This window comes from Tyto alba, unplaced genomic scaffold, assembly GCF_018691265.1.
Source record: "Tyto alba isolate M040663 unplaced genomic scaffold, T.alba_DEE_v4.0 Super-Scaffold_23, whole genome shotgun sequence".
Taxonomy (NCBI): Eukaryota; Metazoa; Chordata; class Aves; order Strigiformes; family Tytonidae; genus Tyto; species Tyto alba.
This window is the reverse complement of record NW_024881297.1, coordinates 2416534-2560712: the sequence shown is the minus strand read 5'-3', so window position 1 is coordinate 2560712 and position 144179 is coordinate 2416534. Positions and strand designations below refer to the sequence as shown.

General features: G+C 41.9%; 1 protein-coding gene and 3 long non-coding RNA genes across 6 annotated transcripts in view; 2 read left to right on the top strand and 2 right to left on the bottom strand.

Annotated features, from left to right (window-relative positions):
• Positions 1 to 5594: 5594 nt before the first annotated feature.
• Positions 5595 to 11443, bottom strand: LOC116965236. Of its 2 annotated transcripts, none has more exons than XR_004409218.2 (3): positions 11078 to 11443; positions 8560 to 8647; positions 5595 to 7569 (listed from the first exon to the last, which is right to left on the bottom strand). It is a non-coding gene; the product is annotated as an uncharacterized LOC116965236 (long non-coding RNA). The 2 variants fall into 2 exon arrangements; XR_004409219.2 differs by having other exon boundaries at positions 5595 to 6470.
• A 26310-nt stretch (positions 11444 to 37753) lies between these two features.
• Positions 37754 to 87248, bottom strand: UGT8 (UDP glycosyltransferase 8). Of its 2 annotated transcripts, none has more exons than XM_042796714.1 (6): positions 87144 to 87248; positions 65742 to 66565; positions 46204 to 46346; positions 43569 to 43645; positions 41857 to 42076; positions 37754 to 40198 (listed from the first exon to the last, which is right to left on the bottom strand). In XM_042796714.1, the coding sequence occupies exons 2-6, from the start codon at positions 66561 to 66563 to the stop codon at positions 39835 to 39837; spliced, it is 1626 nt and encodes a 541-aa protein (XP_042652648.1). In that variant the 5' UTR covers positions 66564 to 66565; positions 87144 to 87248; the 3' UTR covers positions 37754 to 39834. The 2 variants fall into 2 exon arrangements, with proteins under 2 accessions (XP_042652648.1, XP_032863227.1); XM_033007336.2 differs by lacking the exon at positions 87144 to 87248 and adding an exon at positions 86678 to 87077.
• Positions 86014 to 103574, top strand: LOC122153778. The gene is made up of 3 exons (XR_006165664.1): positions 86014 to 86126; positions 87636 to 87790; positions 103416 to 103574. It is a non-coding gene; the product is annotated as an uncharacterized LOC122153778 (long non-coding RNA).
• Positions 103575 to 141234: 37660 nt separating this feature from the next.
• Positions 141235 to 144179, top strand: part of LOC116965305 — a 3627-nt gene continuing 682 nt past the window's right edge. The window contains exons 1-2 of the long non-coding RNA XR_004409266.1: positions 141235 to 141292; positions 143992 to 144004. This is a non-coding gene — a long non-coding RNA (uncharacterized LOC116965305). The remainder of the gene's footprint in view (positions 141293 to 143991; positions 144005 to 144179) is intronic.

The following is a 144179-nucleotide window of genomic DNA, read 5'->3' as shown; positions in this document are numbered from 1 at the left end:
AAAGATCCTGGGTGGTGTATAAACAGAAAATAAAAGGCAATATGTCTGTTGTGATATATTGATTAACTAGCTATAAAACCATTTTGGAAGAGTTATCCATAGGTGTCTGTCTTTTATTGATGACGAAGGCACGGTACTTTGGTTGGAAGCACCTTTGATACTTACAGAGATCTGATATTTAGGTAAGACAGAGCCCTGGGAATAAATACTATGGCTCATTTTAGCCGACTGAATATCAAACAGATTTTTCTTTTGCAAGCTTTGTTTGGAGCGTGAGATATAGTCTGTCTCCGATTGCGGAAAAGCTCTTCTCCCTGGAAAATAATACTGACAGGTTTGCACTGAAGTACTTGGCTGATCTGTGACTATGGATGTGCACTGGATATATATTTTGAAGGAAAACAAATTAAAGACTATGCTCACACCAGAACACTTGGAAATGGGTACACTCATCTCCTGTGCCCCTGAAGATACAACCACAACTCCAGTGCAGGGTGCAGTGGTCCAAGAAAACCCACGTTGTTACATGCATCACAGAGTATTGCTTCTACTGAGCAATATCATTGTCTTAACGACAAATACCTACCCACATGGCACAAGTGATTCAGCTCTGAAAGTAACACTGATCAAAAAGCTTTGCTCCTTTTCACAACTATGGGATGACAATTCAGTTAGTTGAACCCTCATCATTTGGGAGGACGCCTGAAGCAAACCACAGAAGCTACAGCTTCATTGCAATACATCAGAAAAGCCACGGGGATAACAGGGGGGTGGAAGTCTCTCCTGCTGCAGCCCCATTAAAATAAACAGGGAGACAACCCCACAACTGCATGGACACACAGACATGGGCAGAAAGGAAAGGACCACTCTCTGAATTCAGGTATTTTAAGCTGCTCCTCCCACAGGGCTAGCCAGAGCCTTTTCCCATTTGAAATTAGAAACCAGCAGGAATTTACCCCTGAATATCAGCAAAAACGGAGGGAAGAAATGCCCTCAAAAGAGGACTTTTCCTCCACTCCCCTGTCCTAGGCTTACATCTTTGTAAAGTTAGTATAACTTGCTAATAAGGTGGCCATCTTCATATACAGAAGGGCCTTAAACTTTTCTGCCTCCACCTTTAAGAGCTTAAGTACTCTTAGTAGCAAAGAACTGTGCCTTATTTCCAAACTGGATTTATTCAGTTTCAAATGCATTTCCTTCTTTCTTTCTTTCTTTGTTTTTTTTTTTTTTTTTTAAATAAACTGAGTGTTTTAGATACATTTCATATAAGATAAGAGAGATAGCAGTAACTAAAGCAGAGCTAAAAAGCCATATGTACCTTCTACTCTAACTGACACTACGAAGCATCCAGGGTAAAAAGCTCCACAGTGCCACCTTATCCATTTATTTTGCAGCAGCAAAAGCAGCTGCGAGAGGCGTGGTGAGAAACGGACCATTTTCCTCCAGTCTCACCAAGCATCCTGGTGTCGCAACTGAGGCAAAAACACGAAGCCTTCCTCCCGCCCCCCGGACAGCAGGCACATTCCTGGGACCAGAGCTGAGCACTATTATACCTTCTGGGTATACATAGCTCTTCACCAAAAGGAGGGGAAAATCGTTGGCAGTTCTAGCGTAACCTAAAATCAGATATTCAGATATAAATTAACCCATATGGTCTAGATTCACATGCGCATTTTGCTGCTCTCATTCCTGCTTAGAGATGCTAGGGATTACTTCTTCCTCCAGCAGCAGGCTATACCCCAGGAAAGCCATCAGTAGTGACTCTGACGGCCACCCAAGCGTGCCAGGAGCCACGGTCACACATCCAGTAGCCTCACTTCTAGCAATAAAGCACCTAGTGTTAGGCAAACCCTCCCTCTTATTAGCAAGTCTCTTAATATTATTCTTGTTAAATCCCTGCTACGCCTTTTGCTAGGTGACCTGCCTCAGTTTCCCCACCAGCACCCTTGGGTGTGCAGACCCAGGCTCCCAACTTCTAAAAGAGATTTGCCCTTCCTAAACTAGCCACCATAACCTACAAAAACAGCCACCTCTTGCAAGTAAGAGCTGTATATCACACACACATTCAAGCCCCCATACTATACATATAAATGAATCAAAACCTCCTTCCAACAATCAAAATAAAACAAAAAAAGGCACCTACTTTTCCACCAACCAACCCTGATACATACAACAACCTTTTCCCTTTTAGCCCAGGGAATTAATTACCTGGGTAGTGTTCCCAGGATCATAAAAGCTTTCTGGTGCTGCTATCAGCTAGCTTTCTCCTGTTATAAGCATATAGGTTGTTTCAGCTGTGTTGACATGTGAGAGGAGGAGGGCAAAAAGTACTGAGGGGAATTTCAGAGAGCTACTGAGTGTGGCATTTATAGACTTTATATATATATTACAAGGGAGTAGGGGAGAGTAGTCATGTGCACAGTTTATGACTTAAAATCTTGTTAGGGGCAGGCTCCGTGTATTTTCCGGGTGTGAAATCTGGTGGTTTATGAACTCTCACTACAGCGCTCACCTCCTTCCAGCCTCCAAAACCTCCTCTGCCACCCTCCCCGAAAGCCACCGCCACGCAGCTATAGATTGGCAGTATGCAAATCTGGGAAGCTGAAAGCATAGACTAGTTTAACATTAAAACCCAGCAAAATAACAGAAGGCAGTGAAATAATTACAAGTCAAGACGCGTTACTCATTCGCGTAAAGAACACAGGAAAAATAAAATTTTCTGATGTGTTGCACAAGAGGGAGGCGGGATTTAGGTCCAGCCTGTGCAGAAGCACAACGCCGTGCCTGCCGGGGGATGCGCCGGAGAAGGGGGGTGTGTAATGTGGCTGACCGGTGATGTATAGTTCAGCAGAGCTTCGAGTACGGATGCAGCATGGCATTTATGGGTAGAAAGAGCGCAGTGGAACTTGCTGGATTTATTAGGTGCGGTATTTGCTGCGTTTATTGAATTTCCTGGGTTTATATGGGACTTCTAGTAACAATTTCATTCCAGCTCTTACATATTAACATACCCAGAACTGCCTAGCGTGAGTTTTCGGCAGTAGAGATGCGAAAGACAATACCACTCACATCTAGAGTGGCGCAAAGGAAAACACTGGTATCACAAATAGATTAATGTGGAAGCAATATCCAGAGCAGAACAAAAAAAAAAAAAAACACAAACAACAAAACAAAAAACAAACAAAAAAACCCCAAACAAACAAAAACCAAACAAACAAAAAACAAAACAAAACAAACAAACAAACAAACAAACAAAAAAAAAGACTATCACAATGTCACTGAGCCTCCTCACGTGCAATCAAGGAATCAGAAACCCAGCACCGCAAGGGGCCTGGGCAGCTCCCCAAGCACCAGTCGGCTGTGGCAGCAGGACCAGCTTACCCAGTGGTTTTCACTGGCAGATGTCAGCCCAACCCCGCTTCCGCAAGCCCCCCTGCGAAGGATGTTGAGCAGCATCCCCAGGAAGCCCATTCCCTGTCATATCACCCCTGTCCCTCCCCCGCAAGTTCTCCCTAAAATCCCACTGGGAAGCTGGTGGGGTGACGGGAGGCTGCAGGGGAGCTGCCCCGGCGGGACCAGCACCGGCAGCACCCGGGGGCAGCTGCCTCTTTGCCCACCCCCCTCCTGAAGATCTCTGAGGGGGGATTGCACGGCTGCTAGCCTTCCACTCCACCCTCTCCCATTTCTCAATAAATTAAGCTCATGAGTCCTCACTGCTCTCCAGTGTGTGCAGAAACCAGCTGATTTTTGTCCATTTTATTACAGCCTTTTACATAACGCTACTCCTATCCAGCTTCCCTCTCTCACCCCGCCCTTTGCTCCTTACCCGGATCCTTCCCTGATTTTCTTCAATCTTTCCTTCCCCATAATTTCTAAATTTGATTTCCCAGCCACCACGCATTGAGGACAAACTGATGGGACAACCGATGAATACCAGACTCAGGCTTCACTTTTCAAGAGAGCGATCTTCATGCTCTAGGCTGCACACATGTGTGATCACTGGTCCAGGCGTTCCTGACTTTTTATTTTTTACACATATCACTGCCACATCCCTTGGCAGCAGTGCTGTTCATGGCCATTCTTAATGTAATTTAGTGCCGACAGGCAGCCAAGACATTGAATTAAAGCTGGAAAGGATTTATCGCTGGCCATTAGGTTAAGCAGGGCATGATACCCTGTAGACATAGTTTGATCTACCGAACAGGTGATACAGAGAACACGAGAAAAACAGCCCAAGCACTGATTTCCAAGTCACTTCATGGTTTGCTCCTCTTTCCCTTCGTTGCGCAGCGGTCCAGGATTTCTGGGGACAGGAGCCGTCTCTGATGTTTACAGGGCCGAAATAACAGAGTCACAGACCCCATCGCCCAAGGTGGACATAACTCTATAAATGAGAAGACTGAATTCTTAAAATCCTTAATATATACACAATTCTTGCTAGATGTCACTGACAACAGTGTGAATACCAGCTTTACAGGGTAGGTGTAATCAAACCAGAAATGCCCACTGCCTTAGCCATTATTACTGTGAGGATATCCTTCCTTACCCTGTCAGACCAGCAACAGTACCAGCTATATTCTTTATTAGCTAGGGCCAGCGGAACGACACATGGTGGAGGTTATCCAGAACTTCTCTTTAGAAAATGGCTTGCAATCTTGCCAGGCTGTAGCATTAGGAACAGAAACTTTTCACGACAGGCATTCTTCCAAAATCCTTTTGCAGTGGGGAAGATGGATGCTTGAACTAAAATGCTGTCGTCATCCCAGTGCCAAAGCTATGCATGCCTTTTGCAATTCTTCATTCAGATAAAAGGGTCGATGTCCCTGCTTACAAAACCTGCGGCTGCATTTTGGGCTGTGAGCTACGTGAAGCAAAGTTCTCTGGAAAATTAAATCCCTGTTTCACACTCAAAACGACTCAACTTGTTTCGGCTATTGACTTCTCATCAATTCATCATGATAACAATAGTCATTGTCAAAGAAAAGTCAGTAAATACAGCAAGTATCGCTTGCACGGGGGTTGACATACTGCTGTGATGCTTCAGCTGCTGAGGTGTAGAGTCATGTATTCGAGTACATACACCACAAATTCTAGCAAATTCACACTCACTTATGGGCGTCTGTTCCTTCTGAGCACTCAGCCAGGACACAACACACACAATGAAATCTTTAATTACGTAACTGCAACCTAATATACACAAATAAGGAAACCAAACTATAATTGTTCCATCAACCTTAATGTTGAATTTCTTCACTTCTCATATTGGACTTGGTAGCTTCCATTATTTTTTAATCTACAGTGCATATATGCAAAATAAACAGATATATAAATTAAATGTTTAGCAAACTAATAACTAGAATTTCTGAATTTCATCACAAAGATGATCAAGGAAGTTGGAAACCTGCCATATGAGGAAAGGCTGAGAGAACTGAATTTGTTCAGCCTTGAGAAGTCTTAGGGGAGACCTTATCACCACGTCACAGTATTTAAAAGGTGGCTTCAAAGAAGATGGAGACTCCCTCTTTACAAGGAGTCACATGGAAAAGATGAGGGATAATGGGTACAAGTTACTCCAGGGGGGATTCCGACTGGACACAAGAGGAAAGTTTTTTACAATGGGAACAATCAGCCACTGGAATAACCTCCCCAGGGAAGTGGTGGGTTCCCCAATATCGGGCACTTCTAAGATTTGGCTGGACAGGGTGCAAGAAAGGTTGGACCAGGTGATCCTTGAGGTCCCTTTCGACCTGGTTTTCTACGATTCTGTGAACTTCAAAGGTGCATTTCTGGTTTTACAAGATTTCTGATTATGGAAGACTGCTGGATTTCCACCCTTTCCTCTTACTATAAAGGGCACAGCATTCAGTAGCCCAGCTGTGAGCTTCAGGCAATGCTCCCAGGCCCCCATGCTGGCCCACCCACCTCCACCAGGAACATGCCCAGCGGAATCACAGACTGAGGGATGGGCAAGCATAAACATTACTGACCTGGATTGTGGGAAATACAAGAATATGGGGTAGCAATGCTCTTAAGTCCTCGTACCCAATTCGTGTCCAGCCATTGGACTTGCTGCTCAGACTGAAAAAAAGCACTGAGCAACTTCATACGTTTTCAACTCATTCCAGAAAATTGCCCTCGCACTGTTAGCTTGCGCTGAAAATCGCACTGAGCAACGGGAAGTATACGTTATCGTTAAGTGTCTGACACCTCCGATTATCCCAGAGGTGCGAAATAGCTTCTGCCTTTCACACCTGCCCCTTCATTTAAAAGAGACTTTGATAAATTGCAAGCAGGTGCAAACCAACAGACTAGCATGTATTGGATGATGAAGCAAAGGCCTTGATAAATCCAGTTCTTCTGGGCCAGGCAACATATGTTGAGTTATAAAATTCACAAAAACCAGTGAGGATAGTTTCAAAATAAATACCAGGACCGGGGTCCCTGTGACCATCCAGGGCAGCAATTCCATCCTAAACACAGAGGAAAGAACATCAGTTACTCGTAACAATCTGGTTAAACCCAGCATTTCTACAGCAACTGGCACTACCGTAGTCCTTGAGACTACATAGGAGCATACCTGTGTACTTATTCAAGCTGCCCCTGCAGATCTCGGGGTAAGACAACCCCCTGGGCAGAAGCGCAGGAGCGCGGGCAAGGGGGAGCAGTGCCCATCACCACCCAGCTGCATCCCCAGGCCAACCGCAAGACCTTGCGGGACCTCCATCAGCAGTGAGTGCAGGCAGAGCCCAAACATACTGTATTTCCATTTTGTGGATGGGGAAATGGGACGGTGCAGGGGGAAGAGTCACACCAGAGGTCAAGAAAATCAGTGTCTTGTGGTCTTAATTCAATATGCCGACCGCCTTGATACCCAAACACACGGTTTGTGCTCCTCAAGCGCTTTCTGCAGAAAAAGGTATTGCTGCCTCAGCGGGGAAATAGTACAGGAACAAGAAACTTCGCTTCCAGCAGAGAAAATTCATTTCCCAGAAAATTACCATGGTACAAACACAAGTCCAAAACAGAGAGAAACTAGTGCTGGGGAAGAGTCCACACAAACATGAAGGAAGCAAATAAACTAACTTTAACGCACATATTCCCATAACTCCGGCCAGACTTGCAATTTTCACCTATACAGAGCACCAAGCAATGGGTGTTTTTGTCTCAACTAAACATTCTTTAATACCACCACACTGCTTTAAACCTTCCCCCTTGAAGCACGGCTCCAGACTTGCTGGAGTCTCAGCGGGGGTCGTTACCTTGTACATCAAAATGGTCTTTTTTTTTTTTTGCCTTACGCCTGGGGACCCCATCTCCTCCCGCTCTCCCTGCTGGCAAGCTCTGTGGGCAGCGGGCACGGTTCCCGGCGGCAGGAACGGGTGCTGCTCACAAAACGGGCAGGAGGCAGCGTTTGGTGGGTGACAGGAGGCCGGAGAGCGGCGTCCCGGGCGTGGGGCGAGGAACGGCGCAGAACTGCACTCGCACACTTGCGGCTCTCGCTCCCTTTACCTCCTTCTCCGTCCAAACCAGTCCAAACAGACAAGCGTTGCTCCCACCACGCTGTCTATACTACACAGGATAGAAAGACTCAGCATATCATCAAGCGGTGTTAAATGACTAATAGCCTGGAGGGCTCAAATAAGGCCAAAAAGGTGATGAAGGGTTGCCGGCATTTCATGATCCCTCCCCTTCAAAAGCACTTACTCACCTAGAATATGCACATACTCCAGGCTGCATAATGACTACATACTTATAACATCTGTTAATCATTTATACACTACTTATACATATGTTAATATCAAGTTTCATCATAAGGTTAATCGCAACAATCTGTTCTTGCTTTGAGAGTGTGTGGATGTGCTCAGCAAAATCAACTTGAAGGGCAGTAAAAATGTGCCCAAACATTTCCTACTAAAAGATTGCTCTCTTAGCAGGAAGGTCAATTCTCTAGGGTGATGCTAGAGAAGACAGCTATCTTTTTTTCATGCCCTTTAAAAAAATTCCACAAGTAGGAAGGCTGTAAAATCTTGAAACTTATTTAATGAAAGGCTATTCCTGGATGATATGGCATTAAATTGGTGAACTTCAAGATAGTTAATGAATCTTAATATACATCCAGAGGACTACAAATGTATCTATGTACTTATTACCTACCCACAAATAAAGCAGCAAAATCTTGCCTTGTTTCACTGGTGGTTTGTGGTTAATAAATAAATACATAACTCAGAGCGCTTACGAGGGTAAGAGCTAGCTCTTATCTCAAAACATTTGCACAGGGAATCACATATCATGAGTTCAATGCACTCATTTCCTAAAGCGTTGCATCTGAAAATTCCCGATCATTTCAAGCAATCCCATTTAGTGTAATAGGCATCTCCTCAAGTTTAATGCTGATGGACCACAAGCCTGGGCTTGCTTTAATTTGGAAGAACACATCCAGCCATAACAAACCCCAGCTATTAACACTCTCTTTGCATTGGGATCATTCCTTTAGGTGTTGCCCTTTCTTGTGCAAATACAGAGGAAATGGGCAGCAGACCCTGGGGTCTTCTTTCTCACCTCCACGGCTGAGCAATGTTTCCTGGGCTGCGGCTTTCTTCTCTATAAAAGGGATATATGACTTCAGAGTGCTTGAAAAAAAAAAAATCTGTAAGAAATTCAGAGAATTATTGTGGATATGAGATGCAACCCAAAGAACAGTCTTGGATAATACGTAGCATGGACTCTCCTCTCCCCACACACCTTACGGTGACAAGGATAGTGACCATTTCAGGAAAAATTGGGAATATAGCCACTCTTCACCAGTACTTCTAGCTGCACATGGGCCAGCTGATGTGCAAGGCACACGCATGGAAATACAGGATTTACATTTGCTCAAATCCTGCCCAGATGTTGTATTTTAAGCTGGAGGAGAGAGGTTAAATAGGTGCCCCCTGGAGAGGACTGGCCTTCACAAGGGAAAGAAGCACCGTTATATCCCGGCACACGGTTCAGATGCAATCGGTTGATATCTAAAAGCAGTATTAAGAATAAATGTAGAAGAAAAAAAGAAGTCTGTGCCCATGGCACCTGCGTGCTTGTGGCACTGGGTGGTTGCGCAGCAGGACTGCAGCATTTTGCCCCTCCACCCGGTGCCAGCTATCAATCAGCTGGATTAATTTATCTGCTGATTTGGCTAAGGCGACACGATCGCTGCCAGCAGCTGGGAATGCCGGCCCTCGGTAGCGTTGAGCGATGCTCTCTGTGTCCAAGGAGCCCCATTTCTCAGAGGCACCCAGGAGCCACGGCACCTAATGAAGTTTCCAAAACCTGCAAACCCTCTTTGGTGTGCTGGGCTGTAAACAATTTATATCTCTACCTACTAAGCCAGGAACTGCTGGCTGGGGGGGCACGCCGAAGTCACCGACCTGTCGAGAGGATCTGTAGCAAGGAGCTGACCATGGCCTCCCACTGCGTGTGCAAGAGACTTTTAGGTGCACATAGCCTAAACAATCAGCACCAAAACACACCACCAAAAACCAGGGTTTGCAGGGGCAAGAGGTCAGATGCCTAGTACAGAGCCAAGGGAAGGGAAGAGATGGGATTCTCCATGCCTGCTCCAAACCCCCCGCCAAATTGCTGTTCCAAGAACATAAGGGGAAAAAAAAAAAAAAAAAAAAAAAAAAAAAAAAGATCATTCAATGTTTAAGACATAAATAAAAGTTAAATTTAAGCCATTCTTATCTGCTGACTCACAACAGACCCCTGTGGGTGCGATCCTTGATCCCTGGCCTGTCACCGATGCGCTGTAAGAACAGGCGACTGACAGACCATTTTCCCTGGCAAAAAGAGATTGCACAAGGTCAGGCCGGGGTTTCTCCTGGGAGCCTTCCAGCAGCGGTTCGGGAAGTCACTGAACTAGGAAATCTGCTGGTGTTTAGATCATTGCCAGGAGCAGAATACTGATGAGCCGCTCCCGGAGCCTGATGGCAGGCTCTTTTGCCGGCGGCATCCCATCGTGTCGCATAAAGCTGCAGAATTAGGTCCTTCTGGTCTTCCCCTGACCCGTCTCTATCAATTTTCTAGATGCTCCTTTGCACTTACACTGATTCATTTGAAAATGGAATCAGGCCCCTTTTTGGGGGTTGGCACTTCCCTGCTCTGGTAGCAAACGCTGTTGTGCTGCACGGGCAGAGATTGAGACGCACTTTCCACAGACACTGCACAAGGTCCAAGGCAGCAGAAAATCTCACTCTTAGAGTTTATAATCTCTAAATGCTTAGAATTAAATTCTTGAATATAGATTTTTGTTTTTATTATTATTCCTTCAGCTCAGAGCTGTCATAAAGTATATGACATTGCAATGACTGGAATACTCATAAGCTGCCAGAGAGAGAACCTGACTATTTTTTATGTATTAATTATGTTCTGCCAGCTAGGAGGCTTTGCTCTTGTAGGGGCACCTGCTAGTCTCATTATAAAATGTCTTGTACTGAGTCAAAAAATGTGATAAACTATCCAGTGATTCCACACAGATATATAGAAAAGTGTTTATATAGACAGTGTCAGGATGCGGCGATCCTCATTCCGCTCTCTTTACTCACCTCCGTGACAGGCAGCAACTAGCAGTTTATTGGCATGATGATACTATGATTTTAAATGTACAGCACCCCCCCCCCCCCTTCAGCAACCCCCACATTTTCAGATTCCATTTCCAATATCTGCAACACGTGTGGCCACGCTGCCTGCTTCGGTTTGCTGTATTCCTGCCCCTGCAAGCTTCTCTGCTCCGCTGGTGGGGAAGGATGAGGGCACACCAGCGGCACTTCTCCCCAGCCTCCTCCTGAGCAGAGGTGAGCTTTTGCCCACATGGCACCAATGCCAGGACAGCAGGTCGGGGAGGAATCCCTGCTGGGTCCTACCTGTGGTTTTCCTGCACCACAGGCTGCTGCAAGCGGGGTGAGCCCCCCAGGCTTCGGGGGTAAGCCCATTGCCCCTTCCCTCCCCAGGGACAGCAGGTCGGCTGAGGCAAGTGGAGTGAAGCAGGAGGAAAAGAGGACCCCTACACGTGATCCCATGAAATTCTGCTAGCACTTACCCCAAAATATCCACGAAGATTACATTTTTTAGTGATATTGCAATGCCTTTTGTCATCAGCGGTAGAGAGAGTTCGGACGGTGCCGTTTCTCTTTACTGCCAGCTGGTTGCTCCCGCGTCCCCCGCTGCAAGCCTCGGACAGCCCCTAGAGACCCGGCGCAGAGAAGTCAGCAGGGCAGGCCCCTGTCGCGGCCCCGCGTCCTGCCCTGGTCAGAAGTTTGTCCCCAGAAGCGTAAATAACAGGGGCTTTCAGCAGCTCTGGTTAAGCAGACTGAATCTCCGACTCATCTTCATCAGTACATCACCCTCTGCCTCAACTTCTGGCTTTTGCAGCCTTAGCATATACACATAATCTGCTATCAAAGCACCTCTTTTGTCTTCCAGTAGTTGGCCAAGACTAGAGAGTTTACAACACTCCTCCTCTTCCTAAAATTGCCCAGTGAGAACTTCATTAGGTTTATTTGCTCTCTGCTCGAGCAGAAATTTAAGAGGGGCTCTGAAAACAAAGTCACCTTTGTGGCACTTGTCAACAGAGTTTTATTACTGTTTCGATCCTGATGTCTGTCAAGATAAGAGGAGGAGTTCTTTCAAATCATACAATAGATGTAATTTAATAAGCGGTCAACAAAACTGCCCTGAGCAAAGAACTCTTATTGTTCCTCTTCTTTATCCCTTTCCTCTGCGGTCAAATTATTAGTCTTACAGCCCTCACGACTCCCCGTATTAATTCCTGTCTGCAGCAATGGTGCCTACAGAGCAAACACAAGGGTGGGTGCTGGGGAGATGCCACGTCCCCTCCTGAGGCCACTGCTGCTGCGAGCTGACTGTCCTCTGTCCACCGGACTCCATCGGAGCTTCCCCCCCTCAACTCTCCATGGGGAGAAAAGTTTTCAACGGGCATGTTTTCTCTTGAGGGTCGCTGGGTCTTCAACCCGAGTAGTCGGACTTCGGTCATACATTTTCAAACTGACCTTTTTTCCCATGCAGTCAGCCATGTAAGTTTTATCTCCGTTCTTCAAAGCAAGGCACTTAGGTTTTTAAGGACATGCTTAGCTTAAAGCAAGATAATATGTGACAGTGGAATATTCCTGACCTTAAATTTTGGGCAGATGGTTAAACATCTACCTGAATCATGATCTCTTATGGAAAATAAAGATCGTTTTATGAAATAGAATTGAGTTTTGCACATTTATTTTCCTTGTAATTAATTCTCTCTCTTCCTTTATATATCTTTGTAATACAAAATTACCATGTCTGGCATCCTCTGAGAAAAATGTCATGACCTGTTTTTTTAGCACCGTCTGAAATCTTCCACTCTCAGAAATGAAAAATAAAACCCATTTTGGACTTCTTATTAACAGGAAAAAATGTGCTGACAGTTTAGCAGTTCATGTGAATTATAAGAGCGATAGCATGAAGACAAGCACTGAGAGATTTATAGCTGAAGCAGAACCGTCCACACAGCCCTGGGGCTCCCTTTTTCGATCCTGATCCAAACACCATCTGCCTTTGCCATTGCTTGGGAGAATGGCTTAGCATCAGCTATATTCATCAATATTCTGCCACCTCATAAAACACTTCCTTAAAAAAAGGAGGTGTCTGAATTCCTAACTGGGTTTCCTTAGTCTGGGGGATTTCATAACCCTGATTTAAATTATTCAGAGCTTCTTTTTTCCCCAAAGTCTCCACCAACAGATGAAACCACAGGAAAGTACCGTATACATTTCATAGTAACACTTTGGCCGGCGAAAAGTTACAAAGCTCTGAACATAACTACACCGTGTTCCAGCAAATCAATGACTAAACCAAAAAACTAAATGCTTGAGGAGGAGCAAAGGTATCTTGTGATGGACCACAGCCAGCCACTGCTATTTAAAGGTAATAGTACAAGACCCTCATGTCCATGCAGCACAGCTTCTGGATGCATAAATATTATGAGATGGGTAAATTGTTACCTGAGTAAAACCAGTTACCTTGGCTTGTGGTACACAGACATTTTATTGTCACTTCCATTCACAAATTCTTTGTTTTTTTTTTTTTTTTTTTACCTATTTTGTCATGCCCAGCTTGTCAAACAACCCTGTCCTGAGTGGCAAGTCTACCCTCTACCCCACGTCATCGGGTTGGGGTACTCAGTAAGCCTGGGTAAACCAGTACTCCAGCACGCACGGGAGAAAAGAAACATCATCCTTTAATCAAATTGGCTTTTAAGCCACTTAAAAGTCACCGACTGGAAAGTGTCACTGGGGGAGAGGCTGAGCAGTGCCCATCCCCACGTGTTTTGGTTGATGACCAGGATTGACTGCAGCAATTTGAGGTCATTAGCAGGCACACCAGCAACTGGCTTTGGAAGGGGCATGGGGGGGGAAGTCCCCCACCCCGACTCCAAAAGCCGCTGGGAGAGACGAAGGGGGCTTTTGAATGGGAGCTGATGCCAAATATCCTCTTCCACTTCTGTGGGGCCAGGCATCCTCCCCAGCCCCCTCACACCCTCGCCTGCAGCTCTGCTGACTTTGGCGGATGCTAATTGCATCCTATCGGGCCCACAGATGATCATCACTCAATGTAATTTGCAGCTAGGCCAATTTTTAAATTATTTTGGGAACTATAATACTTTGTTCTGTAAATGTTTACCCGCTAAATATCAGATGTGTTAGCTTCTCAGCATATTGCAAGACAAATCTGCATATGAATGAAAGGGAAATAGCTACGGTCTCTGGTATACAGATGCACACAAAATTGCAAAAGCTTTGGATCCAGACACTTGGAAGACATTACGTCATTTCTCTGATTTATCTTCTGTTGTTCTAACTGCAGAAAATAAAACCTTAAATAATTTCAAAATTTTTGATGTCCAGCTTTTATGAATTTGTGGGAACATTTCCCACTCAGCTTCTAATTTAATGGAGGTTATTTGAAACATGTTGAGTATTTTTCCCTTTACAGATAAAACAGCCCCTCCAGGAGGATGTGGAAATAAATAGCAAGTGAGGGAGCCAAACTTGAAAACTTCAGTCACCAAGTAAAGATGAGGATGCAATTTCTGCATGCTGCAATTTTTTCTTTAGAATGAAGACTTCTGCAACAGATATAAGTGCATGAGATATAGGAAAGCAGTTATTTTATGTAAGGGATTTTAGTGACTTCACTGACAAAATTACTCTCCCAGCAGAAAGTGGCCTTACACTGAGGCACATAATCGGTATCAGTGCAGGCTGGGTGATTGGATGAGACGTCCAATCCTTGTCTAAACCCCTCCATTAATTTAAGATATGCCTTGAACTTCTTTTTGAAGAGAAGCACGCTTTCCTTTGCCCCTGTAGCTTTTGTTTTCCATCTTCGTTAGAATGATTCATAGCAAGAGACGGACTGGAACTAAACTGCATCTATCTGCAGGATAACTGAAGGCTTTACAGAGCCCTGAAATCCCAAGGGGAGCAGCGCCAGGCGCTCAGAGTTACAGGCCGGCAGATTTGAACACGCTTTGTTCCTTCGCTGCGTTTATAGAGAAAATCCCTAAAGGTAGAAAACCTGTGGGCCTTGCCAGGTCCCAGTCATCCTCAGGATTGTATGAGCTTCAGCCAGAACAAAGCAGGAGGGTCCCCCAAGCAGACAAAGCACTGCTCTGTTTTAGTCATTAGTACAGAAGCAATTTCAATCCTATTATCTATCTCAGAAAGATGGGACTTCTCCTGTGTCCGCAGGAAAAGCAGCCCTGCTCTAAAGGAGAAAGATGGACTTGGGGCTGTGGTGGGAGGGGAATACAAGTCCGTGTTCTGAAGGGACACGCTAGCTGTGCTGCTTTTGAAACAAGGGAATTAACAGCTGGGAAATATTATTGCTGCCAGGCCGATGAACCAGGGCAGGGCGAGACCCCCCACGCGGGGTCTTGGGGCTGATGGGTTCCCCAGGGGACGGAGCTCCAGCGGCGGGGCAACAACCCCAGTAATTTCGAGACCCACCAGACAGGACTTGGCTCCTTTTTTTCATAAAGGCCCGTCAAGGTCAAGAAATAGTGAACAAACACCTATTCTTTTCTTCAAAGTAGATCCTTGCAACCTGATGACTAGCCTGGGCCCTGCCTGCTGCCCCGGGGCCATGGATCAGTGCCTGAACAACAGCAACAGGGAGGACCTGGGTTGTCTCCTGCAAGAGGAGACGGGAGCTACTGCTGCCCACAATTCTCTTTTACCCAGTGCTTTTGGACAAGCCGTGGGGCCACGGCTCTGACCCGCCGGGGGTCAGGGTCCTCACGGAGGGTTCTCCCACGGGGCTGGGCCCAGGAGGGGTCCAGACTATGTGGCAAGGCAGAGCGTGGGGTTTATTCCCGTGTATTGCCTTCCACAGCCACCTAGAAGAAATACCAGTTGCTTTTTCGAAGGGGATTACCATCTGAAATGAGTTAATGCTACAACAGGTGACCTACTTGTAAAAGACCGTAGGAAATCTTTCTAGGTGTAAGCATGCTAGTGCTTTCTTTCTTGTCACTCTTCTTCTAACTGCTAGGGTACTAAAACTATGCAGATGATCATTACACCGAAACCTGAGGAAATTATATCAATGCATTTTCCACAGAGTGATGAAATAAACCCATTGCGATTTCAATAGCTCACAACAACATCAGTGAACCCTGTCCAGGGGCCCCAAAGCTTCTGCAGTGTCTGATCTGCTCTGGTTCATCCACCACGGGATATCTTCAGAGCAAGGGTCCAACAACAGTAGAAACCAAGTAGATAGTTTCAAAAGTGGTGGCTACTTTATAGGCCAAGGTAGCCAGAACAATTCTGGGTGAGACACCTGAAGGTACACAGAGACCGCAGGGGTCCTGCAAGCCCCGGAGAATTAAAAACATTAAAAAAACCCGCTTGGCCCCTGCCACCAGGGCAGGAGCTGCAGGGAACGTGGGGATCTTCCTGCACCACTGCTTGGCAGATTCCCCCTCTCTAAACCCACTGGGGTTTGGTCCATTACTGGGTAAGGCTGAGCTCTCCATAACCCAAATTCAGGCCTGTGTTGTCAAGCACCTCTCTAAGCCAGAACTGGGTGAATCAGGCTTTTGGCAAGTGATTTCTTCATCTTATTTAGGGTTGCAAGGGTTTGGTTTGGTTGGTTTTTTTTTTTTTTTTTTGGTGCTGGACTAATTTGCAGAAGGGTTTCATTCCCTAATTCCCACAAATTACTCCATGACAGGGGGATTTGTTTCCCTAAGCACGTCTATTGTTTATTGATGGCGAGGTTTCTGCAGACACCCACGAGTGCTGCTGCCCATCTCAGCTCACACTGCACGATCGCTCCTCCCCGGCTCCAACTCCTCACCTTTTTCTAGATGGCGATTCAAAGATCGACAAGACAAACTAATGTAACTTTGTATTTACAGGGATAATTTAAATACTGCGTAGCTACCGCTGTGATTTATTATAAAGGCCTCTGTCATGAGAATGTTCTTTGGACAATTAATAAACAAGGTTATTCATACTTTCCACCAGTAAAGTTAGACAATTTGGTCAAAAATTGTGGCTTCGAGCGTATTTTTTGCAGCGTAAACCCAAGCCTGCTCAGCATTTCACTTCTTTGGGATTGCATTCTAATGTAAAGATTGATTCTGACTTAGTCTTCGTGGTACCCAGGCATAGTAAAGGGAAAAAGAGTAACCTGTGTTAAGCTCTTATTATCGCTGAATTTGGATGTGTTCTTTATATACTTAGCGAGTAATGAAGGACCATTTTATCAGAAATTTTTGCATCTGCTACACTGGGAACCAACAGCAATTAATTTTGCAAATATTTATGCATTTTATTTTTCAATTACTATGCATTTTGTAACTATCTGTAAACTAATAATTTCTGCAGATATTTATTTGTAGAGATAGTGATTTGGCTATCCATTAAGAAAAGAAAAAAAAGTTACTTTTCTCCATTTGTGCAGCCACCCTTAAAAAAGGTAATGGTATCTCTCTTCAGAGCTGGACTAATGGAGGCAGCTGCCTCCCCATTTTTGTCAGAAGTCTCAGCCTCAGGCCGTGTCCCATATGTTCAGCTCCAATGAGACAGGACCCTCCAGCTGGTAAATTCATAGGTTCATCACACTGTTCCCGCTCCTCTCAGAGACACGGAAGAAGTGAAAAGCCTAACATTGGCTTGTTGGAGTCACTTGTTCTCTTCCAGTAGCTCCAAGGAAGACATCGAGAATTGAGAGTGTGACAAGTGCCCTTAGCTAGCTCAGATGGAAGCCCCCCAGTTAACGAGCCTCACCCATTTGTAATTAAAGGAATATTTGTTTACTATCAGCAGTGATTCACTCCAGGAGACATGGTAGCCCTGTGGGTGCTCACCAAGCTGCTCTGAGAACTTCTGCAGGCATCAGGCAGGCTTTTGCTATGTGAAGTGATTTTTGCAATTAGGGCAGTCTTGCTTCCCCATCCCCAGTTTATTGCAGAAGAATAATTTGACAGGGTTTCATTATACCACCTGTGGGGCTCTTGACAAGTAAACATACTATAAAGTGAAAACAGTAGGAAGCGTCCTGCAGACTGTGCCTCTTGTTCATTTTGCGTTTTTTTCATTTTCTTGTCATGCTGCGTAGGGGTAGCCCTTTGCAATAACGAAGACTGACGTCTTTCTGTCACTGGTCTGTCAGCTGCCTCTGGAGGATCAAGGATCAGATGAGAAGTACAGCTGCCACTAGCCAGTACTGGCACTGCCCTCCTCCTGTTTGACAGCATATCCCCAGATCTTCCATATGGGTTTATCACCCATATCAGAAGTGCCCCCATTTCGCAGGCAATGATTCGGGGGAGCAGGAGGTATGCAGTGACACTCCAGAAGATGGTGGCAGGCTGGGGGAGGAACCACGACGTAGCATGTTTGCCCTTGTTTATATATAAATTTCGACTCCTGTTTCTGTACACTTAATTTCTCTGCAGACAAAGCCACCGACTGAACTCACTCACCAGACATCAATCCCTATTGTCCATCAGCCACTCCACAGTATAAATCCCAGCAGTGACCAATGCTGAAATTAAGAACTCACATAAACCTTAGTCTTAAGGAAGCTTTCCCCTGCCCCGCCATGGTTAAGTTTACTCTTCACCACTACATCCAACTCCCTACCTATTTCCATCCTATCTTCCCTCACCATTTAATCCCCAGAGGCCTAACAGGCTCACTGGCACACATACCTTTTGTGCTTTCTTCATGTTTTCCTCCAAAATATAACTGAATATGGGATTATGAAGGAAGTACCACTGGAACAGTGCAGGGAAAGGGGGAAGTTTCTATTAATTTTATGACTGACTGAAAGAAAATATATGCAGTAAATGTCATCCAGTGATCCCTTTCCAGAGTCTGTCACGAAGAACTGGATTAACACCAACACAACTCAGGTGACCCTCACAAAGGAAAATACGCTGGGCATTTTCTTATTGCTGAACGGTTTAAATACGCTATGCTAGCTGCGGTGGCAGAGCTCCCTTAAATAAGGCCTTGATCCTACAAGAACGAGCGTTCAGACCCTACTCTAGGAAGAAGAGATGCAAATGTGAGCTCGGGCATGTAAGTATTTCCCATAAAGGCTGTGGGACTGCTAGTGTGCTGGACGGCAAGCGTGCAGTGGGGCAATCTTCCCTGCTTGGGGAAGCCGAATGACTTGTGCCAAGGTTTTAAGTGTACAGAAACGTGTAGTAGAGTTAGGAATGCATTTTCTAGGCTCTTTTCTAACTGGTCTTGAGCTCTGTCATCCTTAATTGGTGGTGCCAGGAGTATGAGGGAAGAGATGGCAGAGGAAAGGAATATGCACCTTTCCATGTTTTTATCTACCCTCACCAAAAACATCGGGCAAACTGACCCCAAACAGACCGTGAGGCCACCAGACCCCTGGAGCACACTCATGTTGCACAGATACTCACACAGCGGCTGCGGGATGTGCTAAAGCACTGAGAAAACCGCTGCAATATGTGAAATTCTGGTCCTCTTGGGAGACCTGCCAAATTGCTCAGGCTCGGAGCTCCAGATTCATCCATCGTGAAGACCTTGTCTACAAGGTAGCTTCTGTGTCAGATAAAAATCTATCTGATGACATTTTATTTTAGAAAGCACCATCCATCCAGAGTAAATGAACCTTTTCTTTATAATCTTTTTGGTCCACCTCCAAAATGTGGCAGAACATTTTGTAAATGGGGATGTTACCAAAAGCATCTTTCACGTCGAAACTTTTGTATTCTTCTCGTGTGTCTCAGCCACGAACACCACAGGCTCCCTTTTCATGAGCAGCACGAAACCTCTGGTTTACATTTGGATTTAGTTAAATGTCACCTGTCTTTCTAAGTACTCCTTTTATAGGAGAAGAATGATTGAAATTACTTCCGTAATTGAGGAGTGCAGTCTATTCCACTTCTTTGTTATAATCAAGAATTTGACAAAATATTTTTCTCAAAGCCTTTGGCCAGTAGAATTATTTAAGCCGTCAAGATTTCAGTCAAGCAGGGTAAGAAAGGCTATTTTCCTAGCTTAGAGTAATGACCAGAAAAGCCTCTATGAATCGCTGTTTATTATACACCTCATTTACTTTGATATAATGCTAATGCTAAACCAAAGTTCAAAGCCCGTGAAAGTCACGTTTTCCTACACGGGGAAGGCAGACTTTGCTCATATGAATCATCTGAGAAGGTCCAAGATAACTCTGGCAGGCATAGACAGTGCCCAGCACAGTTTCTGTCCCACCACATCTGCCCTGACGTCCCCCCAGCCATGCCTGTGTCTCCCCTTGAGCAGCCCCCAAACAGGCAGAGAGCTTTTGCAGAAAGTATCAAAAAAATGGCGCAGAGAAGAGGAAAACAGAGACAAAAGGATGAGAAGTGCCAGAAGAAGCATCAAACAGTTTCCATTCAAAGAGAAACAAAGCAAAACAGAAGCCTTTGGCTTAGAAAAAAAGCCCTGAGATAACTTTTCAGTGGCCAAATAGGACTTCCAGAGCCTGGAGGAGGTGGCAAGGGGGCAAATACCTGCTGATGACACAGGGACTGGGGGGAACTTGTTGAAAGAGCCATTTGCAGGTTAGAAATCACACGGAGCATTTCTTCACTAACAATCCAATGGCATCAGTGGAAGTTATATTACTCCAAAAAAAGAGTATCAATAAACCCAAGTGGGAGCCACACAGCTGCCAGGGGGGCCATCAGCTGGGGGTAAACGCACTGGGGCACATGCAGCTTGATGCGTGGGAAGATGTTAACGCATGGATCGATGGACATGGCATGAGCAGGATTGTCTGTAATAGCTTTGTTTCCTATTCTATTTCCCAAAACTTTGGCTACAGACTACTACTGTTAATCAGAAATTTTGCCAGGCCTGGGTTTAGCTCTCTGCACATACCAAGAGCATGGAAAACACCAAAATCACATTACTTTGATATACATGACTGATTTCTCCAAACTGTGATCTATCTTCTTCATCTCTATCCAGCATCATTCTGCCCAAGCTATCCCCTTGCCTTCCTTTGCTTATAACTTTGGGTCATGGTTTATCTGTTATCCAACCTACAGAACATGAGCGCTGGGGAACAGGATTATTTTTCTCTTTGGGTTTTTTTTTTTTTGCAAAATAATCAGAAAAAATGCAAGAGATTGTTTTAACCTTAACATGATAAGATAATAATGAAAAGACTCGTGGTAGGGGCACTAGTAACACTGCTAGTGGTAGGTAGGGTTGAGGGGGATAAAACCGAGACGAGGACAGAGCGCCAGGTCTTTCTCTTCTCGTCACCGGTCTTTTCTCTTCTCCGCGCCACTACCGCTCCGCTCGTCCTCGCCACTGCTCCGCTCTTCTCTGCACCACCAGCGCTCTCCACGCCACCAGCACTCCGCTTCTTCTCAGCTCTGCTCCTCCTCAGACACCTCTCACCTTCGTCCCACGGACTCATCTCCTAACCGGACCGCTGGGCTCCAGTTCCCTGGTGCTAGCTATCCCCAACGCTTTCCCCTTTCTCTTCCTCCCTTTCTCTCATTCCTCCCCTTCTTCACTTGTGACGGGCAAATAAAGTTCTGCGGCACCTGTCTCCGTTTTGAGTCTGAATCCTGTTCTTGAGAACACGAGCGAAACCTCGCTCAGGTCTCAGACTGGCTTGCGGCAGGGGGGTCTCCCCGAGACTGCCTCCCTGGGGAGGGGGTGCCACCCGTGTGCCTAGGCAAGGCAGGGAGGGTATGTGGTGGGGAATGTTTTCTGCCGTGTATTGAAGAGCAGGAGATTTCATCTATTTTATCCTTCATGGCAGTGGAAAAGATGCAGTATCCTATATATCATTTGGATAACATCTGGATTTCTCGAGGGCTTTTCTAAAGCCACAGCAGACGCCTGCACTCTTTAACCTCCTTCCTACAGCTTTTCCGTTTCTTTGTTTGCTTTTTCACTTTGTCACAGGGGATTTCTTATCTCTCTGGGTGTCTTCATAAATTGAATATGTCCACAGCAGTGGAACTCCAAGAAAGGAAAGTCAAAATAACAAGGTTGCAAAACCATGTGCTTCATTTCACAGTCCAGTTCCTCAATATGGAAGACAGAAGTGTCTGTCTCCTGCATCCTCCAGCCTCGCAGGCCTATATTGTTCAGCAATTTATACTCATCGACAACTTGACACACATTTTTTACAGATTCAGGTTTCAGCCCGGAGCTATTAAAATGCCAGCTGACAATGCAAAATTCATTACAAGTTTTTAAAAAAACCTGTATCACCAATTACACGTCCCCATGCAATTTCACTGCAGGTAACAAACATCTGGTAACTGTGGTTTGATACACACAGGCAGTACATGCACCTAAAAACTTTCGAAGCTTGAATTCACTTTGGAAGGGGAAAGATTTCACTCGTGTCATTCAGGAATAGCACCGCTGAGGTCAGCGGGACAACGCTGTGGCAGGAGAATTAGGCCCTGTGTTTTTTCAAACCTTTCTATCCTCTCCCAAAGGCAGCAATGAACCTGCACATTTGCAGCATTTGTCTTTGCACTGCACCTTTTCTGATAGGCTAAATGGATTTTTTGAGTAGGAGCTAGCCCCTGGAGCTTCAGGCTATACCTAGAATGTGCTTTCATCTTCTTTGCAATAATTTTTCCTATATATAAGCAGTCAAATAGCATGGGCTGGTATGGGTAAATAGCCCACTGTATTAACGAAGCTTGAAGCAAAAAGCGTTGCTAGAACAAACCCACATATTTACAGACAAAATCAGGAAGAAATGTGGCCTGGGGGGAATCATATCTGCCACAGGAATCGTCTCACAATAAACTGCACTGGTATGGCACAATGGTTTGTATACGGGTTAAATCAAAATAAGAAGTTGGAATTAAAACCCTCCAGGTCTCTGATGGTCCGATTCCCCTCTGCTAACAAAGACCTGCGGTGCCTCTTAAGCTATAAAACCCAGAGTACCTTCCCCCAGCTTTGTGGATTTAAATGCATCTGAAATCTCAGCAGATCTCCCCATTTTGTCTCAAAAAGAGGATCTCACAAAATCCTGGCTGTTGAGATGCAGGCCTGGAGCGCAGGCTACTGTCCTGAACCGCCCAAGGAGCATCCCGATCCTGCCAAGCTCTTCAGGATAGAGCCTTTAGAGAAGGAGCAAACTCTGACTCTATGTTACCAGATTAATTTGGTTTTACACTGGATGGACTAACCTACTGCAGCTGTTTTGTCTTGGTGTAAAATAACAGCTCTTAAAGCCAGCATCTCTAAGAAACAAAACATTCCCAGGTACTTTGTAATGAGCAAGGTCCAGCCAGGCAGATTTCATCTTAAGCCTTAAAAGTATTAACACTTTTTTTTTTTTTTTTTTTTTTCTCCATTCTTAAACTATTGCAGAATCCATTTGGATTGAAGATGAATGTCATAGAAAAGCAATTCAGCAGTGCTACCGATGCTTTGTACAACCTTCAAAGTTGCCTTGAGGAAGTTAGTGGGTTAATTTATCAGGAACAAAACATTATTTGCAATATTCGGTGACTTCCACTCCGTGACTCATTTGCATCTTTCCCCAGTAAGGACAGGGGAAAGGAATACACTTTAAGTCTTGAAATGGCAACTGCCCTTCAGTACCTGGTACCTGATTAAACAATCTACTTCATACGATCTAGGCTATTTTTGCATCCAACAGCAAGCCCAGGAAGGTGAGGAATTCCTCAATTAAAAAAAGAAGGAAGAGGGTGGCAATGCAGTTTAAAAACACACACAGCTTCTTTGAGAGTGAGCATGCAGCATAATTAAAGGGTAAGACACAACCTTGTATACCTTAAAATTGACCCTGCCAAAGGAGAGAGCACTGCACCTCGCCCTTATTTCTTAAGGCTGACTTCCCTGGTCGGTTAGAGAAACCGGTAACTTGGGTTCCTGCTTGCATGCATGGACGTGATTCCCCCGTCCAAAATAAATCCCTGCTGGCACACCCTGGCTATATTTTTATATCACATTTCTTTGCCTTCAGTAACTCCTTTCACCGCTGCATTTCTATCCAGATTTTCTTTTCTTCAGATATAAAATTGAAAACGCTGCAGAGCTGCAGTAGATCAGCAAAACAAGGCCCCATCCTCAGCACAATACGTAGGCTGCAATTTCATCCCCAAGATTCCACTGCTCCACTTGAATCGTGCTTTTGTGTTTTATGGCATCAACAGAAACATCCCACTGAATTGCCGCCTTGTATTCGGTTACAGACAGCACTCAGTATTATCCAGTTTTTTGCAAAACAGCATCTCTGAACATACCCTCAGTGCACTGGGAAGAGAAGCCTGGACGGGGCTGGCAGAGGGAGCAACGCTTTCCTTTTATTTTTGCAGAGCTGGAGTCAGTGTTATTAAGTCCCCAAACTTCCACTTCAGCAGTGGTAGCACTTGTTCACAACCACAGTCAGGTACGTGGCAGGTCAACGGCGGCTGGCACGAGGTGCCGTGGGCTGACGCGGGCTGATTGCTTAGGACGAAGCAGACTGGAAACAGGAGTGACCCTGTTAGTTTGTGCTTCAGCAAGACCGCTATGATTCATCCCTCTGTCCTGGGAAGTCACCCTGAGCACCGACTGCCCAGGAGCAAGGCTCCGCCGGGATTTCGTACGAGGGAAAAGGCTCGTTCCCTCTTCGGAGACGCGGCACCATCCCAGAAACCAGCAAGACCCGAGAACAGCAGCTAACATTTGCCAGGTAGATTTCTTGTAAAAGAGAGTAATTTCATAGTCTGCTAAGGAGAAATAAATATTATCATTATCTTTCACCAGCCCTCAACTCCAAAGTCAGGCACGTTAACGGCTATGATTTTTGCCTCTGACAGAAAAGGCCTGATTCTGCCCTCAGAGACTTGCACAACCCACTTGATGTAAACATGTGAAAGCAAATCTCCCGTACCACAGTGATCCTTTGGTAGAAAGGTAACACATGGACAAGGATGACTCCACTTCATCAATTGCAGGTACCATTCACATGATCTGTATTTAAGTTTAAGTACATTTTGCAAGCGTATCAACTTTCTAGAAAACATCACCGGCCCAAAGCAGGAGGACGGAGCGCTGCCCCTTACACTGAGCACGGGGGCATTTTGTCTGCCGGCAGCTGAGCTGAAGCAGACACCACACGGACCCCGAGTCCGGACTCCCCCCAAACCTGCACTGCCTCGGCCTGCAGGGAAGCAGCCGGGATGTTTGCGAGGAGGCTGGGATAGGGATGGGGAAAGGGGGAGGGAGAGGGGTAGGGAAAAGGATAGAATACTGCAGAAAGGCTCAAATCCCAACTGAACTAATTAATAATTATATATACTAAAAAACGCAATATAACATCTAATAAAAACCTCCAAGTGAGGCAGGTCCAGCTTCCTGCGAGATGCTAACAATGTTGATCTGCTTCAATTTTTTTTGTTGTGGTGGTGTTTGGTTTTGGGGGGTTGTTTTGGTTTTGGTTTTTTTTTTGTTGTTTTCTTTTTTTTGGGGGGGGTGGTTTTGGTTGGTTTCGGGTTTTTCGGGGGGTTTTTTTGGGGTTCAGTTTTGGGTTTTTGTTTGGTTTTTTTTGTTTGTTTGTTTGTTTTGTTGTTTTTTTTTTTTTTTTTTTTAGTTTTTTTTTTTTAGTTTTTTTTTTTTGAAGGGGATACCCCCCCCCCCCCCCGAGAGGCAGAAACAAAAGCCCTTTTCCCGGGGAGCGCCCGGGTCCCTCCCGCCGCCGCGACGCCAGGTGGCAGCGCAGCCAAGGCCAAGGCCAGCGCCGGGGGGGGGGGGGGGGGATAGAGAAAAACGGGGGGAGAAAGAAAGATGGAGGGGAAAAAAGCAGCGGGTTTCTAACAGGCTGACTGCGGGGAAAGCAGCCCTGCTGTGGGACACCCCCGCCTCCGTGGGATGCTGGTGTTTGTTGCCCCTGAAAAGAGCTGAAAAAGAGGAGGGGCTGGCACAGGGGCCGGGGATGCACGGACAGGGACAGGCACACGGATGCGCTTGTTGTTCCTCCTCACTCCCCAACAACAACAACAACAACAGCTTATTATTTCTAATAAGAAGATGCTGGGGGGGCTGGAGCAGCTCCCCTGGGAGGCCGGGCTGAGAGAGTTGGGGGGGTTCAGCCTGGAGAAGAGAAGGCTCCGGGGGGACCTTCGAGCGGCCTCCCAGGGCTTAAAGGGGGGGCAGGAGGGGGGGAGGGACTCTGGGTCAGGGGGTGCAATGATAGGATGAGGGGTGACGGGTTTAAACTGTCAGAGGGCAGATTTAGGTGAGATGTAAGGAATAAATTATTTCCTGTCAGGGTGGTGAGGCGCTGGCCCAGGGTGCCCAGAGCAGCTGTGGCTGCCCCCTCCCTGGAAGGGTTCAAGGCCAGGTTGGACGGGGCTGGGAGCCCCCTGGGCTGGGGGAAGGGGGCCCTGCCCGGGGCAGGGGGGGGCACTGGGGGGGCTTTAAGGTCCCTGCCAACCCAAACCATTCTGTGATTGTAATGACGAACACAAATTTTTAAAAATGCCATAAATTGGGACTTCGAATAAAAATATCGGCTTAGGCTTATCAGCATGTTTTTTCTAGATTCAGGCCTTTTAAAATGACTTTTTAAAGCAAAACAGCATGCATTTCTGAGGAAAGTTATTCTTTGAAACAGATAGCAGACAGAAGCAAAGGTTATGCTAGGAAACAGGAGTGGACTGTTTCATCACTTAAGCTTTTTGCCAACTTATTTCCAAACTCAGAAATGTCTAGAAATAGAAAGGGTTTTTCAATCCGTGTGTGTGGCAGGAGTTGCAGGCTGCAAGCTTATTGAGCTCCAAGGTAAAACCAAGAAGTATTTTCCTCCTGTAACTCTGGTCCCACATGATAAAATCAGAAAATTACCAGCCTAAATATTCTCCTGGCCAACCTTTACCCATCTGCTTTTTGTCTCGCCATCATTCTTTGGCTAAGACACCTTCCAGAGTCCTTTTTTCTGTTACGGTCCTGTATAATCTTAGCTCCTCTTAGCCTTTGTTTTTTGGCTAGACTGAACAAGCCTGGGAATTGGCCTCTCCTTTCCTGACGCTGATATCTCCGACGTCAACTAATTCACTTTTTCCCTTTCACAAAACACTCCGTTGTAAGTTCCCAGCCAGCTCCAGCCCCAGGTGCCCCCGTGGCCTGGGATAGCCCAACTTCTCCTGTGGCTTGTCCCGGCCCTGCCCGAGCTGCGCAGAGGAACAGGACAGACCCGTGGTCATCACCACCGCCCAGACCAAGGGTTTTGGCAGTCCCCAGAGCGAAGAGCAGCTCTCAAAATGCTGTGCAGGAGACATGCAGTAGTTATGCAAAACAAGGCAACCTTGACCCCGAATGGCCGGTCAGGCCCAACCTCTTCAGCTTTAAAAGTGACTATCTTCCAGCCCATCTGATCTCTGCAAAAGAGCTTCCTTGAGACCTCAGCACCTTCAGCTCCCAAAACTACCTCAGATATCACAACTCGCCCATTGTGCCATTTTCCCTGGACGACGCGGCCCCCTCCACCTCTGCTCACTGAGGACTTCAGGGCTCATTTCCCGACTGCTCCTTCCTCCTATAACCCCAGCAAATCTGGAGATTTTATCTTGTACACCTCTGTTGATAGACTTTCTTGGGGAGCTGGATATTCGCCAAGCACTTCCTCAGCTACTGATCTGGTCTGAAGTTTGTTAACCAGAGTGCCAAGCGTACACCATAGCAATCTAACCACAAAACCCAAGCTGCACAAAAGGCATACTCAGTATTCAACACCTCATTTCACAACCTAACAGATGTCGGGCAGCACCCTTTTCCTACTTTCCCACAGGTATAACCTCTTTGAGTGTTTTTTTTTTTTCCACATCGGCATTTCACGGCATTGGTGCTGGGGAGGTGGAGGTGAACTCCCACTGAACACAGACCTTTCTGGGAGGTTGTTGTGTCTCCAGATTTCTTATGGAGCGAGGCCAAGCATGAGGAGGAAAACAAAAAAAAAGTCAGTGAGGAGAGGGAAAGGGCAGCAATGCTTTGGCATTTGTAAGATTATTGGTATTCAGCTCAACGGAATTGAACAGGGCTGACACACACACAAAAAGGGTAAATAATAAGTACACTTGTTCATTTTGCATGACTGGTATCTTGAAATGGATAAGAATCTCTCTAACGCAACACACAACATACCAGTTTGTGGTCCAATATTTGGCAGAGACTGGACACAGTGTTCTTGCAGATCTCCCAGCCTGAGAAGCAATTGTTCTGTACTGAAAAATTTCTGAACCATGCGGATATGGGAGGCTTAAAGACCTATCTCTTGAGACCCAGGTCTCCAGCGGACACTGCAGGTGGACTTGCAACTTTGCCTCCATTTTACAAAGATCATGGTGATTCAGGTAACTCACCCTAAATACAGATGAAACAGTTGAAGCTATCAGTTGAAACTGATAACCCCCCAGGGCTAAAGGCTTGGGAAATTAATCTTAAAAGAGAGCGGCAGAAATGATATGTTGCTTAAATAACTAAGTACCCTCCTGATGCCCTTTCCACTTGAACAATGATATTTTCCTTTTAACTTGACCCAAACAGCTGGGCAGTCTCCAGTCACGCTCACACGCCACCCACACTCACAGCTCCTTTATCCCCCACTGTACTGGGATTCAGCCAATGCTCCCAACCGTCGGTACAAGAAAAGGGGTCCCACAAGCATCTGCAGCAAGGCCATGCCGGCACCCCGTCCTCGGGGGCTCCCGCATGGCAGAGGCCACCGGCCTTCTCCCACATCTCCCTCGACAGGAGACCCGGCTGCTAACGACACTGGGGGAAGGACAGAGCCACACGGTGGTATCATTAGCGTGTTCCTTTGTGACGTGAGGAAACGCATAAGCTGATAATTCCCAGAAATTCCCCTCGCACAGATAGATCACATGTTAAGAGAGGTGGGACAGCAAACTGCTGACTTGCAGGTACATACATTAAAAAAAGATGTTGTACAGAACGCACGGGTCTGTTGCACAGGTCTAAAACTCACTAAATAGCTCCAAAATGGCAGTTAGGAACATCTGTGGCAATATCTGCCCACAGCCAAGAGCGCAAGGGAGTGATGTGGGTGAGAGGGGGGAAGACACGAGAGGAATCCATGAGGACCCCCCTACACAGAACGCAACATTCCCCCAAGATCAACCAGCGTGCGTGCAGTGGAATTAGTCCCTGCTATCCTGGGGCAGAACGGGAAAAATTTTGCGCACTGCTGAAGATTGCATCCTGAAATAGCTTGGCCAGAGGAGGGCTACATGGAGCAATTTTGGGGGAAGACAAAGGTCTGAAAAAGGCTTCAAGGACGTAGGGGGAGCATGAGGCAGACAGAGTAGACGGACACCCAGTGCCATGGTGGCCACAGGCTTGCTCTTCCTTCCTCACCCCTCAAGAATTTCTCTCTGGATTTCTCTCTTGCAGCAACAGCAGCATTGCACGTCTATCAAGGTGTGCCCTCAACATGGGAAGCCACGCAGCTGGAAACGTGTTGGTTTATATTTCACAGCTAGAAGCGCCAAATGTTCCCAATAGCATAGTCCTTTCCTCCCACCCCTGGGAAAGCAGGACTGCCCAGGGGCTGTCCGTAAGAACAGATCCGGTGAAATGGTTTGGGTCTATACCCAAGGGAGAGAGATCGGTTTCCCTCCAACAGAAGATCCAGCAGTAAGTCTCTGCCTTTGCTCTCATTCCTGAGAGGACATGCTTGCTAAGGAGCCTCAGCTGCCTCCTGCCACCACCACCACTCCTTCGCAGCCCCCCCCCCAGCTCTGAAGCCCCTTCAAAATAGTTCCCAGAACAGCAAGTTTTATTGGCTACACCCCACCCAAATGAGTCTCTTCATTTCCCACATGAGGGGCCATTGATCTCCCAGCTGATGAAGGAGCAGCATTTCTAAGAAGGGGCTGCTGGCCAAGCCCAGTGTGGTGGGACAAGACCATCTCCCTGGAGCTATCTTCCAGCAGCTGTTGCTGATGTTACCAGCACAGGAACAGCCCGGGGTTGTCTGTTCTTCTCCTTTCCCCCATAAAACAACAGATGGAAGAAGCCAGGGTGAAGGTTGATCAACAGTTGGGGAAAAACAAGTGCTCACTTGTCCTACTCACTCGCATAAAGTTGATGTATGGCCATCCTGGCCTGGCTGGACGCTATGATGAAAGGCAAACAGGAAAGCAGCACCAGCCATGGCTTCTGCTTCTCACCCCAGAGGTCACCAGCAGGCTGTCAGTTCTGCGAAAATATACCCACAAAAGCAGAAGGCATTGCCCTGACTCCTTTGGTGGGATCAGAGAAGGCGCTTGCAGGCCAGGGGATCCCCAGGGCCGGTGGCAGGAGCTGCCCGTAGCCCTTGCCTGTCCAGTGGCACCCAGCATGTGGTGAAGGAAGAAGAGTCTTGGTCTCTCATCTGCACAGAGGCTCTCCAAATTTTCTCAGGACCCTGTAAGCCAAGAATGGGGTATTTCCTGAGGATAAGTTAATGATGAAAGAAGCTAGTGGCCAATCTTCTAGTGGTTCATCAGGGGTCTGGGAATTAAAGGCAGTTGCTTTTATATGATCTGATCAGTGACGACAATTTGTTTACGGCTTAAAGTTGTCTTACCCAAAATGTTACTTGAACCTTCTTAACTAAAACATTTTTTCCTTTACACATTTAAAAACATCCTACAGCAATCCCACCAGTGGTCCCATGGGTAGGCAGGAACGTTTCCTGTCGTTGGCTTGAGGTGCTCTTCCCTTTATGTCCACTAAATACATACTTAGAAATATCAAAGAAAAAAAAAAGTAAGGAAGCTGGTGGGTCTTTCAGGAATCCTAAGTGCCACACAGAGGTGTGGATTCATTTGCCTTTTTGGCAAAAGTGTGGAGTCATATGGTCCCTGCCCCTCATTACATGTCATTCCTTGCCCATTGCTTTCTTCACTGCTCCATCTGCTTTTGCAAGGCTGCTCTGAAAAAAAAACAAAACAAAACAAAACAAAAAAAAAAACAAACCCAAACCAAACAAAAAAAAAAACCAGGGAATGACCTAGGTTTTACTTCCGCAGGGTTATTCTTAACCCAGACCTTCTCACTGGTTTTGTTTACGGTGCAGCTCCACAAAAAAAAGAGACATGTCTGCACAAATAAGGAGGCAGCGAGCTGCAGTTCATGGCATAATGAGCGGCCAGCAGCAAGGAATCCTTAAAAAAAGAACATAAAAAGCTCTTGCACCTAAGTAACAAGTGATGGGATCCAGGAAAAAATAACATTGCCGTTGTTGTACCCCATGATCAGCCACACTACAAATTCCATGTGATTCTACCTAAAAAAAATATCACGTAACATTTGTCATTTTCCAGCAAAGTAATGCATATTTTTAATTCACGTGTCTTCCTGTTCTTATGCCTTTTTTCCAGTGTCACCAGAAGACCCAACATCCCCCCTTCCTCTGGACCATCAGGCAGAAGCTGCAGAGCCAAAAACGACCAAAAAAGGAAAAACAAACTAAACATTTCAGCAGGAAGCTTGCAGGTGAGGCTCACAGCGTCAGAAGGTGTTTTCTGCAATTAAACCAAGCGACCAAACTTAGGGTCTTAGATGTGAGCTTGGTAACCTTCCCCGGGGTGACAGTCCCCGTCCACCAGAAAGCCGAGAGATCCCAGGCAGGACACAGGGGGTACAGAGGAGCTACCTAAGCCTCCCATACAGGCAGAATTGGGATGGAGCCGTTGGGACAGCTTCTGGCAGAGTTGCGGTAAAGGCCAAGGGGCTTTGGCAAAGTGGCAGATCAACACTCGATACGCACAAAAACTATACAAACTAAAACTCCAGCGAGAAAAGTTGCCGCTCTAAAGAGGGAAGATGCAGAAACATGTGGGAAAGACATAAAGGTCAAGATTAGAAAAGCAGGGCACAACAGGGAACCTCTTATAAATATAGGCAAATGCTTTAAATCCTTACAGACCTCTGTTTTTTCTAGATATATCTGCTGTCTTTTTATAAAAAAGGTTAATCAGTGGGTGTCTCCTAGAGCTGAAAAACCTTTTCCTTGCTCTAAATCTCACAGGAGCTAAAGAAGGAAATTTATTCAAAGCCTGTATCTGAGATTATCACATATCTGCTGCTTAGTTTCAAGAAGTAAACAAGTTGTTTGTGTTTTGAATGAGAACATTTTCTTCCTATGAAGCTGCCGGAGGAATTCAGCGCATCGTTCCACAATGATCTTGGAAAATGACCTCAGAAGCTTTAGCCACCCTTGAGAAGTGCAAATAATAGAAAAAAAAAAAACACTATAGAAACATCCAAAATGGAGATCTAGCACCTCTTTCCCCATTTTATGGGGGTTTAATATTTAGTCCAAACTTGCCATGCAAAACCTGATTAATGATCTTTAAGGCCTGATACCACTGCAGATTCAGTCCGTAACTGAAACTCAAAACCCAAGTCCCTTCCAACCCAAACTTTTCTATGATTCCTGATTATTGCTAAAGCCTTGTATAAAGTCATAGAATCACATGATGGTTTGGGTTGGAAGGGACCTTGAAGACGACCTAGTCCCACCCCCCCCCCGCCCCGGGCAGGGCCCCCTTCCCCCAGCCCAGGGGGCTCCCAGCCCCGTCCAACCTGGCCTTGAACCCTTCCAGGGAGGGGGCACCCACAGCTGCTCTGGGCACCCTGGGCCAGCGCCTCACCCCCCGCACAGGGAAGGATTTCTGCCTTAGATCTCACCTAAATCTGCCCTCTGACAGTTTAAACCCCTCACCCCTCATCCTACTCCGCCACCCCCTGACCCAGAGTCCCTCCCCACCTCTCCTGCCCCCCCTTTAAGCCCTGGGAGGCCGCTCGAAGGGCTCCCCGGAGCCTTCTCTTCTCCAGGCTGAACCCCCCCAACTCTCTCAGCCCGGCCCCCCAGGGGAGCTGCTCCAGCCCCCCCAGCATCTCCGTGGCCTCCTCTGGCCCCGCTCGAGCAGCTCCGTGTCTTACCTGTGCCAAGGGCTCCAGAGCTTGGCACGTGACAACAGCTCAGATTAATTGCATATTATGCAATACAGCATCTAGTATTCATGAATCAGCTTTAAAGATGTTGCTCTTTAATTTTATTGTGCATTCCTTGTCATTGGGAAAGGCACACGCTTTCAGGTACTATTATTTTAGATCCTTTCATCCCAAGGAATTAGAGAAACTTCTCAGTTTGCTTGCACTGGTTTATCCTTGAGCACTGGGCTGATACACACATTAAGACATCCAAGAGGATGCTGAACATTTACTCAGTTTCCTCTCTTCTCCTTCACCTTCATGCCCAAATTATTGAGTGGGGTCAGCGGTTCCTACATCACCTTTGTCCCTTCTGGTTTTGAACAACCGATGGAATCCTGCATTTCCTAATGTCACCAGCAGAGATAAACATATAAAATGCTGCTTATATCTCTGCCAAGTTAATTATTACACAGCACAGCCCAGTCAGTGCAACGCTGTGTCAGGCAAAGCGAGACACGAATTCTTCCTGATTTCAAAAGAAACATTTAATTTTCACCCCCACCCCTCCCTGGTTTCCTAATCTCAGCTTCCCCGATTTGTTTTCCACAGTGAAAGATTTTTCTATAATGGAAGAATCTATACCTATGTATTTAGCTTCATTACCTCACAGTCCTTCTAAGTAGCCTCCCAGTTTTATGATAACTGGAAAGAGTTTATTTTTCCATAACAGAACTTTTAATTTAATAATGAATTAAAATGTTGACCTTCAGTTTGTCCTAGGTGATCCTTAAATATTCAGGAATGTACTAAAGTGTTTATTTCCATGGAACTCAAAAAATTAATTATACAAAATATATAAAATTTGGTTTTGTCATGTAGTAATCAATCACAACCAAAACAAGATGAATGGATGCACACCAGAGTGACACCCTCTCCATCTCCCGTGTCGTCACTACCGGTACAGAGATGTCCCAATTGTGAGATGTGCTCAGCCTGGCATAATGATGGCTACATGCAGGTTTGAGATCATCTTAATTCCTAATGAGTCTTGACAAAGTTCTCTCTCCCCCCGCCAGAAAAGGAAAAGAAGGGTGACAGGAATCCCACACCCGCGACTGCAACTGCAGTGTAGCTGGGACATTCGCTCCCCAGGCTTTGCCTGTGCAGACGTTGTGGCATTTAAATCTGGTTTACTAATATTCACGGAAAACTACACGAAGCAACATAATAAAGCCAGTTTAAACTGTGCACCTGCAAGAGAATCTAAGCTTGCCAAAGTAGCTGATAAAGCTTCTGCATGAGAATCAGTGTGAGAACCCTTATGCAAAAACCTTCTTACAGACCAACATCCAAAATTATTTCTTCTCTATCAAGCGCTTATGTCAGTGGAAGGTCTCCAAATCTGCTCTAGAGATATGCCCTGAAGGCGGCAGAACTTGGGTAAGTTTGTTTCAGCTGTTTCTGCAATATGGTGAGATGGGGTAATACCGGAAAAAGGACTGAACTGTTAGTCAGCGCTTCGGACTGCTGAATGTTGATCATATCCTGTATAAATGAGAAATATCCCATGCAAAGTTTGAGGTGAATGATAAAAATGAAGGTGGCAGTTAGGCAGCAGACGCAATAGACCGCAGGACATCGTCAGTGAAAGGATCAGACAAATCTTAAAGATGAGATGAAGGCAAGACATGCGCCCCCATTTTACGACAAGGTGCCTATGGCATCATAAACAGAGTATTATAGAGAAAAGGGCCTGGAGCACCTGGGTAGATATGTGAAAAAACACCTGGTTTAATAATCCCCAGCCTCAGTTCTTACACTTTGACATACAATTAATTCATTAACATATAATCATACTAACATCAAAAAGCCAATGACTGCTCCACGCAGCGCAATTATGCTCTGCTGGTAAGTGGAAGCTTTGTCTGTATTTTTTCACAGACCAGTACGTTCGTGACATCACTTCTCATCTCACTGGAGGCTGCTGTTTGTCCTTCGAACACCCATTTGGCGCGCTTTAATCAGGAGACCCTTCAATCCAAATTTCCCCAATTCATGCTGGAACTTACAATCCTGTTCGAAGGAGCAACTCCTGAACTGGCTCACAATGGGACCCCAAGGAAGTTCTAGTATTCGTCATCTCTCCATTTTTCTAACTCCTATATAATACCTAAATCTTATAAAACTAATGTATCCTCTTAGCCACAAAGAACATGTGGAGACAAGAGTAACTTCCAGCAAATACTTTCTGAGATTTCTCTATCGTTCAAGCTTCTGTCCCCTCAACAAATGTGAAACACAATCTTTTCTAACCAATTTCTGTTTCATTAGAGTAACTGAGAAGACAAAAGAGAGATGCATGGCATGCTCTGACTTCTGTTATTTTACAGTGAAATAAAATTTAGCACTGGTTGTCTCTTGTTTAAAAGAGAAGCACCCCCACACCCCTAGATAAATCCGTTGTATACCACTGAAAGGTGTAATTTTCATTAGGATAAATAAGCCTCAGCTGGTTTGTGGTATCTACCAAACAGTGGCAGAAGGCTGTCTCAGAAGATTAATTCAGTTTCTTTTAAGACTATCTTCTCTGTTCAGCGCATAACAAACAGTATTGATCAAACAGGTGAGTAAAACCTCAGGCTTGGTACGCAGTCTGGAGTTACACAGGTATTTTTAAACATGCCTTTTTAACATTCCTTCAACAATCTGGCTGATTTCAGTGCTGGCTGAGCACGAACACCCATCACTGCGAGATGCTTTGTCTTGAAACACAGGAACATTTGCTTGCTGTGGCAGAGAGGGAAGTCTCCCCATTGTTATCCACAGTGCAGATTTGGAACATGTACCCAAATATAGCCTGGGGGTTGTTGTTGGTTTTGTTTGGGTTTTATTTTTCCTGCATTTTTGGATTAAAATGTTGTCATTATTCAAATGACAGGAAGGAGTTACAGTATTCCTGAATATATAGCTACCTCTCTCCTACCAGTGCTGCTGGACTGGAATTAAAAAAAAAAAAACAAACAAAACAAAACAAAATGTATTATTTGGTTTTCTTTACAGGTCTGTAATAAAACAAATCACAGAAGGCAAACACAAAATTTCTGAGGAAAATTCCTCCTCCTCCCCTCCCCTTCCCCTCACCAGATCTTCATCTGAATCCTTCATCCTACTCGTGAACTTTTAAAAAACCCTGAACGCTGTTCTTCAAAACCCAAGTGCAATAGAGTAGCTTTCACTTTTATTCTGTAACACACCTCAACCTTTATATTAAAGAGCAGCAACACAACTTCAGAGCCTCTTCTCTCATATTTATATAACTGAACCTTCTCATTAGAGATCTTGCTTTCCTCCTTGGAAATCAGTATTACCATTCCAGGGAACCACGAAGGAAAACGTCTTTGATGGTACGACAGCCCAGTTCTTTTTGCAAGCATGTGCCCCGTTCATCTCGATACACAAGCTAAAACAACACGGACAACTTCTTCTAGAATATCGGATTGGCTATGTCCATCCTTAAACACACCTTTCCCCCACCCCCAAAATAGAAACACAACTCAAAAGTTATGTAATCTCATTAGAGGAAAAATTACAGTATCTTTATGTTGAAAATTATGTCACTCGACAGAAGACTCACACCTCTCATACTTGGCCACTAGAAATCTCTGGTGTTGTACTGCAGGGAAAACAGGAGTCTTGTCAACACACCAGAAAACCCCAGAAGTTTATTAAAAGTGCTGATGTCTTCTGAAAAATCACCAGAGCAAATAAAGCACAGCTCAGCTTCAGAAGGAATCACATGGGTGCCTTCTGTTTCTGCACGTATTCGATTTCATATACGAATAAACCCACTTAAAGGTACCCACACAAATTAAGGAGGAAAAATTTAGCACCCTGGAAATAACAGGGCTAAAATTCTGCTTAAATATACACACGCATACACTAGTATTTTCCCTGTGCCTCCTCACTAAAGGTGTACAGATCAGACTAACTACGGCAAATACTGAATACTTACCATGACAGAGAATAAAAATCAGAACATAGGCAACTTCCTGAAAAGGGGCATCTCTTCAGAACATGAAAAAGAGATTAACACAGAACAGTATTAAAAACCTGATTTTGCATGTGATCTGGGGAGTAAGAAAAAACTGCTAGCACGTTCATTGATTTCCTAAAACTATGAATACCTGAGAACCATCTCCAGAACCTGTTTCCGTAGGTGAGAATTAAACTGTCCTGTTTTTACAGCTGCTTTCTTCTTGAATCATTGAGCTATTCAAAGGAAATCACAAAGCAGAATACCAAAACCTATGGTTGAGTGCCCAAGTGTCTCAAGCTTCTTTGAAAACCTTTATGCAAGTAGAATGTGTCTTCTATACTTCTTATGGTGGCTATTTCTCGTCTGCTAGCTCTGCCCATTGAATGTTTTGTCTCCGTTGCTCCAATTACCTTTCTGTTAATACACAGATATCTGGGAGAGCAGTGAAGCCCATTTAGAAAGCTGTGTGAGGGTGCAGGTCACACAGCTGTGCTGTGCTGCCCAGAGACTCCTGCACACCTGCCCCGGGAACAGCCAAGTAGTGACTAATTTTGCACCAGTTTTAACTCTCCTCTTGTCAAGCATGTTTTGTAGAAACGTTCCCTCCACATCATTATCCATCCACTTTGTCTAATACAGGTTCCTCTATTACTGCAGGTGGCTGAAAAATAACTACAAAATGAGATCATAGTTGAATTTAAGAGACAGTGACTTTGAACAGAACAGGTATTTCTATAGATTAGGTGGATCAGACCCATCTAGAAGTTTTGTTAATTAACAATGCAGCAACTTCTTTTTGCAACATGTTTATATCTACAGAGACTATTCAGAAATCAACCTTCTCATCTAATATCACTGTGAAAAAACGTTTAGCTTTCCTTTCTAAGAAACAGATGTAACTTAACACATACTGAAAAAAGACTTCAGCAGGAATGTTCACATAAACATAAAAAAATGTGAACTGCCTTAAAAAAGAAATCTGGTTAAGCATTCCGTCTTTCAATTGATTCAGTGCTCTTACAGGAAATAGATCTACATTCACAAACCATATTGATTTTTGATTTCAAGTACGTATCATGCATCATGGTACAGACTGAGAAGAAAGAATTTGTGAATCCTAATAAGCATCCACATTTATACACACACGCACACTGGGTACTTTAAAATAGACAACATTCACTTGAACAAAAACATACTTCCGACAACAGAATTTCTCTATTAAATCCATGTTTATTGCTTAAGTTTTATCACAGTGGAGATTAAATTATGCTTAATCATCCGGTCAGTGCTTTTGTACCTTCTTCAATGCCAAAAAAAAAAAAAAAAAAAACAACAACCAACATTTAAACCAAGTCATTCATACACTCGAAGTCTTAATACCATCCCACCACTCATCGCCTCTGTGTGCTCCTTTAGTTGCCACAAGCTGCAAGATTGTAAAAAGGTATAGCTAACAGGCTTATTTATAATACCATTTTCTTCAAGTATTCAGAAAGCAGTACAAGTAGCTGTACTGTATATTAGAAACGTATCTGTACTGTTATTTATTGCTAGAGGATAGAGGCTCCTGATGGAATGATAGTGAAATATTGCATCACTGTGTATGAAGATGATCTCAGCATCCTGTAATCATCACAACCCTTCCCGTGTTAGTGAGCAACACTAGGTAAATGGATTTCTTTCCTTTCTCTTTCAGGCATGGGATTTCAAATAAATAAAGCATACACTCACAACATGTGTAGTGCAAATTCCAAGTAAACAGAACGACATGGAAATAAACTCATAGTTGCCAACCTTGGTTCAGCAGGGCAGTTATGATTTTTTTTGTTTGGTGGTTTTTTTGTTTTTTGTTTTTTTTTTTTTTTTTCGTTATGCCCAGCGCCCTGCATCCCCGCCCTCGGTGCAGACCACCGCCAGCATCCCATGTCGGCGACAATGATTGAGAGAGATTGTTGCAGGGAGGGGCCGCAGCGGGGGGAAGGGGGAGACGACCCCCTCTGCAAACCTCGCGCTCGGGCGGCCGGGCTTCACCCCCCGCGTCCCGGCAGCCCCCCGGCAGGCAGGCTGGGCACCCACCCGGGGAGCAGCCGCCCGTCCCCCGTCCCGAGAATTCATATTGGCAACTACGTGAAACATGGATTGCGTGGCCCAGACTAAGAGAAGGTAATGTTTTTCCAGATACAACCGTTGAAAGAGAACATCTACAACACTGCGATTTCGAAAGAACTTAATGAGAATTAATAGGATAGACATTCAACTTTGGAGGGAGGGGCGTGGGGTGTGTTTGTTGTTCACTGTTTATTTTTTTTTTTTTAAACAAACCCCAAATAGTGGTTGGATTCTGCACAGCTCTGGGCCATTACAAAACCTTCTGCGTTGAGCACAGGGCTAGACCTTCGCGTTCTGTTGCTGTTGTTTGTTTCATTTATTTTTCTTAATTATGCAAATCTACGTCCCACACAGCCGTATTTTAAACTGAAATAAAACTCCCTAATATTTTCATGGCATAAAGTATATATATGCAGAGAAAGGCAACAAATAATATTTTGTAGAAATTAAACATTAGGACATATTGTAGACTTGCTCAAGACCCTTTTCTCCAAAGTACTGGTAGCGAGCAGAAGAGTCATGCAGCTTATCAGTAAAACGAATACATATTTTTGCCATTTTTCTTCAGTGCTCATTTTAACATTTTTTGTTTGCTTTTTTGGGTTTTCTTTTTTTTTTTGTTAATGTCTGTGTTCTCAGTCCGCAACTTGCTATTTCTTGCACAAAGACTGGGAAAAATTAATTTTTTTTAAACAGCATTCTTCCACAACATGTTGAACCTTCCACAAAGGAAACACAGAACTAGCACTAAAGTTCTTTCAGCTAAAAGATGGATATATTAAAATAATAAAAACATAAAAGGAAAAAACCTCTGCAAATAAAAAGAAACCTCTCCTCATTTGGGACACACACATTTAGCTTTTAAAAACTGAAAATTCATAAATACGGTCATTGTATAACTTTAGAGAATTAAGGCTTCTAAAAACTTCAGTGCCAAAATAACCTCTCTGCATCAGTATTAAGAATAAAATATTTTTCCATTTTAGGTTGTGCTTGCCTTTTTTTTTTTTTTTTTTTTTAAAGACTTTTCTTAGTTCCATAGAATTTTGTCACATAATATTACATACTGAAGGGGAGTGTTAGAACTGCTTATTGAGGTTTTAAGTAGTTGTTAGACTAAGTTACAGCGATAAAATTCGATTACTGATCTGATTCATTACTACTTTACATGGGGCTGTTGGCTCATTTCACCTTTTTTTCATGCTTAATGTGGCCATTTCTTCTATACTTGCCATTTGGTATCCCATTCTGGTAATGTCCATTGACAGCGCTATGTTCATCATTTGACCAAAGATGTTTGCTTTGTTTGCGGATAAACTTTGTTATCCTGGCCAAAATATAATAAAGTAAGGCAGCACCCACTAGTACAACAAAGGCAATATCCAGTAAGAAATACTGATATAAAGAGATGCTGTAAACAGCGGCACGTAGATGTTGGGCTCCGTTGTGGCGGAGGATGTAATTAATCCAGTATACAGTCCGGTTAACAGGATGACCAGGTTGGTCTTTGTGAATCTCAGACAGCCTCTGGGCCCGCTGTCGGTAGCTGCAGGGAAGAAAATAGAGAGAAAAGGGAAGAAAGGAAAAACCGTCGTCAGCGCTCTGAGCAACGCAAGCCTGCAAACATGTAAATATACTTAAACCTCTTCAGATCAAACAGCGCGGCACTGCAGGACTCTCACAACCACCAGCATACGGAGGGCTGGACACTGCAGATAATCTGTCTTTAAATCAGTCCTTACAGTTTATTGATGAAGAAGAACTAGAAAAGCAGACCCGGGTGTGCCTAAAGGCAGAAAGCCACCCTCCAGAAAGCGATGAAGAGCCGAGCTGACCTGCAGCTGGAGAGGAATCTGAGCTAATCCAAAATGAATCCTGCCCAGTGAGACACACCTGCCCTTCCCACTGCAAAGTGGCAACATACCCTGTGTAACGCACCGCTCGCTCACGTTATTGTGCAACTGAATTACTAGAGAAACACGGAACAAAGAGAAAAAAAAAAACTCCCTTTTGATTGCGCAATAGACTATTTCTGCTTGGGTCCAGGGTTCAGCCTAAAACATTTCTTTTTCTCAACATACTGTTCTCAGCAGCTGATCACGTCCAATTCCTCCTTTTCCCCTTTACCGCAGCTGCGGGGTCAACAGGTTATTTATGCAGGACTTGCCTTTACACTAAAGATAATTGCACAAGGGAAAGGTGATGCAACTGATATTATCAAGATCTCTTTAGCAACATTCCCCTTCACCAGGGCTCTGCTCCTTACAGGTCTCTCCTTTCTAAAGGCAAGCGCCACCTGAAGACTTTGCTCCTGTGCATGCAAGAACCGTTGTTGGCACCGTACTCCAAAACTACAGTTAGTCCGGTACAATAAACCAACAGCTAACAGGCCGTTTTTTTTTCAATCTGGAGATGGTCTGAACATCACAGATGTTTAAAACGGGACAGTTAGGAGCAAACTTGTAAAGTACCTTTCCTTGCAATTTAATATCCCTGAGCAAATTCATTTGCTGGAATTGGAGTTAGGAAACGCAGTTCACAGGCTTTTACTTATTCCACTTGAGTTAAAAAAAAAAAAAAAAAAAATTACAAAAAGCAGACCAGAACCCTCACATTTATAAGAATTTGTCAGAATACTATCATTTGCAACAAACGCAAATGACCTTCCTGACTGTAAGAGAGGCATTACTGGCCAGAACAGGAAAATACCATTATTATGTTTTTAAATCCAACCATGGGACTTCTTTCTGAAGAGTCACTCTTTTTGAATACCTCCGTATTTTTAGCTATGATTCAAACATGCCACCCTACAACGGTGTATTTTGCTCCAGGCCCCTTAGACAACACAACAGGCAGTTTGCTACACGGGGAGTAATCAAGACACATACAGAGAGATGGTCTGCAACAAGGAATAAGTCAGGACAGGTTTGTTTCTATAACCTTTCTGCCCTTCACATGGCAACTGTCACAAAAAGCAAATGAGTCAATTGAGTACATTGAGGAAGGAGCTTAGCACCTACACAGAAACCCGATCAGGTGAGTAATCTTGTGAAATGGGACAACCATCCAAAGACCTGCCCCAACTGTACACACAAATAAATCCCATCGTGTACTTTTTTCCCTTGCACAAATGTTCCGCATGTGCCTATTTAACCCGTAACAATAACTTAAAACAAACACAAGAAACATTAGCTCATTCCATACCTGGGATCATTAATAACTTTTACTAGGGCTTCGTACAATTCGCTCTCAGTGACGGTCTTCCAGTTCAACAAGATTCCCATGCCCTTGGCCTGCACACGAGTCATAGTATCGTAATGGTCTCCAAAAAGGGGAATCCCCACCACCGGGACCCCGTGGTACATGGTTTCAAAAATGCTGTTCAGACCTCCGTGACTAAGAAAAGCTTTAATGTTAGAGTGACCTGAGAACAGAAGAGGTATGAAGATTAAGACAACATTTGCATCTCCTCAATGTGAAGTTATTGAAGCAACTGGGCACAACGCATTTGTCACCACGTATGGCTGCAATGCAGGAAGGCAAAAAACGAAGGCGACTTGCTCTGAAGTTCTCCTCCTGAAACCCACTCCGCTGAAATTTGGCATGCGTTGGATGATTTCCTTGCACAGTAAGAGAGAGGGAACAGCCAATGCAAAGAAAATTCTCATGTATGCGAGTTGTGTACAATTATTAATGGAGTAATTAATATACATTGTTTACTCCTGAGTAGCTGCAGGGGGTGACTATAACCAGGTTAGCAGTACATCTGAGGAAAACCCCTCTCTCCTTGGCTCATTATTCATATGAAATACAACCTATTTAATGACAGGACAACTGACATTACATTCTCTCTAAAGCTTCACATGCCTTACTTCAGGCTAGCAAGATCTGACAATAATGATAACAACATTATGTAATGGAAAAATGAGACTGCCTCAGAGCAATTTCAGTAACCAAAACAAATCTACCTGCTTTAAAAGCCCTTTGCCTAATTATTACATTATGATAAGTACTCCAGCTGACATGCACACACACTGACGCACACGCATGCTCAACACAGTCAGCAGCACCACTGGAGCTGTTCTGTGAACACGGAAACGTCCAGCTACCCCAGAGACAAACACAAATATTCTGTGGCCCCTTGAATCTGTCATGTATTCAGCTACCCTTCCACAGGGAAGAAAGGGGAAAAAAAAAATAAAATACATAGGTTCTGACACAGTCTTTCCCAAAAGACGGAAGAATGTCAAGTTTCATCTCTGCACCTGAGAACCTGGAGTACCTCAGGTTAGTTAAACGAAAAGGATATTATCAGCTTACAATACGCGCCCAAGTTCTGTTAGAGCTTTCTTTGGAGAAAAATAAACAAATGTGTATATATACAGCAGTATGTACAGATGCCTAAGACTTGTTTTGAAGCAGTGTGAACAAATTTTGTATGCTCAGTTTTATGACTCTTCCATGGAGACGAGTGAACACCATACCATGCTTTTTCATAGCAGAGAAATTAACAGTTACAGTCGTCGGTTCCCTAAAATAGTAGATTCAAGAAAATTCCTACTTATTTATCTTCAATAATTATTTTTCTTCAAACTGCATAGTTTCCACAGTACAGAAGACACTTGTCAAAATTTTCCCATTTATTAGGCCAAATAATCTTTGGAATAATTATGGCCTTCTGCCCTATTAACTTAGGGAAAAAAACAGAGTTAGTACCAGGGAAAGATAATTAACATCAGAAAGGTGTTTGATTTCATCATCTCGAAATTCTGATGAATTCTATATTCTTGTTCTATGGCCTCCATTACAGAAATTATCCTTGGTTTATAATGACTGCTAATTCAGCAGAATATTGTTGGAAAAGCAACCTGAACTCGAGTGAGAATAAGCAAAATATGATCAAAATAGATACTCACCAAGGAGGTCGTTTTGTGGTAACCACTCTATAAGCTTCGTATTGTTGCCTAAATTCCTTGGTTTGTTTCCTGAAAACCTAAACCAATAAAATCAAATGGAAGATGAGTTGTCAAGACCTCCAAAATCAATAAATTCAAACCAGAGAATCAAACCAAATGATCCATGAGCCCTAAGCACACTTCCAGTTACGTGGGGACACTGTTTACTATTACAAGAAAATAAAATAGAGTCAAAGTGCTGTAAATAGCTAATAACTTCCAGTTTCATGTTTTCATCATTCATTTTCTTTGCTAACTGGATTGGAATGCAGTGTTTTCTATTAACACAATGGCAACATAGTTCCCTCTCAAAGCATATATAACTCTTAGCACTAAGACTGGCAGGAGGTTTTAAGAACTTCTCTATGGTTCTGAGTCCATTTCTTTACAGAAAACTCTGGCTGTTACTAGATAAATAACACCACTGAGAACATCTCACCAGCACTCAAATAATAATCCCTACCATCAACATGAGGCATTCCCTTTCATTTGGCCAGTTTCCTGTAGATCTTGACAACTGACACCATCTTATTTTAAAAGAAGTTACTAATACCAGGAGGGCAAAGTCTGACAGCTCAGCTTGTGAGACAAGAAGCTATTGATGAAAAATTTGGGATCAGACTGTGAGACAAGTGTATTTTTCTTACTTGCTCAACTTCCTGAAACCCAATGGCAACGTTTTGCTCACCTGAGGTTGCTGGAAAAGTTTAGCCCAGAAAATATGGGCTCAAAGTAGAAACTGATTTACATATTAATACAGTCAATACCGAAAGTTAAATATATTCTAAACTTAAAAGAAAGAGGAAAAAATTACCAGTGACTATGACTACTAGAGGAGAGCGCTGTTCTGCTACAGCTCCATCAAATGACTTAAAAATATTCTGGTTACCAGAGAGCATTAGAACTGTAACTTCATCAAGAATTGCCTACATATTCCCAATTAAGCAAGCCATACTTCTTTACAACTGCCTTGTGCATTCTGTATGTTGCAGAAAGTCTACGTTCCTTATGCTAAGTTATATAAAATCAAATAAACTATGTTACCGGTTTTGGCTCTAACGAGTACTCCATCATCAGAAGTGTATAAAGAACTAGAAAGATTTCCTTGCTTTGGCATTGTGACATAAGACTGCCAAGCAGTACCACCCTCCTCATTTTCAGAAATGTCTAGTATATACACCACCCGCATCCAATACAGGTCATAGGTGAAAAAAAATCAAAGTCAAGCTGGACTCGTAATTTCATATTCAGGTATTTAATTATGGGCCTCAAATTCCCACCGGGGTGACTGAGAGCCACTGCTCAGCTCTCCCGAAGACCGCGTCTTACACCTAGTTCCAGGGACACCTTCCTCTTTCACAAATCATGATGGAAAGAAACAGGAGGGTTCCCTTATCCAAAAAGCCATTCGGCAGATAAGAGATTACAGATAACAAAACTATAACGAAAAAAACATAACAAAAAAGCATTGGAAAGGAAATACTAGTGAGAAAAATTAAAAATTTTAACAGAAGGTTTCAATTGAAATTGTTGCGTTTGCATTAAAAAAAGCTATCCTCAAGAAAAATCCATTAAATTTTTTTTGTTTACTACAAGAAGTGGATACTTCCTACATCCAAGGGAAAACATGATCAAAGGATAAAACAAAAGAAAAGCAGTAAGATCAGCTGGGACTAATAATTACAAGCCAAGCAGCTTTGCAGGCTTCGTAAGAAATATATAGCGGCTCTACCCCAAAACAAAAACTGATGAGACCTTTACTACAACGACCAAAAGTTCTGTGCCACAGCCTGAAAATTTTCCATTTTCTTGTTCACTATTTCAATTACACACAGCAGTGAAAACAGTCCCTAAGAGACACCAGGGAACAGGCCACTAAATAGACTCCAGAAGTGCAGCAAGGACAGGAGTCATAAACTGTAAGACACTGATTATTTGGAAACCAATAGTTCACATGAACTCTCCTGAATTATATTCCAGAGCAACGCTCCATGTGAAACAGAGCTGACTAAACGGTTCTTAGATTTTTACAGTGAGAGTGCCACTCAAGATGATTTTAGAGCTGAGAAAGCTTATTACTGATTTTTTTTCCTGCAGATTTTTCTTCCTCCAATTTCTCACTGAAAGAGACAAGTGAGAAGAGCAATTATGAAAGTCCACGTTTACAGATTAAAAAAAAAAAAAAAAAAAAGAGAAGGGGCCTGAAAAAGCAAGGAAAAAGAAGAGAAAAGAAAGAAAACCTAAGATTAAATCAGCAGGATGTCATGCTTGCTCCCTGGGGTGGCTTCTTTATCAGAAATGATGACAGTATGTCACAAATGTTATAACCTCAGAATCTCTTTTCACTTTCCCCAATCCTTCTAGGATATAAACTCAGAACAGGAGTACAACCTATGCCTTATTCTGCCACAAAATCATTGCTCCTCCTTATTACCAGGGGATTGCAACATTTCCACAAAGAGCATCTTTCAAGAGTCAGGTCTTCTGTGTCACCCAGACTGTCTCAATTTCAGCTTCTGCAACTCTAGAACAAGATGGCACAATAGGAAATAAGCATGCTTCAAATCACCCCAAGTACATCTACCATTGCACTTACCTCCAAATAACTCTCTGAGGCAGTCTTGCCAGAGCATGTGCTAACTTATTTGCTATATCTTCTGACAGGTATTTCACTCCAGCTCCAAATGAGACGAGGACAAAGCCATTTTCGTTAGCGCCATTCACCCACGTTTGGAGATCCTGTTAAAGTGAAAATTTATACTGAGCACTGTAGAAGAATAGGTAAACCACAGAAACAGATGAAATAAACGTTGCTTAGGAAGAACAGTTGTTGGTCCCTACATTACTTCACAAGGCAAGCTCCAAAAGTCAAACATTTCAGAAATCACTGAGTACAATGACTCACTGATTCAGAATCCGTGGTACAGGCTGTGAACAGCAAAATTCTTCCGGCTTCGTTTTAGCTTCCGTATTAACAATCAGATTCATAAGACAATTTGTCCTTTCTTAACTGATCATTGACACACATTCACAATTTAACACATCACATTTTAACTCAGCATAGATCTATCTCATAGTATCAGCCTGGAAATACAGCACAGGAACTACATAAATGAAGTCTGGCGTTTAACCCTGTGACTTCTAGCCTCAAAGAAAGTGAAAGCACTTCAAAAGGGTTGTTTTTCTATCATTGCCATAAAAAGTCAGTGCAACTGGAATGAAGCCAAAGCTTCAAAAAACACCTCCAGTTTCCACTGCTCCAATATTCCAAGGAGCAAGGAACAATACTGCATCTGCATGGCAAGTACAGGGTGGATGTCCCCTTTGCTTAGGCCTATATAATTTATATCTTACTTAGACCTACCTGTGTGCCTCTTCCACACCAAGTTACCAGTATTATATCAAACAGACACAAGTGTAACAAAGGTCAAAGCCCCTTCCACCCTTAAGCTCATCCTCTTCCTGTAATTACTCTGAAACTGAGTCTCTTGCAACAAAACTTTTGCTGACCCTCTCGACTCAAAGGCCGCCTCAACTTCGGCAAGGAGGGCGGCAATGCCGAATGCAGAGGTCTGCAGTACTGAGCTGCTCAGAAACACTCCACAAGCAGAACCACCCATCTCCTGAGGGTAACCTGACGGCCGGGCTGGGAGATTCAAGTTCAGAGGCAGCAGCTTTTACAGCAGGGCACCCCACGATGCTGCTTCTGCAGCAGAGGTCAGGCCCTGCCTTCTGCTGCACAGGGCTTTGGGGCTCTCGCCGAGAGATGCTCTGCCCGCCGGTGGGAGCACCCTTTGCAAAACCACGGCTGGCCCAGGCTTTCACTGCATCTCAGGGCTCTGGGTCCAGCCACAGGGGATTTCTCCACAGCCAATGCTTCGGTTGCACAGGAGACCGCAACATCCGATCGCCGGGGCTGACTTGGTGGAGACGGGGTTTGTGTCGCCGATGACAAGGCAAGCCAGCAGACACCACTGCCGACCGCCACCAGGACAACAGGGCTCGGCAGGGTCGGAGTTAAAAACAACCTAGAGTACCAGAGAGCACAGAGCTGCCAGCTAAAAACAAACCTCGGACACAAGAGCAATGTCATCTGGCTTCAGGGAGGGAAAAATGATGGGGACACACACACACGACACGACCAAAAAAGTAAAAGCCTCAGCATACTCTTTGCTTTTAGAAACAGATTTAAATTCTATTTTTCCAATGTGACTGTTGGCAGTAGAAACTAAAAAATAATACCACTGACATACAGATATGTCAGTCTGCTGAAGAGTAACTTGTATTTTTTCCCAGGGTATGGTTTCATTCTGGTCTCACCGAATTTAAGCATAAGCCTGCTCAACACCAGTTCAGCAATAGGAAATGAGTAAATGGAAAATTAAGAGCCCTGTTCACAAGGCACTTCTTGTCCCGGTAATAAACAGCAGGCCAGACAGTAATAGAGTAATGCTGTGCTATCATATCTGAGCACAAAACCACAAAAGCTACCACAAAAACTAGCAGGTGTAACAAAGACCTGCACTGAGGGCTGCACACTAGTCTCTGCTATGCAGTAAAAAGGGAATTTCTATCTTCTCTAGAATCCCCACTTTTTCATTTCTCTTCATCCTTTTTCATTGCACTTTCTTTTCCAATTTTTTTTCTATGCCTGTGGAGGGAGGGAGAATGGAGAGGAGGGGAAGTGTCTTGACCTGCCTTGAAGCTGAATCGATTATTATGGGCTGAACTTTGGACATGAAAGTTTCCAAGTGGTTTTGTGATTTAAAGTTTGTCCTTGAATTTTACTTAAGGACCCAAGACATGCTGCAAATGCATATGCACAAATTTGCAAATGCAAATTGCACAAATACAGGCTGGGAAGAGAATGGGTTGAGAGCAGCCCTGCAGAAAAGGACTTGGAGATGTTGGTGGATGGAAAACTGCCCGTGAGGCAGCCCCGTGTGCTGGCAGCCCAGAACCCACCCGTGCCCTGGGCTGCAGCCAGAGCAGGGGGGGCAGCAGGGCCAGGGAGGGGATTGTCCCCCTCTGCTCCGCTCTGGGGAGCCCCCCCTGCAGTGCTGGGGCCAGCTCGGGGGCCCCCAACAGCAGAAGGACCCGGAGCTGCTCGAGCGGGGCCAGAGGAGGCCACGGAGATGCTGGGGGGGCTGGAGCAGCTCCCCTGGGAGGCCAGGCTGAGAGAGTTGGGGGTTTCAGCCTGGAGAAGAGAAGGCTCCAGGGAGCCCTTCGAGCGGCCTCCCAGGGCTTAAAGGGGGAACAGGGAAGGTGGGGAGGGACTCTGGATCTGGGGGTGCAATGATAGGATGAGGGGTGATGGTTTTAAACTGTCAGAGGGCAGATTTAGGTGAGCTCTAAGGCAGAAATCCTTCCCTGTGCGGGGGGTGAGGCGCTGGCCCAGGGTGCCCAGAGCAGCTGTGGCTGCCCCCTCCCTGGAAGGGTTCAAGGCCAGGTTGGACGGGGCTGGGAGCACCCTGGGCTGGGGGAAGGGGGCCCTGCCCAGGGTGGGGGGGATGGGACTGGGTGGTCTTCAAGGTCCCTTCCAACTCAAACCATTCTATGTTTACAGTCACTTTTACTTAGTGGTTAAACTAGTTACACCTTGAACTATTTCCTATCTGTTGTTTAAAGCTAAATAGAAAATAACCGTTTGTGGGCTCTAGGACAAACCACTCTGAAGAGCGATCAAGTACCATGCCGTAAAAGACAGCTCTCTGCCCATCTGTGACATTCAATCAACTTCTATTCTGAGAGCTGAAGTCCCCTGTTACAAGGTGTTTTTCTTCTGACGACTGGAAGAAGCCCAACATTCACAGGCTCCAGTCTTCATAGGGCACTAACCCACCCTGATACCTGCTGGAGGGGCAGAAACCTGTAGGTTTCTGGAGTGCCATCTAGATGACAACTCCATGACACAGGTGCTCAAGAAGCCAACAAGGAGACACTCTGCTGCACCTCATCCATACAAGCAAGGAAGACCTTGTCTGGGATGCAAAGGTCAGAGGCAGCCTTGGCTGTGGTGACCATGAGATGAAGAAGTTCAGGATACTGAGCGGACAAGGAGGACAACAGCAGCATCTCCCAGCCTTCAAGAGAACCAACTCTGGTCTCTTCAGAGACCTGCTTGGAAGAATCCAGTGGGATATAGCCCCAGGGAGAAAAGAGGTTCACAAGAGCTGGTTGATACTGAAGCATCACCTCCTCCAAGCTTAAGTATGGGCCATGCGGATGAGCAGGAAGTTAAGCAAAGGTGGCAGGAGGATGAACAAAGGACTCCTGGCAAGACTTGGGTGTAAAAAGGAAGCATACATGAGCTAGAAACACGGACGGGTCCGCCTGAGAGGAATACGTAGGCACTGCCTGAGCTTGCAGGGATGGGCATTGGAAAAACCGAAGCCCACCTGCAGCTGGATCTGCTAAGGGACATGAAGGGCAGCAAGGTACACGAGCAGCAAAAGGAAGACCAGGGTAAGCATGGGCCCACTGCTGAATGGGACAAAGGACCTGGTGACAAAAAAATAGGGTAAAGACTGAGGTACTTCATGCTTTCTTTGTCTCAGACTCTACTGGTAAGGCTGGCCTTCAGCAATCCCAGGTCCATCAGACCAGTGGGAAAGTCTGGAGCAAAGAAGACCTACACTCAACAGAAGCTCAGGCTAGGCTCCTTTTAAATAAATTGGTCATACACAAGTATATGGGACCTGATAGGGTGCACCCAGAAGTGCCAACAGGTGACCAGGAGCTGGCCAATATCACTGCAAGGCCACTCTCATCTTTGAAAGGTCATAGCAATTGGAGGAGATTCCTGGGGACTGGGGGGGTGAGGTGGGATGGTTGTGTCTGTGTGGAAAAAAAGCATCACTTGCCTTTCAATGAAGGAAGATCCAGGGAATAGGCTGCTCAGCCTCACCTTGATCCTTAGAAGGTGATGGAGCAAATAATCCTGGAGGTCATTTCCAAATGTATTAAGGAAAACACGAATGGAGCAGTCAGCATGGATTTATGGAGACAAAATCAGCTTGATCAACCTGACAGCCTTCTACAGTGAGAAAAACTGTCCCAGTGAATGAGGTAAGAGCAGAAGATGTCACTTACCTTGGCCTGGGTAAGGCCTTCAGCACTGCCTCCCACCACAGCCTCACAGACAAACTGATGAGGTACTGGCTACACAAATGGACAGTGGAGTGGGACTGAAAACTGGCTAAACTGCAGGGCCTGAATGGATCTGACCAGTGGCACAACATCCAGCTGGAGGCATGCTTGCTTTTTAATAAGGACAAAACCATGATAGCTGGCACTACTGCTCAAATATTTCTCATTCAGCGTGGGGAAGACCTACCTGTGACTACTTACACTTGGTCAGACACATGGTTTCTGCTGCTAGAGATCAGTCTGTTCTAGCTGAGGAGCAGCTTCTCTGTGCATAATTAGAAATTCTGTGAGACTTCACAGCTCTGATGTATTCACATGGTAAGAATTACACATCATTATGCAAACACAGAGGAGGTATAGATTATTTACTTATAATGGAATTTCTAAAACAGCATTAAAAAACCCCCATGTATAACAACAAATAACTATTAAGTGCTTAGAATTTTACGTAGAGGACAAAAAGAAAGGAACTTTACCATGTACCATGGAATTAGAGTCACTCTACAAACAGGCTTTTGCATTTTATTGTTGTGCAAGAGCAAAGCAACCTGCTTCGCATCATTATGGCTGATTTCACAGTCAAACCTTTGTAACCCTTCCCTTTGAAGGTAATTCCACTGCTTTGATGGAACATAACGTGTACAAAGGGGAACTTAAAATCTTGACAGGCCAGACAAGATCCTACCATCAGGCTCAAAAGATAGAATTTGTTTGCCATATTAAATGGGATTACATTAAAAAAAAAAAAATAACTAACAAGGAAATACAAACTGTTTTATTTTGTATAAACTGAAGCTTATTATCTGAGTGCTCCCTCTCCTGACCCACTTCCTAAGTGTGGCAATGCACAAATGCTCACTCACAAGCTCTCAAACTGGGATCCAAGCAACAAAAGTCTGCATGGAAAGATTTCAATTAACTTCAGGAATAAGGCATGTTTCACTCACAGACAGGTGCACACAAGGAAGAGAAAAGTGAAATGAAGTTTGCCATGCTCCCAGTTGGTCAGGTGCAAATTAACTCTGATCCAACAGGCACATAACAATTACCACAGATGCAACAGGCAGGGACTTCACTCAGACAGAACAACAGCCTACACATCTACCATCAGCTTCCATGCCAAAGCTGGACGATGCCTCACCAACCCAAATCAGAAGCAAAAGGAACTTGAAGTTGTCCTCCAGGTTTCTTTTAGGATGCTAAATTAGAAAGAATACAGTTTTAATTCCTCACACAGTCAGGGTCAAAACTGTCCTGTGTCAACCTCAAGAAGATCCAGAAGAGTTTCAACTCAACTTGTCCTATTTTGACATCAACTGAAAGGTCCGTTTTTTCCCCACTCAAATTTGTCCTAATTCTACCTAAGGCTTACATCGCGCTGGTAGTAAGAGGAATTTCTCGCCTGCCTTCTGATCTGCAGCCCCTTTCCAATCTGCCTCCCCAGAGAGGTGCTGGAGATCAGTACCTGTTCAGGGGCTGCAGAAAATGAACTACAGACTTGTCAGGACAGGGGTTCTCCTTGCATACACCTGTATAATTCCTGGCATAACACAACCCTAATTAAATGGGATCATTAAGCATTGCTAAAAATGCAAGAGTTGGGTAAAAATCAGGAAATGAGGAACAGTGGACTTGCACTATCTTCCTTGTAGAGCTCCCCGAGTTTGCAACCTGGAGTCCGTTATTCCCAGGTTCTTTTAACTTACGATTATTTTTTCTGACAGCTTCTTAACACAGACTTTCTAAACGGAAGATCTAGTGAAACTGAATCCAAGTGGGTGGTGTTCACAGGTCTTTGGTCACAAGACAGATCTAAACATCCTGGTACAATTAGCTGGGCCATGACACAGAGGCTCAGTATTTCCTTGTATTTTCTCTGTTCTTTGTGGCGTACAAGGTATAGAAGTGATACTCACAGTAGACAGAAAACAGGCTATGATCTTGGCACAGAAAAAATACTATATACTTCACAAGCATTATCACTATGTCTCTGAACATCCCTTAATTTACACATATACATTCCTAATGTTTATTTCGGGAAGTGCACTGCAGTGGCTGATGCAGGATGAGCAGTGCAAAATACAAGCTTGGAGTGATTCTTGCAAAACCCAAATCGTGGAAGAGAATACACTGATGCCACAGGACAAATTTGTTTGCCTACAATTTCAGCATATCCACCCTCTATAGCCTTTACTCTCCTGCCTACCTTCCCATTCATGAAGGCTTTATTAGCCCTAACACCCCAAGTAGCAGTCTCAAGGAAACCACAGCTCTAACACTGTATGCTAAAAAGTTTCACAGACACCTAGGCTCATCCCCTATGAATTCACCCCTTCCTTTTCCTTAAATCCACTTACACTTTTGACCTCCAGCACATTCTGTCTTCCTGATCTAATTACGCACCGTATGAAAACGCACTGAGTCAGGATGAGTCATTAGAGCCACCTTCATTAACAGCAGGGTTCCCTGTTCGGGCAGCATTTTGCAGCTCCTTGCTTGCAGCAGGAAAGCAACCTCCTTTTGCCCAGTTTAAATGATGTTCAGGTTCACTGTAAAGTCAGTGTGATTTTTTTAAGGTAAGGAAAGGATATTTAACATTTGAAATTACAACTTTTGAGGTCTAAACCGACAGTAAACGCCTAGGAAGGGGGGTTATTACATGACCAGCTGCATTATTAACTCTTCCTCAAACTCTTCTTCAAGCTTCAACTGAACACTGAAGTGAGAAGGAAACACCTCTGACTTTTGCAGTTAATTCAAACTTTACATATACATTGTCAATACAAGCACTTCTTCAAATGGTTATCTCTTTCAGTGACTGTAACAGAGCACCTGATCACTTTTTTTTTTTTCCAAATATGAGTACTTTCAGGTTTTTTTTTGTGTAGAAAGAAAAACCCTTGCCTCAATTACTTGAAGTCCTAGCATAGCCAGCAAACAGCATTGCTTTGCTGAGGCTACCCTGCAAACTTGACAGGCTGACCAGCACCTTAGGAACAGAGAGCTGGCTTTCCCCATCCGAACTAGGAATCAAACCTCAAACAGTTATAACCCCCCAACCTTAACAAACTTGGATGCAAAATTTGCAACAGAATATCTGGAAAAAAAAAAAAAAAAGAAGATCAAGCACTCACATAACTTGTAACTGAAGAAGCATTAAAAAATGTAATTATTCTTCTTTGTAAATTCACACTGAAAACAAGCTGACATTAATGAACTATTAAGCTGGATACACAGGTGCATACCAGGATCTTCCAGAAATTTTAAGACTCTTAAATATAGCTGAAAAGTCTGGGTTTGGAGAGGTATTCGCAAAAATGACCTGAGTGAGGGAGGCTGGTTTCTCCAGGCCTATCTCAGCACTCAACAGAGAGGTTCATCCAAAGGATAAATCTGAGCACTTACAGCTAGACACATCATACCTTCTTGCCCACCACCATCTCCTCAGCAGGCACAGTATGACCTCAGATTAAGTTAACCTATGTGAAAGACAGAAAACCTGTCAAGTCTACTACAGCATGTTTCTAACTGAATTTTGGGTTTCATCCAATTGTAGTGTTATATACACCCCCAACAAAATACCATCTAACACACACATTCATTAATTACCATTTTCACTTAAGTGGCTTAAAATTAAAAAAAAAAAAATAAAAATCCATGCACGCTGAGGGGAGCCCCAATTACAACACTGTGCCAAACCCTGTCAGGCCTCTGCCTGTTTTCTTGTTAACTTCTGTGCAACTGCATGTTCTGTAAGAGACTGAAATGATAAACTTCCCTTTGAAGCTCCCTACCCATTCATTCAAATACCCAGTTTCACTTATGTTGACTGTCTGATCCTGGCACACTGAGTCCCAAAGGAGGTACTGATTCACCTTCGACCCCACTCCACATCAGATGAGCTCTCTAAACCCTTTTAATAAGCAATAAACACACAGGCCCCACAGAGCTACAGCACTTGCACGGACCAGGCAAAGGTGGTCAGGCAGCTACTACTCCCTTCCTTCCCGACACAGGGAGCTTTCACGTGGGAGCAGGCTGGCCTTGGGGACATTTCTCCCCTCTCGGAAGTTTGCTTTTAAAACGCTGCCTCGAGTTTGTCATATACACTGTTCACAGGGTGCCTAAGAAGGCTTCTCCTTTTTCAATGTGGGTAATATTTATTGCAGAGCTTTGCACAGGAGCAGACACTACGACCTTGCCTTGTTCTCTTCTTGGAGTTTGGTTGCCTATGAGTAATGATTTCTGTGTGGCACTGCATTACTGAAGAGTGAAGGGTTTTGAGTATATACTGGTCTTTTACTGATGTCCTCCCTGTGCTTGCACAGGGAGAATAAGCACTTATTGATCTATGCTGTACTATAGGCACAAGGGGAGGAATAAAAAGGAATAAAATAAAATAAATCTTTTTACCATTCTCAGACAGGAATGCTATTGTACCGACCCTACTGTGTGAGCTTTGTTCTGTTTGATTTTCTAATTAGCTATTCTTAGCAGGCTTAGATGCTAAATGCACAGCTGTGACTATAGAGTGAGGACCCAGCTGGCAGTAACCAGTGGTGCCTAATACTGAGCTTTGTTTCAGATAAACAAAGTACACAAATACAAACATAACCGGGTTTAATATCCGAAGCTTTCCCTGTTCAGCTGCTCGATTCAAATGTGTAATAGCACAAATGCCTGTTCTTTGAATATGGTTGCAAACCGCCATTCCCCAGTGGAGAGCACAGACATACTATGCAACTTCTACTACAAAATGCTGCTTAGAGTAGACAACACCAGATCTATTTCAAAATAAATAAATAAGAAGCCACGTGAAATGATCTTTAGAAAGGAGATACTCGCTGATAAATGAGCAGAAAGGTACACAGACCATTTTTATTAGTGCCCTAACTTTTCTGGCAGCTTCTGAATAGTACTTCTCATGTGACGTATTTAAATGCTACATTAATACATTTTTAACCTCATTGCAAATTTTACTGCAGAACAGAGTTTCAGCACTGGCAGTTAAAGTCATATAGATGCCATTATACGACCTTTACTATCACTGAACAAACGGGGTCCTATCATCTAATCTGAAAGTTATTTTATAGCATGTCAGTCTATAGCAAAGCCAGTGAAATGCCATCACTCCAGGCAGAGTATGCCTTTTGTATTTACTTGCCATGAATTTGTCAATCACTTTACAACCAAAAATAGTTTGGGTTCATTCTTTACTTGCTCTGACGAGCAAAGGACGTGGGACACCACAGCGAACACACGACTGCACCAAGCACCTCCCTGACTCAACACATCCAGCTGCCTTCTGCTGGCTCAGCCGAACGTCTCCGCATCGGCTAGCGCCTATGTCACGCTCTGAAGGTTATTTTTCCACTAACTAAATTCTTGCCTTTTAGAAGTGATGGCCACAAGGCAGACGTGTTCAGCCCAGTTTATCAGCTTTTGCTTCTTTTCCTATCATCAGGCTCAGTCAGCTCAATTAACAGCAGCCATGCTGCTCCCAACCAGGGCAAGACCCTTCCCCACCCCACCATTTCCCTCAGGATTAATTGCAAGTTAATTGTTCTCTTTCCTCAGGTACAGGTTGCTGGTGGCCACCAACCTCCTCGCTGTTGCAAACTCGTAACTAAACGTATTTTTTCTGGTCTCTCCTGCTCTCCTCTCCATTTATTCTGCTGTCTGAAGCCAAAATGAAACTTCTAAAAATGAAACAGAAAAGGTGGGGTATTTGTAAAGTCTCAATAAGTTTATATCTTGTCTTCCCTAGATATGCTGATGTTGGCTGACCTGCGCCATATACTATTAAGATGCTGATCAATCTCATTCTATTAATGAGATCTACCATACACAGAGTCTGTGCAGTTAATATTCACATTATTTTTTCCTATTTTGTAGTTCATATTAGCGTAGAGTAAGATAATTCCAAACCCAGTGCTCTTGACATTAAAAGAAGCTTACTCATATTATGGCATTAGACTAAATTCCTCTATTTTCTTGCTGGTTAAAGCCATGCTAACACTCTCAGTTGTGAGTCAAACTGTAAGATCTGAACTGTCTTCTATTAGGACCCCAAGCACCATCGTCATTTATTAATCTAACAGTGCTGTTGATAAAGTGCTTCTTCAATAATATTAGACACAGATTCAGCCTTGCTGAAATACAGACTTTCTCCTTTTATGTTACCTCAGCAATTATCTGGTGTGTGTATATATATATTTATTACATACTTGGCTTATCAAAATGCATTGGGAGGGGGAAAAAAAAAATGTCTTTAAAGCCTTATGAAGCTGTTCAATGTCTAAAATGTTGCATTTCCTTGTCCTTAACCTCTACTGCCTTTTCCCATTTAACATCGAATACCAACAGAATGATTAAGGCCATTTAACTTTAAAGAGGAATGAAATTCAGACTCAAAAATGCAGGCAAGAAATACAGTACTGCAGGCTTTTGTCTTTTCTCCCGTATCTCAGCCCTCTCTAGAGTTACAGGCATATCCAATGAAGCCTCTGAGAACACAGTCTACCTAAAACTAGAGGTCAACCAGAAAACTGCCGCGCAAGGACTTCCCTGATGCAACACTCCATCAAAAATCCGTTACTCACTGGACTTTTGGCAAGCACCCTGGGGAAGCAACCTTGCCTTTCAAATGAGCGGAAGGTAGTCGAAAATAAGAAGCTTGCCCTTCAAGAGAGGTTATTAAAATCACTGCATAGAGTAGCAGGTGCAGCAGAGGTATCCTCGCATCCAGGATCCAAATTAAAAACCTTGTGGACATCACCCCTGAGGCAATATTCTGTTACAAAATACCAAAACACACATTCACTTTCCTGCGCACAGGAGCCCTGTCATGTAACTTGCAAGCATGCACAAAAAAAGTTTATGATCATTAAATATAAATGCAAACCAAGGTTTTGCCAATCCTCCTCCAGTTTCAGTAGCTGCGTACGTAGTAGAAAAGCCGGACAAGTAACAGTTAAGAGTTTTAAGTATGGAGACCGTTTTTACTTACTCCATCTATAGAACACCAGGTCAAATTAAATTGCAGTGAATACAGTAAGAAGAAAATTGAAAAGCAGATGAATTTTAAATGCAGACCTCTGCATTACAGATACTGACATATAGCCCCATCCCTAAATCCACATTATAAACTAATTTAGGTGGGAAATTTTATTTTTTATTGTTCCAGTATGACACCTGTGCTCTGTGGATGGTAGGAGATATAAACTCTAACCTGCAGGTTTGATTTAATAATGGCAAATTCTTCTTCATTTCCCCTTCAGATTAAATAGCTTTTCTTTCTCCCTGGAGCTTACTTCCTCTCTTCTCTCTTTTTTAAGTATTTATACATATATACACACACACATAATATACATATCTTTTTATGTAATATTTATGTATCTCAAACAGGCCATCAGTCATCACCCCTTCTTTAACAACTTTAAGATCAGCTGGCTTCTGAGCCTGTTTAAGGACAAGATCTCACATCCTTTAATAAAACCTCCCTAATCTCTTCTTCTGCTCCTCCACTTGATCGGGGTGACTAGAACTGCACTCCAACTCTGAGGGCCCCATCTGCGTGCATCGTCCCCCACCTCCCCTTTGTGCAAAAAGCAGTAAGAGAGACCAAGTAGCACACCAGTCCCCCTTCTCAGCACTTTGGGGGCCCCCGCTCCCGCCAGGTCTGGATGTGGCCAGGGCTGCCGGCTCAGGCAGCACCGTGCTGGGCAGGATGAATCCCAGCTGCCTCCACCTCCCCAGACCAGGGTTATCTGACCCCGGCACAGTAATGCTACTCTGAAGTTCAAAGAAAAAAAAAAAAAAACAAAAAACAAACAAACAACAAAACAAAACCAAACAAAAATTAAACAAAGCCATTAGGACAACCTTGTTAGTAACAAAACTTCTGTTCAAGGTGCTGTTGTGATCTACAAACTCACTGTCAGGATTGCTCAGTTAGGATACAAAGTATGACTTTACTTCAGGTCATCTATAAAGTACATCCACTGAACCTGCGCACTGAAAAAGTACTGTACACCAGGTTTCAGCCAAACACGAGTTGACTCCCTGAAATTACGATTCCCTTGAAGGCAAGCTTTTAATGAGAACGGCATTATTTGGAAGATGCTTTTTTAGGCGGAGAAGCTGAAGATACGTGACTGATTCAGTTAAGAGGTGCTTGAAGCTACACACCACAGAGGAGGTCATGTACTACCTGCTCTCAGCCACTACCAGCGGGGCAGGGAGCCAGGCATGGGACCAACCCTCTTTTTCCACCCATCACATTCGGTTCTCCCTCAGAAGCCTCCATGCTCTCCTGGGGGCCCCTGCCACAGACACATCACCACCCCGAACAACGGGTACTGCCTAACACTAGCCCAGCCACAGGATAGAGCAACGGCCAAGCAGGTTATGAGCTGAACAGGAGTTACCCACTTCAACAGTCTTTAAGCAACTAGGACATCTAAAAAGAAAAGCTGCCTTGATTACAAAAAGTCCATAATATTAATAATTAGGCTTGATGCTCTTAAATGTCAGCTTTGAACATGTCCCAATTTCCCAAATTACAGAAACATGGTATTCACACTCAAGCACATTCCAAATACTAGAGAAAAAAGCATGCCTTTAGAAATAAATTCTGTTTCTCTACATAATGTTAAAAATTACCCTACAGTATGCTAGAGAAGTAGACCATGGAGAAAACACTAGCTCATTATTTGTTCTACGTACAGGTCAGTCTTAAAAACTTGCAGGTAATACTCACAGTTAAAGCACTTCACATTACCAAAGTGAATAAATCTTGTTGATTTGTGCATTCCAATATAAAAATGCTGAATTAGAATACTTAAAACCAGAAAACCTGTTTCTAATAGTAGCTTATATTAGCCTGATTTTTTTGTAAATAAAGAAATGTAGTAAAATAGCTTGTGTTGCTTTTAACTTTCATAATTTGACCTATGCAACATCCAAGGTCTGAACCTTGCATTTTCCATTCCAAATATGCACAATCATTTGAGCTGAAGAAATAACCACCTTGTACTACAATCCACGAACCAAGTAAACTTGCTTTTTGATGGACAGCACAGGCTTGCTGAAGACGTCTGGTGTTCATTCATCAGATCACTGGACGCCGGCTTACATTTGGCATATGCACTCGGGAGGACCTGCCTTCCTGACCAAGTTTTACTGGAGATACTTAACTGGTTTCTGAAATCAGCCCTGCAATCCTTTTCCCTGTATCTCACACTACACAGCTAGATGCTGAGTCACATATCTTCCCGAATTTAAAATGCAGCATTACGGCAGGAATAGACATGGTTTGTCAACCCAGCCATACCGGAGCACCTGAGACTGGAGACTACAGCAGTTTTATGACTGTGGGTACCTGAAGAGCCCAGGCAATGCTTACTTGTGTAGCAAAAGATGAATTGGGGGAAGGGGCGTTATGTGGAAATAGATTTCCGAGCCAAAATACATATGGTTCAGCACAAAATTTACAGTGTCCCATCATCTCTATCATCCTTAAAAGACTCTGCCTCCCTGACTGATAATCACACGCATTTTAAAACGGCTCGAGAATTACTTCACATCAACAGAAATTTACTGTCAAAAGTAGCTCTATGAGAATTATTCCTCAGATTAAAAAAAAAAAAAAAAAAGATGATGCTATGCCATGTGCAAAAATCTACTGCTACAGTCTGCAAGAGCTTATAGACTGTGTCCTTGAATTCGAATGAAGGAGAAAAATCTTAGGAATAGAACATCTCTTTATTCTTTTACCTAATTTTAAAGATAAATACCAGTATCATCTAACACACACCTAGTAAACAGACAACTGTCAGCAAGAACCAGGAAAAAATCCCAACTTTTCAGCGAAGATATTTTAAAGCCACCAATTCTTTACGTAGACCTAGATCTATATAATAACAAGATTAGATAAGAGATCTACAGGGAGGAATGAGTAAATTACTGTAATTACTCTCTGTTGACAGCTGTGGCTGAAAGGACAGCTTCTAATCCTGAAACATGAACACCCTCCTTTGTAGCATAAATTAGTTTACTCAGGTATAGAAGAATTAAAAAAAAAAAAAAAATCCAAACCACACCACAACAAAAACAAACAACAACAACAAAAAACCCTGTAATTTGTTTCTCTTTTCCTATCAACAACAGAAGACATTCAGTCCAAAATATCACCTCAAGATCTGCATTGAAAAAAAAGCATAGTGTTACACAGAGGTAGTCATGAAACTTTAAAAACTGTGCAGATGTGAAAAAGCAGCAGCTCAACTTACAAACAACAGGGTGTGCATCATTTTAGTTTGTGATTTTTTTTTTTTTTTTTTTTAAACACTGACAGGGATTATCTGAAGCGTAACTGTACCCCAACTGTAGTTGATGGAAATATTTTTCAGTTGCTCTCCTTGCAGCAAAGCTGCCTGCTCATCTCCAGTGCCCTCTGTCCCCTCCTCACCGGGTACGACCCGAAGCGGCCGCTTGTAGCGCCCGTCGGGTTTCTACCCTGATTCACGGACACGGCTTATCAGGCTGATTAATGCCTAACTACGTATCAACCTAGTCACAAGATATAAATACCATCGCAGAGGTTTCCCCATTGTTTCTTAAAATGTGCGTTGCTTCAAAAAAACAGCTTCATTCAGCTTCACAAGATCCCTCTGGAGAAGTGTAAGAAGAAAGAGGCAGAGGAGCCTTTTACTTTCTTAATGGCCACTGCCAACGATCTGGAAAATACCGCCAGGTAACTTATAGTTTAAGTCAGTGATGACCTTCAAAGACTTGATATTCAGTCTGTCTCTAGCTTCTGATCTTCTAAGGCTAATTCTGCTCGCACTGTCCTCTATGCAATTCAAAATACAGTCTTTTGGGAGTTAACTATACAAACCCTGGACTCTTTCCCACACGCATGTAAGATTTCATTCATTTACAGGTAACGGGGTGCAGCCACATTAACCATCCTGTCTTTTACAGAGCACGCTATCCATGCAAGAAGCACCTTCCAAATCCACACACTTCAACCGGTGAAAAGCGCCTATGGCCTACGCTGAGCTTTGTGAAGCAACGACCAGCCCTCGCACAGCATGATGCAAGCTCTGCTCAGCTTCCTCCACCTGCAGAGGAGGCAATGCGCCACCGTCGGGAATTTCAGCCACCGACTGATGTCCTGCCTCTCTGTAAAGGGCAAGACGACTCCTGCTATACGGAGGAGAAAGCTCCCAGCTGCGTGCCACGGCGCCGGGCAGAGCCGTCACCTCCAAAGAACCCGCTGCTCTCCTTGCAGGCTCTCGGCTCCCGCTCCTGGGCGCGCCGATCGCCACGACCGCGCTGACCGCGGGCTGACATGGGGGGCACTGCCTTGGGAGAGCACTTGGGAGGATCGGAGCCTGGCGAAGGCTTCCTGAGGCATCTGGGCAGGCTTGCAACCCGAAGGCGCGTTTGCAGCTTGCACGCTGCAGCCGTAACTGCCAGAGCGCTCAGCAGCAGCTAAAAATCACGCCCAGCACGTGAGCTAACTGCACAATCAGCTACTGCTGGTTTCTGGCCTGTGCTAGGCAGTAAGGATATGGCCCAGTAAGGCCAGTTCCCTTCAGTGGGGACACGCAAGATCTTGCACAGCTATCGGAAGGTCCCTGCAGGGACCGCAGCCTGCGGGTACCAGAGCCCCGTGCCAGCAGGGCAGAGGCTCTGCTCATACACTGTGCACGCTCCAGCAGCTCGACTTTAGCTACGCCTATCGTGGCCCCTGATCTGGGCATCCCTCCCATGAAGCACATCGCTTAAAGACATCCAAAAGGCCAAATGCTGCTACAGACCCTTGCATCTCCCTAGCACACAGCAGCAGGCATTTTGCTAACAAGTGAAATACAGCATCCAGCTTTACATCCTCCAAAATAAGCCTAGTTTACCTGCACCACAAATACTCTACAAAGGGAATCCACATGCAGTAAGTGGGGATGACTGCAGGATTTACAAAACCTTTCCTTTGCCCTGAACCAAAATATTGATGTAGATAGGACAAGGAAAGAGCAAAGCAACAGTCAGGTTTGTGTCTCACACACACACACAGTTACGTGACACAGATATTCAGCACCCCCTGATACACGCTACCTTTAAAGGTCTGGTTTTCTTTCTTTTTTAAAGAAAGTTTAAGGAAAACACAGGTGCAGACTGAGCAACAGAGCTACCACATCCCCTAGAATTAAACAACTGCCATCCCACATCAGTTCGAAAGGCCTTGACCTTTGTCTCTTCTTTGATTGCTTAATTATTACTCTCTGCCTTTTCTTTTTAAGATGTTACTTTTTAGCAGAACAGTAGAGGTTTTCAATCATGTGTAGGAATTCTGATTTGGTTAAACAAATTATTTTTTTCCTTTTACACAAGCCCAAAAATAAAAAAAAACTCTTTCTGCCAATGAGGCAGCAATGCCACTGCTGAGGTACCTGGGTATTTTGGACTTCAAAAAACAACACAGATTTTTTTTTTTTTTTTCCCCAATACTTCTTTACCAGAAGTAGTGAACTAGGTTACTTATAAGCAGTCTTGGAGAATATAAGAGATCTGAATGATTTGTAACTGTAGCTTAGATTTGCCTGCTAAAGCTGTTATCTCCAGTCACATGCCTCTCTTTTCTGATGATCATCACTGGGCAGGAACAACACTTTCGTTTACGAAGCATCACCATTTCCAGCACAGAAACGTGAATGAGCCCTGTTTCTGGCTTACCATAATGCACCAGGCTAAAAGCTTCAAAAAATAAATTACCAAAGGCTCCTGCCTTAGAGATGCAGCAATAGCTGGAAACAGTCGCAGCACCAGCTATCCAATTTTAATCTGCCAGAATAAAGTGACAGTTACGAATTTTATCTAACTGTTCAGTAAAAACAAACTGATTGACCAGTAATTTACCTACAATACATACCACAGTGGATTACGTGTAACACTTTAGGCATGGACAAATTATATGATAAAAGATGAACACACTCACTTTGTCTCTCTTGCATTCAGTCAAATCCCACACTTAAAGTGTTGTAAGAATGAATTGCCCAATATAACTGAAGAGAAGGTAAATAATGTCTCAGTTCACAAATAATTATGGGGTGGGGGGGGTTGGGAGGGGATGTTTCCCCCCCACTGTAATAAGTATTTGCTAGCATGCACCCTACTTACAGGTCTATTTCACGGTCACTGTCACTCCAGTTATATTAAATATTTTACTTGCTCTTCCACCTTCTTGAATCGTAAGATATTGAAACAGGTTAATATCTGTGGTTCCAGAGTAAATTTAGAACGTACACAGAAATATATGTTCAAAAGACTCCAAATACATATATGTGTGCACAAATATCTGTATCTATACATACACACATCCCTATAGCAAAACACTGAAAGAAAACTGTTCCTATCATTTTCTTTTTTACCCAAAAGGCCAATCTACAGGGACCAAAACCAGACAATGTTAATGTAGTGACCAAATTTATCATGCAAAGACATTTTTCTTCTTATGGAAGAAGAAAATGCCGCTTTGGAAAATGAAGAGCTGAAATTCAATCCAGACAGCAAGGTTTTCCAGAAAGAACAGTGCTGAACTTTGCTTAGACAGCACAGGACTACCTTTAGTCTGTTTTCTCAGGATATCTCTGCAGCCTGACACTTTCTAAACACAAACACTCTAAGGTACATACAGGAAGAACCAGTTAGAAGCAGCACTGCTATGGTAATCTGTGATGACATCTTGGAGAACAGACAATTGTGTATGTTGGGATATAACCACTGGCATGTTCAGAGCGCCATGCAAGTGCCTGCTCTCATTCAGCTCGGATGCATTTAAAGTTGAACAGGGGAGGAAAAAAAAGAGGAGGGAACTGGCTCAGTGCTCCACATCCTGCAGCACAAATGAGAGAATTGTCTGATGTTTTCTGAGTTGGCGAAAAAAGCTAAGTCAAGACACTACCAACAACACAAAGAATAAAAATAACAAAACAAAAAAACCCCCAGCCTTCCACGACCAATTTTCATGCTAAAGCAGATGAAAAGTTGGCCTGGCAGTTTTCATGCAAAAAGCAAAGGCTGAACAATGTATTTTTAGAAGCAAATTGTCAAACACTGCAGGTCTACCTACCTATCTATCATCCAGAAGCATCCATTAATAATCATCTCCAATTCAAGATCTATTTGTTTATGTATACATAAATAGAAATGTAAATGACATGGGTTTCTGTGGAATTATATTCTGCCTGTTACTCACCATTGTGTTGAACAGAGGCATTCTTGGATATCAGCTATCAAAGATCACATGGTACACTGAAGCAAACAAACCTAATTATTAATCTCTGCAGCCAGGATTTTTTGAATCAGCCCTGTCACTATCACTGTTTCAGTCTGAAGTTCAGTACCCGATGGCCAGCGAGTGCACAGTAAAGATTCATTTCCGAGTACAGTAGTGGTGCCATTTATGTGGACTCACATCATCTCCATTTGCTGGCCTATACACAGTTTCTTCATGTTTATATACATCTAGTTTTAAAGGCATTTTTACCTAGCAAACCAAGGGAAGCAAACTCTCCATAAAAACAGTAATACCATGAAATCAGATAGTATAACCTATCAGCGGGCCTCTCTAAGTGTAAGCAGTATTCATCCATTTTCCCTTCTTCCCATTTTAACCCACACGTGGTTAGAAGCTACAGATGTAATTTCCACAATAGCGTGCACTGTTTCTTCCTCTACTGTAGTATTAAGCACCTTACTCAAAAGCAAAGTACTTCCCGAGACCACAGAAGACTCCACAAAATGAGTTTGTGTCTGATCGTTCCCCTCACCACCACCCCAAGCTACTTCCAGTGACTTCACCAAGCAACAATAAATGGCACTAAGTCCCATTTGAAATTCACTGCTTAAAAACTGCCTCTCATCATATGAGGTCAACCAGATACCACAGAAATTACTGTAAATCTCAGCAAACCTTACTTCTGGCAGAGGGCTGGCCGGTTTGGTTAGGATTCCTCCCACATAAACAACATTGGGTAGCGTAGGTCTTGGAAACTCGAGTGCTACGTCAGTACAAAGCATCCACAGGCTGGATCCATGAACCAAGTCATACATGGACCGTTCTGGCAGAACCTTGTATTTCTGCATTATCCTTTCGTATTTTGGCAGAACCAAAAAACTGACTCCGAATCTTGAAATAAGATAAACAACAGTATTTTTAATCCTCTCAAATAGGTTCATGTGATCTGTGAGCAGTGAGTTAAATTCTGGAACGTAAGACAGGGGAGCTGGAGCACCCACTTCTGCCGGATACCAGAGGCCAGTGGAAAAGACGGCATATTTAACCCCTAAAAGATGAGCTATAACAAATCCACACATCTCGTTGGGATCTACCAGGAGCAGGTCAAATTTTTCCTGTTTCAGAGCATGCATGAGGTTTCGGTTGCCCACAATCATGTCGCAGTTCTTGGAATAGTGGTCCAGGATATCGAACAGTTCGAGGGCTGTCAGTCTCCCCGAGAAGATACTCCTCATCTTGGACTGGAGAAAATCATCCGAGGTGCTGCTGTTAAAGATCCCTGGGTAGCGCTGAAGTCTATAGTGATTAGATGGAGGAATCTCTCTGCCCTCAGAGAGGAGAAACACTGTCTGGTGACCTTGGTCATGCAAGGCTGAGGCCAGAGTCTTGAAAATATAAAGATGGCTTTCGAACATAATTGGCGGCACAACAACTATTTTGGCAGCCCTCGCTATCCCGACAGCACTCCACAGGAGAATGAAAGCTGGAGCGTACGGCTTCATAGCTGAAATGAGAAATAAAAGCATTACATCAACAGAAAAGACCTTTGTATGCTACCTGGGAATTTTAAAAATAAGTTATGATGTGGCTGTCCCATGAAAGCTAATCACATCTCCCCATTTCGAAGACATACTTGCAGTGGTCACGGGGAACAAGAGAGCCACTCGGCTTCAGAGTGCATTTGGTAGTGCCCAGTTTGCAGCGAGATCTGCCTTTTCCCCTCCCTCTCCATCTGGCATTAAGGGTAGACAAAAGACTACTTCCAACACAGATACCGATAGGGCACCTGCACTACATGGCAGGAAAACCAACTGAGACAATGAGCTTGGTACCCTCCGTGGAGATACCGCATGCACCACTTCCGAATTACACACCTGTAAGATCTTGAAGTCAGCTCTGAAAGCTAGATCCTGCTACGTTTGGGATTATATTTAAAAGCACAGCTGCATTACTGTCACAGTAATATATTAAGTGAGTAAGAAAGAGGGCAAGTTCAAAGACCCAAGGCTAAAATCCTGTGCTTTTTCACACCAAACCCAAAGGATGCACTGGTGATTTTCAGTGCTTAGGCTAGAAGATGACTCTTTTTATAAATACAATTCAGTTTTGCCCCCTCAGCTGGAACTTCTAATACGTCCATTTTGATTTTGTAGTTTGACAGCACCACACTTCATACTACTGATAACATGGTTATGAACATTTCTACTGCAAGGTCTTGTCTGACAGTCACCCACAGCTTTCAAGTTGTCCTCCTTTGAGTTGCAACTCTCTATTCTGATTTAAGGATAACATTTTCTGTTTTGTTTTTATGTAAGCCAAGAGGAATAGAGAAGATATATATATTTTTTTTTTTTTTTTCTCCTAAAAGGAGATGCAAATTCAGGCAATGTTTCTCTTTAGTATTAACACTGATCAAACAGATGGGTGTGGAAAGTCAAAATCTGGCAGGAAGATGCTACCATCAAATAAGGACTAACTTAACTACTCTGAGCTTTCAAAAATTACGCTTTGTGTATGAGAACAAGTGAAGTAACAGAAATTAGCACTACATACATGAACATCGTAACTTCCACTGAAGCACTTTCAGAAGTACTTGATCCTGAGCCTACTTGAATCTGCACTTGAGCACACACTCGAGCACGAACTCTAGCCTACACTGAAAGCCCCACTGCTGTCCTCAACACACACAGATCGTGATAATAGCAGGCTGCTGGGGAAAGAAAGGGAAAATACTTTTCCCCTCCCCGTGTTTTGGTGAGTAGAGTCTATAAAATGCACCAGATGAAAGCAAAGTGCATTAGAAGCACGGAGAGGGCATGTCAGAAAGCTCCTCAGTCACTTTAACACTCCTAGGACAGAGGAACGAGCACAAGCCAAACCAAACAACGTGTTCTTTCCTCATGCCAAACCAATCCATGTGGAAATCCAAGCCTGTTGCAGTGTCCTTTATAAATAAGCTCAACAGAAACAGATAACGCAGCTACTCAGTCCTTGTTAACTTCTTACAGTGTAGTCTTATAACCCTCCTACAGCATACTGCTCAGGTCGTAAGTTGTTGGGGTTTTTTTCATGTTACGTGGGTTACCAGCTCACCAACAGAACATCTCATATTTGTATTGCTACTATAAAATATTGAGCTTTCTGAAAGATGCCCCCATTTTCTCCTCCTCCAGCTTTGGCTAGTGGCTTGACTTTGAAACATTTACAAGTGTGCACCAAGCCCAAATAAAGCCAGAAAATCACCACCAGCTATGCTGACTATTTAAATCAAGTTTCTCATGTGAAAAGTTTTCTTACTGGATTTGAAGCTTCCTCTGCATTTGTCTCCCAGAAGTGTTAGCCACTGCCTAGGAGATTACCAATCACCACTTAGAGAACTCTACCAATTTTAAAATAATTATCACCGGCAGTAGCGTAATACATATATACACACATAAGTATGCACAAAAAAGTTCACATTTGGGTAGACATTTTGGGGGGGGGGGGGGTTTCTTCTTTCCCAAGACAAAGACCACTGCACAAAGATGCACAGCAAAACCTTATGGTACCCATGGGCAAGCAGTGAGGAACTGAAACACGGAGAATTTATTGAGATCTCCACACCACCACCACATTCACTGGCTGACGCAGCGTTCTGAGAAGTACTCAGGAGGCTTCACTGCTTCTAGGCACAGAGCTCAATTTTATGAATAACACTTCAGGGGAAGAAGGAAGAAATTACTTGCTGCAAATATTACCAGTAGCATAGGAGATATTCACTATTACTGCACTATTGCCATCAGGAGAGATCAATTTTTTTTTTTTAAGCTGCTCCAATTCGGATGTTGGAGATTACCCTAAAACATCTTCTCCTTGGCAAATAGTACTAGTTAAATCGATCTAAACAGCAATCCTATTCACTCTCCAATAAAATTGGAAAAAGCATTCTTACTACATGAGAAGCAGCTTACCTGCCAGCATGGAGGCCTGACCTGCCGGAGAGCTCAAGGTATTAAATTGCTTTTTTAGTTTAGGTCTTTGCTTTTACTGGAGGCTTTCTAGAAAACTGCACACCCTCCCAACCCCCCTCAAGCTCAGCTGCCCTCCCAGGAGCTCCTGTTCAAAGGACATACCAGCACTGAGCCCTGCTCACCATCCCACTTTGCTCCTGTCCATAAAACTCACAAGTTTCAGGCCACAGCAGAGGGTTGTGCAAGTGCAGACATACACAGGCTTGGCACAGCATCCAATACTGGTACCAACAAGCCTTGCTCAGCTATCTTCAAGAGGGCCTCGCTGGAGGATAACACTCCTTAGGTAAGTGTGGGTTCAAAAAAATAAGTAAATAATGGTTCATCAATGAGATATCCAAGAAAAATGACTGATCAAACTTGGAAAAAACACCATTATTGATTACATCTCCCCATGCCATAAGCATTCCCACGGTATTAAGTTACTGCTCCTGCCAAGAATAGCAATATTACAAAATCATGGATGGAGGTGTAGGATTGGGAAACTCAAACAGTTAACATTTCTATCAGCACTATAAATCAAAGGTACCAGGAGCCTAAGGGCTAGTCATGGTCCAACAGGTTGCCAGATGCCAGCATGCCGGCTGTACTTTGTTCTCCTGACCCAACACAGGCTTGGGGCACAGCACAGAAGATACAATCCTTAGCCCTAAGGTGTATTTTCCACAGCCAGGGCTGTGCACATGTCACCAGAAGTCATGGGAGCGACAGCTCTACTTCCCTGGGGTGGTGACAGTACCACCCCACCGCTTCCTGTCCCCACCCGCACCCAGCAGCAATGTTTTAAATGGGAATCCCACTGAGTATTTTACTCTTTATGAAGGTACTACAAAGCACTACCTACTTAACAGGAAAATCTCAATATAATTACAAGCAATTTACCAAACATCAGTTTTTCTCCTCTTGAGGTGTATCAGTGTCAAGAGATGACAACACACTTCCTCAGGAGTCTGTAGCCTTGTGGCTTCATCAGAACTGATAAAAAAATAATCACTTCTCAAAAATGTATTCTGCAACTCCCATTTTCAATGCAAGCGTCTTCCTCAGAGACAGAAAAAGATACATGTACAGGACATGCAAACCCATAGGGACATTAAACACATGACAATATTAGCGAAAAGCCAGGGAAAAAAATGGTATTAACCTTACACTGAACTCTTGGCAGGAACCTGCAGGATGAAGCCTCACCATTTCATCCCCTGGCCAGACAGAAACTGGTCCTAATACAAAACTTTCAGGGCTTGGAAGGTTTGTATTTAGGAGGCACGAGGGCAATGTGTCACAGCACTTCATAAGTCAATTAATCACAAGCATAATTCCCATTTGGCAGCCTGGGAGGCGAGAAGAGGTAGGTGCTGGGTGCCATCAGCAGGGCAATACCATGCGACTACGCAAGCTCAGCTCCAGATGTCCCTTCACTCCGACCACCCTCAGCAATGAACTCCCCTTCAGCACGTCAGGAATTTCTACCAAAATGGGGATTGCTGCGGAGGCTTACCAATTTCAATGGGAATTGCTGATTCGGCTCATCTCCAAAAGCAGTGAGCAGTGCCTAGGCAGAGGGGGCTTTACAGGGGTCAGGAAAATTGAGATGGTGCTCAGCTAGAAGCCAGCTAGTCAAAACCAGAGCACAGGGACTCTTCCCACTAACTTCCAGTCATACTCCAGCAGTGAATTCCCAGAATAAATCACTTGCCAAAATAAATAAGAAGGATCAAAATCCAATGCAACTGCCTTCTGTTTCTGAATACCAGGAACATGAAAAAGAACTGCCAGGTGTCCTGACAGAAAAAAGGAAAGAAAATCCAAAGCCAGAGAATGACACGTTAACTAAGATAGTTAACAATACAAAACCATTTCCCACCTATCTTAACTTCTTCTGCTTAGGATTTGGCTCCATTAAATAAGATGCTTTTGGCGTCTGAGCTGGTATACAGCATCCTTTTTATAACAGAGGATGAAGAGAAAAATCCAGATCTTCTAGAATGTAGAGAACACCAAACCCACCAACCAACACCCCACAAAATTATCACCAAATTGAAGCCATTACTTCTTTCAGTCAAAAAGCCCCAATAGCAATGGTATGAAGCTAAAAGAGTGGCTTCCTATGAGTGAAATGGACTGCTGGCTGTAAAGAGTTCACCTATTGGAGTCCAGCAAGAAAAAGTTAAAGATTAAAGAAATACCGAGAGGTTAAACATTAAACCTATTCCAATGGCTTCTCGTAAAGTTAATGACCTACATGTGGGTTTTTTCAAATGAAGGAGAAAGTACGAGTTTTAAAGTGTTACAGAAAATGGTGCATGTCCACAGAAGACTGCTGGAGGGATGTTTTCAGCTGACCAAAACAGTTCTAAATACGGATTTTTTTTTTTTTTTTAAAAGAAGTATTTTTCCATTCGCCCAGAAAGACCAAGAGGATCTAGAACAAGAAGTGTGACTATACAGACATTGGTGACTTTCAGAGGAAAAAATAAGGGGAAGCATCCCTTCCCCTCACTGTTCACAAAGACCTGATACTTGAATATTGGGCCACATGGAAAGACACTGAATGACATTTATGTTTATATAAATTATATGAAAAAGTATTAATGTTTACATTAACATTATAAAACGGAACTCTATATTTTGTTTTGGGAAAGAACAAAACAAATCCCACAAAAAAAGTGCATCTGCCCAAATGAACTTTTTTGTGCATACATATGTGTGTATGTATGTATCACACTACTGCTGGTGATAATTAAAATTGGTGGAGTTCTCTAAGTGATGGTCAGTAATCTCCTAGGCAGTGGCTAACACTCTCTGAAGACAAGTGTGTGGGAGGCTTCAATTGATTTAAATTAGTACTATAAAACTAAACTCTCTCTATATTGAAATGTACAGTTATACTTCAATCTTAAAAATGGTTTTAAAATAATTCCAATTAATAATTTCTGTAACAGTCAATTACAGTACTGGAATACATACCAAAGAGCAGATTTACTGCCAATCCTTAGTAATCTACTAATCACTCTGCAATTAAAATTTAGAGGCATGTTTGCATTTTTTTTCCTGCTTTATACCACTGGATGCCTACCTACAATTTCTGAATCTCACAGAAGTAACCATTTTTGATCCAGCAACACCATCAGCAGTGTTTCCCTTCATTCTAGTGGGATCTAGAAGCAGAAGAGGCTCTCAAGCACCTCTGTACACAGCACAGCTTGAATTCAAACTGCATGAATATTTACTACTCAAACAAGTAAACAGTTCTTATGCATGTACACATACCGTAACAATACAGAGTCCTTTTTGTTCACTAGTAACACATAATGGTCCTGAATTCCAAAGCAACAAATGAAGTTTTACAGAGCTTAAGTTCAGCATTCCGTACTACTAAATTCTGATTTCAGTATACAGTATTGAGTTCTGCTATTAGCTTTTTCAAGTTCTTCCCCTCCTTTCAGCCTTACTTTAGATTTGCTAAGGTTTGTTGAGTTTACCTGGGCAGTTTGGTCAGAAAATGGGGACCTCTGCCTACAAAGGTGTCCTGAAGGACTGAAGAGCAGCACTCTACTGACAGCAGATCTTTCTAGCTGCTGATCACTCATCTTCCCCAAAGAGCTCAAATTACTCATCACAATTTAAGATACCAGTATACATTAAAAGGAGCAGGCTTACCAACTAGTCTTTCACCTCTGCAAACCCACGCCTGGATGACAATTCACACTAAAATGACTACACCCAAACGAAAAGCTAATGATGTGCATCACAGGAGTTTAATTATCAAAAAGGGGGGAAATCTGAGATTTGTATGCATTCCAGCAAATCGTGCGTACTGCAAACTGCCACCAGAGTTCTAGTAACATGCAGATTTATTACTTGATCTTGCTCACAGTATCACCCTCTCTACTATCAGTTCCTTACACAAAACTGATTATTTTAGAAGGGAGAATACAACCCCTGCTTTTAGAGCTGTAAAGTCTCCAAAATTTCACATTAGTGATCTGAGCCCCGAGCCAATTGGAACAAAAGGCAGAAAAAGAGAAAAACTTCTTTAGACAAAAAAAAAATTTAAAAAGGCACATTTTATCAGCAACTGAACTTTTAATAAAAGTTGCAAATCTGATACAGCTTCCACATCTGGAGAGTGGGTCTTGACCAGTTACCAGTTACGTACCGCAACTGCCCACAGCAGGCTCCAGGCCAGGCTGCTGCCGAGCAGTTGCTCTTCTTTCACCCAATCAAACTCAACATCAATTATCCCACCCGCTTGTATCTCCATCCCAGGTCAAAAAACAGAACCGTAAGCAGAACAGTGTCACCTTAGCAGCCAATCCCAATGGAGCATGCCCAACAGCATCCCTGACCACAGGTAAATATATATACTGCATTCATTTCGATTTAGTATGTATTGTAGCTATAGGAAGAGACACGTGGTCAAAAGTATGGTAAGAAAAATGCTGAGCTGGGTAGTGATTGAAAGACAACTGGTTAGTCAGAGTGCTACAAACTCCCTCTGAAAAGCACATAAGCAGCTACTGGCTGTGATTTACAACTGCTCTTAATAAAAAAGAGGCACTAAAGAGGAGTAAGAAATGAGCGCAGATCTCAGATCTTTACCTGCTGCATTACCTGATTTATTGAAGGTCCAGTTCTGACCTGCCTACTCAAAATCCCATTAACTTATTTTACGTGCAAATCTGTTTGCTTCAGCCGTTATTAAACACAGTTTTACAGATAAAGCATGGTATCCAACCTTCACAGGCTTGTAAACATTTCAGTTAAACAAATACAGAACCAAGCCCTACAATGCTAGTTGCATGACCAAAGGCTCTGTAAGCAAAGCATTTTATCAAACCTAAAACAGGAAGGAATGACTAAAAGCACTTACAGTTAAGTATAAAGCTGAAAGAGGAGGAAAATATTCCAATACAAATAAAAGGTTCTCCAAAACTAAATGCAGGATGATTCAGTGATAAAAATACATGCACTCAAACCAAATCTTAGCTTTATCAGCCACATGCAAGCATGTGCTGATATTAAAGACAAAAATATATATATATATATATATGCAAGTGTGAATGCAGCGCATTGGTTCAAAATTGGGGAAGAGTGAACAGAGAGAAGAAAAGGTTTTTCTTTCTATTTGTGGCATCCTCCAAGACATCTGTCGAAACAATACAATTCACTTTTCAAGTCCCACTCAAAACATTTTCTTTAATATTTAATACCAGTCCACGAGTACCTTTTTTGCCAAGCACCAGAGTAAGGAAATGTTACCTATGTGAGGAAATGTACTGACCAAATTTAATGTAACAGCAAATCTCAGAAGATGATCAAATTATCACAGACACGGGGAGATTTTAATCAACAGCGTAAGAGATGACAGTAAGAAAGACCATGTTCTTCAAGCTAAAAGCACAACTTGACTCCTAAACCCTTTCAGCTGGCAATTGTAAAATATGTTCTTAACCTGTAATACTGATTGTCGTACTCTACATATTCCGTAGGCCAATAGGAAATACTAATCCATAATCCTTTAGGAGCATTAAAGTAAATCAGCCCCTTAAACTGACTTCAGGCCTCAAAGTGCTGTTTAAGATTAGGAAGCAGCTGCTACTAAGCAACCTATGCACTGCAAAGCAGATGAAAGCATCAGAAATGTGTGAATGCACAGAGCCTTGGAGCAGCAAACCATATTATCTAGAAAGAGACTCTGATAACAGGTATTACACAACCTTTGGATTTATAGTCTTAAGTTTTTCCTATCATGCATCTTGTTACTAATTGCTGAGGCAGCGCACGCTACGATTGTTATTTTGTGTTGCAATGTTTTAGATAAGTGGTAAGATCTGGCTTGTAACTGCAGGCTCCTATTTCAATCAAATTAATAAATTAAGAAATTAGTGAAAATGAGTAGTAAGAAATCATGTGTGCATGAACAAGGATAAGGCTTTTGAATTTACTTTGTACAGTTTCTTGAACAACTACATCCTCCTATCCAAGGACTGAAGCATTTCAATGAGCACAAGAATGTCACACAGATAAAAGAGAGGAAGATTTATAGGCATTACGATGTTGCTGTAATCATCTGTCAGAGACTTACTGTATCAGTTATGCAAACAGCAATGGAATTAAGAGGAACTCAAAAGGATATGCAATTTTCAAAACACCTTTTAGTAACAACTTATTTGTGTAACAGGTTTTATAAAACACCACAGGATTTTACCTAAGCTTTTGCACTCGAAAGTTGTGGAAAAATTATTTTAAAAATCCCAGCTCAAAAGCTAGCAAGGTAAAAGAAGAGGTACTTCTCTTTCAAAATAAAGGATTTACAGTTAGTACACAAAATATTTTCAATAGACAGGCTAGCAGATAGATCTTTAAGTAGTTACACAGCAATATAAATCTTACACAAGGCATAATGTCCTATTAAGATAAATTTATAGCAAGCGACCGAGGCAGCATTTTGCCACTGGCTTTCTGAAAGAACAGGTTTAAAATGAATCTTCATGGTTATGGAAAACAATCTTAAACTTCTGAAAAGATGGATCATATCTGAAAAGATTAAAGAGTTACAAAGATTATCTTTATTATTCTATGAATAGATTACAAACTTACACAAGATTTCTGAAGTGAACAGTAATACACTGAATCTTCTAAACAAAAACACTTATAAGCCACAGCAAAGCCTGCGTACTTTGGGACTGTGAAACTGCACTATTGACAGCACCAGTCAAGACAGTTACCTGAGAGTAAAGGATTAAAGTCTAATTATTTTGGCATGAATTATTTTATGGCATGAAGTATGCTACAAGAGGGCAAAAGCACATTCCCCTTCACACGACTTACATTTCTTAACACTCTATGCACTAGCATTAGGCAAACAGTATTCTGTTAAAAATATCTACTTTATCAGATGCCGCTATTCTTCCCGTATCTATTTTCAAGATTCAGTCCAACTAATTGCATGAAGCTGAGTTTCATAAAGATTTTACACCCTAAAAAACACTGTTTGCAGATCTACCAGATAGGTTAGTTAAAACAATTCAAAATACCTCAAGAATACATTTTAATAACCTAAATCAAAGTTAAAAGATCAAGAAGACCAAGTTGTCTTTTGTCCTGCTGTGCACTGCGCAATCCAAACAAGGTATTTTAAAACCCTTGTCTTTTACCTTATGTAGCGGGGATCAGCATTGGCAAATACTAGTCTACCTGTCAACATTTTGTTAAGGCTGAGCGCTCCTGCAAATTCTTCTGTAAGGCTCAGCCAGATCCAGAAGCACTGACTGAAGAAAAACCCGCTCCTTTCTGCTGCTGGCCTCGGTGCAAAGCAGCACAGGGAGCCGAAGAGGCTCCTGGCCCCAGAGCTGGGAGGAGGAGATGGCGGCAGAGAGGCATCAGCGGGACAGCTCAGGCCCCGCTGTGCCGTTCACCTCAGGCCTTGACGCCGCAGCAAAGCCGACCACGTCCGGGCGGGGCGTTGTGCTATCCCAGACCTCAGGATGGAAATGAAGCACCGTGTGGAAAACCTGAGAACCGAAAAGCCTGCTCCGAAACCTACGCGCCTTCGGCCGAATGCTGCCCGAGTCCGCGTGCAAGCCACTGATTTCTCCGCGTTGGCGCGCTCTACGATGCAGGTCTTCTCCTTGCTGCCCCATGGTTTCTCCACCCCCAGCACCCTGGAAAGATAAATGCTAACCACATATAGCGAGAAGACATCTATTGGAAAGTGAGACACGTCTATTCCTTATGGAGACATTTGCTCAGTTCATCCACAACATGAGAACGTTTTCTGACAGATCACCCATCTTTCTCGCTGCTACTGTGGATTCGCAGAAGATGCCGCGTTTTGGCACCGACATACAAGTGCCTTGACAGAGTCCCCTCAACTTCTGGAGACCTCTCTTCCACGTACTGAGATCTGAAAGCAGTGTTTCTCAACCTGCCACAGCCCTTTTGCTCCAGAAAGCAAGCAACCTGAAATAATGTTGTGACATCGAGGGGTGGGGGGTATTAACACAGAGAAGTCGACAGGTTACTACTCCGCATTTCCTAGAGACATCAGTGCTGTTTAAGATGTTATTTACTGGCTCACAAATGGCTGGCCCTGCTCCTGCTGTGTGACAATGCACTGCCCAGAGGAGCCCAGTAACAGAATAATTTATCACAACATGGTTCATGCTGCACAGTCAAGAGCTACAGGAGTAAGCACAGAAAGAATAAGAAGGAAAAAAACCTTCTACCTGCAGAAAAGCAGGGGGCACAAGTGCCACGGCAAGCTGATGGAGACAAAGATGTCTCTCCCGAGGGGTCAAAGCTGCCCAGGAAGCCTTCTCTTTCACACCAGCATCAAAGTACTGGTTGAAACACTGGCTGAGTGAAGTATCAAAAATAAAAAGCTCAACTCTGCCTAACACTTGCATCAGTGACACATTCTCCTTTGGTAAAATGACTCTCAGAAGAAGGGGCTGGAAGAAAACACATAGCACAATTCTGCAGCAAACTTAATTTGTTGGTGCAACAGAACATAGCCTATAGTTATACGCTACCATCATACAAGCATGCGTTTTGCCTCATGAATGAGCCTCAGGATCTGAAACAATACTAGTTTCAAACTTAAACACATATTTACTTTAATGATTGTTTGGGGGATGCTTCATTTTTCATTACAGCTAGCTTTAGCTTGGTACAAGCTCTTGCTGGTCACGCCATCACATGACACCTAGAAGCACTGAATGAATTTCTTTGTTCGGTTTCTGACTTCATCCTATAGCAAATAACTACATTTTAACAAGCCACACAAACAGAATCACAAAAGAAACTACAGCAGGTTTGTTTCTGCAGTGGGAAATACAACTTTGCATAAAGTTAAAATGCTTAATTTAATAATGTTTTGCTCTTATTCAGCTCAATTAAAATAACTGAATTGCTCAAGACTGTATGCAGCAACAATACACACCCCAACAACATTCAGCTTGTTCAGTTTGTGCATCATTAGGTTCTGCTTTGAAATCCACAGGTAAGGTTTTTTGCAAGCAAATTATTGCCTTTGCTTTCAGATTTGTGTTTTGCAGTGTCTGTTCTGAACTACCTCCTAGTAGAGTTCCGTTGTTAGAATAAGGACAAAAGTACTGTATGTAACAGCTTTTATCTCTATGTAGTTTAATACTCGGAGTATAATTTTAAGAGCAAGACCATATTACTTGAGAGTGAGAGAGGACAGAAATCAACTCAGGAACCTTCTAAAAGGTGCAGACTACACTCCAATAAGGGGTAAGAAAAGACTTGTTTGGGTTTTTTTTTTGCAGTAGCTGTATAAAGATTTTTAAATACAGGGAAACTTCCTTCCAATTTCTATTATCAGCAGTTGACTAAAACTGGATTATAACTTCAGAAAGGCAAGGCTCTAAATATAGGGTCTGTGGATTTTCAAAGACAATCTGAGACTTAAGTACATTTACAAACATTAAGGAGAAAAAAAGAGACAATGATCCAAAGGTTGCAGAGGGTCAAGATAAAACTGATTCACAGCTTCCAGACTACAATTCACAGAGGATGATCTGAGTGTAAAAGCAAAACAAATCAACAATAAACCATCCAGATGTGCATCTAGTGTTTCTACATGTGCACTGTCTGTTCCTACCCACTGAAAATGCACTTTCTGGGAGATGAGAACCTCCTCCACTTCTGGAAAGCAACTAAATTTTTTTGAATACTATTACTACATAAGAATATCTGATGCAGATTTATAACAGAAACATGTTCTCTTAACTTCAGTCTTGCTATAGGCTATGAAATTATTTCACTAGTAGCCTCATGCAAGATTGACTGTTTAATAAAAAGTGTGGTCTAAGATTAAATTATTTGGAATACTCCAATCTTCTTGGGTGTCCTTTCATGAAAATAAAGCTAATTGGCAATTGTTTTGCTTATATATCAAAGTATCACAAAGCAGAGTAATTAAAGATTCACCACTACAAATGGTTAAAGAAATACGCTGGCTTTAAGGTCACACTTCTAAGTCTGACACACTGTACTCCAGACATGGATCTATTTTACAAGATTCCCAACTTTGAAATAAAAATTGGGATAGTCATTAACTGTCCTTGGGCAAGTTTCCATGTAAGTCCTCACAAGTTTTACACCAACAGCTCACATCTACAGACTTTCAGGCCCCAAAAACAATGGATGCCCCAAACACTAGACCGGCTTATCTAGTCACGTTACCAAAAAACACCTGAAACCTTCCACTTTAAAGTGCCAGAAAGAAAAACGTGTGTAAAAAAAAGGTTCCTACAAGCATTTTATGCTTGATTTCCTGTAAGAGACTTCTGTGACCAGGGACCAAACACCATACATATCAACACACACCTCTCAAGCTCAGTTTCTTTAAACCCAGGGACAGGAAATAACATTCTTCCAAGGACCAGCAAAGCTTAATCAAGGGTCTAATTCTCCAACAAATCTTTCTCGGTATTTACAGTACACTGGCGTACAAGTTTTATTCAGACTACTGTGACAGTTTCCTCCAAGTTCACTCAGGCATAAGAGGCTTAGTGAACGAGATCAATAGAAGAAAGAAGAAAGAAGCTTGAGATCTTTTTTGCCAGCAAGGTATGGAGCAGCAGCAAGATTCCCACCGCCTGTAGCTCACCTCATGGAGTAGCAGCACAGTAGGCTTCCTGGAGGAAAAACTGATGCAACTCTTAACACCACAAGAACATCTGCAGCCAGCACTACCTATGGCCTAAAAGCTAGAAAAAACAGTTTCAGCTGGTACCCTGAGGACCATCACGAACAGACACACAAGTCTGACTTGGCAACCAAGCAGCAACCTGACAGAAATAACAGTTTTCCAAAAAATGGGAGCAATCAGAGTATGCATTTGTTTCTAGCTTAGCCAATCCACCTTGTCATAGCTTCCCATTTAGCTTCAAGGTCAAATTCCTTGGCTACCAGTCTGCCACTACTGGAGGGAACAGTAGTTGCAACTTAAAGGTCATACTGGCACTAGAAAAATCTCTTCCTCTGGAACAGTGGTGTGGCACTGGAAAAAGTTACCAGAGAGGACAGGGAACCTTCATCCTTGCAGGTATTCAGGACTTGGACGAAAAAGACCCAAGGCTGACCTGATCCTATGTTGCCAACAATTGTGTATTGAGTGGAAATTTGTAGAAGACCTTCCAGAGACCCTTCTAGACAACATTTCTGATGCAATGAGTCTGTAGGCTGGTTAACCCTTTCATCCCCCCCAAGGGTAATTCCTGCAGAGGCAGTGCTGCCAGCAGCACATACTCTATCTCGAGTACTGTCAATGCCAAACCTCACCTGCAAGCTCTTCACTGGCAGCCACCTTCTAATCAAGAATGCTCTTGAGAAAGACACTGCTACCAAGGTCCAAATTTAACATCTCAGCACACCCATGCTACAAAAAAACCAACCAACCAACCAAACAAACAAAAAAAAAAAAAAAACAAAAAACAAAAAACAAACTTTTCAGCACCTGTTTGCATTACGATAAATTCGCAGAACTGGCTTCCCAAGCAAACATACAAAATAAACATTTAACAGTTACTTGCATACAGCATCTACATTCTCTAACTACCTCATTTCAAAAAGCACTAAATATTACCCATCTGAAACATATACAATAAACCACTACCACAATTCAGTAACAGCTTTTAGAGTGAGAACGGAGAAACCAATTCAGTGCTCACTTGAAAGAGTATTTCATTACAGAATTTCCAGCAATATGAAATGTTGATGTATTTGGCACATCTCCCATGTCTGTATTCTTATTCCTGTATTTATTTCCCTTGTTTCATCTTAGACAGAAATATTTAATCAAACGGTGGGGGGTGGGAAAACATTATTTTCCACAAAACAAAACAGATTCAAATTAATAATTAAATCTGCATTCTCAATCAGTTCAAGGACAGGCGTAGCCAAGAGGAGAGACACACAGAAAGCACGGCCCGCTATGCCGCTGGGTCTGACAGCTCCAGCGGGCTGCTCAGCCACGCTTCCCGCCTCACCTCAAAAGCAAGCTCTGCATCCACCTGCTGTTTAAATTATTCCAATGTTCAAAGAAGTATTCTGGCCAAAATTCCTGGTCCTAATGCAAACTGCATTCAGAGCGCTACGCTTCTTTGATCCCATTCATAGTGTAAGCTAGGAAATACCTGTCTTTTCTCTGAACTTGAGAATTTACCATTTTAAACATTAACTTGGGACGACAACAATGATGCCCTAAAAAGAAAGTTAAGGGCAAGTAACAACACACAAGTACTGGCCATGCTTTTTAACACTAATACTTCACTGTTGCTGAAAGTTTTTAACAATTCTTTTCAAAATACATTTGTTTTTTGAATTCGTGTTCTTGGCACTAAATTACACAGCCTTATTTGTTTGACTTAGGCCAAATAACTTCCAACTTCCAAGAGGGAAGAGAGGATCATAAAATTCAGTATATGTAACTGGATTTTAATCAAAATCTTCACAACTAAGGCCTTGAATTTCAGAATTTAATGACTGAAGCTTGTGCTACAGCTCTGCACTCGATTCTCATGCGTAACAAACGTATGAAATAACTTTTTAAAGACTGGTCTTGGTGTACGGGTGAAAACAAATTCTCTAATGCAACAGAGTGTCTTAATTTAAGGAACTCTGAAGGTCCTCCACCTCCATGTTCATGCTGCTACCTCCCCTTAAACACACTGAGAGACAACCTTCATTATTTTTTGGTTTGATTCTTAAAAAGCACAATGTTTCACCAGGGCATCAAGGCTCATTTCCAGCTCCAATCAGAATCTGAAGCTGACCCAAGATTCCCCATCAACTCTCCCCTCTGTTATCGAGTAGGAAGGGAAAATAGTCTTAAGTCACTTATTTCTCATGAAGCTGAACCATCCATTCATGGGAGCGAAGAACAGCACAGACAACAGAAGAGACCTATACTTGTTTCTCTGAACTGTTTAATTTAGAGAACAGTTATCTACATTGTCTTTCAAACCCTTTAAATCATAACCGATACGTTTGTAGTTTGCAAAATTGCAAAGTTTGGTGGCATTTTTTCCACTTACCATCAGTTCTTCCCATATAAAAACCACCTTTTTGAACTGGGCTAGTGGCTATTCTTTTCCTAAAAACAGTCTACCCATCAAAGAGTTCCAGAGTTAGCAAGGACATAGTAAGTGTCCCTTAGTCCCAGGTATAGTTGATTAAATGTGCTGTTTCTAACAGCTAAGCAACTTATTTCATAAAACCTCAGGCAGTGTCATCAACTCTCCCCATATTTAGGTACTAAGAACACACACAAAATTCTACTTTAAAAACTAAAAATTTAGAAAGCTTCCAAAATAAAAGACTACTAATCCAACACACTGGCTCCAAGTCAAGAACTGTAGCACAAAATCTTCCACATAATTAACAACATTTTTAAAAAGTTTAAAAATAACATGGCATGATTAAGTAACAACAAAAAGTAGAGCTGAAAATTCTTCTTCTATTAGATAAAATATTATGAAGATAAATATTTTAATGGACTTGCAATGAAAAGTAATGGTGATCAACTCCGAAGAGGTTTTCTTTACAAAGCTACAGACAATTTAAAGACTTCTTCCCTACAATTAGTATTGACAGGACTTAACACCCTGAGCATTTAAGATATATACATCTCAAGTGTCATAAACACTGGAAATATTTTATCAAAGGGTTCAAGAAACCTTATGTCACAAGTCTTGGAAACTCACGCCAGGTATAGTTGTCCTGGGGGAAAATGGAAAAAACACCACACATTTCAGGACAGAAAATAACATTAAATGCTTCTGGTGTATTTTACTCCCTGGAAAACAGGGAGAAGAGCCCTCTACAATGCCTATTCACAAACACTTTGAGCTGTATCAGAATTTCAGTTTTCAGCCCAAAGATACTTTCTAAAACAACAACAAAAAGACGAAATAAATCCATGCTGAAAATTTTTTGAATAAAAATTCACCACAAAAGAAAGCGAATTATGGCAAATGCTTCTAATGCATCAGCATTTCTCAAACACAATCCTATCCTCTTTTTAAATATCACTCTGTAATACTGAAACAGAAATAAAAGCGTTTCTGTTAGAAGTTAGGATCTGGAGAGAAAAGCTATTTCATTTAATTAGCATCTCTTGAATATGATCTTACAACTGTCTCAATAGCTTTTAATACTGAAGTGCAATTTTTCTAGTAACCAACAAGGGGCTCAATCAAAGTAGAGTAAATGGAGATGAATTCTTGGTACTATTCTAAAGGAAGCAACCTGACTAACAAAGTGATGTGGAAAGAAGCACTTTAAAGAGCCCATTATGGAAAACACAAAGGCAAGTAAGCGTGGACAATAAAATACTCGACAGTTGAAGTCAGAAACAATGTAGTTCACGCTCAGGAAGGTCCATTAGAAAACAGTCAGGATAGGCATTGTTCTTACAGTTATTAGTATAATTAATCACAGAACACTTCTGAAGTGGTAGAAGGTGTGTTCCAGCAAAACATGTCCTCTGCACAAGTCTCAACAGGCACAGAAAGGCCATACACAAAGCTATGCTCAATGGCATTGTTTTACAGATGATGAGGCTTGCCACAGCACTTTCTTCTCACTCAGTGCCTGCAAATGTAGTAACACACATACCACACAGAGAAAACTGCAACAACTTTGATTTCCCCCCCCCCCCCCCCCCCCCCATTCCTGGAAATAAAACATATTGCTAGAAATAAACCATGTCAATCTGTAGCAGATTATAAACAGCAGCGAATTATGGCAGGTTCTCTTAATGTTTTTTTACAAACTAATTGGACCACGTTGTCACAATCCAGAGCACCCTGGCATCCATTTACTAATTCAAGACAGTTCCTCCAAGTGAACTAAAACAGTTATTCCAAAGGGCTGATTTGGATAACAGTCTCTAAAGTGTTTTAGATAGGATAAATATGGCATTAAAATTTCATGGACGTTGTAGTTCTGACTATGTTAGATTTCTCTAAACAATAAGTAAAATAGCAAAGTTTATCACAGGGTACCAATCTGAAGTTATGACAGAGTTCTGCCTTGATCGCAGACCAAGCCCAAACTGTAGTTGTAGCGGCTGCCAATGAACTACAACAGCGAGTAGCCTTTCACTAAATTGAAGTTGCCAACGGTGCATAAAACCAACCCACTGCTATATTCCTCCCCCCCCCAGCGAGTCAGCTGCCCCTCCGTTCCTCTTGCCGAGGCAAGGAGAGGACTCCTGCAGAGCTCAGGTGGCACCACTCTGCACAGGGGGAGGATGCAGGGATTGTCTCAGACACCCTCTCAAGCCCTGGTTAGACCCCAGGGTTTCTCCACCCAAATCCTGCCTCAGAACCAACCAACTGCTTAAAGCACTCTGAGAACAGAAGGGGTGTTTAGAGAGTACTCTTAACATGATTCTCACCTTATGTGTCTATTAAGTATGTAGACTCTATGACAAAGTAAATCATTTCCTTGCTTCCTGCCAAGAGCTTCTGTTGATGGCAAATGTTGTGCAAAAGTCAAAAATAAGATGCAAACATTACAGGCCAAGTACTCATTTCCTTGTATTTCAACAAAAATATTTTCACAACAGCATGACAACCATCTGAAAGTGTGCAAGACTCTAGCACGTACTGGTTAGTAGTTTTGAAAAAACAGCCACTGCAGCATCCAGTGTTCTGCCTGGATCAATGACCGAAACAAAAGAACAAAAACAAGGAAATGTGAAGTAAAGGTTAATTGCATACTATGTTGTGTTGGTGCTATAAAACTAGCTCAGCTAAAATATGTAAGTGACCTTGTGTGATAATTGCTTGGAAAAGCAGGCAGGCAGCTTCAGATAGGAAACGTAGTGAAGACAATTTTTAGAATGTCTAGAAACAAGCAAGTTTCAGTATAGTCCACGTAATAAGTCACCTAGTCATATCATGAAAACCAAAAATATTACTTTCAAGGTGTTTGCTTTGGGGGTGGGAGACCTTCAAGGATCTCTACTATTGAAGTTAACCACTGCTGTCTGCCCCCAGGCAACTCTGATGAGCATGCAAAACGGGCTGCGTATTTTTTAATGATTTCCTATTGTTCCATAGTTAGTACAAAAACGAGTACATAAACACATCATAATAGACAAGATACCATTTAATATCTGTTTAAATACCGCAACTTTATTGACATATTCTCTTAAAACTTTATGCTTAGCCGTTTTCCTTCTTTTTAAACCCACAGGGGAGGCACAGCAGCAATTATGCAACGTTCTTCCTTCAAAGGCAAGGCAGTTTTGATCGAAACTCCCTCAACGTTCACAGAAAGCCCAGCACGTCCCGGCCCAAATACTCACGCAGAGGTCCCTCACGTTATGTCCTCAAGTTTGCAGCCGGGCAGTAAAATATTTACTCGGCACCCACAAGCAAACGTTGCCTGCCCGACTTGCAGAACTTTGGGGTGGTTGTCGGTGACAGCCCCTCACGGCGATACCGGGGGCCGAGTAACCGCACCAATTAGTTAATGCAGAAGGGGGCAAAGAAAAATTCAAGGCTGAACGAAGCCGAAGTCGGTGTCCGAAACACAGCGCCCCTCCCCACACAGGCACACACCCCCCCCCTTCCCCCTGCCCCCGACCCTCAGGTAAGGCAGCAGGGACGCACTGTCCCCGCCTGCCTCACCCTCCCGCCTTCTCCCAAGCGCCAGCCCGCTGCCGAGGCACAGCCTCAGGCACCCTTCGCCTCACCAGCGCTGCCCGCCACCATGTCGTGTCCCCCCCCCCAAACTCTTCCTTCTCCTCCCTCACACCGACCCACGGCGCTCAACTTCCTCAAGGCGCAGCGCGGGCACCTGCGGGGCGCGGCCGGGCCTCCCGCGATGGCGTGAGGGGGGGACCCGGCGCCTGAGGGAGAGGCCGGCCGGCCACAGCGCCCGCCCGCCCGCCCCACACCGGTGCCGCGCCCGGCGCGCAGAAACCCCGCTCCTAGGGACAGGTCGCCCTCCCTGCCGCCCCCCCACCCTCTCCTCTCCCCCACAGCAGCGGCCCCAGCTCACCTCAGGGTAAGGACGTGTTTTGTTTTTTTTGTTTTTTTTTTTTTTTTTTCTTTTTCCCGCACCTCAGCACCCACCCACCCCCCCGCAAGGACACGGCGCTCTCCCGCCGGCTCCCAGGTCACCCCCGCGCCGCTCCCCTTGTTCAGGGACACCGCACCGCCACGGCCCCCCGTTCCCCCGCGGCTTCTTTCCACTCAGCCCACGGCTCCCCCCCACTCCACCCCCTCACCCCCCCCCCGTCCGCCATCGCTCTCCCTCCTCCCGCCCCACCGCCCTCTCTCCTCCAGACCCTCTGCCGCGGGGTGATGCAAGGTGCCCAGGGCTTCCTCTTGCGTTACGGGAGAGAGGAAAGGAGGAAGGAAAGCAAGCAAGAGGAGAGGGAAACTGAAGAAGAAAAAAAAAAAAAAAAAAAAAAAAAAGATAGCTAGGTGAAACGAGAGCCTCACTCCTCATTGCCCACCTCCCCACCGGCAGTACCCGGGCAGGGCCCCTCCGCTCCGTCCGGAGCCCGAACCCCCTCCCGCTGCCCCCGGGGGGTTATTCCCGAGCTCCCTCACCGCTCTCCCTTTAGGGCCGATTCTCCGCGTCGCTGCCTCTGGTGTAATGAGCTGAAGACCGGAGCGAGCCGCCGCTCGGAGCTCCGCTCGCCGCTCTTTGCCTTCAGCCGAACGGGCCCGGGGCGGGGGCGGGGGGGGGGGAGCTGCGCGGCTCCGTCCGGCCCCGCTGTGAGGCCCTGCTCCCGCCGGAGCCCCTCCGGCTGCGGCGCCGGGCCCGCCTGTCCCCTCCGCCCAGGCTCTGCTGCACCTGCTGCGGGGCTGGGGCTGCCCCTGCGCCGGCGGGCCGAGGAGAGGAGAGGGCTCCCTCGCTCCGTCCTCCCTCAACTTCTCATCGCTTCCCTCTGCCCCCACTCCGCTCCGCCGCCCGGATACACCGGCGCTGCCGTCGACCCCCCCCACCCACCCCCCCCCCCCGGAGACGCTGCCACCGGGTCCCTCGGCTGAACGAGGAAAGGCTGCCCCTCACCCCTTCGCCCTCGCCGGCGCGGAGAGCCGCCGTCCGGGTCGCCGGGCGCCCTGCTGCCCCATGCACTGCCCCGGCTGCCAGGACAGCGGGCAGCTGCCGGCGGGGCAGCTCCCCCGGGCCCGCCTCTGGCGGGTGGGACCGGGGCCGCCCTCCGCCAATCAGTCCGGTGCGGCGGCGGCGGGCGCGGCCGAGGGGCTGCCGAGCGCCGCCGGGGCCTCCCCCCCCCCCGCCGGGCGGCGGAGGGCGAGGGGCTGGGGAACCTCCCCCTCCGCCTGTCGTAGCCGTGAGGGGTATCTCGGCGGAGCCCTGTCCTACCGTCGGGCCTTTGCCGTTGCTAAACGTCTTCTTGGGTTAAAAAAAGAAAACACACGAGCGCCCCAAAAAAGCCCGAAGAGTTTTGCCCCCCCCCCACCCCCTTTTCATTACCGCTGAGTGCAGTTGCACTAATTGATGCTGGAGCGACACACAGTCCTTCATTGCCTCTTTTTGCAGGAAAGGGGTCTCAGATCCCCGGTGCTTCGGTACCTGCCTGGGTAAGGCTGACTAAAAAGAACGTACAATTCCTGTATCTCCTGTCCTCCATCATCCTGAAAAAGACCTACCAGCAGCCTTCCAAGCGATCACCTGGCAAAGTTTAAATACTAATGGTAATTATCAAATTAGTTTTGTGTGTGTGTTGTTTAGGTATATGTGGGTTTGTGTGTTTTTTTCCTGTCATTAACTTACTATATAATAAAAGTGTAGTTTCACAGCTGACAGACAGCAAAGGTCTTTAAAAGAACAAGATTTGCCCCCCTCCGCCTTTTAAAATCCAAACTTTTTCCCCGCTTGCTTTAAGTTCAGAAGTGTTTTATGGACCCACCAAAGTAAATGCTTATTTCACTGGAGTTTTTGCAATGAAATTTAAAGGTGAAGAAGTTTCAGACAGTCTTTCTGATTTGACAGGTCAAGTTACTCCTTTAATAAAAGTGAAGGTTTAAGTTTCATCAGACAAGAAAGTTAATGAAATTTTAATGATAAGTTAATGAAATGCACAATAAGAAAACTGAACATAAGCTCTAAATTGATCTCCATTCTAGTCAAGATGGCTCGCAAAAGAAAATTAAACTTTCATTCAAATTAATCCAATTTATTTGGGACATAGACCTCATGATATTCGTTTTGGAGCCTTTAGAAAGCTCTTCTGTTTCTCCCGTATAAGACAAATGATTAACATTTCTCAGATCTTGTGCCCCGTTTGACATCTAGTTAACATTACATTAGGTGTTAGGCTTAGCAGGTGATACTCAAATCCTACAAGCTAATAGCGGCCTTTGGCTTGGAGGTAAGTACTGAGCTGCTAAAAATGAGGTTCTGAAGGTAAATGTCCCAGAATCAAGCATACAGAAGCACTACTGTGTAGAAAGATTTAGTTCCTTCAGGCAAAATAAATTTCAAACTGGAATGCCAGTTGAAGACAATAGGTAATCGCTAAATTAATTAAGCTCCTCTGCATATCTAAACTACCTTCTTATTCCAGTGCTTACTGATTTAGTAAAATCCAAATAGTGCAGACCCATTCTTAGGTTAACAGTGGGTTTAAGTCTAGATTTGAACCAAGTATAACTTTTGTTGAGACTTCCTTAGGATGTTGGTATTTCCTGCATGTTTATGAGTATTCTTTTTATTTCTTCAGTAAAACAGCTTTAATAAAGCTGTTCTTGCTGTAGAAGTAGGAATGCTGAAAAGTAGCAATTGGTGCAATTACCTGGGGAATTTTATTAAAATTACTTATCAGACCTTGGTAAAAAATTAATTTAAGAGTCTTTTTGTGGAATGTTGTATTAAAAATGTCTCACAGTGATGGTAGTATTTTGAATTTAATTACTGTGTACTATTTAATACTAACTCCAGAGAGAATGTTGCTTCTAGGAGCTTTTTTTATTCATCCCTACACCTTCTAACCTTCCTGTCAGCAAGTCAGAGTTGCTTGATTTTATCAGTGTTCTGCCTCCCCAGTTTCCTACCTTCAGCAGACCGGTGTAGGTCAGATAAAATATTTTATTGAAAATTAAAATGTTCAGAGTTAAGGATTTCCTCATATCATTGTACATTTATTGTAACGTGATGTAGTGATCTTACTTTGGTACAAATATTTCAACTCCAAGTACGTGGTATTGTCCTGTCTTTGTCTGTTACGGTTACATGCTAGTGCAAAATTGTTTTTATTTCAAACTCCAGATACGTGTATAATTTTGTATTTAACAATTTTGTATTTCTTTCAAATGGTATCTTTTTTCATTTGAGGGAAGTACTGAAATATTTGGTACCCAGTGTTATGAAAGCCCCTGCTCTCAGAGAGACTGACTTTGGGATTGGAAGAGTATCTTCAAATTTGAACACTCAGTTAGTATAATCTCAGTTTACTGTTTTCTAGTCAGATAATCCTGTGATGATTTTTTTTTTTTTTTTCTTTGACTAGTCCAGGAAAAGCAACTTCAAATAGTGGCTGTAGTTGGATATCTTTTCAATGGTTTCCTGGTATAGAAGACTCCAGATGTACTACATGTTGATTGTCTTGCCTTCAGTGTAGGTTTTAAGTACAGAGATACAGTGCAGTTTGGAGTGAAACCTTCTAAAGTTCCATATCACATTCATTTTCCTGCATTTTCTTCCCACTAGAGTTTTTATCATTCTCATAAGAATATAGAAATATCACACTGTTAATTCCAGATTTCTGCTTCTTCAAATCTGCTTAGTTGGACTAGACAATGTATGTAAGTTAAATAGAAGATTCTGTCCCTTGTGCTTTTCTCCTGATTGGCACCGGTGTGCTGACAAAAGAGAGACTGATTCCTCCAGTAGATTTCTGGATCCTAAGGATTCACATACAGTTCTTCAAGTGTTTCTTTCCTAGTACCTTCTTTGTTTTGACTATACATGCACGTACTTCAAGAGTTTCTACAGAGCAAAGTCAAAGTATAACCTTCCTTGTAACTCATCTAAGTGTTAGTTAATTTTGCTTGTTAATTGCTGTGAGATCATAAGCAGCCAAACTAGTTTATTTAAATAAGGTTTTTAGTTCTGTTGCCTTACCAATTTGCCAGATGGAACCAATAATCTGAAATGTATATTACCTAATTTAACTGCAGTGTTACCAGATAACTACCTCTTCTAAATCTGCTTGCCATGTCTTCTGACCTTGTTCACAGATCCCCATAAACATAATGAAGGTGTACAGAAGAGTGTGCCTTTGCTGTAGGCAACTGTTGGCCTTATTATCTCACATAATTGACACGAACACAAAAGTCACATTTATTCTACCTACATAGGTGGTTCCCATAACTCTGTATTACGGCTACAAATGGTGGCTCCCAACAGAAAATAACTACTGTGTGATCACTCTCTGTTTTGTGGATCTTGTAAGTGTGAAATGGTAATTTCTAGTTAACTGATGTGTATTCGGGTAGCAGCAGAATATGAGGCTTCTCAATCACTTTTTCTCTTAGAGGAGAAACCTGCGATGCACCTGCAGTTCTCTCAGTGCAGCCTGTGTGTTTACAAAACATAATGTTCTATTTCCTTGACCAGAACTTTTAACAAAGGAAGAGGAATCATTTATAAACAAATTTAAGTGAGATCTCATCTCTTACTATTCCCTGTCTAGCAGTACTGTAACCTTCCAAGGAGTTTTTTTCTCCTGAGTGTGCATTGACCACAGGGTCAGAACAATTTCATTTAGAAAAGTGTTAAAACCATTAATCCTACTTCAATGTGCCTTGTTATGAAGGACATACTGTGGTTAGAGAAGGTACAGGGAGGAGTGCTTAAAGTGTTTAAGGGAATTGAGCAGCTGCCTTATGAGACTAAAGCTGGAACTCTTCTATGTGGAAAGGAATAAAGCTGAGGGAGGATATGGTCAAGATTTGTAAGGCTGTGAAGCAAGTAGAGATGATAAATACACAAGCGTTCTTCACTAGAGCCTGTAATCCAAGAACCAGGTGACACTAGCTGCAGCAAGTATCAAAACAGATTAAAGCGATGAAAAGAAGCTCTTCTGGAAAAGTAGCTGACCTTGATTTTTTTTTTTTTATTACCAAAGGAAGTTACAGAGGCAGGCTGTTTCAGCAGGTTCAGAAAGGGAGTAAGCAGCTCATGAGCAACAAGTCTATAAGCAATCACTAAATGCTGGGGCTTATCCTGTAACTGTCCAAATGCAATAACTGAACGCCCTGCGTGAGTAACAGGGGAGTTGATTATAGGAAGTGGCTGCGCTGCCTTTGGAGGGTATTTTCTCTTCCCGTTGTCAGAAACTGAATAGTGGCCTAGAGGGACTTCAGTCACCAGCATGGTATTTCTTGTGTTGAGAACTCTCAACTAGAGAGCACACGTACTCGTGAACTGAGCTCTGTTTTGTTGTTTCTGTACCGATTTAAAGAGAGTTTTGCATATGAGGTAGTAGTTGGAAAAAATCTAAAGACTCTTTGGGGTTTCTTCCAGTTAACAAATGGAGGTGAGTGTGTTTTTACAAAATTTGGCTTCGGGGTAATTAAGCTATTTATGTCTGAGCATTTTAAAATCCTAAGGTAGTGTAGATGTTAGGTTGAAAAGTAGTAAGCAGGCAAGAAGTACTGGGTGTGGTGTAGATACTTGTTGATTGAGCAGGGTTTTATTTATGTTTCCTATTTTGGCTACTTTTGGTTGGTTTGTTTCTTCTACGTTTAGCTATGATTCACTGGTCAGTTCAAAACCTGTGCAACTCTCTGTCCTCCTTGTGTTCTAATGCTACTCTTCTTACATTGCGCACTCAGTAGCTTCTCGAATTGTGTAATAACTGCTTCCTCATCATGCTTTTAAAAAGAAATGTAGAAATAGCAAGATGGATGTTTGTGATCGCATTTTGACAAAGCTGTTTGTTTTAAATTTAATTTCAGAAGAAAAGTCAGTAAAAAAATCTGTAAATGAAAAATCATGCCCAAGGTTTTATTTATTGTTATTTTTCTGTTCATAAACTTTTCAGTTGTGATGTTTTCTTTCATTCTTTGGGAGTTGAGATTAGAGTCAAAAATTGAAAAGTCATTAGTATCAGTCAGATTGAAGGTTCAAATGCTGAATGATTGTTACTTCTCTGACCAAACTGGTTCGTATGACCTCACAAACCATCTGTGTGGATTTAACCGGAGTAGAAGGCTGTATTTTTAGGTGCAATTAAAATGTTTTATTACATACAAATGTAATTTGCTACTTTGCAGGTTTCTAAACTGCATGCAAATAATGCCATTTACAGCCATCCTTATCCTTCTTAAGAGAAGATAAGGGCTACAATTTTATCTCTTTAAGCTTGGGGAAGACAACACATAACAGATATTGGTGATAGTCTCTTGTCATTTTAGAGGATTAAACTGTATTCAAAGTCTATTACCTGATGGGGTTTGCTTAATCTGGCTAGTTTGTTAGGCATGAAGAAGCATTTACAAAATGCTACTCAATAAAGTCTCCTTTTAGAAGGAAAAAAGAAGGATCTTTTAAGTACTTAGCAGAGCTTGGAGCTAGTACTAACTTTATACCTAACCCATGCAAGCTGCTTTTTCAGAACCAACTGACATTTTTCTGGTCTGTATTATCTACATATTGTAACAAGTACTGATTTGAAAATCTGGTTGCAGAGAGAGTAAATCCATCCAACAAGATGCCTGAATGTACTTTGTTTTAACATTTTCTTGATAAGTGGCTTCAGGAAGTATGGATTAGGCTTGATGATACAGTTATAATTTAAATCATGCATAATGGTAAACTGTGGTTTATGTAATTTTCCTGTATAAGCAGAGAAGTTTAGTAGAGTATGACCATAAGTAAGATAATTAATAGTGCTTGGATGGTCTGCCAAAATGTGTTTCTGTTTAACTGAAAGAAAAACAAACAACAAACAAACAAACAAACACAAAAAAAAAAAGGGCAACAAAACAAACAAATGTATTACTCCAGCAGTATTTTGTTATATTTGGTTCTTGCAACATTTCTCATTAGGAGAACAGTCTTACCACACCTACTAAAAAAACCACCAAACCCAGAAAGCTCTGTGCATCTTGTTTGTTCTCCTTACCTCATCTGAAGGGCAAGAGCAATGAATAGACCTAACATGTAGAACCTCAGTATGGACTTAAGGAAGTAGTTAATTGAACTGAGATCTAGCTGGTCATTTGATACTGGGATAATTGACAGGGGTGTGGTATGGTGTGTGTGTTGTGTCTGTGTTCAGTTTTCTGTTTTATAAATGGTTGAGAGAGTATTCATAGCCGTAATTGTAGACTGGCAAAAGCTTGACAAAACAAATAGTTATTAATCTCCTTTTAAACAGAGTTCCTCATTTCTTCTCTGTCTCATGCAGGTGGGTAGTTTCCTTTTCTCTCTCTTTCTTTTCTTTTTTTTTTTTTTTTTTTTTTACTGTTGTTAGAGGTAAGATGAATAGACCATATTGGGCTCACTGTTGTTATGTCTTTGTAGTCAAAGGAGACACTAAGCAGTAGTCTGAAAAAGTTTGCTAAACAGCTTTAGAGTCTTCAGAAAAGAATTAATGTCCTTCCTTCCATAGATGGCTGAACACACGTCTTCTGTCTCCTCGGTCATTGCTCTAGATGCATGTTAATGGGCTCTATTTGGTAAACTAAGGATGACTGTAACTTTTCCATTTGTCACAAAAGTACTCTGTTTTTAAGATGAGCTTGCTAAGTCTATGAAAGACATTGTAGGACTGAGTTCCTGCAACAGTAGCCAAATAGGGTCAACCAGGAGGTCCCTTTCAATCCTAAACTGCTGAGTAGAGACTTGTAAGACCTGAGAGAAAAACAAAAGCAAAACCAGAACAGGACTCTCTAGCCTCCTCTTTAGAACATGTGCAAGGGTTACAGGGTAAAGATCCTGAGTTCAAGCTGTAGCGCCAGGTGACTATTTAATATAAATACACTGTCTTGCTTATATACAAAGCTAGGTGAGGTGGGGAACAGTGATTTCCAGCAACTGCTATGAAACAAAATGACTGAACAGCATGATTAATCAAAACTGCTAAAGTAATAAAGCATGGGCACTGATGCAAGTCCACAGAGCATGGAGAGAATAAGGTATTTCAAGTGCCATGAGCATATCTCAGCAACTCTGCAGTACTTTGGTAGGTCAGTAACTTCGAGTATTACATTCCTTGCGACAGCTGTAGGCCTTCACTAGCAATGCCTGTTTATCTTGTTACAACTCCTGCATTGGGTGTGATGGGAAGCATTCCAAAATCACTCTCTGTACCTGCCACATACCAAGAAGTTGTTTCCCAATGTTTGGGTAGCCACCACCACATCCTCATGCCAAATGTTCCAAACAAATTCCTCACTTGTATATCTGTGTCTTTCATTCTGCAAACATTATGATATACTCTGAGAATGTCATGCTGAAGTTGCCATCATCCACTGTTTTAGAAATCGGAGGACATCTTTGTGTTTCATATAGAGAAGTAGTCTTTCCAGAAAGTTATTCCTTTTGGTTCTGCAGTTTCTACAGTAATATGCATCTTCACAGAATTTCCTTGTCCTTATTTCATCTTCACGCATTCCTGTACATCTTAGGAACTATTTGCCATCTTCCTTGCTTTTGAGCAGCCCTGATAATAAAAGCATTCTGTCAAGATTTCTTCTGAATGCTACAGAAACCTTTTTTCATCTTGCAACAAATCTCAGCCCATCTTTCTTCATCACGTTGACGTGCTCCAGGCAACATAGTGGGTGTCATTTCTTCCCTTCACATCTAAGAAAAGCATCCCTGCTCTGCAGTTCCACCATCAAAATTTGTTTTAGAGACCACAACCATTTGCAACTAAGGCTGTCTCTTGTCTGAATAACTACCCCTTTTAGAACACCTGCTGTGTACTTGCCCCTTCCGTACAAGTAGCTTTACAATTTCTTACAAATGCAGCATGTAATAATTCAAATATTAACTCTGTACTGCTTTATCTGTTTTTAAGAGCGTATCTGGTACATTTCCTAAATGTTAGGTTTTTCCCTGTTCCATCCATTTTATGCTGTCTGTGGGCTTAAAGCAACTGGAAAGCTTGTACGCCTGGATGTATACAAGTGATTCATTTAGGGCAGGGGATCTGCTCTAGAACAGAGAGCAAATTGAAAGTCCTTTTCTCTCCAAACTGCTCTCCTTAATTCAGTTTTCAGTGTAGCCTATTTCCCTTATGTTTAGGAGGCAAATTCAATACCAGAAGGATGGAAAAGAAACTTTGAAGAAGATTGAGAATTCATTTCCATTTCTCTCAAAATTAGAGAAAAGGATAGTCTTAATAAATTAGAGCTCTGACAAGCTATTAAAGATTATTGAGATTTTAAATTTATAATTAAACATATCTGTAGATCCTAGAAATCTGTTGGGTTTTTTTCCCCCACTGATGGCCTACTTAATGTTTTCTTTCAGGCCAAAGGTCTCAAATGAGTAATCATGTATATTTGTCCATGTTCTTTTTATGACTAACCCATGCACTAACCTTTGAACTTTCGTACATTTAATAGCTTGGATGTAATGCTGCACAGCATCATGCCAAAAGGCTGTATTCAATAGAGCAAGGAAATTATTTTTAAACAAGTAGAATGTATGTATCACTGATGCTGATATTCTATACAAACTAACACCAGAAAATTGGTTTCAAACAATTGCAGAAAATAACTAATATTCTGCACTATTGAAATGTGTAATCCCTCCTTTTCAAATAAGTATTTTGTCTGCTCTTATTTTCCAGGTATCTTTTCTTCCTTTCTCCTCCTGGAGGGGAAATTTGTCTTGCATTAATCCTCTCGGTTTATTTTCTTTGCATTCCATTAATACATTCTCAAATGTAGTTGTCTGGGTAAGGAACCACTGAGCTTATATCTTGCTTGTATCTGTGACCTATGAAGAATTTCATTAATCACTTTTAATAAGCACGGCTCTACATCTCCTACAGTGATTAATACTTCAGGTTTTCTTGAAACTGCAGTTGCTTTCCTATAACTTTACAGTTAGACATAGTTGTAACAGTATAATCGAGAATCCTAGACAGATGCTGTGGCCAAGTTACCATAGTTTTCTTTTTGGTAAACCTGCTAGGGCAATGAAGTTTGTATCTTCCTTTTTTTTCTAAAGAAGGCATGAGCATATATTTTATCTTCCTTACTCAGAGAATAAGATGAACTAGATGTATTCATTTGAATGCAGTGAAGGCTTATATTTTAAATCTGAAGTCCTTTCAGATCTAGAATCAGAAAATCGGAGCTCTATTTTGTTTTGCTTGAAATGAAATGAGGAACAAGAGAAGAATTTATTTTCTACCCAACACTGACATCTCTGCTTAGAAACAGTCAATTATTATGTAACCCCATCTGTTCTTATGAACTACCAGGGAAACCAAAACTGGACAGGAATAGTAGCATGGGTAGATAATTGCTGATAGAGACATGTTGGCCCTAACTTGTGATGGAGGGGAGAGCAGACTCACCATTTCTCAGTACAGAAATCTTCTAGCTCCTCTGCAGTCCTGGGCTGATGCTATCATATAATGATACGTTTCCTGTGGTTTTCTCCTCATATGAATGCTCTTCTTCTGCAGGACCTTGTCCTTTACTGAACCTTCAGTGTTTTAATTGAAGTTATTAAGTCTGTCTTACCATGTACGTTTATATTGAAGCCCTCTTGGGAACCTTGAATAATATATTGAAAGTTTTGCTAAGGGAAATGGAATCTTCTTAGTTTCGTCCCAAGATTGTGTTAAATATATGCAAGAGAATCAAGATGTTTGGAGCAGTGACCTGTTACACTTTCTTTTGTCCCATTCTCCTGTTAATCTAGTTGGAATGACTGACCACCAGCCAGTCAAAAGTGTATGTTTATGGAAGAAAACTTGTCATTTAATGAATAATCTCTCCTACACTGTAGTTCTACCAGCAATTTTGGAAGGTTGATACTTTTACTGGTAAAGCATAGTGAAGCTTGGTCAGTGTGAAGTTAATGGAATGTTTCCTCTGTCTGTGGTGAGAGTTGTTGTGGGTTGTTTTTTCCCCCATGCATGATTATAAACTGAGATTTTTGTGAATGTAGAAGTGTACCAGAATCCATTACAGAATTTTGTCCCATCTGGATTTGAGTATTTGGAAGCCTCAGTGAAGCTTCTTTCTGCAGAAGAGGGGTCTGCTGCTTAATGTTGTGCCTGTAGAAGTTTTGGAGTGCAGTTCTGGAGTACAGCTCTGGAGATTCTGTGTATCCAGAATAGCTATAGCCAGTAACAGAGTGATTGTTGAGCATGGGAATCATAAAATAATTTAGGTTGGAAGAGATGTCTGGAGGTCTAGTCCCACCCCTGCCCAGAGCAGATCATACTAGTTGTAGGTGCCTAGGGCCGGACCATGGGAAATTTGAACATTTCCAAGGATGGAGATTGCACAGCCTATCTGGGCAACCTTTTCCAGTGTTTGACCACCCTCGTGGTAACAGGTTTTTTTTCAGATATCTAATCAGATTTTCCTGTGTTGGCCTTTGTGTCCATTACCTTCCATACTACCACTGTGCACTTCCAAAAAGAGCCTGGCTGCTGCTTTATACCATCCCATTAGGTGGCTGAAGACAGCAATGAGATCTCTCCTCAGCCTTCTCTTGAGATACAGGACATTAAAGAAGCTATTCATCTCTATTCTTTCCATCTTTGCCTGCTTGTGGATTTTGGGCAATAGCATGACAATATCCCTCTGCACCCACTCAAATCTTAGGCCTATTTTGTAAATCTGGGTGCAGAGGGGTTTATGTGGAGCAGAAACAGTGGCTCCCAGGAGGACAGTGTTTGGAGACTAAATTTAAATCCTGTGTTCTGGACTCAGATCAGATCTTGAAATCTGCAAAGGCTGGAGGGAAGACAGAAATGATTCTTCCCTTTGATTTATTTCGTATTTGTGAAATAGCTGAGAAAGCACTTGTGAAGGAACTCATTGCAGAGGAGGCAGTTTGAGGGATGGAATAAAAATCAAAGGAGAAGAGACAGGATTAGTGAAACTGAAGGCATTGGTAGCAGCGAGGCATGACCAAAAGTTAAGTATAGATGATACAAATGCAAAGAGCAAACTGGAACTACTGTGTGGTGGACAAATGGTCACAGAAATCATTGTATACATCTTGACAGGCTCAGGCTTTCATAGATCTAAGTCATAAAGGAACAGAAAGCTACTTTTTTTTTTTTTTTTTTAACATAAATTCCACAGTAATTTATTTGTGGACAAGGTAAGAGTAAAAAAAATAATCCAAATGTTGCAAGAGAGGAATCATGGAAACCATTGAGTTGCATTTCTCTAGAGCAGTGGGGGAAGATTATTGGTAGAAGGGGGAGGAGTCATTTGCTTTTCAGCCACTGCTTTGAATAATGAAATATTTATTCCCCAGGAGAAGAAAAGCTGAAACAATAGAGCTGTGTTTATAGAAAAATGGTCATTTGTCCAGACTCTGATTTCTGGTTCATCAATACCTCTTTGTGAGAGGTACTTCCCTGAAATATGCCTTTGTTTCGCATGGAATGCAACCAGAGGCGTATAGTGCAAGGAGTCTCAGTTGGACAGGCTTAAACAAACAATAAGACAGGGCACAGACTGAAATTAAAATGTATATATTTTTTTTTCTGTGCCATGTTCTATTCATTACCTGATTAAAGCACAAGGCAAAACAATGCGACTTGAAGCTTCCAACCAGATGAGTCGTATGTCTGTACAGCAATGTTAGATGTTTTTAAAACATAATGCAACATCATTCAGATGGCAGTTGTCAAGCTTTCCATACTCTTTGTTTGATGAGGTTCTAAACGATGGAACTCATCAGCAAAGCTCTCTTCATTTGTGTCTGTTCACAAGAACAAACACCAACTTTTTACTCTTTTCCCAGACCACTGAGCCCAGTGATCCAGAGTTATACTTGGAGGGAATATGACAGGTGGTAACTGAGATGGCTTTAGGTCACTTTTCGTGTAATACATCTGTGTTTTCAGAGTGACATCTGCTTGCCCAGAGGCTGCACTAGTCTATTTTCTTCTCTCCATGCCCCAGTATTGTTTGTTGGAAGCAATTAAGAGCTAGGAATATTTATTAATACATTGTTGTTGGTCATGTTCCTGTTGTGATGACAGTGTGTGTTAGGGCTTCCTTTCTCTGTCACAGAACCACGATGTGACCTAGTCGTAGCAGAAGTTTAGGACTGGTAGTTTAATGGCATATGGGATATGCTTTGGATTCGATTTGTTGTACTTTTTCTCTCCGTAATCATGTTGACCTTGGCTGATATTTTGACTTTTGTTGTTTGATTCTTTTTGAAAGCACCATCTAGTGGTAAAAACTCACAGGGAGATTTAGGAATAGGGTTCTGTTTCTGCTCAATGCTTGCTTTCTGTGGTAAATCTGTTTCTCTTGTTTTTCCTTTGCTAAAAATAAGAGCATTTCCGTAGATTCCTTTCCAGCCTAGTTCCCATTTGGAAACTAATTGGCTGCATCCCACCTCTGTGCTGCTTATTTTTTTGCCAAAGCTTAAGTCAAATGGGATGATCACCAGGAAGCGATATATGATTCTATAATAAGTGATGGGTTTTGTACTGCAGTCAGATAAACAGGTGGTACTGTACCAACAGAACCATGTATTTGCTCTAGAGGCAGGTTAGTCTGCAGAAGGCTGGATGGAGGAGAGCTGCTCTTCTGTCAACTGTTTGGATTTTTTGAATAAAGTGATTTATGTATTTTTGAGACAACTAAGTAGTAAATAAGATGAAAGGATATTGCAGTCTCTGCAGCAGAGACACATACCAGAAGAGTGGCTTCCCAGGAACAATGTGTGCCCAGTTGAGAAGCAGGATGTGAAATAAGGACAAGGATGGCAGTCAGGGGAGAGACAGATTCTGCCATCTATTGTAAAAGCAACAAATGCCATAGGATAGAGGGATAGAAATGACCAGGAACCGGAAAGTAAGAAACTACATGGATGATAAATCATGGAGAATATGTATGAGAAGTCAGTAAATTAAAACTAGTTAAATACAACAGTGCTAATGCATGGAGAGTTCACTGAGAAGTCAGGACATCAAAGAATTTGTCAAATGACTTGCACATGTTCATGACAAGTTTGGCAATAACTGTTTTATTGTATCCATATGACAGCCTGGTTTCAACAGTATGAACATCATTACGTCTGCACAAATAATTGATTTGTTCTGGTTGCTGAACAAAACATAAATGCATGCAGCCCAATGAAATGAGCAATATTTTATTTTGACTGCTTAATTACAAAAAAATTAGGGGGTTTCTAACAAAACAGAAGAAATGTTTATGAACAATGAAATTTCATTACCATTGACAACCACAGTGATGAACAGATGGTGTCACACCTTGCTGTCTTGCCTGCATCAAATACTTCCTCTGACTAACAGGTTGTTGAAAATCTATCTCTCCCTCCCAAAATAAGACTACCTCCCCTTCTCATCATCGCCATATTGTAGAGTACCAGAGGTGTCTTTCAATTTCATTAAAAATTTCGAGGAAAAAGTGTTTTCTGATGATCAGTGAGTGTGCAAATACATAACTGCAACATCTTAACCAACAGATCATTAAAAACTTGTCCTACAGTATGGTATGACCTGCTGTTCTTGAGCATTTGGAGAGGAAAATATGAGCTTAAGCTTCTTTAAATAGGAAGGGGTTTGAAATCCCTTTTTTTTTGACCTAGGAAAATGGCACATAATTACTAAGATTAAAATAAAAGCTTCAGTGTTGTTGGTTGTAGAAATATTTGCAGCCTAAGCTGTGTTCAGTTTTGAACCAACTGATACCACGTTTCTGGTATAGTCAAGAATCAACAATGAAAGAAAAAAAGTTGCTGTGTTCTTATTATTGTGCTGCACACAATATATCTAAAATGTAGGGAGCCAAAACACTCCTCAGGTTTATGTTCACCTATCACAACTATTTGTTACAACAAAGGTGTTAACACAAAGATAGATTATATATGTATGTTACCTTAGACATAGGATTTATTGTTAGCATAAAACTTTACCGGCATAATACTGTAAAATTGTATTGTCACGTATCTTCCAGGCACAGATGTGAAAGACAGTTGTAGGTACCTCCTCCTGTTTGAGTAAGGTGCAGTGGCGCAGTTACTTGTCTTTAAAATACATAGGAAGAAAAGCTTTACTAACAGGCTGCTTTCTATCTGCTCTGGGATAAAAATCTCATCGATGTTTTCTTAAATCATGAAAGAGTCTCTGTCCTCACTGCATAAAACTTTGAGCTATCACCAGATCTTAATTCTCAGCTTAGGGATCTGAAGGGATCACTCCTTTCTTGCCAGAAGAGATGGGACCGAGGCTAAAGGTACTTGAATAAGTCAGGTCAAGTCAGCAAAGCAGATAACGAAACAGTGTCTTTCCAATGTGTGACGAGTAAGGACATGACACTGAGAGTGACTCAGAAATTCTTTTGCAACCTATGAGGCACTGTAAGTGTTGATTAGAAATAACCCTCAAAAACTTGACTCCAAAATATAATTAGGTGTGAATTATCACACAAACATTAAGGCATCTGTGAAACAGTGTGCAAGTGCGATGATTAACGTGGTGATTGTGTAGTGAACTGCAACTGCGAATTGTAGACAGGAGTTGCTGAAATGCCGTTAAGTTGCATAATAAACGCACATGAAATTAAACATATGTTACCTGTGACTTGTGATGTGTGGCTGTCGCTTATGTTGATCAAACCACGTATGGGGAGTTGAGCAAGAAGTGCAAACAGTGAGCAAGCATTGCTATCTTCCTGATAGTTTCTTGAGTGTCGGCGATGAGGTTCTTGCACAGCAAGTGTCCTGCTTCTACTTAGCTGGAAACATTTGTGGGTAGTTGTACGCCCCTCTTGTGTGCCTAGCGAGTGGCTGTGGTGCCTACCGTAGTTAAATACAGTCAGTGTTAGGGGTGCTCCAAGCAAATCTCTCTATAATAGCAGTTGATTCCACTTTAAAATTATATTGCAAGTTTTGCTAAGTCATTAAACTTTCTAAGTTCAGGAAATGGAGATTTAACTAACTTTTGCATTATTGATCATTAACATTGTTTGTCTAATGGGGGATTTTAAAAAGGACTGTGTATGAAAACCAGCAATGACTCTTGGATTAGGATCTTTAAGGCTCCTTACCACAGAGGTAAAAAGCCTGTAAGCCCTCTGGTCCCAGGATGGTAGGTATAAGTGTGAATGAAAATCTGTGCTCGGTTTGCCCTCTGACAGTCAGATAAATTTCCATTCATTCTGTGTTTCAAAAGAAGTTTTGGAATATTAGTATGTTATCATAAAATGCTTTGTTTAAAGTTAATTAACATTTCCCCGGCAAAAATCTATTTAACTTTAAACCTTCAGAACATCTCTAAACATCCCCAACTCTTCTCATATATAGACATTTATGTTGTATTCTGTTACTGGCTTCGAAACTCGACCTTGTAGTTTCACTGCAGTTCTGAGCAAACTTTACAATAGTGTTAACAGACAAGAATATATATATATATATATATAAATGTGTGTGTTGCCACATGGCATCTATCCAATCCAACAGGTCTTTAGCTAGCCACGTAACAAAAAGGAGAAGGTTTCATTATGAATCTGGAAACACACAGGCTCTGTCTAGAACAGGGGATTTGTCACTTCCACTTATGGACTGACAACAGCATCACAATTGTGTCACAAGAAGGGTATTAAAGCTTTTCTATTCTGATGTAGTTCTGATTTTAAAAAAAATGGTCATAAAGGTCTGTTTAAATTTTGGTGAACTTGTATTGTATATTTATTGTGCATATTGCAGAGAGGAACTGCACAACATGACACATTTTCCAGCAAACTTAGGCAACAAAATTCAGCCAGACTACATTTATGTTACTTCTCGTCTTTTCAGTAATGATCTGCCAAGCATGGTCCTCAGAGGATAGTTCTTGATCATTAACGTAGAGTTGCCAGAAAGTACAGCTATCCAGGAAATTTACTTTGGCTCACAAAATTACAAACTCTGTTTCTTCATGATATAAGTGATGTGATTTACTCTTCAGGAAAACATTCCACTCAGCAGAGCCAAGATGTTTTTAAACAGACAACTTATTTTCAAAGACATACTTAACAATTGGTCCCTCTTGCTTGTTTTTTACTATAGAGAGAGAATAGGATTGATAATAGAGGTGAAACAGCTTTTTTTTTTTTCCTTTGTTTTTGTGTGTGTATGCAGTGCATAGCACGACCACCATTTGACTAATGTAAATTACATCCTGATGCATCTGATATCATGATGAAAGGAAACAGGATGAAAATCTACAGACTGAAACAGGGAAGATGAAAGCACTGTAAGCGAAATGCGTTATACCTAGAACATTGCTGAAGCAAGAACAATGCAAGTAAAATGTAAGTACATGAACCTTGCCAAGAAAAAATACTAATTCCTATTCCAAAATGGCAACATCCTAGTAGATGAAGCCTTTAGTAAATGGTCACACCATTAGAAAAAAATGAACGCTAAAGGTTGGAAGATATAATACGATACTATTTAAAATTTGCTTTTAAAGGTCAGTGTTATGTAGTGTTGCAATGTCAAATAATGAGCTAGAAAAATAAATGGTTTATATACCAGCTATATAAGATGGGAAGCTACAGTTAATGCTCTGACATCCCTGTTGTGGACTAATCCCTTGGGTTTTAGAGGTTATATTTACCTGGTCAAGTTTGAGCTCATTTGGGGTCTGCAGCAATGCAGTTTAGCCCTGAAAATCAAGGAACTGTACTGATATTTTGCTCTTCATACACCACCAAACACCCCTTCAAACAAAACCAACCAAACACGCACACAAAAAAACTCTAACCCAAACAAAGAACCCCAAAACACCAAACAAAACCAACCAAATTAAAAAAAAAAAAAAAACACAACAAAAAAAAAACCACAACAACAAAAAAACCCAAACAAACAAGCAAAAAAAAAAAAAAAAAACCAGACAGAAACCTGCTTTGTAAAGCAGAATCATTTGTTCTAGCTAATGTTTCATATACTTGCAGATTCTGATCAGGTTAGAGACTAAATAAAAGCAAGTCATTTATTTAAGGTGTTGTGTATCAACAAGGTAGAAACAGCATAACGACTGTTGCTCTCTTCAGTTCTGTATGTTTGCAAGTCAGTCAACTAATTTTGTGCAATTTCTTATTTTGGCTGAGCTGATTTTCAGCTCTGAGGTAGTGTTTGCAATACCTGACTGAGGCTTTTGCCATACTGTGTTGGTTGATGAAGAACCTAATTTCCCAATCATAGTTGTATTGCTGCTTTCTTCTTGTTTGTCCTTTTTTGGATTGGTTTGAGTAATGGCTGTCAGATAAAGTTATTTATTTTCTGTAATGCTGCTAATCTTCCATTAGGAGGGAAGGATGTGACACGTTCCCGTGAGTCTGATTTCACTGTAATGCAGCTAGGCTAAAAGAAATGTTGACTGTCCACTTGTCTGACTACCAAAGCTGACGGCTTATTGGCAAAGATCTCACCAAATGTGATTTTAGTGATGGTTTTGTTCTGACTCGTATAAACCCAGCATTTATTGATATTTTGGAGAGAAAGAGAGAGTTGTTATGCAATGTCTCTACACATTTCCATTCAAAAATGGATGACCCTCCAGAAATACCTCAGAAATAGCTGCCATGTAATGCACTGAAAACACTTATGTGCCAAGCAAGAAAGCAGGGTTTATGCTGGAAGAAATATGGGAACAAAAATATCTTCTTAGTTGTAAGCTCCTGCAGTAGCTTCAGTTTCTGCTTCTGTACCTGAATACTTCATCTGCTATATGAGATTTTGCACATGCATCATTGTATGCAAATTGTTTCATTTTCTAGCTTGTAAAACATTTACATATAGTAGTCTGTAAATTTATTCTATTGAAGATGGGACATACCCTAGGTGTATCAATATTCCTCTATACATACAGGGCAGAGCTCACACCTGACCCCCTTATAAAGCTTCACATTAGGAAAGAGATTTTTGTATGCTCAATCATCTTATTTTGGTATTTTCCAGTCTGTGTAAATTCACACAGGTGACCTTTTACTGAGTCTGCTGGGATTGCATGCCCAAAGGTTCGCCTAATAGAAGACTACCTCTACCTACGAGCCTTATTTCTCCTACATCCCTGGCACATCACAGCAACAGAATTACTATCTTAATTTATTGTGAAAATCTTTGATTGGCATAGCTCTGTGGACAAGCACCTGCCTATCTTGCTCCAGAGAGCCTATTAGCCATATGACGCACTGCCACAGAAGTGCAAGGCAATTATTAGAGAGGACAGAAATGTTCTTTTAGAAATCTTACTAGGTTCAACTTAAGGATTTGGGGCAGGATGAGCTGGATAAGATTTTGGGGAATGCACTTCTCTCCTTTCAGTAATTTCAGGAACAGAACACTGACATGGATTTATTGATGTAAGATTATACATTACACAGGGTGTTCAGCATGTAATTCTCTAGATAAATTGTAGGTTCATGGTCATTATGTCTTTGGCATGAGACACATGCATGTGTTTAATATGTATACACATATATGCAAGTTTTTATATGATTTTTCACATTCTTTTTCAGTCTCACTTTAGTCAGTTGTTTGTAATATTTTGGGATAAATGAGGAAAATATCTTCGTCTCTTTTAAGGCAGATCAGCTCTGAGGGAAACACCGTAAAATATATTTGCAGAAACCCATTAAGTAGAACTCTCAAACGCTAAGCGTTGTCCGTGGGTGTGTTTTTCAATTCTAATGCCATTTTTTTTGTTCACATATCTCTCTGCCACTTGCTTTTTGCTTGGTCTGTTTTTTCTTTACTCTTCTTCCAATTCTACTCATCTTGCTTTTACTTGAATCCATCTTAATTTGTTTTATTTAGGATTCCTCCGTTAGTTGCAAATTATAAATATATCACATAAGTAAGCATTAATGTACGTGTATATATATTTAAGAAGATAGTCTTAACTGAGGGATGGATCTGGACCCAAATGTTCAGTCTCTCTCCCCTCTTCATTCTGAAACATTCTGGTGAAATTAGGATGATAATTTAAGCATAGCACCATGAAATTGATAGTGACTTGTCCTTTGTAAGGTACCGAAAGGACTTCAGTGAGGCTTAAATACGGGCTTAACTCTGGCTTTCTGCACAAGGGCAAACATCCTGCTTATAGTCCATAGTTTTAAACATTACTTCTTTCACTTGGCAGGGGAAGGAAAGGGTTGTTGATATGTGATACTATGCAAGGAATCTTACAGTAACAAGCTCATGTGATGTGAGCCATGCTGAGCATTCAGATTTCCTGTACAATATTCAAGGACGTCGGGCACTGTTTCTCTGGGTTTTAAATAATCCTCTGAGTCATCTAGTCTGTCAGTCATCTGTACAGAGAAACTCACTTTCAATCCCAAGGAAGATTCGAACAAGTATTTCAGTTCTCTTTATTAATGGTATAATAACAAATCCTTGGTAAAGACAATTCTCCTCTTAATCTTCATGCTGGACATGCTCACTCCGAGGCAAAAACCACTGGATCGTGTCATGGGCTGATATTTGCCTTGGTAATCAATGCCATCCTAATGTATCTGCAGTGGCTGAGCTGGATTTCCCCTCAGAGAGGCCTGTAAAGGTCAGTGTGCTGATACGCATCTATGCTAGATGCAAATCTAGCTCAAGCATCACTTGTTCAAGAGGCATTAGCTTTTGCCTACATGTGGACCACTGGCTTCACTGGTGTGCTTTGGAAGCCATCTGTGTGTGTGACAAAGTATTGTGAGGGCTTGGAGAGCAGAAGTGGTTAAAGATTCACTATTTATTCCTTGCATGAGTACTTGGGGGTGGGAGGGAGAACTTAATAACATGCAGTTTATTTCCAGCAAAGAATGATTTTTCAGGGAGCGGGAGGGTTGTATAGATGATGCATCAAAATGAAAATACAAATGCCACAGACCATCATGACTCCATCACAGTAATTTAAGTAATCGGTAAGAAGTTACAGGAATTTTCAAAAAATATTATTTCCTAGTACTTTTTTCCTGGGGAGAATAGCATCTTTCTTGCCTTCCTTGACCCAGGATGTTGGTTGCTCTCTGTCTTTTGAGATGTGTCTTGAAAAGATAGAAGTAGTGAAAGGGGGACTGCTGATGAAGCAGAGGATTCCAAAAGCTATATATCAGAAGAGAGCACTATCTGAATTTTGGCTCAGAACATGAGCGCACTGTCCCCGTATTGTATAACTTCACAAGCTTTGGGTCGGATAAAATTACTCTTGGACTTTATTTCAGGGCGTGTATTGGGTCAACTCTATTAAATCCATCCATGCTATTCCACTGGGGATCTTCCTGCTTATTGCATGTCTGTAAATGCTAAATGAAGCTCAGATGCATGCTAAGGCTTATCATGGGATGAGTATGAATCATCGTTAAGTCATGTTTTACCTGTTAATAAGTGAATGTATCTCAAAAACTGCTGTATGTTGAATGTGCATATATAATAAAAACATTACAGAACAAAATATTGGGAGAGGGGGCACTTTAAATCATATTGGGAAATGTGGTATCCTTAACAGCCTTTTACATCCAGTGGAGCTTCAGAGGTGCAACCTATGAAAAATGTGGTAAGATCAGGACAAATCAACCCGTTCTCTCTACCTGACTTCTTTCATTCTTGTGAACCAAAGCTGTTATGGATCCACCTTAATCAGGTGGAGAAGTCAGGTAAAAGGGAGCTTTGGCTCAGCACAAGAGCATAAAACAGCTGAGTGAATGCAGTTCGCAAAGAGAAGCAAGACAGTAGGTGAGCACAACCTTCAAATTACTGGGCTACAAGGAAGTCAGTGAACAAAGATTTGAGTTACTTGGGATTATTGTAGAATTCAGTCCGTAATTTTTTTTTACTCTTACTGATTTAGGAGAAGTCTGAAAATGTTTGTTTGTGAGAATCCTGTAGAACTTCTGTAAGACAAAGCGGTTTGATTCACAAGAAATTAATATGAGTGTAATACAAGCGAGAATCCCTAGCATTACATATTCCCTGTGTATAACCACTGATGTTGTGCTTTGCTACAAATATTTTTAAAAAGCACTGGACTTGGAAGTTTAATTATGTATTGAGTTAGTACTCACATAGTTATTAAAGTCTGCCAAGCTTGAGGCTGCCTGAAGTTTCCACAACAGAAAAGTGATCCTAACAATGAGTAAGTCAAGGTAATTAGAGTAACGTGATAAATCAGTCTAGCTGTAGCAGAGACTGTCTTCCCAGCATGCCACCATTTGCTTAGTCATTGCAATCTTTTATAAGAGAATTATATGATCCGTATCGGGATTTTTCAAGTGAAACTGAAATCCTGTGTCATAAGTACCTTGTTCACAATGCTGAATTAGCCGTACTGGTTTTATGTTGGCTTTTTGGTTCACCTGTCCATCAAACTGTAGCTTATGAAATCATTTTAGAAACTGCTCCAGCAATATATTTTTGGAAGTATTTCACGTAAAAATTGTAGGTCCCTACTTTCACACACACCCCCCTCCCACAAAAAAAGCGTTACTGCAATGCAATCATAACTTAGGAAAACCTTAATGTATTTCTGATAGAAGCTACATTATCATGCATAATTTGTATTGCTAACTCTGCATACTTTTGTGTGCATTGCCTTTGTGTATGTAAATGGTCAGTAAAATCAACAAAATCATTGCTTAAGCTCAAAAGCCTGCAGATTAGAACTCCAGTTTCTTCCTTTGCCAAATTTTTGTGACCTCATACAGATTACTTGATCTTTTGCTGTCTCAACTTGGTGCCTTTAAAATTAACATAAACCCACTTATTTCTTCCCTAAACTTTATCTACCCATCTTTGAGGCATAAAAGATAACTACTCATTTTAAATGTTCTACTTAGCAGGGTTGGGGAAGAGTGCCATCAGCTTTGCAATGTCATTCAGAAGACCTTTTGAGGAGAAAAATGCAAAGGGTTCAGTTTGGAAGTAGAGATTTTATCATCATCATCGTCATCTCTGCATTGAGTAGTGATTCTTGTCAGTGTGTGACACCAAGAAGAGATTTCTAGACAATCAAAGTCTATGTAAACTTTATCTAATTGACCTTTTCAATGTTTGCTTTCAATATTAGAAGATAATTCTAGATATACAGCTACTTCATATTCTGACTACTAAATGGCATTTATTTGTTTACAATATAAGGTGACTGAAGCTGCAAACCCAGGATTTTAGAAGTTCTTTTATTGGGAAGAAACTTTGTTACAATGCTATATCTCAGACTTTCTCTGTTGAACCATACAGTTAAGGAGCAATTTGGTTTAACCACATTTACAATCTGGGTCAGGAAATTGGTCAAAGATCTTCTTGTAAGCTAAATCAGACAATGGTAATCTTCTGCGGTATTGGAAACCCCTCTCTGTGCAGGAATGCTTCAAGAAAAGTTGGCTTTGTTGTTTGGCACGTTCAAACAGCACTCTGTATTCCCATACAGAGCCACTGCTGACCTCGTCGCGGGTTTTTGCGCTGGTGAGGCCACACCTGGGGCACCGTGTGCGGCTGCGGGCCCCTTGGTGCGAGCGAGCCATGGGCGTGCTGGAGGGAGAGCAGCGAAGGGCCACGCCGGTGCTTAAGGAGCTGCACCAGCTCTTCTATAAGGAGAGGCTGAGCACACTGCGGCTGTTCAGCCTGGAGAATGGAGGGCTCGGGGGCGGGGGGGATCTTATCAACATGTACAAATAGCTGCAGGGAGGCTGTGGAGAAGACAGAACCACTTTTCTGTGGTGCCCAGTGCCAGGACCGGAGGCAACGGGCACAAACCGAAACACCGGAGTGCCCTCCTGAACAGGAGGAAACACTCTTTTCCTGTGAGGGTGACTGAGCACTGACACAGGTTGGCCAGAGGGGCCGTGAGGTCTGCCATGTCAGAGTATCAGATCTGTGAGAGAGCCTGGGACGGCACCAAAGTCCCCTCAAAAGGTGTTGGAGCATAACTTCCAGAGGTCCCTTCCAACCTCAGCTGTTCTGTGAGTCTGTTAATAATTCATGAACTGTGACATTGCAGGACTAAATTAGTTATGCTTTAATGCTTTAAGATCTGACTCTCTGACATAGCTATACTAAATTGACGCATTAGTGTAGGGAAGTGTGACTTAGCCCTTATGTATAATTAAAATAGTACTAGGACTAGGAACTTCTAGTTGAACCATGACACCTCTCTGAATCTGCAGGTAAGTCAATAGCTTGTCCAGCTGTATATTTGGGCTGTTAATCTTCAAAGAGCAGAACCCTGGGCTTCTGAGCAGGTGCTGTGACAGCAGGGGAAACCTGGGGCTGCCTTCAAGCCGTCCGACCGCAGGGGCATGCTCCGGCCACATCTGTGTGTACCTCGGGACAGGCCCAGAGGGCACAGCAGCTCTCTGTAATACCCCACTCCGGGCTGAAAGAAGATCAAGGCACAGGAACGGGAGGCAGTTCTAGAGAATAGATCTGAACAATGAGGAGAGCAGAACGGCAAAGTTTGTCAAGAGCAGTGATCGACCTGCTCCACAGTCTTGATGTGTCCCAAGACAGATAGGATGTGTCGAAAACCTAGCTGTTTACTTTGTTGACTCCATAAGAGCTTTAAAGTGCTGTTTGGAAAATCCAATTCTAATCTAGTTCAAAGTCAAGATACATCTTTACTTCACCTGCTTTATATGTTCTGAATTTTAATGATTGCAATTTTTTTTCAAAGTTACTTTGTGTATTTACAGAGAAACACTTTTTCTTGATGCTTATCACATGAAGAAATGAAATTGTTCTTTTGGTGAAGAGGGCTGATGTCAGGGCAATGCAAGTAACTCCATTGCTTTTGCCTGTAGAGCTCTGTAAGGTTTCTCTTTCATTAACTTACAGTGAGAATTCTAACTGTTCTTCCTGTTAATATAAATTGTATGCATTATCTAGGCCTCTGAAGAATAATCATAAGAATCTAATAATTCAACATACAACTGAAATCTAAAACCCCACCCATTTTATACTTTTCTAATTTTCATGGGATTTTTTTTAAATCGGCTTCAAAGCCTTTTGTTGTATCTCTTCCTTGTCTCTGACTTCACTATGTCATTAAACACTGTGCACTCCATACTAGATACCAGGAAGTTACACTTTTCAAGGTCTTACAAACAACAGACTTATTGTAACGTCACTCATTAACCAGTCATATGAGCCATTAAAAGCCCACTTTCCATTTACACAGTGCTGTTCCTCCCAAGCAGGGCTTTGAGAACCCTTGAATTCACCCTAGCTATGGCTGTATAGAATAAGTCTGTGGTATTTATACTTGTTCAGTGAAAGGCTTTAAGTAAACAATCCAACACCAAGTGTATGTATGATTCTAAGTATCATAGAATCATAGAATAATTTGGGTTGGAAGGGACCTTTAAAGGTGGTTTGTTTTGGTTTGGGTTTTTTTTCTATCATTGAGGTCTTAAAGATGTGTCTGTAAGATTGGTAAGTAATAACGCTATCAAATAACAAAAAACCTTTCTATAAATCTTTAATCCCTTGGCATTGTATTAGATACCTGCTGCTCTGATTTGTGACAGCATTCAAATAGCATACATAACAACATAATAGGTAACATACTGGGTTTTAGTGCAAGTCACAAGCATGTACCCCTAGGATGCCCACAACCTTTCCTTTGAAGTCAGAGTCTATACAGATTTCTTACCCTTCAAGAGAACACTCTCAACCTTTCTTCTAAAGTCAGGGTTTAGTCAGATTTCTTATTTTTCCAATGCAACTTTTGCAACTTTGGCTATATAGTCATTATTTCATTAAAAGGGTCATGCAGAGAATTGCAGTGGGTTTTCTGGGTTGCTTTTGCCAATTTGTTTATAAAATATTTTTTTATATTGGTTCTTCCAAGTCTGTTTTATGGGGATTACAATAAGGCTAATTATGAAAACATTCTGTTAAATAATCAGTAAAGGAAAGGTGAAATTTCATTCATACCCATAGGAAATAATAGGTATTATTGTCATGATCAGGAAAACCCCAGAAAGCACTATTTAGCCCGGCTGTTTGTAGATAATGAAGACTATTGTTTAGTTTTCATTAGTGCACTTGTTTGTATAAAGAGTATTGTGGTACTGCTGCCTCGGGTGCCTGGTTTCATGATTTCATGCTCACATTGTTTCTTATGTAGTAGACTCCTCTGTTACATACAACAAATTTGGGAAGTTCAAAGAGCTGATTTTGCACGTTCATTAAAGGAAGCACTTCACACTCGCACAGACCCCAAACTGATGGTGCTTCTGTCTCTCCACGGAAAGAAGAGAGGTTATAGCAGGATCTTGTTGTGATATTATGGGATAAAAGGCTTCTTTTTAAAAACAAAACAAAACAAAAAAAAACCTTCAAAAATATTAATGAGATCTCATTCAGCTGCTCTAATAAAATTGTTATATGGAACAGCTGTGAACTAGCAGCCCTGAAGAAGACTTCCAAAAGAATGTGAATACAGACAAGATATTTAGCAGCTTCCTCAAAATCTGTTCAGTTTGAAAAGTACACTTAGAAAGTGAGAGGATGAGCACTCAGCACAGTAAGATTAAATACTTTAAATTATTGCAAATTCTTCTTGTTTCTCAGAGCTCACTGGGGAGACTTCAGTGCAAGTTAAAGCAAACAACAGGGGTGGGAGCGGCGCAACTTAAACCACTGGCTGCTTTGGTAGGGATAGCTTGTTAGCTACACTACAGGGAATTTTGTTTGTGATGCTCTCATTCTTTTTTTTTAATTTTATTTTATCTTTTTGTTTGTTTGGTTTTTTTCGTATGACAACAAATTCCCTTTGCAGGATATTTAGTAGCTGCCTAACTGGTTTTACTGTAGTGTTGTTCAGCCCCCACAAGTATGTTTAGTCTAGACACAAATGAAGAGTTGATTTTTAGCAGCAAAGGATCAAAGGGAGAAGTATTAAATAGGCCTAAAGAAATAGAAATTTTAAAGACTACGTTGTGCAATTTTACAGCTTTGTGTCTCTGATCTTTCATTAACTGTTTTTCAGTTAACTCTGTAATAGGGAGAAGCAGCTAAGACTGTTGAAACATTAATACTGTATCTTATGTATCTGCCTACATAGAGACAGACAAAAGTTTGTCTCTTGGAATATCTGGACTTGGAGATTCATGGCTGAGCAAGTCCAAATGATCCTCAGTGCTCCAAAGTAACAAGAAGAAGTCCAGAAGCTCCCACTGCCCCACTCTTCCTTTCCCTTCTCAAGGGCACTGAGTGAAGTTAGCTCCTCGTATTCTGCCCAGAAATGTTCCGGAGTCCGTGGCAGTGCAGCACCAGAGAACAGTGTAGTCCATCTCTAGCCACCTATTGAACCTCCCTCCCATCACTCACCTTAACAGGACTGTTACAACTTTCACAGAGTTTTACAAAACCAGTATTGTGGTTTCAAATACTCTGGATACGCTAAAGGAATATATGCGCAGTAAAGATTACTTGTGAAACAGTGACTGATAAAATGGTAAAATGATTTTCATGTCAGACGAGTTTAAAACACAGAAACCCCCTTCTATTTCTCCCTGACAAATTAGATTCTCAAGTAAGGTCTTTATGGCCAGGTCCCTTTGTGATTTAAGGTATTATATATGTTTAGGGTGAGGTTTGCTAATTTGCCTGTATACCTCTTAAAAGAATAACAGGCTTGGGATAGCAAGTTTGAAGTAAAAATACAAGTCTGGGAATAAATCTAGATTTGGTGAGGAGTCCTCAAAATCCTTAAAAAAACCTTATTTAAAAATCACTAAAATGTGGCTTAGAATAACAAGATACTTCTCTAATCAGCCCAGACAGTTTGACTAAGGCCACTTAATTGTCAGTTTTCTTCTGACATCTGACGGTGACCTTGTGAATATGGGTAAAGCTCCTCCTTTTTACAAAAAAGTAGTACTTTGCTACTGCTGTGCCATATCCAATGTGTTGGACCCTGCCTTTGCAAGGCTGAGCACATTCTCTGCACGTTCAGAATTGCCACTGTAATAATCCTGCCTCCTTCCAATGCCTCTGCATATCCAGTGTCGGAGCCTGCTATTTCCTCTGCTGCCACGCTGGCTAGGGGACAAAGCAGGGCGAGGACATCAATGTTTTCTGGCCATTGTGTTCCTTAAGAGCTGCTGCTGAGAAGTCCAAAGTTGAGTTTGGTATCTGGGGTTTAAGCTACAACTAAGATGAATCCTTAACACTAAAGGCTGGTAGGTAAGCAGAGGAGGAAAGACGTGGTAAAGAGAAGCAGTCTCCATTTAACTGTTTCTAATGCTCTATAAACATCACGGCATTTTTAGGAGACTTGTTTTTTAATACAAACCTCCAAATAGCTCAGTTACCCTGCCCTACCCAGGATTTTCAGCTGTTGGAAGTAAGCAAATAAAACTGTAGTTTCAAAGGTGTAGTCTGAACTTGACTATTTATAAACTACTTTCATGGGTGTTGCCACTACACAACTGAGTAAGTCCCTAAGGGGATGTTCTCTTACCTCTCAAATTTCATTCTTAACAAACTATTTCAGCTCTGTGTTGCATGCCTTTACCTTTTCAGGTCTAGTTCTGGGAGTTTTTGAGATCCCACTATTTGGAAAACTGCTTTAAAGATTAAAAAGTAGATCTTGGTAATAAAACATTGATGTTAATTCCACTCACGTTGTTAAAAATTTTGGTATTTCCCTAAAGTTAGCGACTCAGAACTTTGCCACGGTCTTGCTTTTTTTGCATTCCTCTCAACAAAGTAATCGATAGCCTGACCTGTTTACCTTGCAAATGTCATTGTGTGTCATGATAACTTCCTCACAGAATCATGTACATGCATGAAGACTTTCTCACGGGATTAAGGATTCTGGGTTTGGCCGGCAGTTGTCTCGCTCATCTATGGTCCTTTGTCTAACACCGGGTAGTCAGGTTTGTCACAGCAGGAACGAGCCCTGAAGAGCTATGAGATTGTGCAGACACAAAGATTTCACGCCAACTGAGAATCTAATCTGATAGATTTACATCCGTATAAGCAAATCCAAAAGTTTATCTTAATGGGACAACTTCCTGTGGAAAGGTATTTCCCAGAGCGGGGGGCAGTGTAAACCAAAAGTAGTTGCTTAGAACTGGAATTACATGCTCGGGACTAAGCTGTCACCGCTGTAAGATGCTGTGTGCAGATGATGGAATTGGGCACTTTAATCCCCTCTGACTTGATAGGAAGTTGATGAAATACAGATCACCTCTCATTTAATTATAGTTTGGTTGAAAATTTTAATGTGCTCTACGCTTGCGCTGTTTTGCTGTTACACCTGTAACTGCCGAGGATTTTTTTTTTTCTTTTTTAATTCATTCTTTGATGTGGTCCTGAAAAGATTAGAAAAAATAATTGTATTGATCTGATGAGCAGGACTGTCACCTTTAGTAGAATAAACTGTACTTAAAACGTCTCGTTTTTCTGAATAACATGGCTTTCAATTTGTGGCTTGTTCTCATGCAAACAAAAAATACTGTTTATGTTGTATGAGCAATTTCTTAGTCTCCTGTTCCTGTTAGACAATATGAACAAAATATGTCGAGGGGTATATGCTCTACTGAAGGCCCACGGTGGCCAGGAGGGTGCTAATGGGCTCCCGTGAGTCCCAAGCTGTTGCAAAATACCCTTTCTAGGGATTGTGTTCGGTGGAAAAAAACATGAAAAAGGAAGGGGTAGAATTATGTAAGAAATTAAGCAGGAATGAAAGTGAACTTCTAGCTTTCCTTGTCTGTGGAAAGGCCCTCTGATTTGGGTTTTTTACTGCCTGTGAATATGCTCAGAGCCTGTTTTTAAAAAGGTGGTGACCCTTCCTGGGACCACAAGCTGTTTTTAAAACTGAGTGACAGACTCCTGCTGAAAAAAGCTAGGCCTCACCCGTCCCTACCCGAGTGGTGGTCGTTATTCTTGCCTCTGTTGTCTACCAGACACATACCAAGGCAAGACTGATTCCAGAGATATAATAGTGTTGGGGAGGAAGAGGCTGAAAAATACAACTTCATTTTTTATGTGTGAACAAACAGGATTTGGGATCTACTCTTTTGTCTGCAGAGAGCAGAAGGCATCATCGCAGGACTCAGGGGCATATAAACTGCAGCTTAATGAGTTTATGCATTCATCTGAGCTGCCAGAACTGTCTTAAGGCATGCTGCTAGCCCAAGGCAAATTATGTGTGTAGGTCCCAGCTAGGTGATCTGCTGTAGTGTTTCCGAATCCTTGATATTGCAGATCCACTGGAGCAACAGCGAGAGGACTCCAGAGGTGATTTTTTTTTTTTTTTTTTTTTTTTTCCATGTGTGAGGAAGTAGTGTGAAACTCTGCTGCAGCACTCCTGGTCTTGGCAGATCAAAGGCAGCTTCTTCCTAATGGGGAGGGCTTGTCTGCAGTTTTCTTGCAGAAGGGAAGACAGTTATTTAGCTTAATTAAAGTTATGTTATCAGTGAAAAAAAGAAATTAAAAAATAACCAGAAGGTACGAAGGTATGGGTTTTGGTGATGCAGGACTTCAGACAGGTGAGCTATACCAAGGCATTTTTCTTTCTTATGGTGGACTGCATAGCTTTCATTCATTTGTAAACTTACATTTTTCACTGAGGTTTTTTTTGGGGGGTGGAGGGGAGAAGAAATGAGGGAAATAATGCTAAAGATGGTTAATCACGGCAAAACTAGAACTGTTTCAACCTTGATAGTTTTCTGTTGGATACTTTTTTTCTGTACAGGGTAAATTTGGGATGTTTGCATTTCCATTTATGTTAGTGCATAGAAATTAATGAGTAAAGATGATATTCTGAGATATAGGATCACATTTTAATGAGTAACTTATTGTACACTTTGACGATCATTAGCAGAATGAACCTATCAGTCAAAATCCAAAGTACAAGTCATGCTTTTTGTATACGGCAGCTACGCATCTCTGATCTGATACTAGACCTGTAATTTTTTAAATTATTAATATACACATTTCTGTGTATTCATCCGAAATACAGGTATTTATCATTTGAAAAATGATTGTGCAAAAGTGTCATTTTCTCTATTTCTGCAGTCACAACTGTCTAGCACATTCAGATTCAGTGAACCTGATAGTCTCCATCCAGAATTCAGATCATGGTGACAGAGTTAACTCAGCTTCAGTTACAAAAATTACTAGTGCTGCTAAAAGGGGTAGGTAGATGTTAATTGTCGTTTGGATGAGTAGCCTGGGGAAAATCACCGATCTAGGCTAGTTGATTGTATCAACAGGAGCGTCACTGTTGGGACAACTGCAGCTTTTCTGCCTGTGTTTAAGGACTTTAGCAGAAAGCAAACTCATGTAAGACTCTACTAGTCATGTCATCCGTGTGCCAAATCAAACAGTAGATTTCAGGTTTGAATGCCAAAGCTTTTGTTTCAGGAGGAAAGGTTTGATGTGAGGATATTTAACAAATTTATAGATGGTGCTTTAGTTACGTTTAGTTAGTAGGTTTGGGGTGCTTAAGGATGCCCTTTGGATTTTTGACTGCTCCAAAAAAAAGAATCAGAAGTTGAATGAGACTTGTAAGAAGTTTTGGGAGGATTGCTGGAAGGGGAAGGTTATTGGAGAAGTAAAAGAAGCACAGGCCATCCCCGCAACTTGTTCATACTGCTACACAGACTAAAAATTGTTATTATGGGGGGACTAGAGGGGCAGACAGTAAGAACCAGATTCACAAAGAAATTAAGACTATTGAGAGAGATATTAGTAATGTGATGGAGTGCTTAAAACCAGGTATTTATTATGATTTGAATTTGCCTAGGATGTTGCAGTCCTTTAGGTAGGGCTGGCTGATGGCACAAGACCTAGAAGAGGTCTGTACGTTTCTACAGCAAAATATGGGAGTTGGTCAGGAACTCCCAAAATAGCTTTAGGATGCCCAGTTGAATCGTAGCCATACTATCCACTGTTTTCAGAGAGCTGGATATCCAAATGTTTGGGTGAATTATGCTTCGGTTCCTGTTGTGTCCTATTCTGGTCAGAATTTTCTTCTTTCAGAGTTTGTTCTAGCTCTGGGATGCATCTACAGTATGTTACATTATGGCCCTACAAAACCAACCCGTATAAATGTCACCATTTGACAATCAGGGTCCAAACTTATCTCAGTGGAAGCAATCTGAGGTACTGTATTTTATTGTTGATTAGTTGTGGGAAATAAAGAGAGAATGGGCTGAGGTGGAATATGTTAAATAGCAAGGATGAGAAGTCTCTGTCTGATCCTAGATGGGACTATGAAAAGATGCTTTCTTTTTCCTCCAGTGTGAGCTGGTCAACTTCTGAGCTCTTCACCTTAATTTAAGGTTCAGAAAGTTTCCTTAATATTGCATAGTTATTGTAAAAAAGGGTTAGTCAAGCTAATAGAAAGTTACAGATACAGCTGCACTTTTGTTCTGAGCACAACTGGTCATGTGTAGGATAGTGAAAAAATGATGCATAATGAATTCTTAAGTCCTAGTTGTTTCCAAATGGTCCACATTCAAAAAAAAAAAACACCAAAAACTTTCATTCTGAAAGTTCAGTCATGCGTGCACCCTGGAACTGCTGTCACAGCAGGAAGAGCCTAATTTGAACAGCTTGAGTAGCATGATTGCTCACAGCATTGCAGCAGACTCTAGGGCAGTCCCCTCCGGGTCTCACAGCAGCATTGTGTTTACTCTTTTTTTTTTTTTTTTCTTCCAAGGAATTATGATGTGCGGGCAAACTTGTCTATATTAATAGTATTCCAAAAACTTTTTAAAAATTATTTTTAAATGCCTGTTGTCTTAACGTCCTTTCAAAAATAATGAAACAGGACTTTCCAAAGCTCAGTAACAGGAATGTGGTGACATTTTGAAAATAATGAAAGAATGCAAAAACTTATTAGAAGTACTCACCTTCTTTTTTCAGCTAAATAACTTCTGACTATACAGCTATTCTATCCAACAATTCCATTTCTGCCTAGATGCTACAGTCCTGTTTCTGCACTTAGTATGCTCACGAGGCGGCGTAACGTGATACTGGTACATCAGAAATGCTGAAAATAGTGCTGCTAGATTCAAAATAGAGAATGATGTATGAGAGACAAAACAAAAGAAGAGTTTGCATTAGTTTCTGACAGCTATAGTTACACTTGTTAATTTACAGTGAAGTTTTACAATGCACAAAGTCATGTTTGCCTACAAATGGGATCCTTCTGTCCTCACGGCGGAGCGTATACCAGCCCTTGCAGCGCAGGTGGAGGCTGCCTGTGGAATAGGGGGAAGTCTTAAGTAATGCTGTGAATAATAATAGGTGGGGTCCAAGCAGAATATCAGAGTTAAGTAAAAACCTTATCGCTGCTTTTCAGTTTGTAAGGGAGACTTACAAAAAAGGCAGAGGAAGGCTTTTTACCAGGGCATATACTAACAGGACAAGGGGCAGCGGTTTTAAAGTGAGAGTAGATTTAGTTTGGATATGAGGAAGACACTTTTCTATGACGAAGGTGGTGAGACAGGGTGCCCAGAGCAGCTGTGGCTGCCCCCTCCCTTGGAAGGGTTCAAGGCCAGGTTGGACGGGGCTGGGAGCCCCCTGGGCTGGGGGAAGGGGGCCCTGCCCGGGGCAGGGGGGGTGGGACTGGGGGGGCTTTAACGTCCCTGCCAACCCAAACCACTCTAGGATTCTGTGATTTCAAGCACTTCTTAGGCTACTCCATCCAGCCCATGGACTGCTTTTCTGAAATAGGATTTTCTCTGTTTAATTATAAATTTTGCCATAGTCCAATATCAGGTACTTAGGATGGGTCAAAATTGCAGAAATAATTAAATGCAACTACGTCAGTGATTACTGCTGATACAAATAATTTATGCATTAATCACAATTATGTAGTATTAAGGACGTGTGAAGTCACAAGTTAACAATTAAATGGAAATTGTTTTCCCTGTAATTAAATGGGCACCATTAGTTTTTAATAAGTCAAATTCAATGCCTAAAATAGTTGGAAATGTTTCTTCACCACTGTGATTATGTACCTTAACAAAGCATTATGTTTTGGTTCTAGAAGGTGTCTGAAAACGCAAATGACAGCACATTATGCATGACTACTTTGTTTTAGAAAAGCAGAGGTCTGATTTATGTCTTCAGTTTTAAACAAAAAAAAACGTTATTTGAGGAATAAACTGGCTTAGTTTATGTTTACAAGACTTACAGGGTTGAGACAGTACGATCAAGTTGTAAGTACACAGAATACTTATCAATGTAAACTTTTCTAAAATGTCTTCATTATTTTTAAATACCTTTTTGAGTATTAATTTTTTTCTGTAGCATCTTTCATAGGCTTGCATCTGATGCTGCCATTTTAGTAATACCAGGTGCAGCTCTTTGTCTCTTAAAAAAATGCTTTCATTGCAGAGCTAATACTGCTATACCCTCCTGTGGAAATACTATATTTCCATACCTCTCGATCCTTATAAAGAGTGTCCAGCTGAAAGTTATATAGCCTGTGAAGGTGGAAAGAAGTAGCAGCCTCTCAGGTTTTCTTGCTATTAAACAAGTAATGCTTGAACCTGCAGATAACCGATGATGTCCTTGTATTATGTGTGCATTATCTTTTCAGGCAGTGAATGAAGCAAATAATAAAGGCGCCTCACAGAACTAGCTGTGCTGTCAGCACTCCGCAGAAAACATGCATTAGTGTTATTAGGCAGCAGCTACATTTCTAAAGTCTAATCTGTTCCAGTCTAACTCAGCTGGAATTGAGGTTGCTGGGATAGGAGCTAGCTATGTAGTTAAAAATAATACCTTGTAATTTTTACTACTTTTGCTGCTTGGGTAGGAAAATTACTATCATTCAAGAGAGGCTATGTGAGCAATACTCTGTATACAAGTGCTCATCTGGTTATACACACATAATATTATACATAACAATATATAATATAGAAAATGGCACATAGGTTCTAAAAAAACGCTAAGGTAATTAAGGAGGATCGTTTCTATTTCTGTCAGTAAAAGGATAATCCTCTTGGCATCGCACATTTAAAAACAAGCAACCATAGATAGAGGTATGCAAATTTGTTTATTTTTTTAAGTCATAGTTTAATAAACAAAAGTACAGCCTCCCAGTATTTCATCTGCCACCTTAAATGGACATTTTGTTTTGGTTGGTTGGGGGTTTTTTAGAATTAGAACTTGAACTTTTGTTTTCTCTAATATTTGGTCAAGAACTGGTTGACTTATGTGATACAGTAATATCAGCTTCTGTAGAGGCTTGGGTTGTGTTGAATCCTCTTGTTGCATCAGCTTAAAACAGGGATTGGCTTTTATTATCTTGAATTCTTAAATTACTAGAGCTGTAGTGCAAGCTCACTTCTATTCTTCTGATTCATATTCAATCCAAGCTCATTCATATTCTTTTCCCAATCATTTGGGAGCCACATAACCAATTAAAAATGTGGAAGTGTTTTCTAGCAACAATGCCATTAACACCAGAAGTATTAATTGAATCCAGCTCTGGTGTGCTCGGCATCACATCAGCCCAGAATTCCTAACCATAATCTCTGCCAGTGATACAGCTGCTGCCATGTAATGGGAAGCTGAAGAGTTCTCAGCCGTAGCCATAGTTAAAGACGATTTGCAATGCTGGTTATAGCTGCCAATGCCCGAAAAACAGACAGTGGCCAAACCCCAAGATTTGTTCTTCGTGGACTGTGGTCAGTAGAACCAGCGGTGAGACTTTTGTAGCTCAGAAGAGGTGAATACAAAAGCTGGCCATGCAAACTGATGCACAGAAAAGAGCACTGATCTGTTCACTCTCTTTTCAGTCGGTGCTTGTGTTCATTCGTTAAAAGTGAGAGGCTTTAACTTTTAATGTGCCTGAAAGCCGCATTTGCAGAACGTGTCTCTTGGTTATATCCTTGTATCTTAAAGAGGTGTATTTGGAAATTATTTGTTAGTGGCACAAGTGTCATCTCAAGAGCTTTAATAACTTTCTTCCAAGGAGCTTCAAAGCCATGACGATCACACAATCAACAGGACAGCCACGTTAATTTTTAATGCATTTCTGTATGCGGTTCTTAACAGAGGTCTTGATTCTATGTTTTAAAAATAAGGTAACTGCCTTCGTTATTGAGTAACACAAGTAACTGATCTGAAAGGAGTCAATATTCACAAACTTCAGATCTTTTTACCAGGGGAAAAGGGGATCCCAAGAAGAGGTGTGGTTAGTGAATGGCTCTGGAAAAGAGGAAGCCTGCAGATAAAAGTGGTGAAGGAAAGCTAAGTTCTTCCCCTTGATATTATTTAGCAGTAACAGAGCAGTAGGTTTTCTGATGTGTGACTTTTCTGGTAGAATACATGCTGTCTGTAATTACCTGGATTGATTTCTAATCAGCTGCATTTCAGCAGCTTGTTTCCTGTTCCCCCCTCATCCACACTGTAACATGGACCTGCATAGTCCAAAAATAGCTCATTAGCTGAAGAACTGTTCTGTCTAGAATACCGAACTTTGTCCCTGTAACTTGCAGAATTGCTTTTTGTCACAGCTTTGGTTATAAATACATCTCAAATTACTTGATGAATGCTAAATCAGTTGAGGTTTTTTTCCCTGTTGTACTTGTCACAACCATGTGATTATGAAACAAGACTTTAATGAAGCATGGCACAAGTCAGTAGTACTTACTTGTTAGTCGTAAAAGCACGTCAAGCTCTGAGTGGTATCAATGGAATAAGAGATGAACTCTGTGGGGAGGTGGTTCATCCTGATACTCAGCAATGCAGTTGGATTACTGTCCAGTAATTTGACAGACGCTTGTAATTCAAACACTAAGTATAGACTAGGATTTTGGTTTCTGCTCCTTAGACGTTGTAGGGAGGAAAACCAGCAACATGAAGTTCTGGTACAACAGGATGGTATATTTTTTCATTCCTTCCCGCTGCCACCCCCAACTACTATCCCCCCCCCCAAAATAGGGGAAGGGCATGTATCTATCTCTCTCTCTATTCAAAATAAGTGTCAAGCATGGAGAGGTAGAGGGCGAGTCTGTAGAAATAAGTACTGGCAGGAGACTGCCTTGATAGATGTTCCTATATATCCTATTGGCTGTTGATAGGGTAGACCTTGTTGTTTCCTCTGTGAATAAATGCTCATTGAAAGTGTGTATTTCTCCATGAATAACAGCTGGCATGTTGCCATATAACCTGGTATGTTAAGAGCTGAGCGTTCCTTTCTTTTTCACTACTTTGTGAAAAGCACCTCCTCTTCCTAACGTATTTGTTGTTTTAGAGAAGCTGATATCTCTCTCTAGCACAGTTCTGTTTTTAAACTGAGAGATACTTGCAGTGAAAGGTTTGTTTGAAATGGTGTGAAAAGTTTGTTTCAACATGTAAATCTTTTTGAAGACTCTGGGAAAAAAAAAAAAAAAAAAAAAGGAATTAATGATCAACTTCACTTTTATTAGGAAATACCGTAAAACTCATTAATGTCAGGAGCAGCCCCAACACTATTGTGTTTTCTTTCTACTCTATTTTGCTTTTTTCTTATCCATTGTCCTAAACCATAAGTATAATTTGTTTTCTGAAGTTTTTTTTTGGAAATAGTATATATCACCTGAGACGTATGTTGTGCTACATTTGATAGTTCTATAGGCATTCAAAGAGACAGTGAAGTGGAAATCTATTATTACCTAAAAAACATTTTGAAAGCGGAAATGGAACACTTTAGTGAAAGATATTAGCCTCTAGAAAAAAGTGTGATTTCTTATTGTTAAATCATTCGACTGGCTGGAATTACTGCAGTTTTAATGCCTGCCCACTTTTCTTGAGGTGGGGGAAAGCAGGAAGGATCTGAGTTTTCTTGTAAAGCTCCAAAGAGGGGGAAAACAAATGAATGTATTCCCATTTTGATTAAATCCACCCCAGTGTCAGGAGCTTCAGCAAGGAAAATATGCTACATGTAATCTATTTCAGTGTAATTTTTGAAACTTGTCTGTGATGAGTGTTCAGAGTCCTTTGCCTGGGAGGGTTAATTCTTCCCTTCAGAAGGTCAAGATTTTAAAAGTGAGCTAAGTGAAAGTAGCATAGAACAAAGTGCTTTGATACTACACTGGATTTTTTTGTCTAACAACAAAGAAACACATTCATTGTATATAATGAATTTCTCTCACAGTTCTGGAGAAGCTCATTGTTTATTCATGAAGGAAGGTCAGTAAGGCCTGGCTAATCCAAGCATTTATTTCTTTTAAATTTATTTCCTAAAAGGGTTGATTTTTGCCTTATGAAATAGAAGGATTAATAGGAAAATACATGTGGCTTGCAGAAGGGAAAATTAATGGGAGATACAAAGCGGGTATGTGTTTAGAGGAATTTTTAAATCAGACCAGGTCGTATTTTTCAACTGCATTTTGTTGTTCATGGTCATTGCCACCAATATCACTTGCATGTTAATTTTCTTACCTGTGTTGTAACTGGCCTCTGGTTCTACCAAATAGTTCAGAGATAAACTTTTTTTTTTTTTTTTTTTTTTTTTTGCAGCTGGTAGGGCTGGGTCCAGTGACAAAAACCAGTAACCTGTAATTTGAACCTTGCAGGGAAGAATTCTGGTATAGGAAGTGGCAAAACCCCAGAAATATGTAAAAACTAAAAAGACAGGAACTGTGTATTAACAGAAGTTAAAATTATGATCAGTGCAGAGGAAAAAATTCTACGGCAGTGGACGACTCACGTGCTTTACCATTTTTGATAGGGAGAGCAGGTTCTTAAACTTTTTCTCTAGAAACATGGCCCTGAGGTTACGGAGACGTTATCTGCATTGTTTTAATGACTGAGAAACACCGATTCCATGAAGGAGGAAGGAAGAGGTATCTGTAGTAGGTGCTGTGACCTCTGAACTTCCTGGCATGCAGTGCAGTCTACTGTTCCCCGGACTGTGACTCTGTGACAGATGCACATATTGCCTTTTGATTTGTGCCCAATGTAATTTATGGAGCAACTGGCCTGTCCTTTTTTTTTATTTTTTTTTACCAAGTTGCTTCTTACCTTGTATATTGCCCTTGAAAAATTAAAAAGCCTATTAGGTAGTTTAAATAATTTAATTAGAAGAAACCAAAGGGCCAGAACTCCTTCTAATCCTCCTGAAATGAGAATAAAATGCCAAACTAAAAGAAATTTCAGCTCCTCAGCATTTCATCCTGACAAGGTTCTAGTGCACAATGATAAACTTTTCCATTCTCAATTATTAAAATCCACTTAAGCAGCAATTCACAAGCATTATGGAACACTATTATCTACTTTTAATAATTTGTTTCTAAGAGCATGTTATAGGACTTCAGTGTCAAAGGACTTGTAGCCAATAAATGCTGATTTTTTTTTTCCTACTTTTATTTTTTAAGGCAGCACTTAAGCCTTTTTCTTATTGACATTGTTAGCGCAGCTGCCTCTGTTTTGATTTAGCGTTATTGTTCAGTGTAGCTGAGAGAGGGAACTGAGACACTGACAGTGTGGGAGTATGCCTCAGAGACAGAGATATCAAGTGAGCTATTTGAGCTGGTTATCAATTGTTAATTGTCTACTGATCCTTAAACTAGATACCTAAACTGAAAAGACCACTATCAGCAACAGATGCAAATTATATGGATCCTGTAGGTGGGCAGGCCCTACAATATAAGTGGGATACTAAATTTTTTATTGCCTATTTGAGCTTTCCTATCTAGGCAGTTCTCCTAGTGTGGGCCTCCAAACCCAACGTTGTTCTGAATTCACTAGTAACTAGAAAGTAACACTTGAAACTGCATTAATGGCTCCATATTGACCAGTTGTCCATACATATATTTATTGTTGTATTTCCTATGTCAAACACACTTCCTCTAGGATGGCCCAGTACAAAAATTTTACTTATCTGTTGCTTACCGTGAGTGTGGTCTTTATGCATTTTGAAGTCTTTCTTGAACCACGTGCCCGTGGTTCTTTAACGTTCTCAGCCTGACAGTTTTGAATGCTGTGGTGACTTTAGAGCTTGTTGCTGGAACATTTCCATTCAAGTACTGGCTACCATTTTTCTGATGTAGCATTTTACTTTGCAGGAGAAGGCTTAGCCATCTTCAAATGGCGGAAGGAAACAAAAGAAGCAGATCCCATCTGAATATTGCTCTTTCCAGGTAGCGGTGATTGCAAGCCTAAAACCTGAAATTATTTTATCTTTGGAGGTTCTGTGATTGGAGGTGTTTGCTGTCAAATGCCAAAACATGAGACTTCCAGTCAAGCTGACCAGTCATTTGGGATGCCCTCCAGCTCCCAGATCAGCTCCGCTGGCTCTGTCTCTATGGGGGTAGTTATAGAAGTTTTCTTCAGTTGCTGCTGAGTGAAAGAGCTGAAAATCTCGAAGAAAACTTGCAAATCAGCCATAACATCATCTCTTAGTTACCGTTGTTTGTAATGATGTGGATGGGGGTAGGGAAGCAGAGCGGGCACCTGGAGACTTCTCTCAGATAAGGACTTTAAGGTGGGGTGGAGCACATCTGCAGGGGCCTTCTCAGCAATAGTTGTCTGGCTGTCCCTGCGGTGGGTGTGGAGCAGGAGAAAACATTTACTTCCTGTCCCTTTCTAAAACAGCCCAAACCAACCTCAAATTAATCATCCCTTCACAAACATCCACAGCAAAACTGAGCGAGTAATAGAGATAATCATCAGGAAACCCACTTAACTGAGGAGATGGAGATCTTGTAGGTCTTCTCCCTAAACTGGAAATTCTAGGTGCCATTCCAGCTACTCTATCATTAATACTTGCAGACAATACAATGCTACTGTTGTTCATGAAGGTTACCAGTGGCTGAGGTTGTTATTGTTAGTGGAGGAGTTATTTGTATTCAACACGATACAGATACTGTATTTCATGATCAAACTCCTAAGAATGTCACCTGTTTGCTTTCAGTGCTAGGAGATAATGTGCTTGTGTTAGGAATTTGTCGTGCCAATTGGGAGCAGTCCTTGATTTATGTCTGTGTATGCTTTCCTTGATTATTGTGTATGCCAGAGGAGAGAAGCATGGCTGGAAGCATGTTACATGATGTTGTCAGGTGACAAGATATATTGTTCCCCTAAAATGAACCTGTTTGGGTTTTTTATTAAATAAAAAAAAATAAAATTTGCCCACCTGTACATCAGAATTTTTGGACAGAACTCTGATAGCTTCAGAGAAGAAGGGGAGCAAAGGGAACACCTACTGAAAGGGATGGATCAGGCTGTGATCTTTAACGTCACTACTTCAGTAGTCTGAGTCAGTCTCAGACATCCATGATTGGGCCACTTCCCACCCTTGGACATTATTCTCTTGCTGCGAAGGGTGGTGGCCACTCCAAAGGTGAAGACATCAAATGACATGTCCCTTTTTTTTTTTTTTTTTTTTTTTTTTCCCCCTACATTCTCGCAAATGATCTCTTAATCATTGTCCAAAAATTTTGCACTGACACCTCACTGTAGTCTGTCATGTATGAGCCAAAATAGTTTGGTATTGACACTGCTCTTTGCATTACACAGCTATCTGAGGACAGAATGTTAAATCTGTGATCCTTCTGGGTGCAGCAGCACTTTTTGTCAAGTCACAGCATGTGCTGCTGTTCCCGGCAACATGGAGACCCAGCTGAAAAGCTGCCTTTCCTCATGGTACATTAAAAGTCTATACAAATAAATAAGGACAAACCGTTCCCTGAATAACAAAATGATGATTAAAATAGCAATTTGACTGAAACCATGTGGATTTTCTTTTTGGTTGGTTGGGCTTGGCGTTTTTGGGTGGTTTTTTTTGTTGTGGGTTTTTGTGTTGGGTTGGGGGTGGTGGTAGGTTTTTTTGAGAACCCCTGGATGAAACACTTGCAGTGCATCTCCCACATCCCTTGTGGTCTGCCTTTTCTGAGGTTTAGGTACAGATGTATTCAGTACTCTGGAAGTTACCAGCTGACATCCATTAAATACAGCTTTGTGTTCACAACACTTTCAGTATTCATTACCATAACATACCAAATAATTACTGTTTTCTTTATCCCACCTAGTATCATAAACTATTACCTATTTTTCTATTTCAAAGTGTAGTTCTATGTTTAACTGAAAGCCAGAACAGTCTTCTGTAATACGTGATGTTTTTCAGTGCCTGGGATTGCAAACGCCAGCCCCACCTGTCTTCCACATTGCCTTTTCTAGTCTTGCATAATGGAACTGCAGCAGTTTTACCCTTTTCCTTATTATTCTTTGATCCGATATATCCACAATTCCCCTTTTGGAGAGAAACCTCAGTAGGATAATTAGGGACCTAATTTCCTTGCATAAACTTTGAGGTAAGACATTTAGCTAGTAAGGGGTAGTTGCATTTCTGCCTCAGTTTGCATGTTTTGTCTTACTGAATCAGCTGTGTTTTAGCTTGGCTGAAGGCATTCTTGAATCCTTTGAGGATAAACCAAAACTCACCCAAAACTACCTTCTGGCTGTGATGTCATTATTTATGTAACAGTGCCGAGGGGAAATCTCCCCAAAACACAAGCAACAACTCTAATATCCTGTTCCTGATTATGTGCTATTTCGTCCATTCACATAAAACTTCCATCATAGGGTACCCAAAAGTGCCTTGGTTTGTTTTACAGCCCAGTAACTGTCGTTCACCATTTGGTACTTGATGTCCCAAACAAGATATATTCATTGAAAGTTTCTGGTTGTGCATCTGTTCCTGGCTTATCATTCTGTAATACTTAGGTTTAGTCAATGCATGTCTCTGCAGCCTCTTCTCTTTTTAAATGATGACTAGAGGGCTTTTGCTGCTCTATAGAATTTGTGAAATCAGGTCAGCTCTTCTGGTCTCATAAGCAGATGTATCTGCAGTCAGAAATGGGACCTTCAATTTGAAACTTATTTGTTTGTACTGCAAGGGGGATTCTACCAGGTGCAGGGTTCATTGTTTTCTTGGGCTTCATTGAAAAGTAGCAGTTAATACCTGGGGTTTCCTTTTCTCAAGTGCCAGCTTTCTGGACTTCTATTCTATACAGTCTGAACTGTCCTTTCTTTTAGGATTTTTTCCTTTACCTCTGTTAATTAGAATATCGAGTTTCTTCCCTCACCATAATGGGCAAATATTTCTCACCAATCCATATTTTAAAATAAGCAGACATCTTGCACAAGCCTTAAGCTGATGCCCGTCTGATTTACACTAGTTTGCTAAGATGCCCTTAAAATGCAGTAGTAGTTTGTTCTTATCAACAAAAGCTGCAAAATTGTTCCTTTTGAAGAGGGATAAGTGCCAATCTGCTAATTGCCTTCCCTTCTCCTTTGATCTTTCTGACCAGTTTTTCTTAACATCGGAGGACTTCTTTGAGTTCAGAAATGAGAGGAGGTGTCTTCTAATCAGTCTCAATGCTCTGCATAATTCTTTTTCCCCAGAGAACCCAGTTCATAGTTCAGCTGAGCAAATGTGTTTAAAAACACAGTCGCGGTCATCTAAACAATAAAGCAGCTGGATGTCAGCTTCCAGTTTCCTTTCAAAGGCAAAGTTTCAGAAGGTAAAGCAGACTGCAGCACATACAGGGATGTTGTAGCTCATTAAATAGTATATCCTGTTCTGGTTGTACTCTTGGTGGTGAGAATATGGGCCATCAATGGGTTCCACTAAGACACTGTTGACCTCCTTGCTTTGGCATAGGAGTGTGTAATAAAGATGAAGTTGCAAAGTTGCTGACAGATGCACTTCCTATCGTTTGATCTGAAGAGACACTGAATCAACACAATAAAGATCTCAGGGCTGCCTCACTGCAAACAGCTACGCCCTTCAGAATGATACCTTTGTCCTTCAGCATTCATTCAAGTGCTTTTAGAAAACGATAGCCTGAGCATTAAAATAGCACAAAGCATCCAGGTCCTCCAGAGAAGGGGAAGAATACAGATGTAACATAAAATGATACAGGACTGTTTTCTTCTTTTATCCTTTTGTTTTTCATTTAAAACCTACTCTTTTTTATTATTATTATTATTATTGAGCCTCTTCCTTCTCTGGCTGCATCGTTGTGTTTAATTGTTTATGCTCGGTTTTGTGTGACATATGTAAAATTTAAACCTGTTACACACAAGCCCCTTTCCTACTCCAACTGCAGAAATAGGCAATCCAGTTCAGATGTCACCAGTGATTGCAAATAAAAGCATGACAGCTTACATCTTCAAAGCTGATCCTGTTAAAACCCTGTCTGGTACAAGCCCATCTATTGAATTTCTTCTACGGCAGTTTTCCAGCTGAGTTTGATTAAAACCTTCTTCATTCATAACTTACCTCAAGTCCCAAATTATAAATGCAAACTTAAATATAGGAAGAAAAAGGCAGAAACTAAGAAAATCTTTCATGAATGCACCTTACAGGTGAAAGGCAATTCTGGGATTACTGTTTTGCAATGTAATGAGCGGTAACACTGCTGCATGGTGTCTTCTCTAGAAACAGGGATTGCGAGTTTGACAGGTAAACATTTGTTTTGCACAATTCCTGATTGATGGACAATGAATGTTCCTTACGCAGCGGAGCAAAATGGGGTGCAACTTCCTTTGTAAATAATTATCATCTGTCTTTTACAAGGCTGTGGTTATCAAATACAGTAACAGTTTCCACTAAGTGGGTATTGCTGAGTGATAAGTAACAATGGCATTCTTGTATGATTATGTAATCTATGTATTATATACATGAAATCAATACTCCATGTCATAACGAATGCTTCAGCCGTGGCACTTAACAGTTTATTGTTTAAAATTGGATTTACTAGTTTGACATTTCTTTTCAGTATAAAAAAAAAGAGCGCTATTGAGATTGGAAGTGTTCAGTGAATGCACGTGCTATCCGTCAGCGAGATGTGTATCTAATGCTGCAACTTAATGTACTTCTTATGCTGCTCCCTTACACTAAATGTTCTTGTTATTTGTTAACAGCAATGCAAGTCATCTCCAAAAAGAGTCATCTCCTTATAGCTCCTGCCTTGGCTATCCTTAATGCACTAAAAAGTGTGGAATACATAGGATACTGTCGTTAAAAAAACCCTTATGTACTGATAGTATTTACCTAAGCAATTTGAAGTAATTTGACAATTCCCATTCTGTGGGGCAGCCAGCTTAGCTCTAGTGGAGTTCATAAATCCCCTCCGGTGTGAGTACTGTGGCACAGTTTTAGAGAGCAGTGTGGCACTTGGGTAATTTTGTTTTTCTTATGACAGTGTGCGTTTCTATTTGCTACTTGTTATCTAATAGGACTCAGTCTATAAATCAGACTTTAGGCGGTGAAATTGATGCAAGAATGAGAATAGTGTTACTTGTTCTAGTCATCCTTCTCGCAAATAATGAGCTACTTAAGTGCATATTGCTTTCATACATCCTTTTTTTTCCCATGTGTCTGTATGAAAGAGACAGAGGCAGAGAAAATTGTGAACTAAAATTAAATTATTACTTTACAGGTGTACGGTGTGATGTTGCTAATGGGTTCTAAGTTGTAAATGTGGTATCTATGTCAAGTTGCCTTGACTGAAGTCTTAAATTTCCCAGCCAATAACTACAGTTTACTTTCTTAAATAGCAAACAGTGGTTCATCTTGGGCTGTATCTGAGCTTGAATACTAGGTAATTTAGATTATTTCACCTTCTTGTGGAACTATGAGATTACACTGAAGTTTATCCCTACTGTTTTGTTCCACTGACTTGGAACATTTAATTTGTTACATATCCACACATTTCTGTGCATCCCCTACATTTTTCAGAATTCTAAGCTACTGTCACAGGGACCAATGTTTTCCTACGTGTCTATGTGGTTTGATTTTTTATTTTTTATTTTTTTTCCTTTTCTCTGCAGTGGGACACACTAGCAGTATGGATCTGGTCATTAATCTACCAAACTCCTGTGGTTCCTTGTCTTGCATTTTGTCTAGGTTACTTTCAAACAAATATTTGGCACAGGTGAAGATACATTGCTGACGCTTGTTCTCAGCTGTGAATGCAGACAAAAAAAAGTCTGCACATTTAAGTTGCAGCAAGCAGGCATGGTGCTGCCATTTTAGAGAGTTTTTGATAGCCAGTAATATGAAAAAGAAGAATCAAGATGATGGGTACTTGCTAGTTCTGTTTGCAGAGTAATTTTCAAGAAAGGTTGTGCTTTTTGTGATTACTTTAGTGGAAACTAGTGGCTTAGAAATGGAGTAACCCCGACAGATGATGTAATTTTGGGGTGAGGATTCATTCAGCTCTCCTGGCTGGTTCTTTTGTTCTCACTGGGTTGATATTTCATTAATCTTGTCAACATTTAGTTGAAGATGAAACTGTAAATCCCAGTGGGTTTCCTAGTACTCTTCTGCACCGGATAATGCAATAGTCATGTGCATCATGTAACATATTTGATTTCTGCTATCTTCATTATGCCAATATTGGGGAAAGGGGTTGCAGATGGAGACCAGAGGAGAGCAAACAAAATTCAGCTTAAGGAGTGAAAGTTGCTAGAGACGTTAAAGGTCGCTGTTGGCTTTTGATTTGATAGAGCAGGAAAAGTTTTAAGCTGTGAGTCTCTAGAACCCGTTTTGAGTGTAGTGATGAGAAGGAAGGGGGGTTTTATGTGGTGTGGACACAGAGTTTCTTTGATCCATACAGTCTGGTAGCAGACACTGTTTAAACAGAAGAGGAGTCAAATAATTTTTAACTCATTTCTCCACGCAATTGCAAACAGAGCCCATAACGCTGACTGGCACACTGCCCAGGGTTCCTTAATAGATGTGGATTTTACTGTTACCTTGACAGCTGTGTGAATAACTGACCCTCCCACCTTTCTTGTGCTCCGTGATGGCACTGCGCACAAAACTGCAGTAATGGTAGGGATCCTCTGAACATGGCTCTGCTGCTGCTGTGAGAGCTCCTTTCATTCACTTGTCATTAGAGGCAGCTTAGGGGCACCTCCTTTTTGTCTGCTGAGCACTACCTTGGAAATAGCTGTATGCCAGAGAGTCCTCTGTGCCTGGGATTGAGCTGGCAGGACTCCAGTGAGAGCAGCCAAGTCTGGTGGTATTTTTCATTACACAATGGGAAGAACAGGAGGAGAAGAAGAGTGGGTTTAGTAGGTAGGCAAAATGACCGCTGCCTCCTGTCACACAGGAGATGATACCTAGTTGGGAGGATCCTGAAGCAGCAGAGAGCATAAATATACAAAGGCTTTGTATATTTACTCACAAAACAATACTGAACTGATTGAAAGCGTAGTTACAGGCACTGCCCTATGAATTGTAGAGCAAAGTATCTCTCTGAATCTGAGACTTTTTGCAACGAGCATTACTTTCTTCACAGTAAGATGTCTCATCACTGATTTCAAAGCATGTTTGTGCTGTGGGTAGGTCTACTTTCAGACTTGCCAACTTTGTTCATAAAATACAACATGCCTCTGGAGATAAAATGTACGCTGATAGAGCTATGGTTCTGTATAAAATATATGGTACATTTTAAAATAATTTCGAAAGAAGTGCTTGAAAGTGAGTATATCCTGATGACATCTGTTTTTTTCAAATTCAAATTAACACATGATCTTACTTTTTGGAAAAAAAAAAAAAAAAACAAAAAACAAAACAAAACAACAAAACACAAACAACCCAGTGACAGGATACATCAAGTAATGTTAAAAATGCATGAGCAGGAGCAATACGATAAATTATCCCGTGAAACAGCATCAGGCAAAACTGAGAGTATCAAGGTGGTGGTCTTTTAGGGGATGAGGAGCGTGCAATTATTCTTTGTAGAGGACCAGTGGAAGATTAAGTGTGATTCAGGGTATTTTGGAAATCTTTATTAGTTTTGTGAATTTGACCTGAAATTAAACGTTAGTGATGTCTCTTTGACTACTGGCACTGGTGTCATGATACCCACTGCAAACGTGTTAGAAATACTGGGTCTCCTCCATGCCAGGCCATGCCATGCCATCCCATCCTGTCCTACCACCTGGAAGTGCTCTCCGGTGCTTAATAGTTTATTCCCCCAAAGTTTTGCAACTTGCAGTTTTTCCATGCTTCCTTAATGTGTCTGTTAGATTTATATTTTTAGATTTGTTCACCAAAGCGTTGCCAACTTCTATGTATAACTTCAGCACAGAGGAATGCACTTTTGGGTGCTGCTTTCAGTAGAACAGGAAATGTGAGTCTTGGATGAGGAGAGGCACAACCTTCCAACTCCATGCCAGGTGGTTCTTCCTTCAGCTTGGGCTCGTGCCAGGGAAGTTGCTTAATCACTCAGGTGAATGCTGTAACTTAAGACAAGCTCCTTTTTAGTTCAATATCAGCCAAATGTTAAATGTTTTCACTATCTTTTTGCCTTTTGTGTGCTTTGCTGTTGAAAATGGTCAGTCGTGTTTTCTGTCCACTTCTGGTTTATACCGTACAGCACAGATTTGGTTTCAAAACAAGTAATTTTATTTCATAAAATTGATTTTCCTTCTTTTAAGTTATGTTTAAGTAAATTCTGTGTGATCCTTTGTCGAAGATGGTGCAGTTGTTCTGTGTAGCAAGAAAAAAATGTGAAGCGTATGAAAAATCTAGATCCTTTTGTCCTGCATGGTGTAATCATAAATGTACATAAATCATAAGTATCAATTACAGAAGAAAGTGATAGTGCCATCTATTGTTATAACTGCTTGGTGCTTTGCATCCTAAAATCCTGCCTTGTAGCACATTACAGTGTTTCCTCTTTTCAACAGCTTGATCTGAAATTTTCCATATATTTTTGTCTGCCTGTGGCTAATGACGTAATTTTGGCTGTGATATGTGGGCCATTTGGAAAGAGAGATTGGGAAGAGTACACTACTTTGCCGATGTTAAAGAACAAAATGTTAAGGATCAGTAAAGCTTTACTGCCTCTGTTCTGAAAAGCAGGAATTTGGCATATGATAGGAGGAATAGCTTATTGAAAATATATATATATATATATTTCAGAAACTTGACAGATCTTTACGTGCTTTGTGTAGACTTGCTAGGGTTTGGAAGCTAAATTCTGCTAAGGTTGTGTACTGTATATACCACAGCCCAGGACTGCTATCATTAAGAAACTGTTTCCTGCAATTTAATCCCTGGATAGATAGAGGTGATTGTGGCACTGATTGTTTCTGGAACTGAGAACACCAGGAATCGGTTTCTGCCTGTAAATGAAGACTGCGGTGTAGTGTATGCATACAAGGGAGCAAAATTAACTTCAGTCCTCTACATTTTTGACTTTGTAACATTAACATTCCTTTAACTACTTTCTGGCAGTAATGCGTGGCTGTACCTGTTCTTCTCTACCGTTAGTATACTAAGGAAAGCAATTGCAAGAAAATGAGGGAGTTCATGAAGAACAGCAGGAAGCCAAAAAGTAGAAGAAAAACTTGAAGGGGCTGAGATCTTTCCCTGTTATTATCAGAGTTATTCATTTTCTTACTGATACTTTGACACAATATCAGGGACCTAGTGCCAAAAGCTCTCTTTTCCAAATGGAGAAACGGAAAGGAAGTGATTGAGTGGGCATGTCACAGGGGTTTGTCATCGTTTCTGATGTAAGATTGTCTTTTGGTAAGGAAAATTTTCTTTATAGGTTGTGCCCCAACATAATGGATGACACCTAGTGATTGTTCTTCTCCCTGTCCTGCCCATTGCTTTTAGTACTGCTCCCTGCATGCTTGTGTGCTGTATGACGTTCCAGATCCCAACTAATCCAACAAGTAAAATTATTGAATACACGAAGTTTAAGAGTGTGTCTGAACTAACTAGCTTTTTTTTTTTTTGCTAGGTAGAGATTTGAACGGTGACTTTCTGTTCTAAAGTTTGTACACAGAACAGAAGCTCAGAATGGGTTCACCTGTCCTAAATTATGAGCATCCTCCAAACACTTGCTATGAAAGTACTGAATCGTACCCCAGTGCGGTTTCTCCAGAGAGAACAGAATATAAACTAGTAGGAATAATCCATTCATAATGTTAGAGATTCCAAGTGTAAATGAAGTGCTTTTTTTAACTGCAGCTGAATTTTACCACTGAAATAGTATGTGGATAGATTTTCTTTTATATCTTTGGAACTTGCAGATTATGCCAATCTGTAAGGTATATATAGTTTGATGTTGTTTTATGAGATTCTGTAGCTTGTGCTATATGGGACGTCATCCTGTAGCTTTTTCTCCTCCTGACCCGTGAATAAGGGGTGAGAGGGAATAAAAATGAGAGTAAGGATTATGACCAGTAAACTCTGAGATGCTAAGAGTTGTTAAGGGGCATTAGGAAGTCAGCCACACTCACGCTTTAGGCATGCACTTTGTATGGAAGACCAGAGTTTACAGGTACATTTATCTGGTAAGATATTACCATATAGGAACTGTATCATTTACCTCTTGATTTGCTTTGGTTCCCTTTGAATTAAATACAACTTTATTAAAAAACAAACAAACAAATAAACAAACAAAAGGATCAATGACTTAAGCAAATATAAGTGATGCGGCAGGCCGTTCAAGAGAAAATAAGAATGAAATTTGGAAGTCAGAACAGTGTCGCAGTGGATGAAGGTAACATAGGGCATGTCTACACCAGCTGCGGAGGAACAAAAGCTGGTCTCGCATGCCAGCTACGTACAAGCGAGCTTCAGCCTGGAAGCTGAATCTGTTGCACTGGCAAGTGTATCCTGCTGTCAGGATAACGTGAAGCTGGACTTGACAAGCTGTGTCCTGTGCCTGCAAAGGGAAGAGTGTCTTTGCTAGCTCAGACTACTTCCTTGCAGTGGCCCAAGCAAGGAGTGAATGCAGAAGCGGTTGTGGTTGGTCCTCAGTCAGCCCCGTAACTACAGAAGACCTGCGTTACAGAGCCAAACCATGTATTTAATATTGGAAATCTTCGTACTTCCTTCCTTTCCTATTTAAGAACTTAGTACACTTAGAGTGCTGAAGGATTGCTCTCATCCCTGAACATATCCTGTTTTGTAACTCTGAGCCAACAAATACCACTTGCATCAACCTCACCTTCAGCAGTATTTGTGAGGCACAGATTTTATTCAGAATCTACGTGGCTACTTAGTGTTTATTACACAATTAAATTGTGACTTATATTGTTAGCTTTATACAGTCATCACCTGAAAACGCACATATACAATTCTTTTTTTTTTTTTTTTTTTTGCTACCAAAATAATTGGAATTGTTCCTCTGAGTGGTATGTGGCTCTCTTTTGTATCCCCATATTACTACCCTACATTGTATTCTGTTACACTATTGTTATCCAGTTGAACTTGATGGAATACATTATGCAAATCTGTGACTGCTTCTTGTGTATCAGCAAGAGAGATCTCTGAAACGTAAGCACTACTGCAGTTACTGATTGAAGTCAGACACAGTCGAGCACTAGCACAGTCTACCCTTTGTGAGAGGAAAGGGTGTTGCGGATAGTATGGAGCCTTAACTGCTAACTTACCCTCCGTAATGCAAAACAGTTAAAATTTGCTGATTCTAATGTTCTAGTCAGTAGTTTCTAGTGACCAAAATAGGTAATATTCTCTGAGAATGGGAAAGTTTGAGAGAGTACTGTAATACCGTAGACAGCAGTGCTGAGGTGGGAGAACATAAACTAATGGAATGTCAAAGAGACAGTCCAAGACTTCGGGGAAGACGGTATGTTTGAGAAGCAAGGAAAACCATACCACACCAGCTTGACCCTGTGTTCTGTTTGCTATTGCTGGACAGGGATAAAAAGTAAGAATGGATGCCATTAGGCAGAGATTCATATAACTGCAAAGCCGGAGAATGGGAGTCAGAGGAGAGATGGCAGCCAATCCTCCATGGGACTGCAGCAAAGGAAAAAAGAGTTACCATGGGAAAATGGGAGAGGCAAGGCCAGGGTTGTGCAATGCACTAGTGCTGAAATAATCATGGGTTAGGACAGGCCTACTGGATTTCAGCTGAAGAGTGCCTCGAGGAAGAAGACAGGGCGCAGAACACGTGCACAGCTGAGCTTGCCCGAAATGCCGTTTGAGCTGTCTGTGGGGGCCGTCGCTGGGGGTCTCTGGTGATGGGGAAAACGGATCTGTGCTTTTCATTCACAGGCAGGCAAATCACAATTCTTCTGTTTATCATTCTTCACCCAAGCTGACATGCTTGGTGTTGTTTGTGTGAGAACCTTGCAGTTAGGGATGTGATTACTGGATGTGTTTACAAGCCACAGCTTCCTTTGATATTAGGTGAACACAGCTCCCAGTTGAGCCATGAGCCTATTGAGCTATGGCTTATTATTCATCACGTGCTGCCATAGCCAGGCACTTCAGGTGCTGCTGTCTTTGCCAGATATTCAAGTAATGTTGGAATTCTCTGATCTGACTAGGAAAAGTAAAACCTGTGCTGTAGCACACCAGTGTTTAGACTGGATTGTAATCAAATAGTCTGTCACAGCCTTGCCGCTGCTACCTTAGCTGATATCATGGTGAGATAATTTGCAGAGGAGTTAGTTCTTCATCATGCACCTCCATACAGACCTATGCCAATTATGTGGGGTGTGAAATTGCATCCCAGTATTGAAGTCTGTATGTATTCCCCAACCTGGAATGGTGATGAGACTTGGATATGTCCTTTTCTGCTCCCCTACAGTGATCTAAGTTCCGTCTACTCTGTTGTACCTCGAGGACAACCAGAAGTCTGGGCTGTATCATTGACACCACATCAGCCTTGCAGCCTAGGCTGCCACAGATTTAGTGCTATGAAGGCATCACTTTTGTCTTACAGCTGAACTGTTGTATGCTCCACTTCTGTTCTTACACATTCTTTCTATCCCGTATGCATTTATCCCATTTTTATCCCATATGCATCCTGTCCTTATACACCACATCCCTACAGATAGGAAAGAGACGGCACAATCATATATGCATGGCAAAAACACTGGACTGAGTTTAGGACTCAAGTAGAACAAAACACTCCTGGAGCAGAAAGCAAGGAAAGGAAGAGATTTGTGATTTCCAGGGTCTAGCTCTCCTCCTCCCGTCTGAGGCAAACCTGCAGTCTCGAGGCCACTGAGAATTCCATTCTCCATGGGCTTCTGGAGATTAAAAGTTCCCCATATCAAAAAAGGTTGTTTCTGTCTCATGTGATGATAAAGTCTGAGATGACGTGAAGAATTAATTCAGGATTCTAAAAAGAAGAAAAAAAAAAAAGACAATTTGAGATCCTTGCTACTGGTTTGGGGGTGATTTCTCAGCTACCATGTACACTGAAAAGATGATGAAAAGCCCCTAAATACAGGATCATGTTGTATTGAAAATTAGTTGGATGTATACTCCTTAGGGCTTGTTTGTCATTTGCTTTTTTATTTATTGTAGGACGCTAGTTAGGCCCTAGCCAGCATGGATTACAAAAGAATAACCTTTGGTTTGTTAACAGCTTCAACTATTTTGCAGAAATACAAGCTACAGGTTGTATGACTCGAGTAGGGCATATTCCTAAGACATTTTTAGGGAGGGTGTACTTCATGATGAGTTTGTTCATTACTCAGCTTGAAGTCCTTTTAACTTTTCCAGGACAGCATGTCTTGTTTTCTGAGGTTTTACAAAATAGGAAGTATGGTGCCAGAATTTATGATTACGAAACTCTAAATTGTATGTCAAAGCAAAGATGGAGGTGACAATGTTGAAAAGGGATAAACACTTAGAAATCAGTTGGCAAGGCTGCAGCTAAACCATACTCATATGCATACACCAAACAAAATGTAGGACAATTTTCAGTATCCTATAAATGTGTTCTCAGTCTGAACCCTTCAGAGCTGTCTTAGGTAATGAATAAGGTGTTGTGTTCAGCAAACAAATTTGTTGCAAATTCTTTTCCTCCCAGCTCATTAACTACTGTCAACAATTGCAACAAGTTTGGTGAATTTAACCTACCTAAGTGGTTAGCCAAAAATAGTGGGAGCAGGGGAGCTGGTATGATACACTCGATGCCCTGTGTGGGTCAGGTACCGTCATTTGCAACAGTCATCGAGTCTGCTGTGCCAAAAAGGTTCCTAGGCTTGTGACAAAAGGTTGCTGAAATCTGTCTCCCTTGCTCTTACTTTAGGGGGGTTGGTCCGCTTGGCTCACTGGGCAGCTGTAGCACCAAGGGGACCCTCCGCACTCCGACCGCAGGTAGCACCTTTTGTTTGCTTGTTTTGCTCAGTGTTTATCAGTAAGGTAGCCTATGCATAAGCACAAACTTCTCAAGAGCATGCAAATCCTATTGGGATGTAAATTAAGTGCTTGTGAAGAAGAATTGTTTTTTTGTTTTTTTGTTTTTTTTTCTGTTTGTGCAGTTATCTATTTCCAGGCACACTAGAGAAGGCTTACCGGGCCTTCGGAATCTCATTTCACAATGAAGTAATGTTCATGAGAAAAGGACAAAACTCTTTGGCATTCACATTGCACCACTTTCTGTAGAAACTACTTCCTTGAGCACAAACCACTGCTTGTGCTTAATGTGTAATGACATGAATTGCCCCTGCTGGGTAGATGTTATAAACAGCTCCAAGGTCCCATGGCACGTTCAGTTATGCGAAGCTTGCCGGGTCACCACAGAATCAAAACAGTTGAGGGTGGTTCTAATTTTAAAATTTGATTGGTGGTCTCAATAATATCACGATCAAGCTAAATACCTTTTGGGGAAAGTTGTCGAAATCATTCTTGCCCTGAGTTTATATTCCCTCACAAAGTGACAGTTTCTGAATTTAGGTTCCCAGAACCTATCTGAGGCCATAACCAGCCCACTGTGGATGTAGAGAAACCAGCCTCATTGCTTTCTTTCTGCTTCCACAGAGTGTTAGACTCTATCCCTAGGAAAAAGGAATCAGTCCTGAATATTTGGGGGCCTCGGGCCAGGATCTCAAATAACCTCAGGCTGACTTGCGTTTGCATTTCTACCCACGCGCATGCGCGTATGCGCGGACACAGAGGCTTCTACTTAGATGCTTGTCATTCTTCTGCAGTTTATTGCAGTAGGCTGTAGATGATGCTGACTCTCTGAGGCCTAAAGAATGTCTTAGCAACACGCATTCCCTCCCAGACAGCCAGAGTGGGCCTTCACAAGAATGTAAGCGGACCTCCCCTGCCCCTTTATCTTCCAAAGAATACACAATGTCTGTACTGGAGATAACTCACCCAATTAGGCAGAGTTTGCCTTTTATAAAAGGAGTGATTACATTTGCAAAACTTGGTAGTTTCTTTTAAGACCATGAGTGTATATGCTGTTTGATATTTTGACAAAATATTGATCCGTAACAAGTGCTTGTGACAGTATTATTTGACGCAGTTTAAGATGCCTTTTACTGGCTTTTGTTGCCAGAAACAGCTGCCCACTGCAGCAAGTAGGCCGAAGGCATTTGTTTTAATTTTAAAATAAAAAAGGAGGAAAGAAAGAAAGGAAAAGTATTGACCGTAGTTGTAGGAGTAAAGCTCTGTGCTATTCAGTAATAACTGTTTATGAAAGATTTCTTCTGTTTACTAAAACAAACGTTACGTATCATGGAGTTAGAGCTAACTGTTTGGTTCCACCGTACAAAAAATGAGTAGGTGTCCTGGAAAACAACTCTATGCCAATGTCCAGACTGGAGCAAATGAACTCAAAAAAATGTGTGTAGGCCACATGGTCATCTGAGGACTTGTTCTTATTTTTCTTAGTCCTTCTATGTTGCTCTCTTGTCTGTATCATGATAAATTGTTCTGTCAGCAGGATGAAATTTTCTGAACAGCTGATTTAATCGTGCATTTATTAGATTCCATTTGCTTCTTGAAGACTGAAGAATTAAGAAATCATGGTGCTAAGCACAGCAGGAGAGCCTAAATGGATAAATAGGGGGGAAAGAGAGGCAAAGGGGAAGAGAGGTATTCCAGTCTGTTCCCTGCAAAAACCTTACCTCGGCAGTCGGAACATATCCAACGCTGTAACACATTGAAAGGTCCATTAGGACATCTGCAGATTTGCATACTTGACTGTGGTGAGGTAGAGCAGTTTGTTTCTGCAGCTGCACAGTTACTATATTGCTGGGAATAACCTTTGGTGTCACCCTAGCTGTCATTGTCTCACGGGGCTGGCAGCGTCTGTCCTCTTTCTTTTATTAACACACTTATCAAACTTATTACTTATTTCCCTTGACTGAGATTGCCTGTGCCTTAAAAAAATACATGAAGGAGGGGTAAAAAGAAGTAGAGAAAATGCTCAGTGATGTTCCTCAGCGTGCTATTTAGGGACCCTGAATAGGGATACAGGGACCCGGCAGTGTCATATACTAAATTGTGGCTTCTGTTGTACTACTCATATTCTGCTGCTCTACTGCATTGTCAAATAAGAGCCAAGTCTTACCTAGCAGTAATTTGTTCTGCGTTCAGACACAGCTCCATTGTTAAATTAAATTTGATAGGAGCAAATACAATATGGATATCAGGTATTTGTTCTGATCATTAGTGTTTTGTATTGCCTCGCTAGACAGCCTGTAAGATCATTCACTGGTTTTGCTGCTTCGTGACAGAAACAACGCAACTTCTAATAGCAAACCCCATATTAAAAAGCATGTTGAGGAAATAAATACAAGCGTGCCGACACTAAAGCAAACAGCAGGCTGCAGTAAACCACCACGGCAGTTATGCGAAACAGTTTGTAATTCAGCACACTGTCTCTCCAAGTTGGGAAGTTAATTTTACCACAAATACTTTAGAAAATGCCAAACAGTAACTTTTGATTTCAGTAGCAAGTGGCTGAATAACAACCCAGCTATCACCCAGGATGGACATCCAAGTAAGAATTAAAGTGCTCATGGAACAGTATTGCTGCTCTCAATCTTTTATTTTTTCACTGGCTGCAACCTGCAATGTTACTAGAGGCTCTTGGAAGAGATTAGGGTGTATCAGCCTTTACCTACTGGGGCACTGCCTGGCTCCCAGGTCATCCAGGTCAGGCACTTGCCTGTGCATACTGTTTCTTCCATCGTCTTGCACGTCTGGAGAGTTGGTTGGTTTGTTTTGCACAGAGGTCACACCACAGAATACATAAAGAGGTCAGATTACAAAACCAAAATCAGCAGGCTCTCAGGGTGTGCATCCAGTATCCCGAATCTGCAAGCACTCCCAAATCCCCTAATCTAGTTGATGTCACAGAAAAGGAATGACATCCCTCAAACATGTCACAACTCACCAAAACAAATTACCATATGTTTAATGCAGCGTATGTTATTGACTAAGAGATCTTCCAAGGAAGACTTAACCTGGGTGTTTTTTAACTTTAGTGGGAAATTGCTGGAAGCACCAGAAACTTGTATGTGCTCTGTGGGTTTGCTCAGGTGAAGAGCTATCTGGGATGCAGACCAATAAGTAAGGGGTGGGCTATCAGAAAGGAGATAGTTGACATTTGCAGATGTCAGAGCAGAAGGCAATGTGACATAAAGCAGCGTGAGAGAGAATAGGGACAAATCTCCATCCACCCAAGAATAAATATTGATTTATGTATGTGTGAGACAATGGCATAAGGAGTTAATATGGTGACATGATCAACGTCAGTGTTACAAAATGTGTAATAAACCATCCCACGATCACAATTATGTAGGAGGGAAAATTGACCTGCAGCTATATCCCATGGAATAGTCACTCATTATTCCTGAAGCTTCCACTGGTGAAGGCAGATTAGATCCTAAACTGCTAATGAAAAGTCATGACGACATGGGGAAGCTATTTTTGTGTGCTGTTTACCTTTTCATCTGTTTATTCACTTATTTTGGATCTCTTTTCTTGTATTTCCAGGAGGAAGAAGAATGTATGACTGTCATAGTATTCTCTAGTAACATTGTTGAATATATGCCAGTTTATATGGTATTTAAGAACAAGTTTGATCAGAAACCTTAAACATGTACAAGTTAGCTTTTTATCACTCTAACATATATAAAAGAGCGTGTGCATGTTGTCTCCAATGTACACATATTCTTCAGAAA

What these genes read in the sequence shown, in the direction of transcription:
- UGT8 (XM_042796714.1), bottom strand. Translation starts at nt 66,563, where the DNA reads ATGAAGCCGTACGCTCCAGCTTTCATTCTCCTGTGGAGTGCTGTCGGG. An exon ending in CGGCCAGCCCTCTGCCAGAA is followed by an intron (nt 46,347 to 65,741) that starts GTAAGGTTTGCT and finishes TCACTTTAACAG; the next exon opens with GATCTCCAAACGTGGGTGAA. An exon ending in AAAGTTATTAATGATCCCAG is followed by an intron (nt 40,199 to 41,856) that starts GTATGGAATGAG and finishes TCTTCCCTGCAG; the next exon opens with CTACCGACAGCGGGCCCAGA.